Source organism: Oncorhynchus mykiss, chromosome Y (genome assembly GCF_013265735.2).
Source record: "Oncorhynchus mykiss isolate Arlee chromosome Y, USDA_OmykA_1.1, whole genome shotgun sequence".
Lineage (NCBI taxonomy): Eukaryota > Metazoa > Chordata > Actinopteri > Salmoniformes > Salmonidae > Oncorhynchus > Oncorhynchus mykiss.
Genome location: NC_048593.1, coordinates 40674869 through 40819047, shown reverse-complemented (window position 1 = coordinate 40819047; position 144179 = coordinate 40674869). Strand labels below are relative to the sequence as shown.

The window sequence follows — 144179 nt, the reverse complement described above, 5'->3', positions numbered from 1 at the left end:
ACTACATCAGCACGGTGAAAACGTCAGCAGGGGTGTATTCATTAGTCAGAAAACGTCACAAAACGTTTTGTCTGTTGCAAACTCTAAAGGAAATGCTTGTTTTTGTTGTTGTTGTTGCAAAAACCTTGTGTTTAAAAATGTTTTGCAATGCAATCGGACTAATGAATAGACCCCAGGTCTCACCGTTCTTGAGAGCAGCCAGCAGGGCGATGAGACAGGCGTCCAACAAGTTGCCGTCATAGTCCAGACACATGATGTCGCAGTACAGGACCCAACACAGCTAGAGAACAGCAGAGCCAAGTATCAGAATCACAGCTGAAAACTAGAGATCAGTAAAACGGGCAATCTGAGGTGGTTGAAATCAAGTTCAATTCCCAATTAATCTCAGTACAGTGAAATTCAAAATTCTCTACAATGCTTTTCAACGAGGAACACTTGGAATGGAATTGATCCCCGACCCCGGTAGACGACATGTATTAAGCTGTGATAGTAAAAACACAGTGTGTAACAGTCCTCTCAGTGTGTCACATGGTGAAAGTTAACGGCACTACCTTTCCTTTCACAATGCATAAGTCCTCTTTCTGGACGACGGCAGAGCTGCAAGGCAAAAATAATGTTTACAAAACATCCACGGAAATATACGACATTTGAAATGCCAGTAACCATTTGAGGCTCGTCAAATAGCCCTTACGCTAAAAAGGGCATCATCATCATCATCATGTTCACAGTATTATTCCAACCTCATAGTTTGGAGATGTACACCGAGTGCACAAAACATTAGGAACACCTGCTCTTTCCATGACATAGACTGACCAGGTTAAAGCTGTGATCCCGTATTGATGTCACTTGTTAAATCCACTTCAGTCAGGGTAGATGATGGGAAGGAAACAGGTTAAAGAAGGATTATTAAGCCTAGAGACAGTGGAGACAGGGATTGTGTATGCGTGCCATTCAGAGGGTGAACGGGAGAGACAAAATATTTAAGTGCCTTTGAACGGGGTTTGAATGAGGTGTGGTAGTAGGTGCCAGGTACACCGGTTTGTGTCAAGAACTGCAACGCTGCTGGGTTTTTCACACTCAACAGTTTCCTGTGTGTATCAAGAATGGTCCACCACCCAAAGGACATCCAGCCAACTTGACACAACTGTGGGAAGCATTGGAGTCGACGTGGGCCAGGCAACCCTGTGGAACGCTTTCAACACCTTGTAGAGTTTCATGCCCCGATGAATTGAGGCTGTTCTGAGGGCAAAAGGCGGGGTGCAACTCAATATTAGGAAGGCGTTCTTAATGTTTTGTACACTCCCGTGTTTCCCGTGTTTTTTAAACTGCCCTGGACCTTTAAACACCGAGTCACCTCTCTATGACATCAGCGATGAACTGGCTGGCGGCCTGAGCCTGTTCTCCTGGAGGTCCAGGACGGAACCGAGACGAACACAGAGGAGGCAGGTCTACATTGGGTACTGAGAGAGAGAGAGACAGGTCAAATACACAAAACACACAGAGGAGGCAGGTCTACATTGGGTACTGAGAGAGAGAGAGACAGGTCAAATACACAGAGACGTATACATACACACACATACAGTGTATATATATATATGTATATATATATATATATATATATATATATATACACATGTATGTATGTATGTATGTATGTATATATATAGTATATATACACACACACACACACACACACACACAGTATATATACACACACACATACAGTATATATACACACACAAACACACAGAGACGTATACATACAGTATATATACACACACCCGTAATACTCAGCAAGGGAATGTAAAGTTGTTGAAACAACAACAAGTCATGTGTGTTTTTTTGCTCTCCATCTTTGTAGAACTAGTATACTGAAATCCCAGAAGGAAGAACTCTTCCACCTATTAGTTCTTCCACTTACCAATGTAGCCTTTATTAGGTGCATCCACTGCTGGGCTTGTCAGTTCCTATGGATCACATACAACGGGGAATGAGTTGGGTTGTTCGGGTCACTAAGGTTCTGCTTTAGTTATTTACTTGAGGAGAGGTTACTATTCACCCCTTTGATGCCACACATGACTGTGGTGTTTCCAATCTTCACCAGGGCTGAGCCATCTGCTGTGGATATAGAACCTGGAGAGAGAGAGAGATAGAAGAGGATGAGGGAGAGAGAGATACATGGGAGAGAGACGTGGGGGGGGGAGAGAGAGAGAGACGTGGGGGGGGAGAGAGAGAGAGAGACGTGGGGGGGGGGAGAGAGAGAGAGACGTGGGGGGGGGGAGAGAGAGAGAGAGACGTGGGGGGGGAGAGAGAGAGAGACGTGGGGGGGGGGAGAGAGAGAGAGACGTGGGGGGGGAGAGAGAGAGAGACGTGGGGGGGAGAGAGAGAGAGACGTGGGGGGGAGAGAGAGAGAGAGACGTGGGGGGGAGAGAGAGAGAGACGTGGGGGGGGGAGAGAGAGAGACGTGGGGGGGAGAGAGAGAGACGTGGGGGGGAGAGAGAGAGACGTGGGGGGGAGAGAGAGAGACGTGGGGGGGAGAGAGAGAGACGTGGGGGGGGGAGAGAGAGAGACGTGGGGGGGGAGAGAGAGAGACGTGGGGGGGGGGAGAGAGAGACGTGGGGGGGGAGAGAGAGAGAGACGTGGGGGGGGAGAGAGAGAGAGACGTGGGGGGGAGAGAGAGAGACGTGGGGGGGGAGAGAGAGAGACGTGGGGGGGAGAGAGAGAGAGACGTGGGGGGGAGAGAGAGAGAGACGTGGGGGGGAGAGAGAGAGACGTGGGGGGGGGAGAGAGACGTGGGGGGGAGAGAGACGTGGGGGGGAGAGAGACGTGGGGGGGAGAGAGACGTGGGGGGGAGAGAGACGTGGGGGGGAGAGAGACGTGGGGGGGAGAGAGACGTGGGGGGGAGAGAGACGTGGGGGGGAGAGAGACGTGGCGGGGAGAGAGACGTGGGGGGGAGAGAGACTGGGGGGGAGAGAGACGTGGGGGGGAGAGACGTGGGGGGGAGAGACGTGGGGGGGAGAGACGTGGGGGGGAGAGACGTGGGGGGAGAGACGTGGGGGGGAGAGACGTGGGGGGAGAGACGTGGGGGGGAGAGACGTGGGGGGGAGAGAGGGAGACAGATGTGGGGGGGGGGGAGAGAGACGTGGGGGGGAGAGAGAGAGAGAGACGTGGGGGGGAGAGAGAGAGAGAGACGTGGGGGGGAGAGAGAGAGAGACGTGGGGGGGAGAGAGAGAGAGACGTGGGGGGGAGAGAGAGAGACGTGGGGGGGAGAGAGACGTGGGGGGGAGAGAGACGTGGGGGGGGAGAGAGAGAGAGACGTGGGGGGGAGAGAGAGAGACGTGGGGGGGAGAGAGAGAGACGTGGGGGGGAGAGAGAGAGACGTGGGGGGGAGAGAGAGAGACGTGGGGGGGAGAGAGAGAGACGTGGGGGGGAGGGAGAGAGACTGGGGGGGAGGGAGAGAGACTGGGGGGGAGGGAGAGAGACTGGGGGGGGGAGAGAGACGTGGGGGGGGAGAGAGACGTGGGGGGGAGAGAGACGTGGGGGGGAGAGAGACGTGGGGGGGAGAGAGACGTGGGGGGGAGAGAGACGTGGGGGGGAGAGAGACGTGGGGGGGAGAGAGACGTGGGGGGGAGAGAGACGTGGGGGGGGAGAGAGACGTGGGGGGGGAGAGAGACGTGGGGGGGAGAGAGACGTGGGGGGGGAGAGAGACGTGGGGGGGAGAGAGACGTGGGGGGGAGAGAGACGTGGGGGGGGGAGAGAGACGTGGGGGGGGGAGAGAGACGTGGGGGGGAGAGAGACGTGGGGGGGAGAGAGACGTGGGGGGGGAGAGAGACGTGGGGGGGGAGAGAGACGTGGGGGGGGGGGAGAGAGACGTGGGGGGGGGGGGAGAGAGACGTGGGGGGGAGAGAGACGTGGGGGGGAGAGACGTGGGGGGGAGAGACGTGGGGGGAGAGACGTGGGGGGGAGAGACGTGGGGGGGAGAGACGTGGGGGGGAGAGAGACGTGGGGGGGAGAGACGTGGGGGGGAGAGAGACGTGGGGGGGAGAGAGACGTGGGGGGGAGAGAGACGTGGGGGGGAGAGAGACGTGGGGGGGAGAGACGTGGGGGGGGAGAGACGTGGGGGGGAGAGACGTGGGGGGGAGAGACGTGGGGGGGAGAGACGTGGGGGGGAGAGACGGGGGGGGAGAGAGACGTGGGGGGAGAGAGACGTGGGGGGGAGAGAGACGTGGGGGGGAGAGAGGTGGGGGGGGGAGAGACGTGGGGGGGGAGAGACGTGGGGGGGAGAGACGTGGGGGGGAGAGACGTGGGGGGGAGAGACGTGGGGGGGAGAGACGTGGGGGGGAGACGTGGGGGGGAGAGACGTGGGGGGGAGAGACGTGGGGGGGAGAGACGTGGGGGGGAGGCGTGGGGGGGAGAGACGTGGGGGGGAGAGACGTGGGGGGGAGAGACGTGGGGGGGAGAGACGTGGGGGGGAGCGAGAGAGACGTGGGGGGGAGCGAGAGAGACGTGGGGGGGAGCGAGAGAGACGTGGGGGGGAGCGAGAGAGACGTGGGGGGAGCGAGAGAGACGTGGGGGGGAGCGAGAGAGAAGTGGGGGGGAGGGAGAGAGACGTGGGGGGGAGCGAGAGAGACGTGGGGGGGAGCGAGAGAGACGTGGGGGGGAGCGAGAGAGACGTGGGGGGGAGCGCGAGAGACGTGGGGGGGAGCGAGAGAGAGACGTGGGGGGGAGAGAGAGAGACGTGGGGGGGAGAGAGAGAGACGTGGGGGGGAGAGAGAGAGACGTGGGGGGGAGAGAGAGAGACGTGGGGGGAGAGAGAGACGTGGGGGGGGGGGAGAGACGTGGGGGGGGAGAGACGTGGGGGGGGAGAGACGTGGGGGGGGAGAGACGTGGGGGGGAGAGACGTGGGGGGGAGAGACGTGGGGGGGAGAGACGTGGGGGGGAGAGACGTGAGGGGGGGCAGAGACGTGGGGGGGGAGAGAGACGTGGGGGGGGGGAGAGAGACGTGGGAGGGGGGGAGAGACGTGGGGGAAGAGAGAGAGACGTGGGGGAAGAGAGAGAGACGTGGGGGGGAGAGAGAGAGACGTGGGGGAGAGAGAGACATGGGGGGGAAGAGAGAGAGACGTGGGGGAAGAGAGAGAGACGTGGGGGGGAAGAGAGAGAGACGTGGGGGAAGAGAGAGAGACGTGGGGGGGAGAGAGAGACATGGGGGGTAAAACTGATCACAGTTCAGTTGTTCTCACCTATATTCAATGTAGTGGTTCTGAATTCACCCAGCTCCCTTCCATCAGGACGGCAGTTCTCTTTCTGCAGAGAACAGTTCACCATTACCCTCATGGTTTGTTCAGGGAATCATATTCTAACAGTTCACCATTACCATCATGGTTTGTTCAGGGAATCATATTCTAACAGTTCACCATTACCATCATGGTTTGTTCAGGGAATCATATTCTAACAGTTCACCATTACCATCATGGTTTGTTCAGGGAATCACATCCTAGCAGTCAGTGTCAAGTCCACATGACTAGCCTAACACATTTACAATGGTGAAAAGTCATGTGTAAGACAGAGGAGGCTGCTGAGGGGAGGACGGCTCATAATAATGGCTGGAACGAGAAAATGGAATGGCATCAAACCATGTGTTTGATGTTTTTGATACCATTCCACTCCAGCCATTACCACGAGCCCGTCCTCCCCAATTAAGGCACCACCAACCTCCTGTGGTGTAAGACAGCGCTACTAACCAGAAAACTCCGGTGATATTCCAAGGGCTCAGCAGTTCTGGGGACACAAATTCAACTAGTTAGAATAACTGACTAGCTAATTAACGTTAGATGGCAAACAACTTTGCTAACTAACGTTCGTTGTGTCAGTAGCCTGTATGGTCTGTGGCGCCAGAGAGCTTCTGATCTGTGTTGGATACCATTACTGAATAGCCCGACTAGCCATTACACGATTAGCCTGCGTTTCGAACAAGCCTCTGATCCGTGGGTAGTCTTATCATTTCGGAGACGTGTAAGAATCTCAGACAGTTCATATAGGTTATTTGATGAATGTAAAATGTACACTTACTTGAATCCAGCCGCCATGGTATTTTTATTAACCACGTGGGTTCGTCTAATGTTCTGACGTCAGAACGGAAGCCCACAAATCCGTTTCGGTTCCTTGAAACTCAATTTAAGAAGTGTTTTCATTGTATCGCGAAACCAGATCTACTTGCACGTTTAAGCCTTGAATTCATCTTGTATTTTTTAATTTTTTATAATAAATAAATTAATGAATCTTGTCAAATAAAAGGTTAGAAGGCAAAGAATAAGCGTTGCACACGTTCACACTCCAAGACAGCAGGGGTCAGAGTTTCATTCGATGTAAATCGCTTTGGTCCCGCTTGCATCTATATGATGATGTGGTTTTCTGCACGGAGTTACTTCCGCCTAGGTGTTTCCCTGTGACTGGAAGTTAAGTTTAAACTGATCCGCCCGATACAATACTGGAAATATTACGGCTATGATAGTCTATCTTTCCTTCTCCTCCGAAGAGTGTTTGTCAGAGATATTCGCCACGGAACAGCACAGTTAAGTTATTTAGCAGGCTAACTAGCCACCTCCTTACTGCAGGTGTTTGTCTATGCTACAGGGAATGGGAGAATGGATTGTCTATGTGAAATAATTCACTGTCTGGTTGGATTGGCAGTGGCTGCTTTGATCGTGGTAAGTGGTACACTTGCTACAGTATTTGTCTAACAGGTAATGGTGTGTATGTCAAAGTCTTGTTGTTCAGGTTACTGAGCTGTCAGAATGAGTGAGAGGGCACTTCTGTGTGCATCCATCCAATCAATCAATCAATCAATCAATCAATCATAGCTTTGAATACTATGTAATATGCCTAAATGTCTTTGTTTACATATTGACAAGAATATAGAATCAACGGAACCAAAACGGACAGACGGAACAATCTAGAACCTGATTCTTAACTCTGTTGTGATTGAATTTGACAGGTGCTGCTGGTAGCCCACCTGACTGCCGGGATGGTGGACCTGAAACGCCATGAGAAGGAGACGTTGTTCCCGACCGCGACTGGAGAGAAGGAGCCCTTCCCCAGCCTTCATGACCCCAGCTCCCTGGAGCTGTCTGTAATAGTGCCTGCCTATAATGAGGAGCTACGAAGTGAGTCACAGACGGGCAGATAGATAGACAGAAAGCTCTCTGGTAGTGCCTGCTCACCACGAGGGGCTAGAAGTGGGTGGGCAGACAGATAGACAGAAAGCTCTCTGGTAGTGCCTGCTCACCACGAGGGGCTAGAAGTGGGTGGGCAGACAGATAGACAGAAAGCTCTCTGGTAGTGCCTGCTCACCACGAGGGGCTAGAAGTGGGTGGGCAGACAGATAGACAGAAAGCTCTCTGGTAGTGCCTGCTCACCATGAGGGGCTAGAAGTGGGTGGGTGGGCAGACAGATAGACAGAAAGCTCTCTGGTAGTGCCTGCTCACAACGAGGGGCTAGAAGTGGGTGGGCAGACAGATAGACAGAAAGCTCTCTGGTAGTGCCTGATCACAACGAGGGGCTAGAAGTGAGTGGGCAGACAGAGGCATACACACACGCATTTCCCCTGAACATGTTTCCTCTTAGGAGTTAAAGGTGGATGAGACAGTAGGATCATATTCAGCGCTAGCCTTGTAATAACAGACTGTAACAACAGACTGTAATAACAGATTGTAATAACAGCTTGCAATAACAGCTTTCATTGCCTTGCAGCTAGTGACTAGAATCAATCTTGGCTTCAAGGCTTTTTTTTTCCCTATTTATACCTGGGACAGACTGCGTTCACACAGGCAGCCCAATACTGATAATTTATCACTAATAATTAGTATTTTGACCATTCAGATCAGCTATTTCAATTGAGCCAAATATCAGAATTGGGTTGCCTGTGTAAACGCAGCCGTAGACTACATATGTGTGACCTGGTATATGTATTTTGCGGTTGCAGTGCCTGTGATGATGGAGGAAGCTATGGGATACCTGGAGAACAGACAGGTGAGTGGCCACTCCCACTGTTAGGAATGAAAGCAAAATATGATCATGGAGGGACAGTGTGTGCAGGATTTTGTTCCTAATTAGTCCTTTTGACCAATCAGATCAGCTCAGAAAAAGATCTCTGGTAAAAAAAAGATCTGATGTGATTGGTGAAAAAAAACAATTAGTGGAAAAAATATTAGAATTTGGCTGCCTGTGTAAACACAGCCTTTTTAGTTGATAAATTAATAATGACTGTTACATTGTGAAGTCAACAACCGGCGGTGAAAATCATTATTCTGTCATTGTTCAAAGTAGCCACCAGATGGCAGTAATGATTTACAATTAATGTGTTGGTGGTTGACCCATCCCCTCTTTTTAGTTAGTTTCAATGTTTTCCTTTATGAAATTGCAGACTGCAAACACTCTCTGAAATACTTGATGTTAACCGACTAAAATAATCCAGAGACAGATTATATTTAATGTGACTAAAATAATAAATATTGATACGATCAAAACAAAGAATATATTAACAAAATGTTGATGTTCTTTTTCTTTCTCGTTGTCTCTCTCTCTCTCTCTCCTGTCTCTCTCTCCTGTCTCTCTCTCCTGTCTCTCTCTCCTCTCTCTCTCTCCTGTCTCTCTCTCCTGTCGCTCTCTCTCTCGCTCTCTCTCCTGTCTCTCTCTCCTTTCTCTCTCTCCTTTCTCTCTCTCCTGTCTCTCTCTCATGTCGCTCTCTCTCTCGCTCTCTCTCCTGTCTCTCTCTCCTCTCTCTCTCCTGTCTGTCTCTCTCCTGTCTGTCTCTCTCCTGTCTGTCTCTCTCCTGTCTGTCTCTCTCCTGTCTGTCTCTCTCTCTCTCTCCTGTCTCTCTCTCTCTCTCCTGTCTCTCTCTCTCTCTCCTGTCTGTCTCTCTCTCCTGTCTCTCTCTCTCCTGTCTCTCTCTCTCCTGTCTCTCTCTCTCCTGTCTCTCTCTCTCCTGTCTCTCTCTCTCCTGTCTCTCTCTCTCCTGTCTCTCTCTCCTGTCTGTCTCTCTCTCCTGTCTCTCTCTCTCCTGTCTCTCTCTCTCCTGTCTCTCTCTCTCCTGTCTCTCTCTCTCCTGTCTGTCTCTCTCTCCTGTCTCTCTCTCTCCTGTCTCTCTCTCTCTCTCTCTCTCTCTCTCTCTCTCTCCTGTCTCTCTCTCTCTCTCTCTCAATTCAATAAAATTGACTTTATTTATACATGAAAATAAATAAAAATGTTGGGACCAACAGCAATAATAATAATAGTAGTAGTGGACATGGGATTACCATTAACAACAACTACAATATTAATGAGAACAACAATACATTAAAGCAATAGTAGTAGACCAGTGTCAACATGACTGAGAAGACACATGACCTGGTAGTAGACCAGTGTCAACATGACTGAGAAGACACATGACCTGGTAGTAGACCAGTGTCAACATGACTGAGAAGACACATGACGTGGTAGTAGACCAGTGTCAACATGACTGAGAAGACACATGACCTGGTAGTAGACCAGTGTCAACATGACTGAGAAGACACATGACCTGGTAGTAGACCAGTGTCAACATGACTGAGAAGACACATGACCTGGTAGTAGACCAGTGTCAACATGACTGAGAAGACACATTACGTGGTAGTAGACCAGTGTCAACATGACTGAGAAGACACATGACGTGGTAGTAGACCAGTGTCAACATGACTGAGAAGACACATGACCTGGTAGTAGACCAGTGTCAACATGACTGAGAAGACACATGACCTGGTAGTAGACCAGTGTCAACATGACTGAGAAGACACATGACAAGGTATGAAAGATAAAACAAAACAAGATGGGAAATATTATCGACATTACTTTGCACTTTTCACTGGCTGTCCCTCAGGTTGTGTCCCTCAGATTGTGTCCCTCAGGTTGTGGCAGGGGGACACATATTTGGCTGCCAAAACTGCACATTTTGGCTTTTCACCTAATAAATATTCAATTTTTTTCTTTATTTTTTTTTATAGTTTCAAATTCTTTGTATTGAATTATAACTTTGGGAAATAAATATTCTCTTAGGTCTGAGTATTTGTCACAGTGTAATAGGAAATCTCTCTCTCCCTACAGAAACAGCAGCCGTTGTTTACCTATGAGGTCATTGTGGTGGACGACGGCAGCAGTGACCAAACAACAGAGGTACCACCGTGGTGTTGACGATCTGTTATAAACACTGTTGTTGTTGTTGTTGACAGCTATTTGTCTTTCAGAAATATTGTTCCTCCATATAAAATGGTAGAATCGGACCCCGTTTTCGAGGGTTTGTAAGAGAGTAATAGTTTTTAACGTGTTGGCCCCAGGGTGTCTCACAGGTATAGGTAAAATAGTAACGTGTACGTATTGGCGTTGTCCTTCCCAGGTTGCCTTGCGGTACACCAGAAAGTATGGCGCAGACAAAGTCAGAGTCCTGACCCTGGTGAAAAACCGAGGGAAAGGAGGGGCCGTCAGGATGGTGAGACACACACACACACACACACACACACACGATGGTGAGAGCTCTGCTTGTAAATTTAGAGATACACAATATACATATATTTAATTCTATATCTCTGCTCACTGCCACATTTAAAATAAGGTTATAATCTTGAATGTAGTAACTCCGTACTGGACAGAACACTGCCTTTGACAACAGAACGCCATTCATCACAACTGTCACATTCAACTTAGAATTATGTGTCTGCGTGTGTCTGTGTGTGTCTGCGTGTGTCTGTGTGTGTGTGTGTGTCTGTGTGTGTGTCTGTGTGTGTGTGTCTGCGTGCGTGCATGTGTCTGCATGCGCGTGTGTCTGCGTGCGTGTGTCTGCGTGCGTGTGTCTGCGTGCGTGTGTGTCTGCGTGCGTGTGTGTCTGCGTGCGTGTGTGTCTGCGTGTGTGTGTCTGCGTGTGTGTGTGTGTGTCTGCGCGTGTGTGTGTGTGTGTGTGTGTCTGCGTGTGTCTGCGTGTGTGTGTGTCTGTGTGTGTCTGCGTGTGTGTGTGTGTCAGGGTACTCTGAGTTCCAGAGGGAAGCTGATATTGATGGCGGACGCGGACGGAGCCACTAAGTTTGCAGACGTGGAGAAGGTGGAGGCCGGCCTTCATGACGTAAACATCAAACCAGTGGGTGTTATGATTCTAGCTTTATGTTGTCTAGAATATAAATGTCATTTCCCTGACTAGGCTATCTAATGTTTCTGTTTTGACCAGAGTCCTGTTCTACCAATCAGGTTTGACGAGTTAGCCAGGTAGCTTTGGTCAACTCTTGAGTTCAACTCAGGATAACCCTGTACCATGAAAGTGGCTCATCTTTTAGCCAGGGATGTTTCTATGGCAACGAATCCTTCAGAATGAACCTGCTCTGGGTGCTGACTGACTCAGGGCTAACTCTGTTTATCCTGAATGAAGTGTCTGAGCCACAAGTTGAGGACCAATGAAATCAGATTCCCTCCCTCTCACAGAGATATTATCATCGTTAAGATGACTGATTCACATGTTTTATTCATCAAATGTTTTTTTATGTGTAAAGAAATTATAACGTTAAAATACCAATCATGTGGTCTCCTGAGTGGTGCAACCATCTAAGGCATCTCAGTGCCAGAGGCGTCGCTACAGACCCGGGTTCGATCCCAGGCTGTATCACAACTGGCCGTGATCGGGAGTCCCACAGGGCGGCGCACAATTAGCTGAGCGTCGTCCGGGTTAGGGGAGAGTTTGGCCGGGGGGGGGGGGGCTTTACTTAGCTCACCGCGCTCTAGCATGCAGGTTTCCTCCGACACATTGATGCAAGAGGCTTCCGGGTTAAGCGTGGTGTTAGGAAGCCTGGTCTGGCGGGTTTCAGAGGCAGTGTGACTTGACCTTTGTCTCCCGACCCTGTTGGGGAGTTGCAGCGATGAGACAAGATTGAAATTGGGGAGAAAAAATGGGTCAAAAAATAACTATCACATTTTACTAAGGACACCATCTGCTTTCCCAACTACGTTTTACAATGAGATTGTATTTTGATATTTGCGACGGGCAAAGTAATAACCTGCTGAATTTGCAAGATAACTTTTTGGCACAAATGAAACTGTGGCTAATGACACGTCCGTGGATTGATGTTTCGGCATTGTCTCAATAAAGAGTTTGGCGTTCAACTAGCCATGTGTGACATGCACGCTCAGTTCCAAGTCTGCTAGAATTAATGGGAGACGTAGCAAGCAATATCTACTGTCGTAGTACGGATGAAGCCTGAGCTCGAATGTTAAACTGAAGCGGAAGCTGTCTAGTGGAAGCTGGTTAACTGAAGCGGAAAGCGGAAGCTGGCTAACTGAAGTGGAAGCTGTCAAACTGAAGTGGAAGCTGTCAAACTGAAGTGGAAGCTGTCAAACTGAAGCGGAAGCTTGCTAACTGAAGCAGAAGCTGGCTAACGGAAGCGGAAGCTGGCTAGCTGAATCTGGCTAACTGAAGCGGAAGCTGTCAAACTGAATCGGAAGCTGGCTAGCTGAATCTGGCTAACTGAAGCTGAAGCTGGCTAGCTGAATCTGGCTAACTGAAGCTGAAGCTGGCTAACTGAAGCGGAAGCTTGCTCTGGTCTATTGACTTCATTCGCGGATTACAAAGGAAAACCAGCCACGTCACGGACACCGACGTGTTGCTCCCGGACAAGCTAAACACCTTCTTCGCCCGCTTTGAGAATAACACAATGCCACCGACGCAGCCTGCTACCAAAGACTGTGGGCTGTCATTTTCCGTGGCCGACGTGAGTAAGACATTTAAGCATGTTAACCCTCGCAATGCTGCCTGTCCAGACTGCATCCCTAGTCGATTCCTGGAGTGGCTGAAGTGTTTACGGAAATATTCAATCTCTCCCTATCCCAGTCTACTGTCCCCACATGCTTCAAGATACCCACCATTGTTCCTGTACCCAAGAAAGCGAAAGGTAACTGAACTAAATTACTATCGCCCCGTAGCACTCCCTTCTGTCATCATGAAGTGTTTTGAGAGGCAAGTTAAGGATCATATCACCTCTACCTTACCTGACACCCTAGACCCACTTCAATTTGCTTACCGCCCCAATAGATCCACAGACGCACTGCATACTGCCCTATCCCATCTGGACAAGACGAATCCCTATATAAGAATGTTGTTCATTGACTACAGCTCAGCCTTCAACACCATAGTACTATCCAGGCTCATCATTTAGCTTGGGGCCTTGGGTCTGAACCCCACCCTCTGCAACTGGGTCCTGGACTTCCTGACGGGCCAACCCTAGGTGGTTAAGTTAGGAAATAACACCTTTTCTTTGCTTATCCTCAACACAGGGGCCCCACAAGGGTGTGTGCTCAGCCCTTTCCTGTACTCCCTGTTCACCCATGACTGCGTGGCCACGCACCCCTCCAACTCAATCATCAAGTTTGCAGACGACACAACAGTAGAAGGAAGGCCTGATTACCAATGATGACGAGACAGCCTACAGGGAGGAGGTGAGGGCCCTGGCAGAGTGGTGCCAGGAAAATTACCTCTCCCTCAACGTCAACAAAATGAAGGAGCTGATCGTAGACTTCAGGAAACAGCAGAGGGGGCACGCCCCTATCCACATTAACAGGACCGCAGTGGAGAAGGTGAAAAGCTTCAAGTTTCTTGGCGTACACATCATTGACAATCTGCGCCTCTTCAACCTCAGGACGCTAAAGAAATTCTGCTTGGCACCTAAGACCCTCACAAACTTTTACAGATGCACAATTGAGAGCATCCTGTCGGGCTGTATCGCCGCCTGGTACGGCAACTGCACCGTCCTCAACCGCAGGGCTCTCCATAGGGTGGTACGGTCATCCCAAAACATCACTGGGGGCACACTGCCTGACCTCCATGACACCTACAGTACCCAATGTCACAGGAAACAAGCCAAAAAGATCAGGTGCATCAAAGCTGGGACCGAGAGACTGAAAAACAGCTTCTATCTCAAGGCCTTCAGACTGTTAAACAGCCATCATTGGGCGGCTTCCACCCGGTTACTCAACCCTGCACCTTAGAGACTGCTGCTCTACGTACATAGATATGGAATCACTGGTTACTCAACCCTGCACCTTAGAGGCTGCTGCCCCATATACATAGACATGGAATCACTGGTTACTCAACCCTGCACCTTAGAGGCTGCTGCCCTATATACATAGACATGGAATCACTGGTCACTTTAATAATGTTTACATACTGCTTTACCCATCTCATATGTATATACTGTATTCTATTCTACTGTATTTTAGTCAATGCTACTCTGACGTTGCTCATCCTAATCTTTATATATTTCTTAATTCCATTCTTTTACTTTTAGATTTGTGTGTATTGTTGTGAATTGTTAGATATTACTGCACTGCTGGAGCTAGGAACACAAGCATTTAGCTACACCTGCAATAACATCTGCTAAACATGTGTATGTGACTAATAAAATGTTGATTTGATTTCAATGGGACTTTCTGTATATCTCCCGGTTAAATAACGAAAAGCTTGTGTGTTACAGGAGAACATGGCTATATCCTGTGGGTCCAGAGCACACCTGGAGGAGGAGGCAGTCGCTTCGGTACACTCTCTCTCTCTCCCATCTCTCTCTCTCTCTTTCACCCATCTCTCTCTCTCTCTTTCTCCCATCTCTCTCTCTCACTCACTCACCCACTCTCTCACCTAAGTAACCCTGTGATGAAATGCATAGATGCCCCAAAAAAAACAACACACCAAGGTCTTGTAGATTGATTTGTTTTGTTTGTGTTTCCATGGTAGCGGTCCATGTTCCGTACGTTCCTGATGTATGGGTTCCACTTCCTGGTTTGGTTTTTCTGTGTGCGAGGCATCAAGGACACACAGTGTGGCTTCAAGCTCTTCACCCGTGAGGCCGCCCTCAAAACCTTTTCCTCCCTACATGTGGAGCGATGGTAAGGTCCCCCCCAAACGCTAACTTAACCGCTCACCCAATACCAAAATGTATTGGTGTTTACCTCGTATTGTATTCTACTTAGTTAAAATAATTATCCTCCCTGCACGTGGAGCGATAGTAAGGTCTCTCTCTTTCTTATACCAACGTTTACCTGCTATAAGAAATTCTATAATAACGGGGTAGTTGTAGTTCTATTCTAACCCCTTCAAAAACTTATCTGAAGGAGCAAATTTGACCTCACATTATATTTGCAAGTTGTGAATAATGGTTATTACATAGTAATTAGATGGCTTAATTTAAACAAGGAAACGTATGGGGAAAGTGCAAGACCTTGTCTCTGGCGCAGTGGTACGGTCTCATTTTATGAGACCACTAACTCACAATAACTACAACTTGAATTTGAATGGAGCAATGGTACGGTCACTCTCTCTGGACGAGACCATTAGCAACACAATCTGTACTTCCAATAACTACACTTTGAATGAACGGTGCGCTGGTATAGTCTCTCTAAACAACTTGATCATGACGGAAAACAAAAGTTTACTAGTCAAGGACTGAATATGGTGTGATACTGTTCCACAGGGCCGTTGTTGTTGTTGTCGTTGTTGTCGTTGTAAAAACATTGTAACTAGAATGTTCTACTGTTCCACAGGGCCTTTGACGTGGAGCTGCTGTATATCGCTCAGTGCTTTAAGATACCCATAGCCGAGGTGGCCGTCAACTGGACTGAGATAGAAGGTAAGTCTGTCAACTAGACTGAGATGGGTGAGTCTCTCACACTTAAACATACACCCTAGCGTTGAATATTTCCCCGGTATTTTAAAAATGTTGCATCCCGAGAAGATGTAACTTTTCTCCCGGTTAATCCTGTATTTTCCGACAAAACCGGGATTGTCATTCTAAAGCAGATAACTGTCTAGATTTTATTAGAGCTTTGATCAGCATGAACATTCTAACCTGATGCTACCCGACTCTGATTATCCCTACATTAAAGATATTTAATGATCCCTACATTAAAGATATTTAATGAGCCCTACATTAAAGATATTTAATGATCACAAGCCCATAAAAGCCAAAATAATTGTGCTGTTATCCAATAGACCTACATATAGCCTCTTGGGTAAATGAATGAAACTAGCTCCAATAGGCTAACGTTTTTGAGTGTAAACTGTATTATTGTACTGTATTGAATTATACTGTATTATATAGACTGGAATTACGCTTCTCATTCAAACCAGGAAGCTGGGAGAGAACGTGATTCTGGTGCAGGACGTGGCAAATTAGATTTTAATTTTGAAATATAATAGGGCCTATTTTTTTTTTTTTTTTTTTATTTAATTAGTAGGCTGACTCATATCTTTTTCATAATATTTCCCATAATGCTATTAGCTACGTCCTCTTTCTCTCGTTGCTTCATTCTTTCCTTGCTTTCAACTGTTTCGTCGTCCTCATCTTCATCATTCCAATGACATCCTTGAATAATATTTGGACTCGAATGAGATGCAGACGGCGATCACTCCTCTTCACGAAGATTGAACGGTATTTTTAACAAATACCTGTTACATACCCTAATGCCATCACACGTTCACTCCTCTTACAAACTACCTGGCCTGTGGCCGTGAGTTCTATTGGCTGCTGTATTCAACATTCGGCAAACAAGAACTTGCGTCCCTCTTCCAATAGTCTATGAGTATAAGAAATGTCCAGCAAGCTGTTCTAGTCTAGTCTAGGAACACGAAGGAGAGGGCCCAGTGGGAGCTCAGGTGTGTATTGCACAAGAGGCCGAGGCTATAAGTTCGAAGCTTAGCTTAGCCCATGCATAACCCATCATTCACAACAACAACAAAATGTTTAACATGACGAGATGATGCATTCATACTGAAATGTGCTGTCTATCCTCACCCTGAGTGCCTGTCTATCCTCACCCTGAGTGCCTGTCTATCCTCACCCTGAGTGCCTGTCTATCCTCACCCTGAGTGCCTGTCTATCCTCACCCTGAGTGCCTGTCTATCCTCACCCTGAGTGCCTGTCTATCCTCACCCTGAGTGCCTGTCTATCCTCACCCTGAGTGCCTGTCTATCCTCACCCTGAGTGCCTGTCTATCCTCACCCTGAGTGCCTGTCTATCCTCACCCTGAGTGCCTGTCTATCCTCACCCTGAGTGCCTGTCTATCCTCACCCTGAGTGCCTGTCTATCCTCACCCGGAGTGCCTGTCTATCCTCACCCGGAGTGCCTGTCTATCCTCACCCGGAGTGCCTGTCTATCCTCACCCGGAGTGCCTGTCTATCCTCACCCGGAGTGCCTGTCTATCCTCACCCGGAGTGCCTGTCTATCCTCACCCGGAGTGCCTGTCTATCCTCACCCGGAGTGCCTGTCTATCCTCACCCGGAGTGCCTGTCTATCCTCACCCGGAGTGCCTGTCTATCCTCACCCGGAGTGCCTGTCTATCCTCACCCGGAGTGCCTGTCTATCCTCACCCGGAGTGCCTGTCTATCCTCACCCGGAGTGCCTGTCTATCCTCACCCGGAGTGCCTGTCTATCCTCACCCGGAGTGCCTGTCTATCCTCACCCGGAGTGCCTGTCTATCCTCACCCGGAGTGCCTGTCTATCCTCACCCGGAGTGCCTGTCTATCCTCACCCGGAGTGCCTGTCTATCCTCACCCGGAGTGCCTGTCTATCCTCACCCGGAGTGCCTGTCTATCCTCACCCGGAGTGCCTGTCTATCCTCACCCTGAGTGCCTGTCTATCCTCACCCTGAGTGCCTGTCTATCCTCACCCTGAGTGCCTGTCTATCCTCACCCTGAGTGCCTGTCTATCCTCACCCTGAGTGCCTGTCTATCCTCACCCTGAGTGCCTGTCTATCCTCACCCTGAGTGCCTGTCTATCCTCACCCTGAGTGCCTGTCTATCCTCACCCTGAGTGCCTGTCTATCCTCACCCGGAGTGCCTGTCTATCCTCACCCGGAGTGCCTGTCTATCCTCACCCGGAGTGCCTGTCTATCCTCACCCTGAGTGCCTGTCTATCCTCACCCTGAGAGTTGATGATTGATCATGCAGATAGCAGAGATTAGGCCATGACCCGTAGAGAAGACAGATTTTAGACATGGCGTTTTAATTTAACAGTTCTGTTTCACGGCATGCTGCTCATATAAATCATTTATTAGAATTGACCGGTTTCTCACAGTTATTTATCCCGGGAAAAGGGAGCGTGTTTGTGTGGGGAAATCTCAGTAACCCGGTTACTGCTATTCAACCCTAATACACACACACACACAACTGGACTGAGGGAGGTGAGTTTTAAGGTGGATAATCAGTAGTGTCCAATTCAGTCTTACGTACTGTAGCTTCGAGTTTTAACCTAATCAAACCTGTCTGGGCTGTTTGGGTCGTTTGATTTTATTCACGTAGGCCTGAAACATGACTTTCTCACAGCAATGTGCTGTACAGTTCTGGAGTGCAGCGGTAACACCCAGACCAAACATGCCCCCACGGTGACCGGGGTTCGAGCCTCGGATCTTCCCCCCCCTCACTGTTAACCAGTCTCCCGACTCTTCACTGTACTGTCATTTTAAAATGAGAGAAATACGTAAGTAGATTGGATGTGTTTTAGTGTCTCGGATGTTTCCAGTCGTGGGCTACTGGTTAACTAATATGGTAGTGGTTTCTACCTAGTGACGTTATCGTAACTGGTTAAAAAGCTGGTGGCAGTTTGGAGCTGGCTAATGATGAGTAGAGACCTGCTGTTATAGTACATTATAATGTGTTATAAGGTTATAACCCATCTTAACCGCTAGGCTGCCTGCTGGCTTGAGGTGTTATAAGCTGGTTATGTGGTATAATGAAGCTATAAGGCCCGAGGGGGTGGGGTATAAGGCCCGAGGGGGTGTGGTATAAGGCTTGAGGGGGTGGGGTATAAGGAAGCTATAAGGCCCGAGGGGGTGGGGTATAAGGCCCGAGGGGGTGGGGTATATATATCCCACCCCGAGGGGGTGGGATATATGACCAATATACCACAGCTAAGGGCTGTTCTTCTTAAGCATGAGGCAAAGTGTTCGACCTGGATACAGCCCTTAATGTGTTACGTGTTGTTGTAGGGTCCAAGCTGGTGCCAGTGTGGAGCTGGCTACAGATGGGTCGAGACCTGGTGTTCATCCGCCTGCGTTACATCACCGGTGCCTGGAGACTGGAAAGCCCTCGCAAGACCGACTAGAGCCAATCACATCAGCCCTCGCACAATGAGACAGCCCTCCGATTGGACAGATGAACTTCCTCGTTGGACGGGATTACCGTGAACTCAGTTGTGGGCTGCGGCTCAATAGTCTGATGTGGCTTGCTCTCCTTGTGTCCTCCCCTTCAGCTGCACTGATCTGAACTAGCAGGCCAGGTGAAAGCATTGAAGAGGATGCCTACTGGGAGTTTGTTTTCACCTGTTCAGCTCTTTAAGGTCCTCTGCAGATTGAGGAGGGGAAGCTATTTTTAGACTATTGAGATTTTGGCGGCGGCAGGGTAGCCTAGTGGTTAGAGCGTTGGACTAGTAACCGAAAGGTTGCAAGTTCAAACCCCTGAGCTGACAAGGTCGTTCTGCCCCTGAACAGGCACTTAACCCACTGTTCCTAGGCTGTCATTGAAAATAAGAATTTGTTCTTAACTGACTTGCCTGGTTAAATAAAGTTTTTAAAAAATGTGTCAATGGGAGGGCTATGTTCTCTTTCGAACATTGCCATTGGCTGAGAAATCTTTAGATGATTGTCGGTCTGTCCCGCCTATTGCCAGGTTCAGAATACTCGTTTCTTTCCTTCACCTGAAAAAGGGTTTGTGGTGTCCGTGGTAACATGCACATGCCGTTGCCACGGTTTCAGATACACTCACCACATGATCAATCCATGTACCATGTTACTCTTCTTTTTTTTTTACATTTCTGTCAAACTGTTTGGGTGGATGAAGAGGAATGTTGACTGAGGGATCAAATGGATCATGATTTTGGTTAGGTAAAATGGAAGGTGTCATTTTCAATGAGGGTTATTGGTTGTATATGTATGTCTGTAATGTAGAAGGATGGACTGAAACAAATTAAATGAAAATCAGCTCTAATGATTGATGTTTTTTTTTTTCATGTTAATTATTATCACATGTTGTAACTGGTAATGTGGCTAAGAATAAATTAAATGCAAAATATAATTCTTATAAATATCGTAGCGACCTTAACCCAACAACTTGTCAAGGGGTTAGGATCTCTTTGCATTATGGGTAAGGTGTTGGGTTGACAGTTGCTGTGCCCATTTTTGAGTCTCGTCCAGGGCTGCCCTTGGAATTCTCTACAATTGTTATTACAATAATCACCATATTGTGGAGGGGGTACCAATCCTGTAATGGTCTAAGGTGAAGTTTCCTCTGATCTTGGGTCAGTTTAACATTTCCCTGTCTTAACGATTGGGGGAGAGGGAACTGATCCTAGACCTGCACCTAGAGGAGAACACTTCTTCTCTCAGATTGTGTCCCATGTTGGCATCTTATTCCCTATATAATGCACTACCTTTTTACCACAGTACTATGGGCCCTGGTCAAAGTGCACTAGAAAGGGAGTAGTGGGGTGCCATTTGGGAAGTGCAAGCCACTTCTTTCAGTGATCTTTCCACATTGTTACAGACTTTTGGCTGATGCATTCAGATGTATTAACTCTGGTTCCCACAGCCAACCGATATTAACTCTGGTTCTCATAGCAACCCATATTAACTCTGGTTCCCACAGCAACCCATATTAACTCTGGTTCCCACAGCAACCCATATTAACTCTGGTTCCCACAGCATCCCATATTAACTTTGGTTCCCACAGCAGCCCATATTAACTCTGGTTCCCACAGCAACCCATATTAACTCTGGTTCCCACAGCAACCCATATTAACTCTAGTTCTCATAGCAACCCATATTAACCTGGTTCCCACAGCAACCCATATTAACTCTGGTTCTCATAGCAACCCATATTAACTCTGGTCCCACAGCAACCCATATTAACTCTGGTTCCCATAGCCAACCCATATTAACTCTGGTTCTCATAGCAACCCATATTAACTCTGGTTCTCATAGCCAACCCATATTAACTCTGGTTCTCATAGCAACCCATATTAACTCTGGTTCCCATAGCCAACCCATATTAACTCTGGTTCCCATAGCAACCCATATTAACTCTGGTTCTCATAGCAACCCACATTAACTCTGGTTCCCATAGCCAACCCATATTAACTCTGGTTCTCATAGCAACCCATATTAACTCTGGTTCTCATAGCAACCCATATTAACCTGGTTCCCACAGCAACCCATATTAACTCTGGTTCCCACAGCAACCCATATTAACTCTGGTTCCCACAGCAACCCATATTAACTCTGGTTCCCATAGACAACCCATATTAACTCTGGTTCTCATAGCGACCCATATTAACTCTGGTTCCCATAGCCAACCCATATTAACTCTGGTTCCCATAGCAACCCATATTAACTCTGGTTCCCATAGCAACCCATATTAACTCTGGTTCCCATAGCCAACCCATATTAACTCTGGTTCTCATAGCAACCCACATTAACTCTGGTTCCCATAGCCAACCCATATTAACTCTGGTACTCATAGCAACCCATATTAACTCTGGTTCCCACAGCAACCCATATTAACTCTGGTTCCCACAGCAACCCATATTAACTTTGGTTCCCACAGCAACCCATATTAACTCTGGTTCCCACAGCAACCCATATTAACTCTGGTTCCCACAACAACCCATATTAACTCTGGTTCCCACAGCAACCCATATTAACTTTGGTTCCCACAGCAACCCATATTAACTCTGGTTCCCACAGCAACCCATATTAACTCTGGTTCCCACAGCAACCCATATTAACTGGTTCCCACAGCAACCCATATTAACTCTGGTTCCCATAGCAGCCCATATTAACTCTGGTTCCCACAGCAACCCATATTAACTGGTTCCCACAGCAACCCATATTAACTCTGGTTCCCATAGCAGCCCATATTAACTGGTTCCCACAGCAACCCATATTAACTCTGGTTCCCATAGCAGCCCATATTAACTCTGGTTCCCACAGCAGCCCATATTAACTCTGGTTCCCATAGCAGCCCATATTAACTCTGGTTCCCATAGCAGCCCATATTAACTGGTTCCCACAGCAACCCATATTAACTGGTTCCCACAGCAACCCATATTAACTCTGGTTCCCATATAGCCCATATTAACTCTGGTTCCCACAGCAACCCATATTAACTCTGGTTCCCATAGCCAACCCATATTAACTCTGGTTCTCATAGCGACCCATATTAACTCTGGTTCCCATAGCCAACCCATATTAACTCTGGTTCCCATAGCAACCCATATTAACTCTGGTTCCCATAGCCAACCCATATTAACTCTGGTTCTCATAGCAACCCACATTAACTCTGGTTCCCATAGCCAACCCATATTAACTCTGGTTCTCATAGCAACCCATATTAACTCTGGTTCTCATAGCAACCCACATTAACTCTGGTTCCCATAGCCAACCCATATTAACTCTGGTTCTCATAGCAACCCATATTAACTCTGGTTCCCACAGCAACCCATATTAACTCTGGTTCCCACAGCAACCCATATTAACTTTGGTTCCCACAGCAGCCCATATTAACTCTGGTTCCCACAACAACCCATATTAACTCTGGTTCCCACAGCAACCCATATTAACTTTGGTTCCCACAGCAACCCATATTAACTCTGGTTCCCACAGCAACCCATATTAACTCTGGTTCCCACAGCAACCCATATTAACTGGTTCCCACAGCAACCCATATTAACTCTGGTTCCCATAGCAGCCCATATTAACTCTGGTTCCCATAGCAGCCCATATTAACTGGTTCCCACAGCAACCCATATTAACTCTGGTTCCCATAGCAGCCCATATTAACTCTGGTTCCCACAGCAGCCCATATTAACTCTGGTTCCCATAGCAGCCCATATTAACTGGTTCCCACAGCAAACCATATTAACTCTGGTTCCCACAGCAACCCATATTAACTGGTTCCCACAGCAACCCATATTAACTCTGGTTCCCATAGCAGCCCATATTAACTCTGGTTCCCACAGCAACCCATATTAACTGGTTCCCACAGCAACCCATATTAACTCTGGTTCCCACAGCAACCCATATTAACTGGTTCCCACAGCAACCCATATTAACTCTGGTTCCCATAGCAGCCCATATTAACTCTGGTTCCCACAGCAGCCCATATTCACTCTGGTTCCCATAGCAGCCCATATTAACTCTGGTTCCCATAGCAGCCCATATTAACTGGTTCCCACAGCAACCCATATTAACTCTGGTTCTCATAGCAACCCATATTAACTCTGGTTCCCATAGCAACCCATATTAACTCTGGTTCCCATAGCCAACCCATATTAACTCTGGTTCTCATAGCAACCCACATTAACTCTGGTTCCCATAGCCAACCCATATTAACTCTGGTTCTCATAGCAACCCATATTAACCTGGTTCCCACAGCAACCCATATTAACTCTGGTTCCCACAGCAACCCATATTAACTCTGGTTCCCACAGCAACCCATATTAACTCTGGTTCCCATAGCCAACCCATATTAACTCTGGTTCTCATAGCGACCCATATTAACTCTGGTTCCCATAGCCAACCCATATTAACTCTGGTTCCCATAGCAACCCATATTAACTCTGGTTCCCATAGCCAACCCATATTAACTCTGGTTCTCATAGCAACCCACATTAACTCTGGTTCCCATAGCCAACCCATATTAACTCTGGTTCTCATAGCAACCCATATTAACTCTGGTTCCCACAGCAACCCATATTGACTCTGGTTCCCACAGCAACCCATATTAACTTTGGTTCCCACAGCAGCCCATATTAACTCTGGTTCCCACAGCAACCCATATTAACTCTGGTTCCCACAACAACCCATATTAACTCTGGTTCCCACAGCAACCCATATTAACTTTGGTTCCCACAGCAACCCATATTAACTCTGGTTCCCACAGCAGCCCATATTAACTCTGGTTCCCACAGCAACCCATATTAACTGGTTCCTACAGCAACCCATATTAACTCTGGTTCCCATAGCAGCCCATATTAACTGGTTCCCACAGCAACCCATATTAACTCTGGTTCCCATAGCAGCCCATATTAACTCTGGTTCCCACAGCAGCCCATATTAACTCTGGTTCCCATAGCAGCCCATATTAACTTGTTCCCACAGCAACCCATATTAACTCTGGTTCCCACAGCAGCCCATATTAACTGGTTCCCACAGCAACCCATATTACAGTTTGTTTGTTTTCTACAATCTCTTACACACTAAAAGTGGTACTTGAGGAACACTCAGTAAAACCATTAACTCATGTGAACCTGATCTTCAGACCAAGTCTGCAAAACTGCACGCACATTTTCTGCTCTACACTCAGTTTGCAATTGTAAAATACTAAACACAGTCCTCTACATTAGACACATAATTTCACATCTAATAGGTCTTGTGTTTCGTTTGGAAAAGACTGCCATTCAAAATGCCACACTCATTTACCGATTACCTACACCCAGTGCTCACGTGTGAAAACACTTACAGTATATAGCTCATTTCTTCACTTAGAAATCAGCGCTTGAGCACTATAAATATACTTCAGGTTGGCCTTCTTGGTTTGGACAACGAATGGAGACCAATTATGGAGAGAGAGTTAGAGAGGAGTGGGACGAGGAAGAGGATGAAAGAGAACAATCGCAGATGAGATCTGGGAACCCTTTGGTTGAACCATGTGGTCAACCGTGGTTGGAGTTTTAGGGAGACTGGGCAGAGGGTCCAGCCTAACTTGAGCCGCTACACCGCAGCAAGAGTCATCTGGACATTTTGAAATGAGATCAGGTAAGTAAAACCTACCCTCTACACCATGCTACTGTGTGTACAGCACCGCAACACATACAGCACTAGTCACATTTCATACTCAACAATATCCTTGCACCCTAACCAGTCACATCATGTTTTTGCAGAATTGCCAGACGACCCTTCAATAGAGGCAGAAACCGGCTGTTCACAAGCAGAGCAGGAACAACACACGGTGAATGTGGTCATTTCAAACAACGACGCGTCTTTACGACAACCGCAACACCACGTCATCACTGACGACACAACGTTCACTAATATGAATAGGGTGATTCGTGTGAAGCAGCTCTACAGAGTGAAACAACCGCACTATGAATACGCACAAGTAAGCTATACTATCCTGTCATTGGTACTGTATTCCAGTGTATGTCAATTCATAGTCTTGCCTGATTCAGAGAGTTATTAAACTAGATGCTGCTGCAGAGTGTCATGATTTCGTCTACGATGACGTCGGCTTTAAGCTAGTGTAACGGATGTGAAATGGCTAGTTAGTTAGCGGTGGTGCGCGCTAAATAGCGTTTCAATCGGTGACGTCACTTGCTCTGAGACCTTGAAGTAGTGGTTCCCCTTGCTCTGCAAGGGCCGCGGCTTTTGTGGAGCGATGGGTAACGATGCTTCGAGGGGTGACTGTTGTTGATGTGTGCAGAGGGTCCTGGTTCGCGCCCGGGTATTTGTGAGGGGACGGTCTAAAGTTATACTGTTACACTAGCCAAAGCAAGATGCAGGGGAAGAAACCTCATGGGACGTCCCTGGACAGCGTGGTAAATCAAATCAAATCACATTTTATTTGTCACATACACATGGTTAGCAGATGTTAATGCGAGTGTAGCGAAATGCTTGTGCTTCTAGTTCCGACAATGCAGTAATAACCAACAAGTAATCTAGCTAACAATTCCAAAACTACTACCTTATACACACAAGTGTAAGGGGATAAAGAATATGTACATAAAGATATATGAATGAGTGATGGTACAGAGCGGCATAGGCAAGATGCAGTAGATGGTATTGAGTACAGTATATACATATGAGATGAGTATGTAAACAAAGTGGCATAGTTAAAGTGGCTAGTGATACATGTATTACATAAAGATGCAGTAGATGATATAGAGTACAGTATATACATATACATATGAGATTAATAATGTAGGGTATGTAAACATTATATTAGGTAGCATTGTTTAAAGTGGCTAGTGATATATTTTACATCATTTCCCATCAATTCCCATTATTAAAGTGGCTGGAGTTGAGTCAGTGTGTTGGCAGCAGCCACTCAATGTTAGTGGTGGCTGTTTAACAGTCTGATGGCCTTGAGATAGAAGCTGTTTTTCAGTCTCTCGGTCCCAGCTCTGATGCACCTGTACTGACCTCGCCTTCTGGATGATAGCGGGGTGAACAGGCAGTGGCTCGGGTGGTTGTTGTCCTTGATGATCTTTATGGCCTTCCTGTGACATCGGGTGGTGTAGGTGTCCTGGAGGGCAGGTAGTTTGCCCCCGGTGATGCGTTGTGCAGACCTCACTACCCTCTGGAGAGCCTTACGGTTGTGGGCGGAGCAGTTGCCTTACCAGGCGGTGATACAGCCCGACAGGATGCTCTCGATTGTGCATCTGTAGAAGTTTGTGAGTGCTTTTGGTGACAAGCAAGCAGCTTCACGATGCTGTCTGTGTGGGTACACCAATTCAGTTTGTCTGTGATGTGTACGCCGAGGAACTTAAAACTTGCTACCCTCTCCACTACTGTTCCATCGATGTGGATAGGGGGGTGTTCCCTCTGCTGTTTCCTGAAGTCCACAATCATCTCTTTAGTTTTGTTGACGTTGAGTGTGAGGTTATTTTCCTGACACCACACTCCGAGGGCCCTCACCTCCTCCCTGTAGCCCGTCTCGTCGTTGTTGGTAATCAAGCCTACCACTGTTGTGTCGTCCGCAAACTTGATGATTGAGTTGGAGGCGTGCGTGGCCACGCAGTCGTGGGTGAACAGGGAGTACAGGAGAGGGCTCAGAACGCACCCTTGTGGGGCCCCAGTGTTGAGGATCAGCGGGGTGGAGATGTTGTTGCCTACCCTCACCACCTGGGGGTGGCCCGTCAGGAAGTCCAGTACCCAGCTGCACAGGGCGGGGTCGAGACCCAGGGTCTAGAGCTTGATGACGAGCTTGGAGGGCACTATGGTGTTAAATGCCGAGCTGTAGTCGATGAACAGCATTCTCACATAGGTATTCCTCTTGTCCAGATGGGTTAGGGCAGTGTGGTTGAGATTGCATCGTCTGTGGACCTATTTGGGCGGTAAGCAAATTGGAGTGGGTCTAGGGTGTCAGGTAGGGTGGAGGTGATATGGTCCTTGACTAGTCTCTCAAAGCACTTCATGATGACGGAAGTGAGTGCTACGGGGCGGTAGTCGTTTAGCTCAGTTACCTTAGCTTTCTTGGGAACAGGAACAATGGTGGCCCTCTTGAAGCATGTGGGAACAACAGACTGGGATAGGGATTGATTGAATATGTCCGTAAACACACCAGCCAGCTGGCCTGCGCATGCTCTGAGGGCGCGGCTGGGGATGCCGTCTGGGCCTGCAGCCTTGCGAGGGTTAACACGTTTAAATGTCTTACTCACCTCGGCTGCAGTGAAGGAGAGTCCGCATGTTTTGGTTGCGGGCCGTGTCAGTGGCACTGTATTGTCCTCAAAGCGGGCAAAAAAGTTATTTAGTCTGCCTGGGAGCAAGACATCCTGGTCCGTGACGAGGCTGGTTTTCTTTTTGTAATCCGTGATTGACTGTAGACCCTGCCACATACCTCTTGTGTCTGAGCCGTTGAATTGAGATTCTACTTTGTCTCTATACTGACGCTTAGCTTGTTTGATTGCCTTGCGGAGGGAATAGCTACACTGTTTGTATTCGGTCATGTTTCATCACAATGTGTGCAGCCATTAGTCAGAACGGCGTCCTTCATTATTATGCCACTCTTGGTCCTTACAATACTGCCCACATTATCACCTTCCTTGACACCCTGCATAAATATCCTCATACCCATATTAAGTCTGGTTCCCATAGCCAACCCATATTAACCCTGGTTCCCATAGGAACCCATATTAACTCTGGTTCCCATGGCCAACCCATATTAAATCTGGTTCCCATAGAAACCCATATTAACTCTGGTTCCCATAGAAACCCATATTAACTCTGGTTCCCATAGCACCCCATATTAACTCTGGTTCCCATAGAAACCCATATTAACTCTGGTTCCCATAGCAACCCATATTAATTATGGTTCCTATAGCAACCCATATTAACTCTGGCTCCCATAGAAACCCATATTAACTCTTGATCCCAGAGAAACCCATATTAACTCTGGTTACCATGGCCAACCCATATTAACTCTGGTTCCCATAGCACCCCATATTAACTCTGGTTCCCATAGAAACCCATATTAACCCTGGTTCCCATAGGAACCCATATTAACTCTGATTCCCATAGCCAACCCATATTAACTATGGTTCCCATAGAAACCCATATTAACTCTGGTTCCCACAGAAACCCATATTAACTCTGGTTCCCATAGCAACCCATATTAACTCTGGTTCCCATAGAAACCCATATTAACTCTGGTTCCCATAGCACCCCATATTAACTCTGGTTCCCATAGAAACCCATATTAACCCTGGTTCCCATAGGAACCCATATTAGCTCTGTTTCCCATAGCCAACCCATATTAACTCTGGTTCCCATAGCCAACCCATATTAACTCTGGTTCCCATAGAAACCCATATTAACTCTGGTTCCCATAGAAACCCATATTAACTCTGGTTCCCATAGAAACCCATATTAACTCTGGTTCCCATAGAAACCCATATTAACTCTGGTTCCCATAGCCAACCCATATTAACTCTGGTTCCCATAGAAACCCATATTAACTCTGGTTCCCATACATTCCTTTGTACTTTTCTATTGTTTTGTTTCTGACTGATAGGTCCTGTGAGGGGCACTTGTTTCGAAACATCTCCTCCACATAACAGAGAATACATCCCAAATGACACCCCATCTCCTAGTGCATTACTTGTGATCAGAGCCCTATGGTCCCTGGTCAAAAGCAGTGCACAATATAGAGAATGGGGTGCCATTTGCGACACAAGCACACAGAGAGAGTTCTTGCGGTCTGACTAAATGAAGTCTCTGGGTAATTTACTGGGTTGTAGTGCGAGGCTGAGGTTTGGCACCGGGCTAATAATGTGGATGTATCTACGGGTTGCCTCCTTGAGCACATCCTGTTTGTCCTGCTGGTTGTCTGTATGTCTCTCCCTGCACTTCCTGTTTGTCCTGCTGATTGTCTGTATCACTCTCCCTGCACTTCCTGTTTGTCCTGCTGGTTGCCTGTAAGTCTCTCCCCCCTCTCTCTCTGTCTCTCTCTCCCCCCTCCTCTCTCCCTCTCCTCTCTCCCTCTCCCCCCTCTCTCACCCCTCTCCCCCACTCCTCTCTCTCCATCTCTCCCCCCTCTCTATCTCCCCTCTCCTCTCTCTCCCTCTCCTCTCTCTCTGTCTCTCTCTCCCCCCTCCTCTCTCCCTCTCCCCCCTCCTCTCTCCTTCTCCCCCCTCTCTCGCCCCTCTCCCCCACTCCTCTCTCTCCATCTCTCCCCCCCCTCTATCTCCCCTCTCCTCTCTCTCCCTCTCCTCTCTCTCTCTCTCTCCCCTCTCTCTCTCTCTCCATCTCTCTCTCCCCCCTCCTCTCTCTCTCCCCTCTCCCTCTCCCCCCTGCTCTCTCTCTCTCCATCTCTCCCCCCTCCTCTCTCGCTCTCTCTCCCCTCTCCCTCTCCATCTCCATCTGGTTCTGCTGCAGCTCCCAGTCTGGAAGTCATTTTTCCAAATAGTCCTTCTATATACAGGTAACTGCCAAAATAAAGGAAACACCAACACCAAGTGTCTTCATAGGGAGATGGCCCACCAGCAGCTAGAACAGCTTCCGTGCACCTTAGCATTCAATCTACAAGTGTCTGGAACTCTATTGGAGGGATGTGACACCATTCTTCAACTAGAAGTCCCATCACTTGGTGTTTTGTTGATGGTGGTGGAAAACACTGTCGCCACTCCAGAATCTCCCATACGTGTTCAATTGGGTTCTTGTGGCTACGAGATGGCATATGGTGTACATCATTTTCATGTTCATCAAACCATTCAGTGACCTGTGGGTGGGGGCATTATCACCCTATGGGGGCATAGCCATCGTAGCCAAAATAATGGCCTAACCAGCATTATGGGATATATGGGATGTTAATTGCTTACTTATCTCAGGAACCACACTTATGTGGAAGCACCTGCTTTCGATATACTCTCGATATATTCCCGAGTGGCGCAGGGGTCTAAGGCACTGCATCTCAGCGCTTGAGGCGTCACTACAGACACCTTGGTTTGATTCCAGGCTATATCTTAACTGGCCGTGATTGGGAGTCCCATAAGGCGGCGCACAATTGGCCGGGCATCATCCGGGTTTGGCTGGTGTAGGCTGTCATTGTAATTAAGAATTTGTTCTTAACTGATTTGCCAGGTTAAATAAAGGTTACATTTTTTTTTTTTTTTTATTTAAAAAAAATGTACTCAAGTGTTTCCTTTATTTTGGCAGTTACCTGGACACAGTGCATTCGGAAAGTATTCAGACCCCTTCCCTTTGTCCACATGTTGTTACATTACAGACTTATTCTAAAATGGATTAAATACATGTGTTTCATCATCAATCCACAAACAATACCCCATAATGACAAAGCGAAAACAGGTTTTAATAATTTTTTGCAATGTTAGTACAAATAAAAAACAGAAATACCTTATTTACATAAGTATTCAAACCCTTCGCTATGAGACTCGAAAATGAGCTCAGGTACATCTTGTTTCCACTGAATATATTTTATGTTTTTACAACTTTAAAAAATAAAATTAATTGGACATGATTTGGAAAGGCACACACCTGTCTATATAAGGTCCCACAGTTGGCAGTGCATGTCAGAGCAAAAAACAAGCCATGAGGTCGAAGGAATTGTCCGTCGAGCTCCAAGACAGGATTGTGTTGAGTCACAGATCTGGAGAAGGGTACCAAAAAAGTTCTGCAACATTGAAAGTTCTCAAGAACAAAGTGGCTTCAATCATTCTTATTAAATGGATGAAGTTTGGAACCACCAAGACTCTTCCTAGAGCTGGCCGCCCGGCCAAACTGAGCAATCGGGGAGAAGAGCCTTGGTCAGGGAGGTGACCAAGAACCTTTGATGGTCATTCTGACAGAGTTCTGGAGTTCCTCTGTGGAGATGGGAGAACCTTCCAGAAGGATAACCATCTTCGGCCTGAATGTCAAGCATCACGTTTGGAGGAAACCTGTCACCATCCCTACGCAAAGTACAGAGAGATCCTTGATGAAAATTTTATGAAAGTTATGAATACATTCCAGAGGCTGTGTGTGTGTGCGTGTGTGCGTGTGTGTGTGCGTGCGTGCGGGCGGTACCAGTCCAAAGTCTCATCCAAGGGTTGTTCTTTATTTGTACTATTTTCTATATTGTAGAATAATAGTGAAGACATCACAACTATGAAATAACACATATGGAGTCATGTAGTAACCAAAAAAAGTCTTAAACAAATCAAAATATATTTTATATTTGAGCTTCTTCAAAGTAGCCACCCTTTGCCTTGACGACAGCTCTGCACACTCTTGGAATTCTCTCAACCAGCTTCATGAGGTAGTCACCTGAAATGCATTTAAATTAACAGGTGTGCCTTGTTAAAAGTTAATTTATGGAATTTCTTTCCTTCTCAATGTGTTTGAGCCAATCAGTTGTGTTGTGACAAGGTAGGGGTGGTATACAGAAGATAGTGCTATTTAGTAAAAGACCAAGTCCATATTATGGCAAGAACAGTTCAAATAAGCAAAGACAAACGACAGTCCATCAATACTTTAAGACATGAAGGTCAGTCAATACGGAAAAATGGTTGAATTACTGCAAAGAAACCACTACAAAAGGACACCAATAATAAGAAGAGACTTGCTTGGGCCAAGAAACACAAGCAATGGACATTAGACCGGTAGAAATCTGTCCTTTGGTCTGATGAGTCCAAATTTGAGATTTTTGGTTCCAACAGCCGTGTCTTTGTGAGACACGGAGTAGGTGAACAGATGATCTCCGCATGTGTGGTTCCCACCGTGAAGGATGGAGGAGGAGGTGTGATGGTGCCTTGCGGGTGACACTGTCAGTGATTTATTTATAATTCAAGGCACACTTAACCAGCATGGCTACCACAGCATTCTGCAGCGATACGCCATCCCATCTGGTTTGCGCTTAGTGGGACTATCATCTGTTTTTCAACAGGACAATGATGACACCTCCAAGCTGTGTAAGGGCTATTTGACCAAGAAGGAGAGTAATGGAGTGCTCCATTAGATGACCTGCCTTCCACAATCACCTGACCTCAACCCAATTGAGATGACTTGGGATGAGTTGGACCACAGAGTGAAGGAAAAGCATCCAACAAGTGCTCAGCATATGTGGGAACTCCTTCAAGACTGTTGAAAAAGCATTCCAGGTGAAGCTGGTTGAGAGAATGCCAAGAGTGTGCAAAGCTGTCGTCAAGGCAAAAGGTGGCTACTTTGAAGAATATGAAATATATCAAATATTTTGATTTTGTTTTACACTATTTTGGTTACTACATGATTCCATATGTGTTATTTCATAGTTTTTGATGTCTTCACTATTATTCTACAATGTATAAAATAATACAAATAAAGGGAAAACCCTGGAATGGGTAGGTGTCCAAACTTTTGACTGGTACTGTATATATATCATTTGTATTTATTTATCAAATATTCTGTATATTAACCAGATGTATTGCAGTGACTACAGGGAAAAACAGACAAAGGCCATAGAAACGGGCTCACTGACACTTCAATCTGTCTCTTATACACATTTAATTGTTCGGTCACTACTACCACCTGTGAGTTGAATTGATACACAACTCTCACTCACGGGTGCAACAAAATTGTTGTATTTTTCAAGGCGTGCTTTAAAACATTGTAATAAATCAGAAACAACAACACTGTGCACCCACTAGTGGTCAAAAGGTTTTTGGCGCTCCAGATTTACCGTACTTACTGCATTCCCTGGAGTCGAATTACGCTCCCATTTGGAAACCAATGAAACCAAGGTTTCATTGGAACTGACGGTAATCATTCACCAGTTACATCTAAAATCTCCCAGAGTGCATTGCGAAATGCAGCAATTTACTGTAAATAATGAATATGTTACATTGCTGTTATTTTTATTGTATATGAAAAACAAGATTTTAGCCCCAAGCAACAGTACCATATCTTTGGAGCACCAAAAACCTTTTGACCACTAGTGGTATTGGTATTATTGTTTCTGGCTCATTGTCATATTTTAAGGCGTGCCTTGTAAAAAGCAACCATTTTATGGGGCCTGTGAATAAGAGTTTGGGTATCAATGCAATTTATAGGTGGTATTAGTGCCCCAAAGATGAAATGCCTATGGTCAGCCTGGAGAGGTAGCACATTTACCATGTCCTTGGTGTGTTTTGCCTGTCGTCACTGCAAGTTTGGAAGCCTTTGTTAAGGCCTCTCGAAGTGCAGGTGATTCATACCTATTCAGTGTATATACAGTATATAATTGATATCCATCATGTGAACAGGTTTTATCCTCCTATCTCCCTCCCTTTAATAGGACACATGTTCTGCTCTTTCTGGGCATCATTATTTTTTAACCTTTATTTAACTAGGCAAGTCAGTTAAGAACTAATTCTTATGTTCAATGACGGCCTAGGAACAGTGGGTTAACTGGCCTAGGAACAGTGGGTTAACTGCCTTGTTCAGGGGGCAGAACGAAAAGATCTTTACCTTGTCAGCTCGAGAATTTGATCTTGCAACCTTTCAGTTATTAGTCCAACCGCTTTAACCACTAGACTACCTGCCGCCTCTGATAATAATAGCCTATAGTATATCATATTTGGTTGTTTCAATTATGTTGTTTATTGAGCTACACCCAGAACGAAATGTTACTAGCCTTAGCCCAAGAAGTCTGACTGTGACGACATAATGTTAGGTTATTGAGTCCTAATATATAAAGAAAACAATGAAACAAAACCCACCTGTGATTTGTTTATAATAGGTTATAAACAATAATGTCCTACAAAAACGCCATAGAAGCTCTCTCTTTATTTATTCTCAACATCAAGCTGATGCAGTTTTATGAACATGTGATACTAGTTATCCATTTGCATCAGTATCCTAGAGCCCCCTCGGACTGCTGTTCATTGCGGATGTATACAACCCGTATTGTCTGAGTGCCGTGCCTGGTCCGTTAATGACGCAAGCCCGACTGGCGACAGTCAGTCTAGAAGTTTGACATTTTCACAGTTTACAGCAACTGCTGTGGAACTTAACAATACTTCCAATTTTAAGCGCATCCATTTCGAGAAAGATCCTCTCGAACCATATTTGTCGGGACTCTGATGGATCGTGTCCAGAGCGTAGTGTGGAAAAGTAGTCAGGAGACCTGTCACACTGGTTGAATCAATGTTGTTTCCACTCATTTCAATGAAATGAAATTGAACCAACGTGGAATATACGTTTAATTGACGTCTGTGCAGAGTGGGTCGTGACTCAAGGTACCTACATCCAACCCGCTCACGGAGAAGCGCTAAGCACGCAGTGAATGTGTGTTTCTATCATCCCAGGATCAAACAGTTCACAAATATTTCTGGTCCTTCCTCATCCCTCTTTTGCATAGAAACAAGGCTATTTAAGATTCAAATTGGGTACAGAAGTACACTGACTAATAAACTGACTAGGCTAAACCAATCCTTTCAGACACTTGTAGAATACATGAGAAAGCACATTGAAGCTGTTCTGGTGGTTCGTGGTGGCTCAACCCCCTATTAAGACTCTTTATGTTGGTGTTCCCTTCGTTTTTGCAGTTACCTGTATACCATATACATAGAGCGGTAAGAGTACCGGGTTTATCTTCTGGATTCAGGTTCACTCAAACATCGTTTTAAGCTTTGTTTTAATATTGAAAGTCACAGCTGATTTATTTCTTGCATTTATATCGATTTGTTCTCCTTAAATATTATGTATTCGTTTCAGTCTCTGAATTTCTTTAATCAAACCGTTTGCCGACAGCTCCCGAGATCCAGGCATAAAAACTACAATCTGTCCTGAATTAGCATAGTTCGCATGTGCGCCGAGCTATATCCTGTCCCCGGTTTTCCTTGGCAAAAGTAGTTGGCTAGCTGAACTATGCTCGTTTTCGTCCTCATTGCCTAACTTCATAAATACTCCACCCTCAACTTCCAAACCCATTTGCTAGTTATACAATAATTTAACTAAGAAATTCACTTGAAAATGTGTTGTTTTTATTGAACAGTCATGACTGGTTCGAGCTATCTGTCACTCGTGTCATAAGACAAAAGTGGCAAATTATTTTATTTATGTTTTTATTCTACTAGGCAAGCCAGTTAAACAAGAACAAATTCTTATTTACTATGATGGCCGAACCAAGATGACACTGGGCCAATTGTGTGCCACCACTACGGGACTCCCAATCACAGCCTGTTGTGATACAGCAGAGGATTGAACCAGGGTGTCTGTAATGACTCCTGTAGCACTGAGATGCAGTGCCTTAGACCGCTGTGATACAGCCTGGATTTGAACCAGGGTGTCTGTAGTGAGATGCAGTGCCTTAGACCGCTGGATTTGAACCAGGGTGTCTCTAGTGACGCCTCTAGCACTGAGATGCAAAGCCTTAGACCGCTGTGATACAGCCTGGATTTGAACCAGGGTGTCTGTAGTGAGATGCAGTGCCTTAGACCGCTGCACCACACAGGAAGGAGCCTAAGTGTTAAGGATTCAAGTTCAGTTTTGAGATTCACAGGCGTTGCTGGACGTTTCTAGTCGTTTGACTCAATAGGACATGTAGTGATTTTGACAACACAGCCAGATACAGTGCATGACCAAAAGTATGTGGACACCTGCTCATCGAACATCTCATTCCAAAATCATGGGCATTAATATGGAGTTGGTCCCCCCCTTTTGCTGCTATAACAGCCTCTACTCTTCTGGGAAGGCTTTCCACTAGATGTTGGAACATTGCTGCGGGGACTTGCTTCCATTCAGCCACAAGCATTAGTGAGGTCGGGCACTGATGTTGGGTGATAAGGCCTGGCTCACAGTCGGCTTTCCAATTCATCCCAAAGGTGTTTGATGGGGGTTGAGTTCAGGCTCTGTGCAGGCCAGTCAAGTTCTTCAACACCGATCTCGACAAACTATTTCTGTATGGACCTCGCTTTGTGCACGCGGGCATTGTCATGCTGAAACAGGAAAGGGCCTTCCCCCAAACTGTTGCCACAAAGTTGGAAGCACAGAATTGTCTAGAATGTCATTGTATGCTGTAGTGTTAAGATTCCCTTCATTGGAATTAAGGGGCCAAACCCGAACCATGAAAAACAGCCCCAGCTTTGTGTGGCCTACCACTTTGCGGCTGTGACGTTGTTGCTCCTAGACGTTTCCACTTCACAATAACAGCACTTACAGTTTACCGGGGGCAGCTCTAGCAGGGCAGAAATTTGATCTAACTGACTTGTTGGAAAGGTGGCATCCTATGACAGTTTCACTGAGATCTTCTACTGCCAATGTTTAGTCTATGGAGATGACATGGCTGCGTGCTCGATTGTATACACCTGTCAGCAACAGGGTGTGGCTGAAATAGCGGAATCCACTCATTTTAAGGGGTGTCCACATACTTTTGTAAATATAGAGTATGTACATTCCTGTACCCTTTAACCTTCTTAGTTGTTGATTAAATCTGACTTTATCGATTGACAATAGAAAACTCAATGAAAATAGAAACTCTACAGGAGGCCAATGGCTACAATGAATGACTAAATAACTTCTTTGTCTAGTTAAATAAAGGTAAAATAAAAAAAAAATTACTGTAAAGAAAACACAGCATTTTTGAGAATTTTTTTTTTTTACAGGAGGATTCCAATTACACTTAAATAGCCATATTTGACCCATAATGCAATGCAATCTACAACATTAATTCTATGGTACCCATTTAAGGTATTTTTACTGTTGAAATGAAAGTGTTTCCAGTGCACACATGCTGTGGTGCTCTCTAGCCAACACCTTCTATTTATTTTACCTTTATTTAACTGGGCAAGTCAGTTAAGAAGAAAAACGTATTTTAAATGACGGCCTAGGAACAGTGGGTTAACTGGTCTAGGAACAGTGGGTTAACTGGTCTAGGAACAGTGGTTTAACTGGTCTAGGAACAGTGGGTTAACTGGTCTAGGAACAGTGGGTTAACTGGTCTAGGAACAGTGGGTTAACTGGTCTAGGAACAGTGGGTTAACTGGTCTAGGAACAGTGGGTTAACTGGTCTAGGAACAGTGGGTTAACTGGTCTAGGAACAGTGGGTTAACTGGTCTAGGAACAGTGGGTTAACTGGTCTAGGAACAGTGGGTTAACTGGTCTAGGAACAGTGGGTTTAACTGATCTAGGAACAGTGGGTTAACTGGTCTAGGAACAGTGGGTTAACTGGTCTAGGAACAGTGGGTTTAACTGATCTAGGAACAGTAGGTTTAACTGATCTAGGAACAGTGGGTTAACTGGTCTAGGAACAGTGGGTTAACTGGTCTAGGAACAGTGGGTTAACTGGTCTAGGAACAGTGGGTTAACTGGTTTAGGAACAGTGGGTTAACTGGTCTAGGAACAGTGGGTTAACTGGTCTAGGAACAGTGGGTTAACTGGTCTAGGAACAGTGGGTTAACTGGTCTAGGAACAGTGGGTTAACTGGTCTAGGAACAGTGGGTTAACTGGCCTAGGAACAGTGGGTTAACTGGTCTAGGAACAGTGGGTTAACTGGTCTAGGAACAGTGGGTTAACTGGTCTAGGAACAGTGGGTTAAATGGTCTAGGAACAGTGGGTTAACTGGTCTAGGAACAGTGGGTTAACTGATCTAGGAACAGTGGGTTAACTGGTCTAGGAACAGTGGGTTAACTGGTCTAGGAACAGTGGGTTTACTGGTCTAGGAACAGTGGGTTAACTGGTCTAGGAACAGTGGGTTAACTGGTCTAGGAACAGTGGGTTAACTGGTCTAGGAACAGTGGGTTAACTGGTCTAGGAACAGTGGGTTAACTGGTCTAGGAACAGTGGGTTTAACTGATCTAGGAACAGTGGGTTAACTGGTCTAGGAACAGTGGGTTAACTGGTCTAGGAACAGTGGGTTTAACTGATCTAGGAACAGTAGGTTAACTGGTCTAGGAACAGTGGGTTAACTGGTCTAGGAACAGTGGGTTTAACTGATCTAGGAACAGTGGGTTAACTGGTCTAGGAACAGTGGATTAACTGGTCTAGGAACAGTGGGTTAACTGGTCTAGGAACAGTGGGTTAACTGGTCTAGGAACAGTGGGTTAACTGGTCTAGGAACAGTGGGTTAACTGGTCTAGGAACAGTGGGTTAACTGGTCTAGGAACAGTGGGTTAACTGGTCTAGGAACAGTGGGTTAACTGGCCTAGGAACAGTGGGTTAACTGGTCTAGGAACAGTGGGTTAACTGGTCTAGGAACAGTGGGTTAACTGGTCTAGGAACAGTGGGTTAACTGGTCTAGGAACAGTGGGTTAACTGGTCTAGGAACAGTGGGTTAACTGATCTAGGAACAGTGGGTTAACTGGTCTAGGAACAGTGGGTTTACTGGTCTAGGAACAGTGGGTTAACTGGTCTAGGAACAGTGGGTTAACTGGTCTAGGAACAGTGGGTTAACTGGTCTAGGAACAGTGGGTTAACTGGTCTAGGAACAGTGGGTTAACTGGTCTAGGAACAGTGGGTTAATTGCCTTGTTCAGGGGCAGAACAACAGATTGTTTTACCTTGTCAGCTCAGGGATTCGATCTTGCAACCCTTTGGCTACTAGTCCAACACTCTAACCACTAGGCTACCTGCCTCTAACCACTAGGCTACCTGCCTCTAACCACTAGTCTACCTGCCTCTAACCACTAGGCTACCTGCCTCTAACCACTAGGCTACGTGCCTCTAACCACTAGGCTACCTGCCTCTAACCACTAGGCTACATGCCTCTAACCACTAGGCTACGTGCCTCTAACCACTAGGCTACCTGCCTCTAACCACTAGGCTACATGCCTCTAACCACTAGGCTACCTGCCTCTAACCACTAGGCTACCTGCCTCTAACCACTAGGCTACGTGCCTCTAACCACTAGGCTACATGCCTCTAACCACTAGGCTACATGCCTTGACCCACTAGGCTACCTGCCTCTAACCACTAGGCTACATGCCTCTAACCACTAGGCTACGTGCCTCTAACCACTAGGCTACCTGCCTCGAACCACTAGGCTACCTGCCTCTAACCACTAGGCTACCTGCCTCTAACCACTAGGCTACATGCCTCTAACCACTAGGCTACATGCCTTGACCCACTAGGCTACCTGCCTCTAAGCACTAGGCTACATGCCTTGACCCACTAGGCTACCTGCCTCTAACCACTAGGCTACCTGCCTCTAACCACTAGGCTACATGCCTCTAACCACTAGGCTACATGCCTCTAACCACTAGGCTACATGCCTCGAACCACTAGGCTACCTGCCTCTAAGCACTAGGCTACATGCCTTGACCCACTAGGCTACCTGCCTCTAACCACTAGGCTACCTGCCTCTAACCACTAGGCTACATGCCTCTAACCACTAGGCTACATGCCTTGACCCACTAGGCTACCTGCCTCTAACCACTAGGCTACCTGCCTCTAACCACTAGGCTACATGCCTCTAACCACTAGGCTACATGCCTCTAACCACTAGGCTACCTGCCTCTAACCACTAGGCTACCTGCCTCTAACCACTAGGCTACCTGCCTCTAACCACTAGGCTACCTGCCTCTAACCACTAGGCTACCTGCCTCTAACCACTAGGCTACATGCCTCTAACCACTAGGCTACATGCCTTGACCCACTAGGCTACCTGCCTCTAACCACTAGGCTACCTGCCTCTAACCACTAGGCTACATGCAACCACTAGGCTACATGCCTCTAACCACTAGGCTACATGCCTTGACCCACTAGGCTACCTGCCTTGACCCACTAGGCTACATGCCTTGACCCACTAGGCTACCTGCCTCTAACCACTAGGCTACCTGCCTCTAACCACTAGGCTACATGCCTCTAACCACTAGGCTACATGCCTTGACCCACTAGGCTACCTGCCTCTAACCACTAGGCTACCTGCCTCTAACCACTAGGCTACATGCCTCTAACCACTAGGCTACATGCCTCTAACCACTAGGCTACATGCCTCTAACCACTAGGCTACCTGCCTCTAAGCACTAGGCTACATGCCTTGACCCACTAGGCTACCTGCCTCTAACCACTAGGCTACCTGCCTCTAACCACTAGGCTACATGCCTCTAACCACTAGGCTACATGCCTCGAACCACTAGGCTACCTGCCTCTAACCACTAGGCTACCTGCCTCTAACCACTAGGCTACCTGCCTCTAACCACTAGGCTACCTGCCTCTAACCACTAGGCTACATGCCTCTAACCACTAGGCTACATGCCTTGACCCACTAGGCTACCTGCCTCTAACCACTAGGCTACCTGCCTCGAACCACTAGGCTACCTGCCTCGAACCACTAGGCTACCTGCCTCGAACCACTAGGCTACCTGCCTCTAACCACTAGGCTACCTGCCTCGAACCACTAGGCTACCTGCCTCGAACCACTAGGCTACCTGCCTCGAACCACTAGTCTACCTGCCTCGAACCACTAGGCTACCTGCCTTGACCCACTAGGCTACCTGCCTCGAACCACTAGGCTACCTGCCTTGACCCACTAGGCTACCTGCCTTGACACACTAGGCTACCTGCCTCGAACCACTAGGCTACCTGCCTTTACCCACTAGGCTACATGCCTCGAACCACTAGGCTACCTGCCGCCCCACTAGGCTACCTGCCTCTAACCACTAGGCTACCTGTCTCTAAACACTAGGCTACCTGCCGCCCCTCCACTCTAACCACTAGGCTACCTGCCGCCCCACTAGGCTACCTGCCTCTAACCACTAGGCTACCTGTCTCTAACCACTAGGCTACCTGCCGCCCCTCCACTCTAACCACTAGGCTACCTGCCGCCCCACTAGGCTACCTGCCGCCCAACTAGGCTACCTGCCGCCCCACTAGGCTACCTGCCGCCCCACTAGGCTACCTGCCGCCCCACTAGGCTACCTGCCGCCCCTCTCCTAATAACCTGAAGTAGAATAATAGGATATGAAGTTGTTATGTTGTGCATTTCAGACATCAACATTACACGACATAGAGTGACAGATATTTGAAAAGTGGAAAAATAATGTTTTGAAACATTTTCATAATTCTGAGCCGATCAATGTCAGTTAAATGAAGGTTAAATAAATAAAAAAATATCCTCCTACCTTATACTCAGCCTACCCAACCATACATATTCACTCTGCTAGGTTCATTCATTCATGTATTCATAGTGGGGCTATTAATTCTGTAAGAGCAATATAATTCCAAATAGTTTTGCAGTGTTGTCAATCATGACTTTAGGATGAGCTGCAAACAGAGACCGAGAGAGACAGAGAGAGACAGAGAGAGAGAGAGACAGAGAGAGAGAGAGAGAGACAGAGAGAGTCACCACTGTGACTGACCCAAACTTAAGGAAAGCTTTGACTATGTACAGACTCAGTGAGCATAGCCTTGCTATTGAGAAAGGCCGCCGTAGGCAGACATGGCTCTCATGAGAAGACAGGCTATGTGCACACTGCCCACAAAATGAGGTGGAAACTGAGCTGCACTTCCTAACCTCCTGCCCAATGTATGACCATATTAGAGAGACATATTTCCCTCAGATCACACAGATCCACAAAGAATTCGAAAACAAATCCAATTTTGATAAACTCCAATATCTACTGGGTGAAATTCCACAGTGTGCCATCACAGCAGCAAGATTTGTGACCTGTTGCCACGAGAAAAGGGCAACCAGTGAAGAACACACACCATTGTAAATACAACCCATATTTATGCTTATTTATTTTATCTTGTGTCCTTTAACCATTTGTACATTGTTAAAACACTGTATATATATATATATAATATGACATTTGTAATGTCTTTACTGTTTTGAAACCTCTGTATGTGTAATGTTTACTGTTAATTTTTGTTGTTTTTCACTTTATATATTCACTTTGTATGTTGTCTATCTCACTTGCTTTGGCAATGTTAACACATGTTTCCCATGCCAATAAAGCCCTTGAATTGAATTGAAAAAAAATTGAGAGAGACAGAGAGAGAGCACACCGCTGCTGTCTGTCTGAATCTTTCTCGAATCCTGGGAAAGTTCCAGGGGCAGGCTGGCTGGCGGAGGGATCTGGCACGCAGGCACTGCGGCTCCAGCCTGGCTGACGCCGGAGTTGTGGCGCTCCGCTCGGCTCGTGGAGGCTCAAGGGCTCCTAGCAAACACGCTCCCCACCTTGCTCTATCCGCGCCACGCTCAACTGGGCAGCCAGACATCACACGCAGGAACAGAGGGACAGGAATTGCCCTCGTCTTTCACAACAGTGAAGCGCTGTAGTGAATGGACATCACACAGCAGAGGTGAGAGATTAAAAATGTACCTTTTTTAAAGGATATTAATAACTTTGTGTGGGTCTTCTAGGGGGTTATTGTAGGCTATCACTTACATGTTGTTTAAGGGTACAGTGTAATGGAAAATGGTAAATGATACGGTCATTTTGGGTATTATCAACAGTAAAATACTCTCAAACGTTTTACTGCGGCATACTGTACATTATGGTGCATTGTGGGAAAATGTTGTGGGTGGGAATGGAATTGCTGTATTTTGAACAGTACTGTAATTCCACCCCGCAGAATACAGTACCATACTGTATTTTTGGAGTGACAAAAACCTTTTGACCACTAGTGGGTGCACGGTATTGTTGATTCTGGCTCATTAACATATCTAGAGGCGTGCTCTACATGTTGCACCCCTGAGTGAGAACGCTGTACCAATTTAACTCCTAAATGCTTATAGAGCCCCTTCAATGTGTGTAGGAGACCAATTGTAGTTGCAGCAAGTCTTAAATCTTGAAAGGGTTGAGCATTTTTACCATGTAGTCACTGCCAGTTTGGAAGCATTTGTTAAAGGCCTTTAGAAGTGCCACTGATATAAAACACCAAAAATATTGTCATTATTACAGTATAAGACGTGGGAAATAAAACCCCTCACCTCAATGAATTTCAAACATCCATTAATTCATTCAGATTACTGAAGAATTCATTTTTTTTTACTGTATTTTACTGTGTGTACTTGCTTTGATACTGTATTAATCTGACAGTAGGTGTGCTGTAATATGAAATACAGCATTTTACTGTATTTGCCTGTAAGCTGCTGTCAAATTCACAGTAACCCTTTTACAGTGTAGGTATGTGAAATAATATCAGCATGAGGACTGTTGAACACCTTGACAAACATTTTCAAATGTCTGATTAGCTTTATTTTATCTCAAACTTTTCTATTTCACCTTATATTTAATAATGATCTTAGGTTATTGTGTGTTCATAGGAAGTTAATGTGCCGTTTAAAAGCGTGGTTGGCTTTTTGGCTATAGTGGGAAACAACATTGTGAAATAGTAGGAAGAAATTGTCATGCATATGTAACCTACGACTTTGCGGAAAGCGGTTACCTTGTCGCTCTGTGATAGTGTGTAACTGTGCAGAGGGCTGGGGAGGGGACCTCGTCCTCAACATGTCATGTACAAAAGAAAAAAAACGTTCTCGTAGTAAAGGGAAACTGGTGTGTTTACCTTCGGGGTTGTGTGCTGATGATAAAGCATTAGGTAATTAAGCCTATCTCAGCCCGTAGACTGAGTGACGCCAGCTTCAGAAAGGAGTCAACGCAGGCAGAGCGGAACAGACGCGCTGGTGCCGCGCTGCCGCATTCAAGTGCAGTGGGCGTTGAGCGCCTGTAGTGCGCACCACATTTAGCCAAAATACAAACCTACGCTGTTATTATAGGCTACTTTTCCAACTAACATATAAACTAAATATGTGGTGTCAGATGATTGAATTTCTTAATTGACCGTGACTGACTGAACTGAAGAACAGATAAGAGTTTCTGTCCTGTAGCCGATCGAACTGAGTGCTGCGCGTCGGCACAGCATAACTCACGTGTCTGCTGCTGAATTATAGTGATGCTTGCTCACGGCATGTTTGGCATTCCTATGTTCCCCAGGCTAGTACATTATTTATATGTGGTATGGATTTTAATCCAGATATATCATGATTATAACAATACATTCGTTTTGTTGTCATCTCAGTCCAAGAGAGGTTCATGGTTCATGAAGAGCAACAGATCATAAACAGTAGGCAGGGTTTTTCAGGAGAAAACGTAGGACTGAAAATCACAAGAATCACTCTTTTACAAGGCCACATAAACGACTCAACTACCGGACTACTCTGTGTAGGTTTCCTTAGACTGTTTTACAATGGAATAAATATCCCCTCTTTTTGTATGGGAGAAGGAGAGAGAGAGAGAAAGGATGCTGTCACATTAAAGTTGTTTATTTAAAGCAAATATTTGAGTTCTTCCATCTACCAGTACAGTAGCTTATGAATAGCACATTAGGTAATGTTGTAGTCAGCCTGACTACAAGACAGAGAGAGGGAGCTAGAGAGAGAGAGAGAGAGAGCAAGCTAGAGAGAGAGAGAGAGCAAGCTAGAGAGAGAGAGAGAGAGAGCAAGCTAGAGAGAGAGAGAGAGAGAGAGAGAGCTAGAGAGAGAGAGAGAAAGCAAGCTAGAGAGAGAGAGAGAGAGCAAGCTAGAGAGAGAGAAAGCTAGAGAGAGAGAGAGAGAGAGAGAGCAAGCTAGAGAGAGAGAGAGAGAGCAAGCTAGAGAGAGAGAGAGAGAGAGAGCTAGAGAGAGAGCAAGCTAGAGAGAGATAGAGAGAGCAAGCTAGAGAGAGAGAGAGAGAGAAAGCTAGAGAGAGAGAGAGAGAGAAAGCATGCCTGTCTGGATCCGAATGTTTCCGTTTCCATGCCGTCTGTCTGTCTGTCCATCTGTGAGTGGTGTGACCTATGCTGTCTGTCCGTCCATCTGTGAGTGGTGTGACCTATGCTGGCCAGACTGTGGGGCTCCTCGCTATGAGACAGAGGGATGTACACTGAGTCCAAACTTTGTAGAAGCACCTTTGGCGGCGATTACAGCTGTGAGTCTTTTTTTTGGTTGAGTCTCTTAAGAGCTTTGCACATCTGGATTGTACAATATTTGCCCATTATTCTTTAAAGAATTCTTCAAGCTCTGTCAAGTTGGTTGTTGATCATTGCGAGACATCCATTTTTATGTCTTGCCATAGATTCTCAAGCTGATTTCACTCAAAACTGTAACTAGGCCACTCAGGAACATTCAATGTATTCTTGGTAAGCAACTCCAGGGAAGATTTGGCCTTGTGTTTTAAGTTATTGTCTTGCTGAAAGGTGAATTAGTCTCCCAGTGTCTGGTGGAAAGTAGACCAGGTTTTCCTCTGGGACTTTGACCTGTGCTTATAGCTGTATTCGGTTTCTATTTGTCCTTAAAAACTCCCCTTGTCCTTGCCGATGACAAGCAGACCCATAACATGATGCAGCCACCACCATGCTTGAAAATATGAAGAGTGGCACTCAGTGATGTGTTGTTTTGGATTTGCCCCAAATATAATGGTTAGTATTTTGGACAAAAAGTTTATTTCTTAGCCACATTTTTGCAGTATTACCTAAGTGACTTGTTGCAAACAGGATGCATGTTTATATATTTTATTGTATACAAGCTTCTTTTCACTCTGTAAATTAGATTAGTATTGTGGAGTAACTAGAATGTTGTTGATCCAACCTCAGTTTTCTCCTATCACAGCCATTAAACTCTGTAACTGTTTTAAAGTCACCATTGGCCTCGTCAAATCAAATCAAAGTTTATTTGTCACGTGCACAGAATACAACAAGTGTAGACCTTACAGTGACATGCTTACTTACAGGCTCCAACCAATAGTGCAAAAAGGTATTAGGTGAACAATAGGTAAGTAAAGAAATAAAACAACTGTAAAAAGACAGGCTATATACAGTAGCGAGGCTATAAAAGTAGCGAGGCTACATACAGACACTGGTTAGTCAGGTTGATTGAGGTAGTATGTACATGTACATATGGTTAAAGTTACTATGCATATATGATGAACAGAGAGTAGCAGTAGCGTAAATGAGGGGTTGGCGGGTGGTGGGACACAATGTAGATAGAAATCCCTGAGCAGTTTCCTGCCTCTCCGGCAACTTCTAAAAACATGTTTTCACTTTGTCACTATGGGGTATTGTGATGTCATTATGGGGTATTTTGACGTCATTATGGGGTATTGTGGCGTCATTATGGGGTATTGTGACGTCATTATGGGGTATTGTGACGTCATTATGGGTCATTGTGTGTAGATGGGTGAGAGAGTAAAAAATCAATTGAATTCAGGCTAATGTGGAATTTGTCAAATGGGTATGAAGACTTTCTGAAGGTCATATACATCCCTATAGTCCCCATAGACTTGATTCAGTGTCCTAGTCCTAATTCTCTCCTAAGTCTTCTGTTGTATTTAACCTCTGGTTCATATGACTCACAGCCCTGCTGAACAGCTCTTTGTTTCTGTTAAATTAGCGCCTAATTTCATCTCTCTCTTCTCTGGTCAGATGACTGAAAGCTGACCTGCACGAGGAATAACATTCATGACCGGAGGCTACCATTCTGACCAGACCGTATTTCTGCTGAGAGAGAGAGGGAGAAAGAGAAAAATAAGATATTTGGGATTATTCCAACATTCCCACCTCCGTTCCAGACCTTCCTCCCTACTCCTGGTCTCTTCAGGAAGCACCAACGGAACTAATGAACCCCAGTTTCTGTTTACATAGACTCCTCACACTCCTCTTCGAGCTCCATCCCTGATCCCTTGTTCTTGCTCTCCTTTAGCCATCTGGGAAACAATCCATCCATCACGCTCCTCTTCTATCTCTCTGTCCCACCCCTCTCTCTCACCTCCTCTCATCACATTCCCTCCCTCTTTCACCCGAAGTGGTGGTTCTCCTCCCTCCCTCCATCCATCTCTATCTCTACATAGCACCATCCCTCCCTCCATCCATCTCTACATAGCATCATCCATCCCTCTATCCATCTCTACATAGCACCCTCCCTCCCTCTATCCATCTCTACATAGCACCATCCCTCCCTCCATCCATCTCTACATAGCATCATCCATCCCTCTATCCATCTCTACATAGCACCCTCCCTCCCTCTATCCATCTCTACATAGCACCATCCCTCCCTCCATCCATCTCTACATAGCACCATCCCTCCCTCCATCCATCTCTACATAGCACCCTCCCTCCCTCTATCCATCTCTACATAGCACCATCCCTCCCTCCATCCATCTCTACATAGCACCCTCCCTCCCTCTATCCATCTCTACATAGCACCATCCCTCCCTCCATCCATCTCTACATAGCACCATCCCTCCCTCCATCCATCTCTACATAGCACCATCCCTTCCTCCATCCATCTCTACATAGCACCATCCCTCCCTCCATCCATCTCTACATAGCACCCTCCCTCCCTCTATCCATCTCTACATAGCACCATCCCTCCCTCCATCCATCTCTACATAGCACCCTCCCTCCCTCTATCCATCTCTACATAGCACCATCCCTCCCTCCATCCATCTCTACATAGCACCATCCCTCCCTCCATCCATCTCTACATAGCACCATCCCTCCCTCCATCCATCTCTACATAGCACCATCCCTCCCTCCATCCATCTCTACATAGCACCCTCCCTCCCTCTATCCATCTCTACATAGCACCATCCCTCCCTCCATCCATCTCTACATAGCACCCTCCCTCCCTCTATCCATCTCTACATAGCACCATCCCTCCCTCCATCCATCTCTACATAGCACCCTCCCTCCCTCTATCCATCTCTACATAGCACCCTCCCTCCCTCATCATGCATTCCTCCACCTCCATCACGTCCCTCTTCTCCTTCACCAGCCCTGCAGTGAAGAGGCTTCTGGGATGGAAACAAGGGGATGAAGAGGAGAAGTGGGCAGAGAAGGCTGTGGACTCTCTGGTCAAGAAACTAAAGAAGAAGAAGGGAGCGATGGAGGAGCTGGAGAAGGCCCTCAGCTGTCCCGGACAGCCCAGTGAGTAACCCCGTCTGATCAAATCACACTTTATTTGTCACATGCGTTGGTGTAGACTAACAGTGAAATGCTTACTTACTCAGGGCCTTTCCCAACAATGCAGAGAGAAAGAAAATAGAGACACAATAGAAAAGAAATAACAGGGAAAAAATAAATTCACAATGAGTAACGATAACTTGGCTGTATACACGGGGTACCAGTACTGAGTCAATGATAACTAGGTTATATACAGGAAGTAGCAGGTAATAACTTGGCTGTATACACGGGGTACCAGTACTGAGTCAATGATAACTAGGTTATATACAGGAAGTACCAGGTAATAACTTGGCTATATACACGGAGTACCAGTACTGAGTCAATGATAACTAGGTTATATACAGGAAGTACCAGGTAATAACTTGGCTACATACCCAGGGTACCAGTACCTAGTCGATGTGCAATGTATGAGGTAAGTGAGGTAGATATGAACATAATATTTATGTTATAGGAATAAAGTTAGCGATAGTAAACAGTAGCAGTAGCGTATGTGATCAGTCAAAAAGGTTAGTGGGTAGTTGTTATTGGTTAACTATTTAACTAAATATACTGAACAAAAATATAAAACGCAACATGTCAAGTGTTGGTCCCATGTTTCATGAGCAGAAATAAAAGATCCCAGAAATGTTCCATATGTGAAAAAAGTTTATTTCTCTCAAATGCTGTAAACACAAATTTGTTTACATCCATGTTAGTGAGCATTTCTCCACTGCCAAGATAATCCATCCACCTGACAGGTGTGGCATATGAAGAATCTGATTAAACAGCATGACCATTACAGAGGTGCACCTTGTGCTGGGGACAATAAAAGGCCACTCTAAAATGTGCAGTTTTGTCACACAACACAATGCCACAGATGTCTCAAGTTTTGAGGAAGCGTGCAATTGGCATGCTGACTGCAGGAATGTCCACCAGAGCTGGAGAAAAATCCACCAGGGGAAAATTAATGTTAATTTCTCTACCATACAATACAGTAAGCCACCTCCAACGTCGTTTTAGAGAATATGGCAGCACTTCCAACAGGCCTCACAACCGCAGACCACATGTAACCACGCCAGCCCAGAACCTCAACATCCGGCTTCTTCACCTGTTGGATTGTCTGAAACCAGCCACCTGGGCAGCTGATGAAACAGGAGTATTTCTGTCTGTAATAAAGCCCTTTTGTGGGGAAAAACTCATTCTGATTGGTTGGGCCTGGCACCCTAGTGGGTGGGCCTATGCCCTACCAGGCCCACCTATGACTGAGTGAAATCCAAGATTAGGGCCTAATGCATTTATTTCAATTGACTGATTTCCTTATTTCCTTACTGAAGCTTTGTAAAATCATTGAAAAACTTGCATGTTGCATTTATATTTTTGTTCAGTATATTTAGAAGGCTTATGGCTTGGGGGGGTAGAAGCTGTTCAGGGTCTTGATAGTTCCAGACTTGGTGCGTTGGTACCGCTTTCCGTGCTGTAGCAGAGAGAAAGGTCTATGAATGGGGTGGCTGGAGTCTTTGACCATTCTTAGGGCCTTCCTCTGACACCGCCTGGTATAGAGGTCCTGGATGGCAGGGAGCTCAGCCTCAGTGATGTACTGGGACGTACGCACTACCTTCTGTTGCACCTTGCGGTCGGATGCCAAGCAGTTGCCATACCAACCAGTGATGCAGCCAGTCAAGATGCTCTCGATGGTGCCGCTGTAAAACATTTTGAGGATCTGAGGGGCCCCATGCCAAATCTTTTCAGCTTCCTGAGGGGGGAGAGGCTTTGTCGTGCCCTCTTCACTGCTGTGTTGGTGTGTTCGGACCATGTTAGATCCTTAGTAATGTGGACACAGAGAAACTTCAAGCTCTCGACTCGCTCCACTACAGCCCTGTCGATGTAAATGGGGGTCTGCTCGACCCCTCGTTTCCTGTAGTCCACGATCAGCTCCTTGGTCTTGCTGACGTTGAGGGAGAGGTTGTTATCCGGGCACCACACTACTAGGTCTCTGACCTCCTCCCTATAGGTTGTCTCATCACCGTCGGTGATCAGGCCTACCACTGTTATGTCGTCAACAGACTTAATGATGGTGTTGGAGTTGTGCTTGGCCACGCAGTCGTGGGTAAACAGTGAGTACAGGAGGGGACTGAGCACTCACCCCTGAGAGGCCTCTGTGTTAAGGGTCAGTGTGGCGGATGTGTTGTTACCTACCTTTACTACCTGGGGGCTTCCCGACAGGATATCCATGATCCAGTTGCAGAGGGAGGTGTTCAGTCCCAGGGTCCTTAGCTTGGTGATGAGCTTGGAGGGCACTGTGGTGTTGTATGCTGAGCTGTAGTCAGTCAATGAATAGCATTCTCAGGTAGGTGTTCCTTTTGTCCAAGTGGGAAAGGGCAGTGTGGAGGGCGATTGAGATTGGATCAGTTGGGGCGGTATGTGAGTTGGAGTGAGTTCAGTGCGTCTGGGATTATGGTGTTGATGTGAACCAGGATCAGCTTTTCAAAGCATTTCATGGCCACAGATGTGAGCGCTACGGGGCGTTAGTCATTTAGACAGGTTACCTAGGTGTTCTTGGGCACGGGGACTATGGTGGTCTGCTTGCAACATGTTTGGTATTACAGACTGGGGTCAGGGAGAGGTTGAAAATGTCAGTGAAGACACTTGCCAGCTGGTCAGCGCATGCTCTGAGTACTCATCCTGGTAATCTGTCTGGTCCTGCGGTCTTGTGAACGTTGACCTGTTTAAAGGTCTTACTCACATCGGCCACGGAGAGCGTGACCACACAGTCGTCCTGAACAGCTGGTGCCTTCAAGCATGGTTCAGTGTTGCTTGCCTCTAACTTAGCATAGAAGGCATTTAGCTTGTCTGGTAGGCTTGTGTCACTGGGTAGCTTGTGGCTGGGTTTCCCTTTGTAACCCGTAACAGTTTTCAAGCCCTGCCACATCCAACAAGTGTCAGAGCTGGTGTAGTAGGATTCAATCTTAGTCTTGTATTGATGTTTTGTATGTCTTATAAACATCCGGGTTCGTGTCCCACTCTTTGAAAGCGACAGGCAACGAATGTTGCCTGCTATACATGGCTTCTGGTTGGGATATGTACGTACGGTCACTGTGGGGATAACTCCGTCGATACACTTATTACTGAAGCCAGTAACTGATGTGCCTGTTTGAGTTTTTGCTTGTCTGTATGAATCAGGAGGATAGAGTTATGGTCAGTTATGCCAAATGGAGGGCGAGTGAGAGCTTTGTATGCATCTCTGTTTTTGGAGCAAAGGTTTTTTTCGCCTCCAGTTGCACAGGTGACATGCTGGTAGAAATTAGGTAAGACGGATTTCAGTTTTCCTGCATTGAAATCACCGGCCACTAGGAGAACGGCCTCTGGATGGGCATTTTCTTGTTTGTTTATGGTCCTATACAGCTCATTGAGTGCCGTCTTAGTGCCAGAATCGGTTTGTGGTGGTAAATCAACAGCTATGAAAAATATAGATGAGAACTCTCTTGGTAAATAGTATAGTCTACAGCTTATCAATGAGGTATTCTGTCTGAGGTGAGCAGAGATCCTTAATGTTAGAGATGTTAGACCTCCCCCCTTGTAATAATGCCGTTCTGTCCTACCGATGCACAGGAAAAAAAACAGCTAGATGTATATTATCCAAGTCCTTGTTTAGCCACGACTCCCAGGAAGCGTAGGATGTTACAATTCTTCAGGTCCAGTTCATAGGATGGTCTCGAACGGATCAGTTCGACGCGTCGTCGTAGTTTCATCAGGGCGGCCGCACGTCGGCCTCTATGTCGCCCATCTCTTTTCGCTTCCGGGTCTCGGGGATTTTAGGGCCTGGATTAGGATGAGCAGGAAGTCCTGCGTTGTCGACCTGTTGAAAGTAGAAATGTTCAACCAAACGGAGATTAGTGATCTCTGTTCTGATGTCCAGAAGATCTTTTCATCACAGGAAACGATGACGGGAACATTATGTAAGAAAAAAAAAAAACGACTTAAAAGTTATGAGGAGCTCAAAAAATATCAGAACTGGTCAGGAGCACGTAAAACAGCCGCTAAACAATTCAGCACCATTACACACGTGAGTGTATGTGTGTGTGTGTGTGTGTGTGTGTGTGTGTGTGTGTGTTTCTGTGTGTGTTTCTGTGTGTGTTTCTGTGTGTGTGTGTGTGTGTGTGTGTGTGTGTGTGTTTCTGTGTGTGTGTGTGTGTGTTTGTGTGTGTGTGTGTGTGTGTGTGTGTGTGTGTGTGTGTGTGTGTGTGTGTGTGTGTGTGTGTGTGTGTGTGTGTGTGTGACTAGATAAAGAGTGTTTATCCAGAGATTATGTCACAACTAGGACCAGGAAACACGCCACTCCCCAGTGTCCATAACAGACAGGAAGTACACATCCATGGGATCCAACCTGTTCCTAAACTGTTCCCTTCACCTTTTTTGTAGCTTATTCTGAAACACCTCTGATCCAATCTCTCTCTCTACCTCCTCCAACAGGTAAGTGTGTGACCATCCCTCGGTCTCTGGACGGTCGTCTCCAGGTGTCTCACAGGAAGGGTCTCCCCCACGTTATCTACTGCAGAGTGTGGAGGTGGCCCGACCTACAGTCTCATCACGAACTCAAGGCCTTGGAGTGCTGCGAATTCGCCTTCGGATCCAAACAGAAAGACATCTGTATCAACCCCTACCACTACAGACGGGTAGAGACACCAGGTATGAAGCTATATTAACCTCTACAGACACCAGGTATGAAGCTATATTAACCACTACAGACGGGTAGAGACACCAGGTATGAAGCTATATTAACCCCTACAGACACCAGGTATGAAGCTATATTAACCCCTACAGACACCAGGTATGAATCTATATTAACCACTACAGACACCAGGTATGAGGCTATATTAACCCTTACAGACACCAGGTATGAAGCTATATTAACCACTACAGACACCAGGTATGAAGCTATATTAACCCCTACAGACACCAGGTATGAAGCTATATTAACCTCTACAGACACCAGGTATGAGGCTATATTAACCTCTACAGACACCAGGTATGAAGCTATATTAACCTCTACAGACAGGTAGAGACACCAGGTATGAAGCTATATTAACCACTACAGACGGGTAGAGACACCAGGTATGAAGCTATATTAACCCCTACAGACACCAGATATGAAGCTATATTAACCACTACAGACACCAGGTATGAAGCTATATTAACCTCTACAGACACCAGGTATGAAGCTATGTTAACTCCTACAGACACCAGGTATGAAGCTATATTAACCCCTACCACTACAGACTGGTAGAGACACCAGGTATGAGGCTATATTAACCCCTACAGACACCAGGTATGAAGCTATGTTAACTCCTACAGACACCAGGTATGAAGCTATATTAACCCCTACAGACACCAGGTATGAAGCTATATTAACCCCTACAGACACCAGGTATGAAGCTATGTTAACCCCTACAGACACCAGGTATGAAGCTATGTTAACCCCTACAGACACCAGGTATGAAGCTATGTTAACCCCTACAGACACCAGGTATGAAGCTATATTAACCACTACAGACACCAGGTATGAAGCTATATTAACCCCTACAGACACCAGGTATGAAGCTATATTAACCCCTACAGACACCAGGTATGAAGCTATATTAACCCCTACCACTACAGACGGGTAGAGACACCAGGTATGAAGCTATGTTAACCCCTACAGACTCCAGGTATGAAGCTATATTAACCACTACAGACACCAGGTATGAAGCTATATTAACCCCTACAGACACCAGGTATGAAGCTATATTAACCCCTACAGACACCAGGTATGAAGCTATATTAACCCCTACAGACACCAGGTATGAAGCTATATTAACCCCTACAGACACCAGGTATGAAGCTATATTAACCCCTTCCACTACAGACGGGTAACAACACCAGGTATGAAGCTATGTTAACCCCTACAGACACCAGGTATGAAGCTATATTAACCACTACAGACACCAGGTATGAAGCTATATTAACCCCTACAGACACCAGGTATGAAGCTATATTAACCCCTACAGACACCAGGTATGAAGCTATATTAACCCCTACAGACACCAGGTATGAAGCTATATTAACCCCTACAGACACCAGGTATGAAGCTATGTTAACCCCTACAGACACCAGGTATGAAGCTATATTAACCCCTACAGACACCAGGTATGAAGCTATATTAACTCCTACAGACACCAGGTATGAAGCTATATTAACCCCTACAGATAGGTACAGACACCAGGTATGAAGCTATATTAACCCCTACAGACGGGTAGAGACACCAGGTATGAAGCTATATTAACCCCTACAGACACCAGGTATGAAGCTATATTAACCCCTACAGACACCAGGTATGAAGCTATATTAACCCCTACAGACACCAGGTATGAAGCTATATTAACTCTACAGACACCAGGTATGAAGCTATATTAACCCCTACAGATAGGTACAGACACCAGGTATGAAGCTATATTAACCCCTACAGACGGGTAGAGACACCAGGTATGAAGCTATATTAACCCCTACAGACACCAGGTATGAAGCTATATTAACCCCTACAGACACCAGGTATGAAGCTATATTAACCCCTACAGACACCAGGTATGAAGCTATATTAACCCCTACAGACACCAGGTATGAAGCTATATTAACCACTACAGACACCAGGTATGAAGCTATATTAACCCCTACAGACACCAGGTATTAAGCTATATTAACCCCTACAGACACCAGGTATGAAGCTATATTAACCACTACAGACACCAGGTATGAGGCTATATTAACCCCTACAGACGGGTAGAGACACCAGGTATGAAGCTATATTAACCCCTACAGACACCAGGTATGAAGCTATATTAACCACTACAGACACCAGGTATGAAGCTATGTTAACCCCTACAGACAGGTAGAGACACCAGGTGTATTACAATACGGGATGATATCATACTAGACTCTTCTAACCTTTTACTGATTGCATACCTTTTTTACTATGTACAGTATGTAAATCAGAGATGGAAATCAGAGATGGGACTCAGTGGACAGTCCTGTGTTATCTAACCCAGTCTTGAGTCATGATTGGCACCCTATTCAATAAATAGTGCACTACTGTTGACCAAGGCCCTCATAGGGAATAGGGTGCCATTTCAGACACATCTCGGGTGGTCTGTCTGTCTCTCTATTGTTCCTGTGTTTTAATTATCTGAGATAAAGGTCAGTAGAGGGATGTGGGACGAAACCTGATCTCAGCCGTACTGTGTTCTGTTCAGAGACAAACTGGATTTACAGTTATTTGATATGAGAAGAACTGTACTGACTGATCAATCTCTCTGTCTCTGTCTCTCTCTTTCTCCGTCTCTCTCTCCTCTCCCTCTCTCTCCCCTCTCTCTGTCTCTGTCTCTCTCTTTCTCTGTCTCTCTCTGTCTTTGTCTCTCTCTCCCCTCTCTCTGTTTCTCTCCTCTCTCTCTCTGTTTGTCTCTCTCCTCTCCCCTCTCTGTTTCTCTCCTCTCTCTCTCTCTTTGTCTCCCTCTCTCTCCCCTCTCTCTGTTTCTCTCCTCTCTCCTCCTCTCTTTGTCTCTCTCCTCTCCCTCTCTCTCCCCTCTCTCTGTTTCTCTCCTCTCTCTCCTCTCTCTGTTTCTCTCCTCTCTCTCTCTGTCTCTCTCCTCTCGCTCCTCTCTCTCTCTCTGTCTCTCTCCTCTCCCTCCTCTCTCTCTTGCTCTCTCTGTCTCTGTCTGTCTGTTTGTCTCTCCCTCGCTCTCCCCCATTTTCTGCCTGTCTGTCCATTTCACTGTCGATCTCTCTCTCTCTTTTTCTCTCTCTCCACCTTTCTCTGTCTCTCCCTTTCTTTGTCTCTCCCTTTCTCTGTCTTGTCTGTCTCTCTGTCTGTCCCCTCCCCCTGTCAGTGCTTCCCCCAGTGTTGGTCCCCCGTCACAGTGAGTTTAACCCACAGCACAGTCTACTGGCTAAATTCCGGAACGCCTCGCTCCACAACGAGCCCCTGATGCCCCAGAACGCTACATACCCGGACTCCTTCCCTCCTCTCCCCTGCGCCTCCTTTTCCTCCCCCTCCTCATCCTCTCTCAACCAGTCCCCCACCTCCGCCAGCTACCCCAACTCTCCCAGCAGCTCAGCCGAACCTACCAGCCCCTACCACATCACAGGTACACCTAATAAATGCATACGTATACTTAATACTACAAAACTACTACTACTACAGTCCCATACCACATTATAGGTAGAAATGCGATGACTGTATTGCTTTAGGCTGCTATTATCTCTATTGAGCTTATTACTGCAATGTAGCCCAAATGCCAGCAGGTGGCGATATTGAGTCGTTTCCATCTTACCATGCAAATGGCCGGCAATGCACTCGTATCCCCCTTGTACCGGTTCATACCTGCATACAGTACTACTACTGGTAGTGTAATACAGTAGTACTACTAATATTGTAATACAGTACTACTACTGGTATTGTAATACAGTACTACTACTGGTAGTGTAATACAGTACTACTACTGGTGGTGTAATACAGTACTACTACTGGTAGTGTAATACAGTACTACTACTGGTATTGTAATAGAGTACTACTACTGGTAGTGTAATACAGTACTACTACTGGTAGTGTAATACAGTACTACTACTGGTAGTGTAATACAGTACTACTACTAATATTGTAATATAGTACTACTACTGGTAGTGTAATACAGTACTACTACTAATATTGTAATACAGTACTACTACTGGTAGTGTAATACAGTACTACTACTGGTAGTGTAATACAGTACTACTACTGGTATTGTAATACAGTACTACTACTGGTAGTGTAATACAGTACTACTACTAATATTGTAATACAGTACTACTACTGGTAGTGTAATACAGTACTACTACTAATATTGTAATACAGTACTACTACTGGTAGTGTAATACAGTACTACTACTAATATTGTAATACAGTACTACTACTGGTAGTGTAATACAGTACTACTACTAATATTGTAATACAGTACTACTACTGGTAGTGTAATACAGTACTACTACTAATATTGTAATATAGTACTACTACTGGTAGTGTAATACAGTACTACTACTAATATTGTAATACAGTACTACTACTGGTAGTGTAATACAGTACTACTACTAATATTGTAATACAGTACTACTACTGGTAGTGTAATACAGTACTACTACTAATATTGTAATACAGTACTACTACTGGTAGTGTAATACAGTACTACTACTGGTAGTGTAATACAGTACTACTACTAATATTGTAATACAGTACTACTACTGGTAGTGTAATACAGTACTACTACTAATATTGTAATATAGTACTACTACTGGTAGTGTAATACAGTACTACTACTGGTAGTGTAATACAGTACTACTACTAATATTGTAATATAGTACTACTACTGGTAGTGTAATACAGTACTACTACTAATATTGTAATATAGTACTACTACTGGTAGTGTAATACAGTACTACTACTAATATTGTAATACAGTACTACTACTGGTAGTGTAATACAGTACTACTACTGGTAGTGTAATACAGTACTACTACTGGTATTGTAATACAGTACTACTACTGGTAGTGTAATACAGTACTACTACTAATATTGTAATACAGTACTACTACTGGTAGTGTAATACAGCACTACTACTAATATTGTAATACAGTACTACTACTGGTAGTGTAATACAGTACTACTACTAATATTGTAATACAGTACTACTACTGGTAGTGTAATACAGTACTACTACTAATATTGTAATATAGTACCACTACTGGTAGTGTAATACAGTACTACTACTAATATTGTAATACAGTACTACTACTGGTAGTGTAATACAGTACTACTACTAATATTGTAATACAGTACTACTACTGGTAGTGTAATACAGTACTACTACTAATATTGTAATACAGTACTACTACTGGTAGTGTAATACAGTACTACTACTGGTAGTGTAATACAGTACTACTACTAATATTGTAATACAGTACTACTACTGGTAGTGTAATACAGTACTACTACTAATATTGTAATATAGTACTACTACTGGTAGTGTAATACAGTACTACTACTGGTAGTGTAATACAGTACTACTACTAATATTGTAATACAGTACTACTACTGGTAGTGTAATACAGTACTACTACTAATATTGTAATACAGTACTACTACTGGTAGTGTAATACAGTACTACTACTAATATTGTAATATAGTACTACTACTGGTAGTGTAATACAGTACTACTACTGGTAGTGTAATACAGTACTACTACTAATATTGTAATACAGTACTACTACTGGTAGTGTAATACAGTACTACTACTAATATTGTAATACAGTACTACTACTGGTAGTGTAATACAGTACTACTACTAATATTGTAATACAGTACTACTACTGGTAGTGTAATACAGTACTACTACTAATATTGTAATATAGTACTACTACTGGTAGTGTAATACAGTACTACTACTAATATTGTAATACAGTACTACTACTGGTAGTGTAATACAGTACTACTACTAATATTGTAATACAGTACTACTACTGGTAGTGTAATACAGTACTACTACTAATATTGTAATACAGTACTACTACTGGTAGTGTAATACAGTACTACTACTGGTAGTGTAATACAGTACTACTACTAATATTGTAATATAGTACTACTACTGGTAGTGTAATACAGTACTACTACTGGTAGTGTAATACAGTACTACTACTAATATTGTAATACAGTACTACTACTGGTAGTGTAATACAGTACTACTACTAATATTGTAATACAGTACTACTACTGGTAGTGTAATACAGTACTACTACTAATATTGTAATATAGTACTACTACTGGTAGTGTAATACAGTACTACTACTGGTAGTGTAATACAGTACTACTACTAATATTGTAATACAGTACTACTACTGGTAGTGTAATACAGTACTACTACTAATATTGTAATACAGTACTACTACTGGTAGTGTAATACAGTACTACTACTAATATTGTAATACAGTACTACTACTGGTAGTGTAATACAGTACTACTACTAATATTGTAATATAGTACTACTACTGGTAGTGTAATACAGTACTACTACTAATATTGTAATACAGTACTACTACTGGTAGTGTAATACAGTACTACTACTAATATTGTAATACAGTACTACTACTGGTAGTGTAATACAGTACTACTACTAATATTGTAATACAGTACTACTACTGGTAGTGTAATACAGTACTACTACTGGTAGTGTAATACAGTACTACTACTAATATTGTAATACAGTACTACTACTGGTAGTGTAATACAGTACTACTACTAATATTGTAATATAGTACTACTACTGGTAGTGTAATACAGTACTACTACTGGTAGTGTAATACAGTACTACTACTAATATTGTAATACAGTACTACTACTGGTAGTGTAATACAGTACTACTACTAATATTGTAATACAGTACTACTACTGGTAGTGTAATACAGTACCATTGCAGTAATCATCTTAATAAAGATCAAATAGTCATTTGTCCTAATAGTATAATCCTTTTGTTGCTATGTATATATTTTTTTACTTTTGATGTGTTGTAATTTCTCTTCCTCCCCCCTCTGCTCCCTCCTCCCCCTTCTGTTCCCCTCCGCCCCCCCTCTGTTCCCCTCCGCCCCTCTCTGTTCCGCTCCACCCCTCTACTCCCTCCATGGCCCCCTCCGTCTCCCTCTGTTCCCCTCCGCCCCCCCTCTGTTCCCCTCCGCCCCCCCCTCTGTTCCCCTCCGCCCCTCTCTGTTCCCCTCCACCTCTCTACTCCCCCTCTGTTCCCCTCCAACCCTCTGCTCCCTCCTCCCCCCTCTGTTCCCCTCCGCCCCCCGTTCTGTTCCCCTCCGCCCCCCCTCTGTTCCCCTCCGCCCCTCTCTGTTCCCCTCCACCCCTCTACTCCCCCTCTGTTCCCCTCCACCCCTCTACTCCCCCTCCATGTTCCCCTCCACCCCTCTATTCCCCCTCCATGTTCCCCTCCACCCCTCTACTCCCCCCTCTGTTCCCCTCCACCCATCTACTCCCTCCATGTACCCCTCCACCCCCTCTGTTCCGCTCCACCCCTCTGCTCCCTCCTCCCCCTTCTGTTCCCCTCCGCCCCCCCTCTGTTCCCCTCCGCCCCCCCCTCTGTTCCCCTCCGCCCCTCTCTGTTCCCCTCCACCCCTCTACTCCCCCTCTGTTCCCCTCCACCCCTCTACTCCCCCTCCATGTTCCCCTCCACCCCTCTATTCCCCCTCCATGTTCCCCTCCACCCCTCTATTCCCCCTCCATGTTCCCCTCCACCCCTCTACTCCCACCTCTGTTCCCCTCCACCCATCTACTCCCTTCATGTACCCCTCCACCCCCTCTGTTCCGCTCCACCCCTCTGCTCCCTCCTCCCCCTCTGTTCTTCTCCGCCCCCCTCTGTACCCCTCCACCCCTCTACTCCCCCTCCATGTTCCCCTCCACCCCTCTACTCCCCCTCCATGTTCCCCTCCACCCCTCTACTCCCCCCTCTGTTCCCCTCCCCCCCATGTTCCCTTCCTCCCAGCAGAGACCCCACCTCCCCCTTATAGCATGATGGAGACAATCCCAACTGAGGATGTCAAGCCTGGAGACTCCACACACAAGCTCACCTTCTCAGCTCCGCACATAGGTAAAAAAAAAAATATATATATCCTTAAACTAATCCTAGCACTTGTCTTTTCCTACTACTACTGGCTCTGCTGATATCGTCTTTATTGAAGAAACATGTACTTACTATGACTGTGAAATGTGGTTGTCCCACCGAGTGCATTCGGAAAGTATTCAGACCCCTTGACTTTTTACACATTTTGTTACATTACAGCCTTATTCTAAAATTGATTAAATTGTTTTTTTTCCCCCCTAATAATTATAGACACAATACCCCATAATGACATCACAATACCCCATAATGACATCACAATACCCCATAATGACATCACAATACCCCATAATGACATGACAATACCACATAATGACATGACAATACCCCATAATGACATCACAATACCCCATAATGACATCACAATACCCCATAATGACATCACAATACCCCATAATGACAAAGCATAAACAGGTTTTTAGACAATTTTGCAAATGTATTCAAAATAAAAAAACTGAAATATGACATTTACATAAGTATTCAGACCCTTTACTCAGTACTTTGTTGAAGCACCTTTGACAGTGATTACAGCCTTGAGTCTTCTTGGGTATGTCGCTACAAGCTTGGCACACCTGTATTTGGAGAGTTTCTCCCATTCTTCTCTGCAGATCCTCTCAAGCTCTGTCAGGTTGGATGGGGAGCGTCGCTGCACAGCTATTTTCAGGTCTCTCCAGAGATGTTCGATCGGGTTCAAGTCCGGGCTCTGGCTGGGCCACTCAAAGACATTCAGTGACTTGTCCCAAAGCCACTCCTGCGTTGTCTTGGCTGTGTGCTTACGGTCGTTGTCAATTTGGAAGGTAAACCTTCGCCCCAGTCTGAGGTCCTGTGTGCTCAGGAGCAGGTTTTCATTAAGGATCTCTCTGTACTTTGCTCCGTTCATCTTTCCCTCGACCCTGACTAATCTCCTAGTCCCTGCTGCTGAAAAACATTCCCAATGGGGAATGCTGCCACCACCATGCTTCCCTGTAGGGATGGTGCCAGGTTTCCTCCAGACATGATGCTGCCACCACCATGCTTCACTGTAGGGATGGTGCCAGGTTTCCTCCATGACATGATGCTGCCACCAACATGCTTCACCGTAGGGATGGTGCCAGGTTTCCTCCAGACATGATGCTGCCACCACCATGCTTCACCGTAGGGATGGTGCCAGGTTTCCTCCAGACATGATGCTGCCACCACCATGCTTCACCGTAGGGATGGTGCCAGGTTTCCTCCAGACATGATGCTGCCACCACCATGCTTCACCGTAGGGATGGTGCCAGGTTTCCTCCAGACATGATGCTGCCACCACCATGCTTCACCTTAGGGATGGTGCCATGTTTCCTCCAGACATGATGCTGCCACCACCATGCTTCACCGTAGGGATGGTGCCAGGTTTCCTCCAGAAGTGACGTATGGTATTCAGGCCAAAGAGTTGAGTCTTGGTTTCATCATACCAGAGAATCTTGTTTCCTTGAGTCCTTGTTTTGGTACCCTTCCCCAGATCTGTGCCTCGACACAATCCTGTCTCTGAGCTCTACGGACAATTCCTTCAACCTCAAGGCTTGGTTTTTGCTCTGACATGCACTGTCAACTGTGGGACCTTATATAGACAGGTGCGTGCCTTTCCAAATCATGTCCAGTCAATTAAATATACCACAGGTAGACTCCAATCAAGTTGTAGAAACATCTCAAGGATGATAAATGGAAACAGGATGCACCTGAGCTCAATTTCGAGTCATAGCAAAGGGTCTGAATACCTGTTTCAGTCAGCATGCTTCAGTCAGCATGCTTCAGTCAGCATGCTTCAGTCAGCATGCCTCAGTCAGCATGCTTCAGTCAGCATGCCTCAGTCAGCATGCCTCAGTCAGCATGCCTCAGTCAGCATGCCTCAGTCAGCATGCCTCAGTCAGCATGCCTCAGTCAGCATGCTTCAGTTCGGCTGCCGAACCGAACAAGTGTACTCGCATACTCCCTTAAAAAACGAGAAAAAACGCGCGGCAATAGTACTGTTTGTCCATCTTGAGACGCCGTAGCCAGTATACACTTCCTAGTCATACTTAATCAAAGATAACTCAAGAAATATGTCGTTAATTTTGATGTTTTTTTTTTTTTGCCGTGGAGATCTTAGTCACACAATTGTACATCTAACTAAGAGATCTGGTGCATTATTTTTCAACTGTTTGGTCCTGGAAGCATGTGGACGCCTTAACCCTTTCCTCTCTGTATAGATCTGCGGCCTGTGTGTTATGAGGAGCCAGAGTACTGGTGTTCAGTGGCGTACTACGAGCTGAATAATCGTGTTGGAGAGACGTTCCACGCCTCGTCCCGTAGCGTCCTGGTGGACGGCTTCACCGACCCCTCCAACAACAAGAACCGCTTCTGTCTCGGCCTGTTGTCTAACGTCAACCGCAACTCAACCATCGAACACACACGCAGGCACATAGGAAAAGGTGAGAAGGCACACGCAGAGGCGGAAAGCACACACACACACACACACACACACACACACACACACACACACACACACACACACACACACACACACACACACACACACATACAGAGGCACACAGGCAAAGGAACATAGTGAAAATGACCCATTTTAAATAAAGTGTTCATTCATTATGAGTGTTTGTTTCACAATGTAAACAACTAGTCATCTGCCACTGTGCCTCCCTAATGGTACTCAATTCCTTATATAGTGTATTCCTTTTGACCCAGAGACCTCTGGGAGCCATAGGAAGTGATAGGGAGCCATTTGAATCCATGGGAAGTCATAGGGAGCCATAGGAAGCGATATGGAGCCAGTTGAAGCTATAGGGAGCGATATGGAGCCAGTTGAAGCTATAGGGAGTGATATGGAGCCATTTGAAGCCATAGGAAGTGATAGGGAGCCAGTTGAAGCTATAGGGAGCGATATGGAGCCATTTGAAGCTATAGGGAGCGATAGGGAGCCATATGAAGCTATAGGAAGTCATAGGGAGCCATAGGAAGCGATATGGAGCCATTTGAAGCCATAGGAAGCGATATGGAGCCAATTGAAGCCATAGGAAGCGATATGGAGCCATTTGAAGCTATAGGGAGCGATAGGGAGCCATAGGAAGCTATAGGAAGTCATAGGGAGCCATAGGAAGCGATATGGAGCCATTTGAAGCCATAGGAAGCGATATGGAGCCAATTGAAGCCATAGGAAGCGATATGGAGCCATTTGAAGCTATAGGGAGCGATAGGGAGCCATAGGAAGCTATAGGAAGTCATAGGGAGCCATAGGAAGCGATATGGAGCCATTTGAAGCCATAGGAAGCGATATGGAGCCAATTGAAGCCATAGGAAGCGATATGGAGCCATTTGAAGCTATAGGAAGCCATAGGGAGCCATAGGAAGCCATTTGGAATGCAGACATTGTAACATGTCTTCTTCTTTTATTAAAGAGAGTTCAGTAACAGAGGAAAAGTCCTGCTGGTCTCTCACTTAGACTGGCGACAAACCATGTACCTTGGCTGTTGTAGGTCTCTCTCTGTGTGTGTGTGTGCGTGTGTGTGTGTGTGTGTGTGTGTGTGTGCGTGTGTGTGTGTGTGTGTGTGTGTGTGTGTGTGTGTGTGTGTGTGTGTGTGTGAGTGAAAGAGGCCCATATGACCTGGGACAGCCTGGCCTTTTGGCTTTTCTCGTGGTGTCAGATCGTAGGTGCCGTGCCAACATTGGATAAAGATAAAACGTTGCCATGGGCTGCTGTCAAAAACATGTGTGGTGTGGTGTTGGGAACTGGGAGAGGTCGGAGGGGTGGGAGAGGAGGGAGAGGAGCCAAGTTTGGGCCTCCTCCCACATCCCTCAGTCCCCCTATTACACACACACACACACACGCACACGGGATCAGACACAAGTGAAGTGAATCTATCCAGACACGGCTGGTTTATAAGGAGACCATTACCGCTCTGTCTTGGCAAGGGATGAAACACTCAGCTAGGTGTGCCATGATAGCTTGCTTTGGAGACATTACACTGAAATGATAGTGCCATGATAGCTTGCTTTGGAGACATTACACTGGAATGATAGTGTCACGATAGCTTGCTTTGGAGACATTACACTGAGAAACTCTGCTAGGAACCAGGGAGTGAACCATAAATATAGTCAGTTTTCAAAGACGCAAACTGTTATTGTAGGCTACTGCTAGAAAAGAATGATATTATTGGAGTGATTTTATTTTCTACTTATTCGTGTCTCTCCGTACGGCCACTTCTCTGCCAAGACGATAGCAGATAGCAATGAGCTCAAGGATTTTAACCCTTCTGGCTCTCTCCTCCCCCCTCCAGGTGTCCATCTCTACTACGTGGGTGGTGAGGTGTATGCCGAGTGTCTGAGTGACAGCAGTATCTTTGTCCAGACTCCTAACTCTCTCTCTCTCTCTCTCTCTCTCTCTCTCTCCCCCTCTCTCTCCCTCCCTCCCCCTCCAGGTGTCCATCTCTACTACGTGGGTGGTGAGGTGTATGCCGAGTGTCTGAGTGACAGCAGTATCTTCGTCCAGACTCCTAACTCTCCTCTCTCTCTCTCCCCCTCTCTCTCCCTCCCTCCCCCTCCAGGTGTCCATCTCTACTACGTGGGTGGTGAGGTGTATGCCGAGTGTCTGAGTGACAGCAGTATCTTCGTCCAGACTCCTAACTCTCTCTCTCTATCTCTCTCTCTCTCTCTTCCCCTCTCTCTCCCTCCCTCCCCCTCCAGGTGTCCATCTCTACTACGTGGGTGGTGAGGTGTATGCCGAGTGTCTGAGTGACAGCAGTATCTTCGTCCAGACTTCTAACTCTCCTCTCTCTCTCTCCCCCTCTCTCTCCCTCCCTCCCCCTCCAGGTGTCCATCTCTACTACGTGGGTGGTGAGGTGTATGCCGAGTGTCTGAGTGACAGCAGTATCTTCGTCCAGACTCCTAACTCTCCTCTCTCTCTCTCTCTCTCTCTCTCTATCTCTATCTCTCTATCTCTATCTCTCCCCCTCTCTCTCTCCTCCCCCCTCCAGGTGTCCATCTCTACTACGTGGGTGGTGAGGTGTACGCCGAGTGTCTGAGTGACAGCAGTATCTTCGTCCAGAGTCGTAACTGTAACTATCAGCATGGTTTCCATGCCACCACCGTGTGTAAGATCCCCAGCGGCTGTAGTCTGAAGATCTTCAACAACCAGCTGTTCGCCGAGCTGCTCTCTCAGTCCGTCAACCACGGCTTCGAGGTGGTCTACGAACTCACCAAGATGTGTACTATACGCATGAGCTTTGTCAAGGTAACTGGGGTTAGAGGTCAGATGGTGAAGGGTCAGGTATTAGAGGGTGGGGTTAGAGGTCAGGGGTGAAGGGTCAGGTGTTAAGAGGGTGGGGTTATGAGAGAGTCTGCATGGGCAGTGAATGTAGCACTGAAACTCACATTTAAACAGATGTCTGTGAGCGAAGAGACGAGAACTGAGATGTCTACGTTGTTTCCACGGTAACTCAACACCATGTTATTCTGATACTTGGCTCTGTAGAAACGACATTGTTTAGGAGCTTCAAGAAAGAATGATGTAATAGTTAACAGCCTACAAACTTCAGATGGCATTCAATATCTTTTTTTTATGTTTGCCAAATATTTCTAAATGGTTTTATGATTTGTACAAATTTGAAAGAAGTCATTATGTTGAAAGCGTTGTTTCCACGGTAACTCAACACCATGTTGTTCTGATATTTGGCTCCCGCCTGGAGTGAGAGTGTTCCAAGACCACTACACACACACATATTGGTCACGGTCGTATTTTGTTACACACACGTACACCAACACACACATATTGGTCACGGTTGTATCTGGTTACACACACACACACCCGTACCTGCACGTATATACGCAAATGTGTACACAAGATTCTCAAGTTGCCACACATACACACACCAAAGTCATAATCACTACGCACCAAACAGAAGAAAACGGACAGGGGGGGGAGACTACAGGGGGGGACTACAGGGGGGAACTCCAGGGAGGAACACAGGGAGGAACTACAGGGAGGAACTACAGGGAGGGACTACAGGGAGGAACTACAGGGGGGGACTACAGGGGGGGGCTACAGGGAGGAACTACAGGGAAGAACACAGGGAGGAACTACAGGGAGGAACTACAGGGGGGAACTACAGGGAGGGACTACAGGGAGGAACTACAGGGAGGGACTACAGGGGGAACTACAGGGAGGAACTACAGGGAGGAACATAGGAAGGAACTACAGGGAGGGACTACAGGGGGGAACTACAGGGAGGAACTACAGGGAGGGACTACAGGGGGGGACTACAGGGAGGAACTACAGGGAGGAACACAGGGAGGAACTACAGGGAGGAACTACAGGGGGGAACTACAGGGAGGGACTACAGGGAGGAACTACAGGGAGGGACTACAGGGGGAACTACAGGGAGGAACTACAGGGAGGGACTACAGGAAGGAACTACAGGGAGGGACTACAGGGGGGAACTACAGGGAGGAACTACAGGGAGGGACTACAGGGGGGGACTACAGGGAGGGACTGCAGGAGGGGACTACATGGGGGGACTACAGGGGGGGACTACAGGAGGGGACTACATGGGGGGACTACAGGGGGGAACTACAGGGGGGAACTACAGGGAGGGACTACAGGAGGAACTACAGGGGGGGACTACAAGGGGAACTACAGGGGGAACTACAGGGGGGAACTACAGGGAGGGACTACAGGGGGAACTACAGGGGGGGACTACAGGGGGAACTACAAGGGGGACTACAGGGGGGACTACAGGGGGGGACTACAGGGGGGAACTACAGGGAGGGACTACAGGGGAACTACAAGAGGGGAACTACAGGGGGAACTACAGGGGTGGACTACAGGGGGGAACTACAGGGGGGACTACAGGGGGGAACTACAGGGAGGGACTACAGGGAGGGACTACAGGAAGGAACTACAGGGAGGGACTACAGGGGGGAACTACAGGGAGGGACTACAGGGGGGGACTACAGGGGGGACTACAGGGGGGGACTACAGGGGGGGACTACAAGGGGGAACTACAGGGAGGGACTACAGGGGGGAGAACTACAGGGGGGGACTACAGGGGGAACTACAGGGAGGGACTACAGGGGGAACTACAGGGAGTGACTACAGGGGTGGACTACAGGGGGGAACTACAGGGAGGGACTACAGGGGGGACTACAGGGGGGAACTACAGGCAGGGACTACAGGGGGGAACTACAGGGAGGGACTACAGGGGGAACTACAGGGGGAACTACAGGGAGGGACTACAGGGGGAACTACAGGGGGGACTACAGGCAGGGACTACAGGGGGGAACTACAGGGAGGGACTACAGGGGGAACTACAGGGGGAACTACAGGGAGGGACTACAGGGGGAACTACAGGGGGAACTACAGGGAGGGACTACAGGGGGAACTACAGGGAGGGACTACAGGGGGAACTACAGGGGGAACTACAGGGAGGGACTACAGGGGGAACTACAGGGGGGACTACAGGCAGGGACTACAGGGGGGAACTACAGGGAGGGACTACAGGGGGAACTACAGGGGGAACTACAGGGAGGGACTACAGGGAGGAACTACAAGTGGAACTACAGAGAGGAACTACAGGGAGGGACTACAGGGGGGAACTACAGGGAGGGACTACAGGGGGAACTACAGGGGGAACTACAGGGAGGGACTACAGGGGGAACTACAGGGGGGACTACAGGCAGGGACTACAGGGGGGAACTACAGGGAGGGACTACAGGGGGAACTACAGGGGGAACTACAGGGAGGGACTACAGGGAGGAACTACAAGTGGAACTACAGGGAGGAACTACAGGGAGGGACTACAGGGAGGGACTACAGGGAGGAACTACAAGTGGAACTACAGGGAGGAACTACCTGAACTTGTTCAATAAGAAACTTTTTTCGTTTTCTGTTGCCAAACCCTTGTGCAATGTTTTGCTACAGTGTGCACTAATCTATACGACCCATCTGGGCCACATTCAATTGCCAAACGTTATCGAATGTTGCACATAGAAATTCCATGAATAGAGCAGATGTGATACTTGGTCTGAGAGGCATGTTTGTTCTACATAACATATTTCTATCCGAACGTTCCAAAACGTCCGGGTTGAACACGTCTCTGAAAACGTTGCGTTTACTTCCTCTTCTTCTATGCAGGGCTGGGGTGCAGAGTACCACCGTCAGGATGTCACCAGCACCCCCTGCTGGATAGAGGTGCACCTGCACGGCCCTCTGCAGTGGCTGGACAAAGTCCTCACACAGATGGGCTCTCCTCATAACCCCATCTCCTCCGTGTCCTAACACATACACACACACACAGATGGGCTCTCCTCATAACTCCATCTCCTCTGTGTCCTAACACATACATACACACACACACACACACAGATGGGCTTTCCTCATAACCCCATCTCCTCCGTGTCCTAACACATACACACACACACAGATGGGCTCTCCTCATAACTCCATCTCCTCCGTGTCCTAACACATACATACACACACACACACACACACACACACACACACAGATGGGCTCTCCTCATAACCCCATCTCCTCCGTGTCCTAACACATACATACACACACACACACACACACAGATGGGCTTTCCTCATAACCCCATCTCCTCCGTGTCCTAACACATACATACACACACACAGATGGGCTCTCCTCATAACCCCATCTCCTCCGTGTCCTAACACCACACACACATATCCTCTGTATCCTGACACACACACATCTTAATGGATCTATGCTTATCTCGACTGACGCTATTGAAATAGCAGCTTTTTCTTCCCGACAGGAATCAACCGCCATTTAACATTACGAATGTTATTGAAGTTGATGTCAATCAATCAATCAATCAATCAATCATACAGAAGTTACTGTAGCTTTCAGTTAGTCAATGTACAATGTGTCAGTGAGGCAGATGCATATTATATTGTTTTAGCTACTCTGCTGTCTAGTTTTACTGTAAGGGACAGTTTCGGCGCTATCCAGCGACAACGGACATCGCAATATCCGTTTGATTGTGTTTTTATTTGTTTAGGTGATGTCAGAGGTGTGTAACTGTGATGGGAGCTGTCGAAAAAAATCGATTTGTAACGAAATAACACGTCTTTAATAAAATCCCACCGGCGTTAGAAGTTCAGAACGAGAAAAGTGTAGGCTGTAGTTGAAATAATAATAACACGCAAATGAAGCAATTATAAGGATTTTTACATCAGCCAATCGGGGCGTAGATTACAACACGCAATCCAGTGTTCCGACTTGAAACACAGCTACATGACGTCATTACTAACGCATCCAATGGCAATGTCCTGCTCAGGTACAACACCGGGAGCCCTTTGCTGCTTCGGCAGCTCCAACGCGGTACACCTCTCCCACAACGCCTAAACAAAAAACAATGGTGCTGCTAGGCAGTTGTGGGTTAAGGCAGAACTGATTGAATCGTGCCCTTCAGTGTCATTAGACTATGGTTTCAACTATCATTCAATCACCTTTTTGTTCACTGTAATCTACAGAATGCTGTATTCAACCACACATAGCTCTTGTTTAAATAACCCTTTAACTCGCTCAAAGACAGTGTTGTTCGTCCCTATATAGTGCACTACTTTAGACCAGAACCCTATGGCACCCTATTCCCTATATAGTGCACTACTTTAGACCAGAACCCTATGGCACCCTATTCCCTATATAGTGCACTACTTTAGACCAGAACCCTATGGCACCCTATTCCCTATATAGTGCACTACTTTAGACCAGAACCCTATGGGACCCTATTCCCTATATAGTGCACTACTTTAGACCAGAGGCCAATGGCACCCTATTCCCTATATAGTGCACTACTTTAGAACAGAGCCCTATTGCACCCTATTCCCTATATAGTGCACTACTTTAGAACAGAACCCTATGGCACCCTATTCCCTATATAGTGCAGTAGGGTACCATTTGAGATCAAAGGAAACAGTAGTTACTAATAGAGACGTATATGTCAGTGTATAAAATGGTGTTTTACGTGTTGGAAACATTATAAACATGTATTTACTGTTGTTTCTGACTGCCTTTCTGATTATTTCATTACATATTTTTTTTTAGAATTGAAAGGATTTTGTTTTGTAGTATATTTACGATACATGAAGTAGTTTTATGTGTAGTATATTCACGATACATGAAGTAGTTTTATGTGTAGTATATTTACGATACATGAAGTAGTTTTATGTGTAGTATATTTACAATACATGAAGTAGTTTTATGTGTGGTATATTTACGATACATGACGTAGTTTTATGTGTAGTATATTTACGATACATGAAGTAGTTTTATGTAGTATATTTACGATACATGAAGTAGTTTTGTGTAGTATATTTACGATACATGAAGTAGTTTTGTGTAGTATATTTACGATACATGAAGTAGTTTTATGTGTAGTATATTTACGATACATGAAGTAGTTTTATGTGTGGTATATTTACGATACATGACGTAGTTTTATGTGTAGTATATTTACGATACATGAAGTAGTTTTATGTAGTATATTTACGATACATGAAGTAGTTTTGTGTAGTATATTTACGATACATGAAGTAGTTTTGTGTAGTATATTTACGATACATGAAGTAGTTTTGTGTGTAGTATATTTACGATACGTGAAGTAGTTTTGTGTGTAGTATATTTACGATACATGAAGTGTACATTAGGATTTCAGACATCTGTAATAGCATTCTCGGTGAATAAATCCGGGATTCCATCTGATTGCGCGACGTAGCTCACTTGACATTTAATTCATGGTAACTTCCAATCTGACATATCCACTGATCTCCGCCAACAGTGGAATATTGCTTTTAAAGAGGTGCAATCGTAGCCTAACTGTGCAACTGGATTGAATCCCTGCCTACATGTATTTATTCAGAGAAAGCTATACTAGATGTTGCACTAGTGCTTCTTAAAAAAGCACAGTTAACCAGACAAACTCGACACATAGTCAAAACACAGTGTTTAATAGACATTACATAGGCACAGCCTGATGAGAGGAGTACCATCATGTGGTAGGTAGATGCCAGATTGAAGTTGACCCTATAACCACTGATCCAAAGTCAGATGTTACCAGTAGATGACTATAAGGGAAACTTCAACCGTACTAACCACTGATCCAAGGTCAGATGTTACCAGTAGATGACTATAAGGGAAACTCCATCCTAATTTATACTCTACGCAAGAATGCAAAGCAAGAAAGCAATTAGCTATGCAAAATGGCCGCTCGTCGTACTTGCGCAACAAAAATACGCAAATGTGTCTAGACCTGCAATTTGTCTCTACTCATCTATGAAGGATAACCATTTTTGCTTCGCTAATTGCCTTTGGTATTAATCGGGTTTGGGGTCAATTCCAAATCAATTCAGAAAGTAAACCTAATTCCAAACTTTACTCATTGAAGAAAATTGGCATTTCATTTTACTTTGTGAATGGAGTTGAAATGGAATTGACCCCAAACCTGGTATAAATAGGCCTTAATGGTTAAGGATCGGTTCATAGGGTAATCTGATCCTAGATCTGCGGTTAGGGTTGCAGGTTCTACCCCAAACTACAGATTACACATCACAACAAATAGATTATACCAAGGTTGTGGTTAATCCCATTTCAATTCAGGAAGTAAATTGAAAATTCCAATTCTCTTAGGAACTAGGTTTACTTCCTGAATTGACCCCAACCTTGATTTAAAAACCGAGCAGACAGTCACATAGTAGCTCTTTAGCACCCTGTCCCCCCCCCCCTCCCCTTCAAACATCACGCTATGTCCCCCCCACACACACACACCGAAGCATGATTGTCATTGTCACATGTAATCACAGAAAAATGGATAGCAATCCTATACAGTGAATTCAGACTTGATACATCTTGTCATCTAACAACAACAACCACACAATGCTACCTAATTATTAAAACAGACGTTTTGGTATAAAATGATATTCTTTATGACATCTACTACCTGTTTACGACAGTCTTGTTTTCTAAATCGAATCTAAAAATTGGGCCAAAACGTCAGTTTAACACAGCAGACAAAACAAAATAAAAAAACATTAAAGCAAGTGAGTTCCTTCTTCTTCTTCTAGCTGACAGCGAAATTTAAAGCATGTGGTTTGTTTACCAACTACATGAATTCTATTTAACAGATTGATTGATGAATGGATTGATTGATGAATGGATTGATTGATGAATGGATTGATTGATGAATGGATTGATTGAGGAATGGATTGATTGATGAATGGATTGATTGATGAATGGATTGATGAATGGATTGATTGATGGATGAATGGATTGATTGATGGATGAATGGATTGATTGATGAATGGATTGATTGGAAGCACAGTTGATGTTGATAAGAATCCATTCGGTCTTTACTACTCCGGTAAACGAGCCTGCATATCTTTTCGCTGGGTGTCACTAGATGGCCATGCTGTATCACCTCACCGGATGGGCAGTACAGTACATTAGGATTTCAGTTTCTGTATGTTTTTTTGGGGGTATAGGCCCACATGATTCATCGCGTAAGAAAGCAGGGAGGGAAAACCACGTGAGAACGGCTGCTCCGAGGTTTTTGGCCTAGTCCTGCACCAGTCCGAGCGGTGCACTTGGACAGTTTGCGTATATATCAAGTGAACGGGTCATAAGATAGTTAGGGTAATGTCAGGGTTGTGTTAAGGTTAGGGGTTAGTTAACCCTTATGAGTTAGATAGGTACTAACAACTGTGTCCTCCTGCCACCGTGATAGATGGAATAGTTCCAGAATGACTTAGCATAATTCCAGAACATTCTACATTCTAGAACCCGTGTCTGGAGGTGGACACACAGAGTGGCTGGCCCCTCCCCTGTTGTCCTGTTAGCAGCCCTGGAAGTCAGGCTGCGATTGGCTGTGACTTTGGGTGGTCAGGAGACGCTGCTGCTGCTGTAGAAACCTGATGACCTCAGGACTCCTCAGCAGAGACTGGGAACAAAACACACACACGTGTGACGAAATGCATTGTTTGAATTCACGGTACTGGTAGGTGCCATTACAGGGACTGAAAATATGCTGCACATTTCAACAACCTAAGATGTGTTAACTGCCGTGTCTATACGTGTCTGTCTGTGTGACCCACCAGTCTCTTCTGGTTGAGCACCTGTTCGATGAGGGAGGGTCTGGCCGGACGGTCCCCCACGGTGCCAAGACGCTGCTTGTTTACAGACACAGGCCTCTCCTCCAAGCTCTCCTGATCAACACACACAGTACAGTTCAACATATAACCATCACACATATCCCTTTAGACTAGGGCAGTATTCTTCAGTCCTAGTCCTGAGAAACCACACCAGGATTTTGTCCCAGCCCTATCGTAACAAACCTGACTCAACTAATGATGAGTTGGATCAGATGTATTCAGCACTGGGCTGGAACCAAACCCATGCACATATTGTGGATTTCCTGGACTATGATAGAAAAACAGATGAAAGAATTACACCCGGTGTGTGTTTGCGTGTTTGTCTGTCGGCTAGGTAAACTCTTACATCTTGTTTCCCGCTGGACATAGCCTGGTCACTTTTCTTCTTCTTGTACTTGTCTTTGTACATCTTGTTACGGTGCTTCTTACACATCCAGGGTTTCCGCTGCTTGGCTACCTGGGTCGTGGTCTCCGTACAACCGTCGTACGTGCACGTTTTCGACACGTTCTCGTTCTCCCCGAATCCGTCTTCCTCGTTGAGCTCTTCGGGACTCGCGGCGCTGTCACGGGGGTCCGAGGTGTCTAGAACATCGCTCTCCTCGTCGGCATCGTCCATGTCGTACGAGAACATGTTATTGTCCGATTCTTGCGGCGTGACTACATTTCTGCAGTCGACAACACCGCTTTTGTCAACGTAGTACGTCTGTCCGTCCTTGGTTAGTAGGAGCGAAATGCTCGAGTCCTTGTTGTTACCCGTTGAGGTGGAACTCTCCTCTTCACTCATGATTTAGATCAAATAATCCCCCCACGATTTTGTAGAAAATGGGATACCGTAAAACAGTTGCCCAGAGAAGTGGCCTGTCCCGTAATCTATTGATGTAACGTTAGGCTGTAGCTGGCAAGGTGTTGTGAGTTAACTCGCATGTAATTGGAAGCTAACTGGTCGACTAGCTTGACATTTCATTCACTTCCCTCTCATAGATCTGAGTGAAGTCTCTGCACGAAACGATGGATCACGCTAATTAAATACTACGGTTATTAAATAATACGGTCTAAAGCAACATCATATAAATTAACTGAGGAAATTATTTATAAATACCCCACAAACGTTTAATCTGTAGGCTTGATGCTTCCCCTCCTCTCACACAACAAAAACAAACGAGGACAGTCCGCCGAGAGAGAGCAGGACAGGGAGGAGTTCTTCTGCAGGCTGCCCTCTGCTGGTCATATATGGAATTATCTCTCTCACACACACACACCTGCATGAAATAGATTTGTGGCACACCTGGAAATGCTCAGACAAAATGAAATGTGAAAGTTATCGTGTTATATTGATGTTGATTATATAAACAGCATCTATATATATTATCATGTTTTTTTAAATGCAAAACATATGAATACAAAATACAGTTTGTCAAGTCAAGAGACATACATTTTCATTCAGTAATTTTACAAATCAATTTCCATATACATCAGAACAGGGATATTTCAAAACGTCATAATCTTATCTGTACAAACCTCTCCAGCTGCAGTCAGAGGGGGTTATGGGGGTGTATCAATATGTGTCTCTGTTGTGGGTGAGGTGGCTAAGCAGGGCTGTACCTACCTAATATACTATAAGGCTGTACCTAAATGACGTGTTTTCAATGGGACTTTCTCTATTCTGATTGTTTTATACTTTTCAATCAAACTTCAATCGAAAGTTTATCTCATTTGAGATCATATTCTCACTGCCACGTAGGGCTGCAAGATTTTGACATCAAATCAACACTTTATTTTTTAACCAAGTATTTCAACTGCGATTTCACTTGAGATTTAGATCAAAACACTGGCGAACTGTTGGAATCATGGAATTATAATAACTATTCAAACTCTATAGCCTAGTTGGAATGTAATCGTGGGCACTTTGAATACAGCGTTGTTTGAATTCATAGAATAAGAAATTGGAATAGTAATAGGATCTCTATAGAGGTGTTGTTGTAACGGGGGTAGGGACCAAAGTGTTGGTCAGTTGTTTCCCAGGGGAGTGGTACCCTATAATCAATGTTCAATGTTTCCTCTTACAAAAAATAAGGCCTAGATTTGTTGTCAAAATCGTGCAGCCCTACGTGACACTGTGGAAATTGGGGTGGCAGTTAGCCCAGTGGTTAGAGCATTGGACCAGTAACTGGAAGGTTGCTGAATAGAATCCCTGAGCTGACAAGGTAAAAATCTGTCGTTCTGCCCCCTGAACAAGGCAGTTAACCCACTGTTCCTAGGCCGTCATTGTAAATAAGAATTTATTCTTAACCCACTTGCCTAGTTAAATAAAGGTTAAAATAAAATGTAAAAAAATAACCTGTTTAACCTGACAAAAGAACACTGTGGCGTTAGTGGCGATAATAGTCACTGAGGTGTCAGGATAACACCCTAGATAGAGGGGCTCAGTGAATGTTGTGTGGAATGTGTACAGGTGGGTCAGCGTGTCAGAGATGACTCTGTAGTAGGACAGTGTTCCAGCCAACCAGTCCAGAAACACTGCTACTCTGTGTGAGCGGGAGGAGGAGGGGACAGATATTAAAGTGCTCTCCTTATTATAAAAAACGTGATTATGAGAGTAATTGAAGCAGGACAGTATCCAGGAATTGTCAACGTATCCAAACTCTGTCATCAAGGCAAAGGGTGGCTATTTTAACACTTCACTGTTGTTATACATGATTACATGTGTTATTTCATAGTGTTGATGTCTTCACTGTTGTTCTACATGATTACATGTGTTATTTCATAGTGTTGATGTCTTCACTGTTGTTCTACATGATTACATGTGTTATTTCATAGTGTTGATGTCTTCACTGTTGTTCTACATGATTACATGTGTTATTTCATAGTGTTGATGTCGTCACTGTTGTTCTACATGATTACATGTGTTATTTCATAGTGTTGATGTCTTCACTGTTATTCTACATGATTCCATGTGTTATTTCATAGTGTTGATGTCGTCACTGTTGTTCTACATGATTCCATGTGTTATTTCATAGTGTTGATGTCGTCACTGTTGTTCTACATGATTCCATGTGTTATTTCATAGTGTTGATGTCTTCACTGTTGTTATACATGATTCCTGCTGCTGTGGTACTCTTCCCCCTGCCGTAGCCCCTCACATTAGTGCCACAAACTAAAAAAAAGATGATGTGCAGGTTGGCGGTAGAAATTTGAGTATAAAATGTTTAATTAAAGCATTATTTAATTTGTTATTATTCTTTTGCCATTTATTCTGTTACCAGTCATTTTTACATGTAAATGTTATATTTGGATTAATATAAGTATGTCTTATTTTGGAACTAAATGCTAACTATTATCTTCCAAAATGTATGTAATGACATCCCTGTCTGTCCGATCTCAGGCTCTGATGGTATGGCTTGTCCTGCACTGTGTTTACAGGCCAGAGTGTATAGAGTAGCACAGAATGAGTCATAATACCCATGAAACCTTGCAGTCAAACAAGGAAATGGTTCCAATTATTTTTCCACCATTCATGTTTCCCATGGGGGGATTTTAGAAACACTTAAAATAAGGGCAGTGTTTCATGTAAGTTTACCCTGGTGTGACATTTTGATAACCATGTAAATCCCTCTAGGACAAGGTGACTCTTATTAGAATGTCATGCCAGGGTAAGCCTAAATGAAACACAGACCTTATTTTAAGTTTCTAAAATCGCCCATGGGGAAACTATTGGAAAATCGTTTTTCCGCCATACATTTTTTCCCATGGGCGATTTTAGAAACTTAAAATAAGGTCTGTGTTTCTATTTGACCACTAGGTTTTCTGGGTATTATAACGGCCCTGGGTTTATAAGCGCGGAAATCGTCCCTGCCGCGCGAGCATGCTTTTGCAGCACAGTCGATAGCGCGCCGGACCTCGGGCTATAGAAGGTCGAGGGTTCGTGACCTGCTCCCTGCCGGTTTCATTACAGTATTATGGCCCCTACTGTGGTACTCTATATGATGACCAGTGGTTGTAGTGAAAGCGATTCAGCTAATTGGGCAGATTTGTTGCCACTCAAGACCTTTTTTGCGTGGCTGATTGGGCTGTACGACGAGTCGACACCTGTTCAAATGTGTACTGCACGGGTGAATGAGCTGCTTGTAGTATCACGGTGCGCCCACGGTAGCTAACGTGGCCTTTTTCCCTCCACTGTGGGGCTCTATTGAGTTAATGTTGGAAAAATATCTTGGTTATTTTCTAAATATAGCACTGCAAATGCAAAGAGGACTCAGATCACAAACATGTTGAAGTGAAGTGGTAAGAGGGCAAGGGAAGTGTGAATAGACAGGGAACTTATGTTGCTTTTTTTTTTACCCCAGAGTTAACTTTAAAGAGGACTGAGATCGGTTCTTTTAAAGAGGACTATATGTGAAAACACCCTTAAAGTCATCATTGGCCTCATGGTGATATCCCCGAGTGGTTTACTTCCTCTCCGGCAACTGAGTTAGAAAGGACACCTGTATCTTTGTAGTGACTGGGTGTATTGATACATCATCAAAAGTGTAATTAATTATTTCACCATGCTCAAAGGGATATTCAATATCTGCTTTTTTTGCCAATCGGTGCTCTTCGTTGCGAGGCATTGGAAAACCTACCTGGTCTTTGGTTGAATCTTTATTTGAAAAATGCTAAATTCTCCAACTCCCAATCACCCCCCAGCCATACTCACTAACTTTAGAATGTGGAGTAATAAGTAGGAATCTGTTTGCTTTTGATAAAAAAAAAAAAAAACGCTTCATCTGCCTTCCCAATGAGAACTAATTAGAACATTCCGAGATATAGCTTATGGAAAAGAGAAGTTGCATTGCTGCTTGGTTGACAACCTGACCCGAGCAGGGTGCATGTCCCTCACCGGTTTTAAGCTCGATCACGTGACGGATCATTGCCCGGTTCAACCGGGTGCCAGTTTAATAGAAACCCTAAATGAGTCTGGCTAGCCAGGCAAATCTTTTTCCCTCTCTGAAACACTAATAGATTTTGATCATAAAAATATCAATGATCATTCAGTTCATGGCAACGTTTTCTTTTGAGATTGTCGACTAATATTGCTTGTAAACATATACGCACGCAAGCGCGCAAACTATGAGCGTCTTCACATTGCTATGGAAACGTTACCACGTGGTCTCGTCGTCGGCTGTGATTGGACCGCGCAACCGAGATAGTCTTCACGTTGCTATGGAAACGCCACCACGTGGTCTCGTTGTCGGCTGTGATTGGACCGCGCGACTGAGAGCGGTTCGGACTTCGATTGATATTTGTGTAAATCAGAAACAGCTGAGTTTTACACAGTAACATCTGAAACAGCTGAGTTTTACACAGTAAAATCTGAGTTTTACACAAGCAACAGCTGGAACAGCTGATCAGTGCGTTCATCCGAATGAGACAAACCTGCATGCACAGGCCAATATAAACCGCTGGGAGGTAGCTAGTCATACCACGACAAAATCATTTTAATAGGATTTTGTCTTCTCTAGTTTGTACATCATCGGCTGTGTAACACGCAACTAAGGTTTGTGGCATTTATATGTAAAATATCAATTGAAACTGTTCAATTGCAAGCTACCTTAAAGCCAAACATTTGAAGCGTTGGCTAACAAATCGTGCATACACACACTTTTTTTTTTTTTTTTTTAATATATTTTTTATGTATATATTTTTAGCTTTGTTTTGGTTGTCTTTGCGATAATAGCTTAGCTAACCAGCCAGCTGAACTTTTATTTGTGTATAATAATTCAAGGCGACCTGCGAACGTGTTAAACCCCTCCGGTAGTCATGGCAGCCAGTTTATACAGATCCACTAGGTACATTTAGGTTTGTTTTTATCCTCCTGATGTATAATACCCTCTACTTATAGTTTAACTTTTTATTTTTATTTTATAAAGATGAACTTCAGCTCTGTCGCCCGTCTTAGTAGCCAAGAAAATGTTCTGGCCTCAAATAGGATGGATTCATCCCGTATGGACAGGGCTAAACAGAGGACTATACTCGGCGTTTTAACAGAAAACGAACAACACAGTCGATCTTTTGGTCAGGTGAGTAGTTTTGAGTTTTTTATTTCTGCGTCCAAAGTCTCTTCATATTGGCTAATCACTGTTTCGTTTTTTAGGGAGTAATTTTTTCCAAACGTGGCTCTATTTTGGACAACTCCCACACCAATCTCCTGGGTTGTCCCTCAAGCTCTAGCGCTGACATCTATGTGGATGAGCCATGTGAGGTCGTCATCCCAGCCTCTGGTGAACTAGTGGCTGCAGAGCCTCAGGTGGTGGATGAGGAAACTGCTGCTATGCAACATAGAGATTTGCGTCTCTTCCTGGACCTGAGCTCAGGTGAGGTCGGCCTTTGGTGCCATTACACACCAAGGGCGCAACGACTCATCACCATGTCAACTTTCACTTCACGTTCACAGCACCGACTCATTTAATAGTAAACTTTTGTTTTGCAGGGTCATGCATGGACACCTCTATGCAGTCGCTTCCAGATAACGAGGCTCTCACCACTCAGAATGCCATGTGTCTGGCAGAATATTCTGAGGACATCCACAAACACTTACGCAAGAGTGAAGTGCGCACTCGTTCAAGCAATACGGCTACTAGTTTAAATGTCTTCTATGCCTTTGACTTAAGGGCATCTGTTAAATGAAATGCACTGTTCACCCCCCAAATACCTGGATCAGGCACGGCAGCCATTGTGGCTTCCCACGCCAGCACTCTAGTTGTAGCTTGGCTGGCTTTCTGTATATATTTACTTTATCCTGCTGTTAACCTCACACCAGCTACATATAAATGTTCTTTAGATTTGCCTGTTTTTAAATTGCTCTAACTGAAGGTGGCGGTGAAGTCTCTTTCTAACCCTCTGTTCCAGATTAAGTGCCATCCGAAGTCTGGCTACATGCGGAAGCAGCCGGATATCACCAACTGCATGCGTGTCATCCTGGTGGACTGGCTGGTGGAGGTCGGCCAGGAGTACAAGCTGTGTGGGGAGACGATCTACCTGGCTGTCAACTACATGGACCGCTTCCTCTCCTGCATGTCTGTACTCCGGGGCAAGCTGCAGCTGGTGGGCACCGCTGCACTGCTGCTGGCTGCGTAAGTCACCTTACAAATTCAGTAGAATTTTTGTAAACAAACTCTTTGTCTGTTTTACAATACTAGTTCAGCCGTAGTCCTGCCACGAGTAATCTGTAGGAAAGGTGGTTCATTTTCAGCTGTGGTAAATGGGCCTTTTTTTAGTGTTAACCCTTTTCTCTGGTAGTAAATACGAGGAGATCTACCCTCCGGAGGTGGATGACTTTGTGTACATCACAGATGACACTTACACCAAGAAGCAGCTGCTTCGTATGGAACACTTCCTGCTGAAGGTGTTGGCCTTCGACATGACCGCCCCCACCACACACCAGTTCCTCCGCCATCTCCTCACCGTCCAAGCAGTTTGCTTCAAGACCGAGAGCCTTGCCCTGGTACTTACAGAGAACTGGATACTCCTGTCTGACTGCTTGATAGCTGTGCCATGTTTTTGAAATGTGCCTTTAGGCTAGCAGCATGGTGTATCGGTGTACATGAGTCAGTACTCTGACCCAAGTGTTCAATCGTTTAGTCACTCTTGTAAGAATGTGCTCTCACCTGGTTAAATAAAACCCAATGAGTTAACCCTGTAGGGAGACCCAAGTCCTCGGGTCCCGATTGGTGAAACACTTTCGCCCCAGAACACACTTGACTCAAATCAACTAATCATGATCTTCAGTTAAATGCAATGTGTTTGCTGGGGGAGAGTGACACCAATCAGGCCCCTGAGAGCTGGAATTGCCCAGGCCTGATGTTAAATGTATTTCACCCCAGTTGACTAAATGGCTTATCAACATTATTCATTTAATGTGCAGGAGTGTTTTGTTGCAGTTAACGCACTTTTTGTTTTGTTAATGTTACTCTACTCTCAGTATGTGGCAGAGCTGAGCATGTTGGAAGTGGATCCATTCCTGCACTACTTCCCCTCTATGGTGGCGGCTGCTGCTTTCTGTCTGGCCAACTACACCCTCAACAGGTCCCTCTGGGTAAGACATTCCTGTCTGCTGTATGCTGACTGTTGCATCATCACTCGGTAAGACATGCCTGTCTGCTGTACTCCGATGGCCATTGGTCTTATGCTGACTGTTGCATCATCCCTCTGGGGTAACCCCCCCCCCCCCCCCCCACCACCTAGAACTAGTGCCTGTTCTGACATTAAATCAAGAATACCAACTCATATATGCATTTTATCCTGGTGTGGTAATCACATTCCTGATATCAGAGTAATCTCCCTTTTAGACATTGTTCTTATAAGTAGGCTATATATAGACATAAAAAAAAATAACGTCCTCCCTGTCAACTGCGTTTTATTTTCAGCAGACTTCATGTGTAAATATTCGTATGAATGTAACGAGATTCAACAACTGAGACATAAACTGAACAAGTTCCACAGACATGTAAATAACAAATTGAATAATGTGTCCCTGAACAAAGGGGGGGTCAAAAGTAAGTCAGTATCTGGTGTGGCCACCAGCTGCATTAAGTACTGCAGTGCATCTCCTCCTCATGGACTGCACCAGATTTGCCAGAACTTGCTGGGAGATGTTACCCCAGTCTTCCAACAAGGCACCTGCATGTTCCTGGACATTTCTGGGGGGAGTGTACTTGGCCCTCACCCTCTGATCCAACAGGTTCCAGATGTGCTCAATGGGATTGAGATCCAGGCTCTTCGCTGGCCATGGCAGAACACTGACATTCCTGTCTTTCAGGAAATCACGCACAGAATGAGCAGTATGGTTGGTGGTATTGTCATGCTGGAGGGTCATATCAGGATGAGCCTGCAGGAAGGGTACCACATGAGGGAGGAGGATGTCTTCCCTGTAACACATAGCATTGAGACTGTCTGCAATGACAACCTGCTCAGTCCGACGATGCTGTGACCCCCCCCCCCCCCCCCCCCCCCCAGACCATGACAGACCCTCCACCTCCAGATCGATCCCGCTCCAGAGTACAGGCCTCGGTGTAACGCTCATTCCTTCAAAGATGAACACAAATCTGACCATCAGCCCTGGTGAGACAAAACCACGACTCGTCAGCAAAGCAATTTTTGCCAGTCCTGCCTGGTCCAGTGACAAGTGGGTTTGTGGCCCATAGGCACCGTTGTTGCTGGTGAGGACCTGCCTTACAACAGGCCTACAAACCCTCTGTCCACAATAGGCTGGACTGTCTGAGCACTGGAGGGATAATGCGTTCCTGGTATAACTCGGGCAGTGGTTGCCATCCTGTACCTGTCCCGCAGGTGTGAGGTTTTGGCTGTACTGATCCTCTGCAGGTGTTACACGTGGTCTGCCACTGCGAGGACGATCAGCTGTCCATCCCGTCTCCCTGTAGCGCTGTCTTAGGCGTCTCACAGTACAGACATGGCAATTTATTGCCCTGGCCACATCTGCAGTCCTCATGCCTCCTTGCGGCATGCCTAAGACGCATTCAAGCAGATGAGCAGGGACCCTGGGCATCTTCTTTTTTTTTTTTTTTTTTTTCAGTCAGTAGAAAGGCCTCTTTAGTGTCCTAAATTTTCATAACTGTGACCTTAATTTCCTACCGTCTGTAAGCTGTTAGTTTCTTAATGACCGTTCCACAGGTGCATGTTCATTAATTGTTTATGGTTCATTGAACAATCATGGGAAACCGTGTTTAAACCCTTTTACAATGAAGATCTGTGACGTTACTTGGATTTTTATATATTATCTTTGCAAGACCGGGTCCTGAAAGGGATGTTTTTTGTGTTTTTGCTGAGTTTAGAAAGTCCTACACCAGGTGGGAGCAGTGACCTGTTTGACTGTCAGTCCTAGTATGGATGCAAGTTAGGGTGGAGTTCCTTGCTCAAGGGCACATGGGCATATTTTTCACCTTGTCGGCTCGGGTGTTTGCAAAGCGTCCTTACGGTTAATGCCCATTACTCTAACTGCTAGGCTACCTGATTCCCTAGTTAGACTGGTTTGACTCGCTTAACTCACCGTGTGGCATCTGTTTTTTCCAGCCTGACGCCCTGTACACCTTCACTGGCTACACCCTGGCAGAGATTGTACCCTGCCTCAAGGACCTCCACAAGATGTACCTCAGTGCCTACAGTCGCCCCCAACAGGCCATCAGGGAGAAGTACAAGGGCTCAAAGTGAGTTGGTAATCTGTACTATATTTTTTTTAAATGGTTTTTTTACTATAATTCCTTAACCATGGTGTCTAACCTTTAACCATGTCTGTCTTTAGCCACATCAATACTCCTGGGTTGTGTTCACTACCTGAACCTGTCCAATAACACTTGTTTCCTGTTGCCAAACTTTTAGCTTTTTTTTTTTTTTAATACTACCATGAACATCTGCTGATTGGCTCTCCTCTCTGCAGGTTTGGCAACGTGTCTATGCTAAGTCCTCCTGGGGATCTGCCTTTTTACTGAAGTTGCTGGGAAATGACTGACAACACAGCTCTTAGCTCCCTCAGTAGATGCCTACTGGATAACTTATTTGTATTGCTTTTAATCCTTTTTAAATGAATATCTTATTAACACTTTGTTCTAGCTAGCTATTTGTGTAGGTAGCTATCAAGTAAACCCAATGATAATAGTAACTTGTTGACTTAACTCTAGAATGCCTACAAGTGTTTTAGTACTAGTCTGTAAGCTCAGGATTTAACCTAGACCTTTTTTATTTTTCTAAACGGGTGGTTGAATCTTTGTTTTTACTGTACGAAGTCATTTTTTTGCTTTTGGTCACTGCCACACAATCATGGACCTCTGGCTGCATCTTGTATGTTGCATCATGTGATTAAAGGAAACAAGTTGCCTACAGTTTGGCCTCGGCATTGCATTACTCCGCTTCTCAATCCTCAGCCTTGACACTGGGAGCTTTCATGTGTTTTTTTTTTTGTGTTTCTGCCATGCTTCCCTTCTATCAGTTTGGTCATGGCTGTGGGCTCTTTCCACTGCTCTGTGGATTTAGTTGTATTATGTTTAGCTACGTTCATAATTGGTAAGAGAAGAACATATAATGAATCTTCCTAGGCTGCAATATTGAACGTGTCCCAGTGGAGCGTAGAAACGGTTTCACAGCATCCTCACTTGTCTGGCATACTGTAACTGTCTCCCTATAGATGGCTGCAGCCCACTACAGTATGAGCCGTAACCCAGCGGGCCGATGGGGAAATTGTTCCAACCGTTTTCCCACGGGGGATTTTTGACACTCAATGGCCGTTTTCATGTAGACTTGCTCTGACTGAACTCTCGGACAAGACGACTAATCAGTATTTGCCTGTATTTAACCCACATCTAATGTGGCTCAGAACTACAGATGCCATTACTGCACTCAAGTCAATGGACTCTGGATGACCTGTTACCTAAATTTGAACACTTCTGAACTGTAGCTTTTTTGTTTTTTTTGACAATACCTGTTAGCGGTGTCAGCTGAAGATGGCTAGCAGGGATTTGTAGTCTAGCATGTCTAATTTGACGCTAAGCAATTTTGAATATACATAGCTCAGACTACGTTAAAACACCTTGTCTGGAAGATATTTACGTGGTTATCAAAACGTCATACCAGGCTTGGCCTACACAATACACAGCCCTGATTTAAGTGCTATACAGCGGTCGTCACTGCAGTAGTTACCACAGCCACAAAGTCTAAATTATCGATCATTAAAAAGGAATGAAAACGACGCGCTCGTAGAAAGAACTGCAAAAGCTCCATCAGAACTGGAGTCGTGGATATCTTTCTGTTTTCCCCTGATAAGATGGCGTATTTGTCCGACTGTAATGAAAAGCAAAGAATTACAGTTGCGTGTCTTCATATCGCCCACCACACCTGTTTTATTTGAAACCTCTAGCCATAGTTGAACATAACATTGACATCAGTCAACATGTACTTGGCGTAGACTACCAGGGTCAAACTGGGACAAAAAGCCAACCCTGGCATTTTAGCCATATCATATCTGAGCCGTCTCTGCTAAGCCTAGCATCCTTTCCCACAGCACTGGTACCCGGAGACCAGGGGAACCACGCTTCCTGTCAGAACGATGCCAGGACTAGTTTATGTAGATGCAGATTTCCAGCGTTGTGCTTCGTTTGACACATTAATAAACCATTTACTAATCACGAGTAAAGTAATTTTGCGGTCCCTAATGTGAGTGCTGTTTATACTTTAAATGCTTTGAGGGTCGCGTGCGTATGCTTATCTTTCTGCCAAGAAGTGACAGGCCTCTCAGTGAATGAAATAAGAGGGAAATAGGCGGGACTTTTCAGCCTTCAGCCTGCAGATTGGCTATGGAATGTAATCCGACACGAGTCACTTCGTTAAATCGGCTCATAAACCCGCTCGCTGGACGGAAGAAACGGATTCAGACGCGAATAAACATTTTATAAAACAATTAAAATACTCAGTCCCCGATTTGACCATTGTAATACATGAAGGCTCGTGTTAAATCAAAAGCACTGTATAAATGTCTAGTAGATGGCTATTACCTTAAGTATGTGTGATAAAAGACAATTTAACGATTTATTAGGCTATATTACATGTAGCCTAGTATCTAAATGTTCTCCTGATTTCCCCCCTTCCCTAATTAGTATATTTCATACACTGCAGTCGTGGACAAACATTTTGAGAATGACACAAATATTAATTTTCACAAGGTCTGCTGCCTCAGTTTGTATTATGGCAATTTGAATATACTCCAGAATGTTATGAAGAGTGATCAGATGAATTGCAATTAATTGCAAAGTCCCTCTTTGCCATGCAAATGAACTAAATCCCCCAAAAACATTTCCACTGCATTTCAACCCTGCGGCAAAAGGACCAGCTGACATGTCAGTGATTCACTCCTTAACACAGGTTTGAGTGTTGACGAGGACAAGGCTGGAGATCACTCTGTCATGTTGATTGAGTTCGAATAACAGATTGGAAGCTTCGAAAGGAGGGTGGTGCTTGTTCTTCCTCTGTCAACCATGGTTACCTGCAAGGAGACACGTACCCACATCATTGCTTTGCACAAAAAGGGCTTCACAGGCAAGGATATTGCTGCCACTAAGATTGCACCTACATCAACCATTTATTGGATCATCAAGAACTTCAAGGAGAGTGGTTCAATTGTTGTGAAGAAGGCTTTAGGGCGCCCAAGAAAGTCCAGCAAGCGCCAGGATCATCTCCTAAAGTTGGTTCAGCTGCGGGATAGGGGAACAACCAGTACAGAGCTTGCTCAGGAATGGCAGCAGGCAGGTGTGAGTGCATCTGCATGCACAGTGAGGCGAAGACTTTTGGAGGATGGCCTGGTGTCAAGAAGGGCAGCAAAGAAGCCACTTCTCTCCAGGAAAAACATCAGGGACAGACTGATATTCTGCAAAAGGTACAGGGATTGGACTGATGAGGACTGGGGTAAAGTCATTTTCTCTGATGAATCCCCTTTCCGATTGTTAGGGGCATCCGGAAAAAAGCTTGTCCGGAGAAGACAAGGTGAGCGCTACCATCAGTCCTGTGTCATGCCAACAGTAAAGCATGCTGAGACCATTCATGTGTGGGGTTGCTTCTCAGCCAAGGGAGTGGGCTCACTCACAATTTTGCCAAAGAACACAGCCATGAATAAAGAATGTTACCAACACATCCTCCGAGAGCAACTTCTCCCAACCATCCAGGAACAGTTTGGTGATGAACAATGCCTTTTCCAGCATGATGGAGCACCTTGCCATAAGGCAAAAGTGATAACTAAGTGGCTCAGGGAACAAAACATCGATATTTGTGGTCCATGGCCAGGAAACTCCCTAGACCTTAAATCCCATTGAGAACTTGTGGTCAATCCTCAAGAGGCGGGTGGACAAACAAAAACCCACAAACTCCAAGCATTGATTATGCAAGAATGGGCTGCCATCAGTCAGGATGTGGCCCAGAAGTTAATTGACAGTATGCCAGGGTGGATTGCAGAGGTGTTGAAAAAGAAGGGTCAACACTGGAAATATTGACTCTTTGCATCAACTTCATGTAATTGTCAATAAAAGCCTTTGACACGTATGAAATGCTTGTAATTATACTTCAATATTCCATAGTAACATCTGACAAAAATATCTTAAAGACACTGAAGCAGAAAACTTTGTGGAAATTAATACACGACTGTATACAGCCTAGAATGAGCAGATGGAGCAGATGGAGAATGAGCAGATGGAGAATTAGCAGATGGAGAATGAGCAGATGGAGAAGATGGAGCTAAGCAGATGGAGCAGATGGAGCAGATGGAGAATGAGCAGATGGAGAAGATGGAGCTAAGCAGATGGAGCAGATGGAGAATTAGCAGATGGAGAATGAGCAGATGGAGAAGATGGAGCTAAGCAGATGGAGAATGAGCAGATGGAGAAGATGGAGCTAAGCAGATGGAGCAGATGGAGAATGAGCAGATGGAGAATTAGCAGATGGAGATGAGCAGATGTAGAAATGCGCCATCCTGAATGCGCAGGATGCGCTGTTCCATCTTATGGTCAGAAAATCATGGAATTGTAATATTGTGTTTTTCCTTTTTAAATATAGTATCAATCACTTTTTAAAAAATCTACATTTGAACCGTGATCAGAATTAGGCCTATCCTTCAGCGAGTCTCTCTGTGTGCAGCATCTGCATGTGTACAGCAGGTAGCCTATATAATGATAGACTAACTATATAGCCAATTCAAAACATACATACAAGTCAGAAGTTTACATACACCTTAGCCAAACACATTTAAACTCAGTTTTTCACAATTCCTGACATTTAATCCTAGTAAACATTCCCTGTCTTAGGTCAGTTATGATCACCACTTTATTTTAATGATGTGAAATGTCAGAATAATAGTAGAGAGAAGGATTTATTTCAGCTTTTATTTATTTAATCACATTCCAAGTGGGTCAGAAGTTTACATACACTCAATTAGTATTTGGTAGCATTGCCTTTATATTGTTTAACTTGGGTCAAATGTTTCGGGTAGCCTTCCACAAGCTTCCCACAATAAGTTGGGTGAATTTTGGCCCATTCCTCCTGACAGAGCTGGTGTAACTGAGTCAGGTTTGTAGGCCTCCTTGCTCGCACACGCTTTTTCAGTTCTGCCCACAAATGTTCTATGGGATTGAGGTCAGGGCTTTGTGATGGCCACTCCAATAGCTTGACTTTGTTGTCCTTTAGCCATTTTGTCACAACTTTGGAAGTATGCTTGGGGTCATTGTCCATTTGGAAAACCCATTTGCAACCAAGCTTTAACTTCCTGACTGATGTCTTGAGATGTTGCTTCAATATATCCACATAATTTTCCTCCTCATGATGTGATCTATTTTGTGAAGAGCACCAGTCCCTCCTGCAGCAAAGCACCCTCACAACATGATGCTGCAACCCCCGTGATTCATTGTTAGGATGCTGTTCTTCGGCTTGCAAGTCTCCCCCTTTTTCCTCCAAACATAACGATGGTCATTATGGCCAAACAGTTATATTTTTGTTTCATCAGACCAGAGGACATTTCTCCAAAAAGTACCATCTTTGTCCCCATGTACAGTTGCTTTTTTTATGGCGGTTTTGGTCTTCCTTGCTGAGTCGATATAGGACTCGTTCTACTGTGGATATAGACACTTTTGTACCTTTTTCCTCCATTATCTTATAAATTCATAAAAAATCCTACAATGTAATTTTCTGGATTTCTTTTCTCATTTTGTCTGTCATAGTTGAAGTGTACCTATGATGAAAATTACAGGCCTCTCTCATCTTTTTAAGTGGGAGAACTTGCACAATTGGTGGCTGACTAACTACTTTTTTGCCCCACTGTATAACCACGCCAGCCCAGGACCTCCACATCCAGCTTCTTCATCTGCGGGATCATCTGAGACCAGCCACCCAGGCACCTGATGAAACTCAGGAGTTTTTCTGTCTGTAATAATGCCCTTTTGTGGGCAAAGACTCTTTCTGATTGGCTGGGCCTGGCTCCCCAGTGGGTGGGCCTATGCCTTCCCATGCCCACCCATAGCTGTGCCCCTGCCCAGTCATGTAAAATCCATAGATTAGGTCCTAATTCATTTATTTCTATCGACTGTTGTCCTTATATGAACTGTAGCTCAGTAAAATAGTTGAAATTGTTACATGTTGTGTTTACATTCAGTATTTTTTTAGCTGTAGGCCTAAGTATTAATGCCATTGACTCATTGTCACCGTTCTATAAAACAAATATTCTCAGAATAGCCTAGTTGACAAATAACTTCCATGCTGTGCATAGATCTCCCCTGAAACATGCATATTTTAGTCTTGTAAAGTTATAGATAACATGTCTTAGTTAGCTACCTTCCTTTGAAGTAGCCTACCGTATCCATTGAATCCCTGATTCATAGAATGAGTGAATAACTGTATAAAGACATACAAGTATTTGGTTAATGTGATAACCTTTCATTTCAGGGGTGGCCAACCGTCGTCCAGGAGACCTACTGGATGTGCAGGCTTTTATTCCAGCCCTGCTCTAACACTCCACACTGTAGCCTAAACATCAGCCCTGGTCTATCTCACCACACTGTAGCCTAAACATCAGCCCTGGTCTGTCTCACCACACTGTAGCCTAACCATCAGCCCTGGTCTATCTCACCACACTGTAGCCTAAACATCAGCCCTGGTCTATCTCACCACACTGTAGCCTAAACATCAGCCCTGGTCTATCTCACCACACTGTAGCCTAAACATCAGCCCTGGTCTATCTCACCACACTGTAGCCTAAACATCAGCCCTGGTCTATCTCACCACACTGTAGCCTAAACATCAGCCCTGGTCTAATACTCCACACTGTAGCCTAAACATCAGCCCTGCTCTATCTCACCACCCTGTAGCCTAAATATCAGCCCTGGTCTATCTCACCACACTGTAGCCTAAACACCAGCCCTGGTCTGTCTCACCACACAGTAGCCTAAACATCAGCCCTGGTCTAATACTCCACACTGTAGCCTAAACATCAGCCCTGGTCTAATACTCCACACTGTAGCCTAAACATCAGCCCTGGTCTATCTCACCACACTGTAGCCTAAACATCAGCCCTGGTCTGTCTCACCACACTGTAGCCTAAACATCAGCCCTGGTCTGTCTCACCACACTGTAGCCTAAACATCAGCCCTGGTCTATCTCACCACACTGTAGCCTAAACATCAGCCCTGGTCTATCTCACCACACTGTAGCCTAAACATCAGCCCTGGTCTATCTCACCACACTGTAGCCTAAACATCAGCCCTGGTCTGTCTCACCACACTGTAGCCTAAACATCAGCCCTGGTCTAATACTCCACACTGTAGCCTAAACATCAGCCCTGGTCTGTCTCACCACACTGTAGCCTAAACATCAGCCCTGGTCTGTCTCACCACACTGTAGCCTAAACATCAGCCCTGGTCTATCTCACCACACTGTAGCCTAACCATCAGCCCTGGTCTAATAGTCCACACTGCAGTTACTGCTAACATTTCTCCTGAACACAATACAATAGAGGCAGGGTACTTGTCTACATTATTAATTATGTATTTAATGTGGCAAAAAATGACATTAACTCATTTTTCGACCAAATGAGCAGTTACTGCTTTTTTGCTTGGTAGGGCAGAGCAGCCTTCTAGTGTCAATAAGACACATATGCTGACTTTTTAATGTAGGCTATATAGAGACAACACTAATTATTGGTCACGGAGAAGTCATGAAATTCCATCTGCCAAAATGTCTATGAACCCTTAACAGGGAATAATCGCATGCCTCTATAGCATAATGTCATTTTGTGTGTGAATACAGTCTACTGGGCGTTTTTCATCCCATGTCAAGCATTAGTGTTAGACAGCAGTGTGGTTAAGGTCAGGGTTGAGGTTAGGGTTAAGTTTTAAATCAGATTTGAAGGAGATACAATTGTATAAATAGGCGGGGTTTATGACTTTGTGGCTGTGGTAACTAGTGACGACCCTCAACCTGTCAGCGTTTCGCGAATTTTAGATATGCGTATGTTTGGGGACAGCGAGACACAGCAGGATAGGCGCACGTTGATCCGAGAAAGAAAAACGTATTTTTGATAAATGGCTACAATGTTACTTCTCATTAACTAACATTGTCGTCTTATTTCCATTTCTGGAGTAGTTTGAAATCACGGGTTTGCCGCTAAAGGTAGGTTTATTTGGGGTTCGGTTTGTGTTCGACTGTACGTAAAGTTGAGTAGTTATGTAGACAACAGTAGCTTACTCGGTCGTTATTTTACCCTAAGAAAACTGCATTTTTTTTGTTGTCAAAATGACAAGAACTAGTCTACATAACTATTCAAAGAGTTTTCATTATTGTTGAAAGCAACATCACGCTTTAAAAACATCTGTTGAATGTTGTCATACAGGTGGAACCAGCCAGACAAACCCCTAAAAGCATAGCTGAGAGATTTGGAGGAAAAAGCTGTCACGATTACTTCCTAAACAATTTTAAACTGTAATGTCTAGTTATAATACCTAATAAAGTGTTGCATGTGTTGGATTGTTTTTATTTTAATATCAAATTAGAGATTTGAATATTGTGTGGTCTTAATAGCACCTAATGTCATTCTCTTTGGGAGTGTATTTGACAACCGGTTTCACTAACATGGTCTCAGAGCATTTCGTATTATTGTGTATGTAAAACACCCGATACACTCCATTTAGAATGACATGTTGAGTTTCATATGGTACAGTAGGTATTCATTTGTGGATGTCCATCACCCATTTCGTATGATATGTTACAAATTACAATTCGTATTAAATGTCCAGAATTTGTGAAACGTAAAATATGTTACGAATTCTAGCTAGGTGGCTAACGTTAGCCAGGCTAGAGGTTAAGTTTTCGATTTAGGTTAAAGGTTTAGGGGAAGGGTTAACTAACGTGCAAAGTAGCTAAAAAGTAGTAAATCGTTGCTAAAGTTGTCCGTAATGACATTCGGACTCGCAACCTTTGGCTTGCTAGACGTTTGCGTTATATGCCCACCCATCTACCCCGGCAAAACACCTTATTTTAATTGTTGCCTTTTAATTGTTGTCTTGTGTAACCAAACGTAACATATCACTATGCTACGTCTAGTCTATGAGAGCAGGCTGGTTTCACAGAGATACAAAACAGTAATAGTGACAATTGGCCTTCTTGATTGATTTCCTTCTTCCCCTCACCTCTCCTCTATCCCCCTCTTCTCTCCCCTTCTAATTCCCCCTCTCCATCCTCCCATCCTTTGCCCTCATCTCACCAACTCTTTTTTTCTCTTTTTTTCTCCTCTTTTCTCACATTGCGCTGTCTTCCCTCCCATGTTTCTCCTCTCATCCCTGTCTCATCCTTTTCTCCTCCCTCTCATTTTCCCTCTCTTCCTCTCCTCATCCCCCTCTCCTTTCCTCTGTCTAGATCTCCAGCCTGCAGTAAGACATGTCGTTGGCAGAGCCAGCAGAGTTGCTGCTGATAAGGGACCAGTATGACCGTGCGTTGGAGTGTCTGACCAGGGGCCTGGCGGCTGACCAGGCAGGGCAGGGGGCCCAGGCCCTGGAGCTGTACAGGAGGGGCCGGCAGCACCTAACCCTGGGCCTGGAGGTCCCTACCAGGGGGCCACAGAACCAGGGAGCCCCCTGGGACACGGCCAGGCAGTTGCAGCAGAAGATGAGGGAGACTCTAACTAACATCAGCACCCGACTAGCAAACATGGAGACAGCAGGGGTGGGGACGGCGGGCCAGGGAGGCCCAGCGTTGGTGGATCTAGTGGATCTCTCTTCCCAGTGTCTCTATCCCACCCTGGGGCCATTGGTGCCCCCTATGCCGCTGCCTGGTTCCTCCAACCCCCTCCCCCATCTCTACCCCACACTGCCACCCGGGGCTACCCCAACAGACAGCCTCTCTGCCGGGGCTACAGGCATCACCATGGCCCCCTCCCTGCCCATCCTCCCTGCCCTGCCCCTGGGGCTCCCAGGAGAGCAGCCCCCAGCCTACACCCCCCAGCCCACCGACGGGCACCACAGCCTGGCTTATAGCCCAGCCGGAGGAGGGGGTCTGGGGCTGGGGGGGCAGAGGGTGGGGGGACCTCCACAGCCCAAGGGAGGGGTAGGGGGGGACGGAGAGGAGCTTTTGTTCCTCCCTCGGGGGGTGCAGATGTTTTTCGTGTCGTCGGATGGCCAGGTGAGCGCCCCATCGTACCCGGGTTATCTACGCATCATCAGGTTCAGCAGCCAGCTCAAAGACATGGCCAACGGAGGAGCATCAGCCTTCCTACACGTAAGGAAACCACTGGGGTGTGTGTGTGTATGAGAGAGAGGGTGAGGGTGGGTGTTGGCTTGTGTGTGTGTGTGTGTGTGTTTTAAAATACCAATAGAAAATAGTATATTGTCTCCAACACACCTGTATGGAGAGTAACTGCATAATGAATTGAAAAGCAACTCCTGTTTGTAGAAGAGCAGTAGAGAAAAGGGTTGAGGGTAACTGTGGTTGTGGCAGCTTGAGGTAGTTTCATCTAACTGTTTTAGGCTGGATGTCGTCTGGATTCAGTCTTGTTCAGGGTTGTGTTCATTAGGCACCCAATGGTCTGAAACCTCATATTTATACGTTTTTCAAAAAGTTTTGGTACTTTGTTCCCTACTGAATATGCCCCAGATCTCTATCTCCAGATAAGATCTGTTGTTTACAGATGAAGTTGTTTCCCCTTGTCTCAGAACAAGCACCATCATAGACCATATCTTATTCCAGATGAGTGAGACTAACCGAAGTGTAGCCATATCTCTTAGTTCAGGATTAGTGAGACGAATGGCAGATGCCATAGATTGATACCGTGTCAACCCAGTGCTCAAGCATTTCACAGACAGACAGACACGTGGGATGGTCTACCATAGTTTTATTGTCATGTGTTGTTTTACAAGCCATAGCAGTATAGCACCCCAGGAGCAAATTAGTGATAAGGGCCTTGCTCAAGGGCACGTCAACATATTCTCCACCTTGTCAACTTGGGTATTAGAACCAGTGACCTTTCAGTTACTGGGCCAACCCTCTAACCGCTAGGCAACCTGCCGTCCATTTCTCTTTGTTTGGTGTTGCTATGACAACGAAGAATTCCCAGACCTAAATGGAATTCTAGAATTCTCTCCCAGTGGTGAGGTCACAATGCATGCATCTCCTCCATTAGGCAGATGAGAGGAGGATGGTGGGAGGTTCTACTGAATGAGAAGTCTTTCTCTTTCCACTCGTGGAACCAATTACACAGTAAAAACTATTGATCGCTAAATCCGGAGAAATTACGGACCTTGAAAAAAACTAAATCCGGTTACAAGGACCATGTAAAAACATACAGTACCAGTCAAAAGTTTGGACACACCTACTCAAGGGTTTTTCTTTATTTTTTACTATTTTCTACATTGTAGAGTAATAGTGAAGACATCAAAACGATGAAATAACACAAAAGTGTTAAACAAATCAAAATATATTTTATATTCTTCAAAGTAGCCACCCTTTGCCTTGGTGACAGCTTTGCACACTCTTGGCATTCTCTCAACCAGCTTCATGAGGAAGTCACCTGGAATTGTGAGTGTTACACTCTCACCTGGAGTTCCCACAAATGCTGAGCACTTGTTGGCTGCTTTTCCTTCACTCTGTGGTGCAACTCATGCTAAACCTTCTCAATTGGGTTGAGGTTGGGTGATTGTAGAGGCCAGGTCATCTGATGCAGCACTCCATCACTCTCCTTCCTGGTCAAACAGCCCTTGCACAGCCTGGAGGTGTGTTTTGTGTCCTTGTCCTGTTGAAAAACAAATTATAGTCCCATTAAGCGCAAGCCAGATGGGATGGCGTATCGCTGCAGAATGCATCACTGACAGTGTCACTAGCAAAGCACCATCACACCTCCTCCTCCATGCTTCACGGTGGGAACCACACTTGCAGAGATCATCCGTTCACCCACACCGCATCTCACAAAGACACGGCAGTTGGATCCAAAAATCTCAAATTTGGACCTCATCAGACCAAAGGACAGATTTCCACCGGTCTAATGTCCATTGCTCGTGTTTCTTGGCCCAAGCAAGTCTCTTCTTCTTATTAGTGTCCTTTTAGTAGTGTGCTTTTTTTGTTGCAGCAATTTGACTTGTGAAACCAATGCAAAAAAGTACTTGTGAAACCAATGCAATAATAGCACTTATGGCAGTACGGAGTAATACTACATACGATAAACAATAGGATTGGCATCTCTAACATTTTAAAATAATAGTAACAGCCACGCAATAGAATATATGGCTGAAACTTGAAGTAATTAGTGGTTATTACACAGCATGTAACCCCCGCCCCCCCCTTCATGTAAAAGCATGTAACTACCAGGGAACAGTGGGTTAACTGCCTTGTTCAGGGGCACAGTGGGTTAAACTGCCTTGTTCAGGGGAACAGTGGGTTAACTGCCTTATTCAGGGGAACAGTGGGTTAAACTGCCTTGTTCAGGGGAACAGTGGGTTAACTGCCTTGTTCAGGGGAACAGTGGGTTAACTGCCTTGTTCAGGGGAACAGTGGGTTAACTGTCTTGTTCAGGGGAACAGTGGGTTAACTGCCTTGTTCAGGGGCACAGTGGGTTAACTGCCTTGTTCAGGGGCACAGTGGGTTAACTGCCTTGTTCAGGGGCACAGTGGGTTAACTGCCTTGTTCAGGGGAACAGTGGGTTAACTGCCTTGTTCGGGGGAACAGTGGGTTAACTGCCTTGTTCGGGGGAACAGTGGGTTAACTGTCTTGTTCGGGGGAACAGTGGGTTAACTGCCTTGTTCGGGGGAACAGTGGGTTAACTGCCTTGTTCGGGGGAACAGTGGGTTAACTGCCTTGTTCTGGGGAACAGTGGGTTAACTGCCTTGTTCTGGGGAACAGTGGGTTAACTGCCTTGTTCTGGGGAACAGTGGGTTAACTGCCTTGTTCTGGGGAACAGTGGGTTAACTGCCTTGTTCTGGGGAACAGTGGGTTAACTGCCTTGTTCTGGGGAACAGTGGGTTAACTGCCTTGTTCTGGGGAACAGTGGGTTAACTGCCTTGTTCGGGGGAACAGTGGGTTAACTGCCTTGTTCGGGGGAACAGATTTGAACCTTGTCAGCTCGGGGATTTGATCTTGCAACCTTTCGGTTACTAGTCCACCTCTCAAACCCTTATGTAGAGAATATGGTGCCATTTGGGATGTGATCTAGTCAGACGTGTTAAACCCAGGCATGTGTGTTGACTGGCCTGTGGTGTCTCACTCTAACCCTGTTGTGTTCTGGGTAGCTCAGTGTCCCAGCAGTACAATAGGGGCCAGTTAACAGATGACTCTGCTGTTCTGTTGTGTTGCAGGCTGTGGTAATGTACCATGGATAGGGTCTGAACGAACAAATAGCAGTTTCCCAGCCCTGACGATGCCAACTGCCAACCAGTGATATAGTCTACGTTCTGTTTGGCGTACATGTTGTTGTTTTGGTTGTACCCTGACGAGGGTCACACTGAATACCTCTGTAATCCTAGTAACCCCAGTGCTCCTTCCTAACGTGTGCGTTTTTATTTAAATGTATTTATTTTACCTTTATGTAACCAGGTAGGCCAGTTGAGAACACCTTTATTTAACCAGGTAGGCCAGTTGAGAACAAGTTCTCATTTACAATTGAGACCTGGCCAAGATAAAGCAAAGCAGTGCGACACAAACAACAACACAGAGTTACACATGAAATAAACAAACATACAGTCAATAACACAATAGAAAAATCAGTATACAAAGGAGGTAAGGCAATAAATAGGCCATAGTGGCGAAGAAATTACAATTTAGCAAATAACACTGGAGTGATAGATGTGCAGATGAGGGTGTGTGTGTGTGTGTGTGTGTTGCAGGTGTCTGACTGGTTGTACCCTCTGACGCCAGACACCCTGTGCTCCTTCCTAACGTGTGTGTGTGTGTGTGTGTGTGTGTGTGTGTGTGTGTTACAGGTGTGTGACTGGCTGTACCCCCTGACTCCAGACACCCCAGTGCTTCTGTCTACCTCTGGGATCTTTATGTTTCCTGACACCATGGCGGGGATACCCGGGTCCTACGTAGGGGTTGTGCTGTCCTCTGAACTGCCTGCAGCTGACAGACATGCCTTTCAGGACCTCCTCTCACAACTCACTGAGCTACGGGTACAGGTGAGGTTATACACACACACACAGTAACACACACAGTTAAACACTCTCACAGCCAGCTCCTAGCTTGTCAGTGATCCACCAGTAGCAGTAACAATAAATCATATGGATTACAACAGTGTTCTACTGGGGAGGACTAGAGCTGGCTGAACTACAACAGTGTTCTACTGGGGAGGACTAGAGCTGACTGACTGAACTACAACAGTGATCTACTGGGGAGGACTAGAGCTGACTGACTGAACTACAACAGTGTTCTACTGGGGAGGACTAGAGCTGACTGACTGAACTACAACAGTGTTCTACTGAGGAGGACTAGAGCTGACTGACTGAACTACAACAGTGTTCTACTGGGGAGGACTAGAGCTGGCTGAACTACAACAGTGTTCTACTGGGGAGGACTAGAGCTGACTGACTGAACTACAACAGTGTTCTACTGGGGAGGACTAGAGCTGACTGAACTACAACAGTGTTCTACTGGGGAGGACTAGAGCTGACTGAACTACAACAGTGATCTACTGGGGAGGACTAGAGCTGGCTGACTGAACTACAACAGTGTTCTACTGGGGAGGACTAGAGTTCACTGAACTACAACAGTGTGCTACTGGGGAGGACTAAAGCTGACTGAACTACAACAGTGTTCTACTGGGGAGGACTAGAGCTGACTGACTGAACTACAACAGTGTTCTACTGGGGAGGACTAGAGTTCACTGAACTACAACAGTGTTCTACTGGGGAGGACTAAAGCTGACTGAACTACAACAGTGTTCTACTGGGGAGGACTAGAGCTGACTGACTGAACTACAACAGTGTTCTACTGGGGAGGACTAGAGCTGGCTGAACTACAACAGTGTTCTACTGGGGAGGACTAGAGCTGACTGACTGAACTACAACAGTGTTCTACTGGGGAGGACTAGAGCTGACTGAACTACAACAGTGTTCTACTGGGGAGGACTAGAGCTGACTGACTGAACTACAACAGTGTTCTACTGGGGAGGACTAGAGCTGACTGACTGAATTACAAAAGTGTTCTACTGAGGAGGACTAGAGCTGACTGACTGAACTACAACAGTGTTCTACTGGGGAGGACTAGAGCTGACTGAACTACAACAGTGTTCTACTGGGGAGGACTAGAGCTGACTGACTGAACTACAACAGTGTTCTACTGGGGAGGACTAGAGCTGACTGACTGAACTACAACAGTGTTCTACTGGGGAGGACTAGAGCTGACTGACTGAACTACAACAGTGTTCTACTGGGGAGGACTAGAGCTGACTGAACTACAACAGTGTTCTACTGGGGAGGACTAGAGCTGGCTGAACTACAACAGTGTTCTACTGGGGAGGACTAGAGCTGACTGACTGAACTACAACAGTGTTCTACTGGGGAGGACTAGAGCTGACTGAACTACAATAGTGTTCTACTGGGGAGGACTAGAGCTGACTGAACTACAACAGTGTTCTACTGGGGAGGACTAGAGCTGACTGACTGAACTACAACAGTGTTCTACTGGGGAGGACTAGAGCTGGTTGACTGAACTACAACAGTGTTCTACTGGGGAGGACTAGAGCTGGCTGAACTATAACAGTGTTCTACTGGGGAGGACTAGAGCTGGCTGACTGAACTACAACAGTGTTCTATTGGGGAGGACTAGAGCTGGCTGACTGAACTACAACAGTGTTCTACTGGGGAGGACTAGAGCTGGCTGACTGAACTACAACAGTGTTCTACTGGGGAGGACTAGATCTGACTGACTGAACTACAACAGTGTTCTACTGGGGAGGACTAGAGCTGACTGACTGAACTACAACAGTGTTCTACTGGGGAGGACTAGATCTGACTGACTGAACTACAACAGTGTTCTACTGGGGAGGACTAGAGCTGGCTGAACTACAACAGTGTTCTACTGGGGAGGACTAGAGCTGACTGAACTGAACTACAACAGTGTTCTACTGGGGAGGACTAGAGCTGACTGACTGAACTACAACAGTGTTCTACTGGGGAGGACTAGAGCTGACTGACTGAACTACAACAGTGTTCTACTGGGGAGGACTAGAGCTGGCTGAACTACAACAGTGTTCTACTGGGGAGGACTAGAGCTGGCTGACTGAACTACAACAGTGTTCTACTGGGGAGGACTAGAGTTCACTGAATTACAACAGTGTTCTACTGAGGAGGACTAGAGCTGGCTGAACTACAACAGTGTTCTACTGGGGAGGACTAGAGCTGACTGACTGAACTACAACAGTGTTCTACTGGGGAGGACTAGAGTTCACTGAACTACAACAGTTCTACTGGGGAGGACTAGAGCTGACTGACTGAATTACAACAGTGTTCTACTGAGGAGGACTAGAGCTGGCTGAACTACAACAGTGTTCTACTGGGGAGGACTAGAGCTGACTGACTGAACTACAACAGTGTTCTACTGGGGAGGACTAGAGCTGACTGAACTACAACAGTGTTCTACTGGGGAGGACTAGAGCTGGCTGACTGAACTACAACAGTGTTCTACTGGGGAGGACTAGAGCTGACTGAACTACAACAGTGATCTACTGGGGAGGACTAGAGCTGACTGAACTACAACAGTGTTCTACTGGGGAGGACTAGAGCTGGCTGACTGAACTAAAACAGTGCTCTACTGGGGAGGACTAGAGCTGGCTGAACTACAACAGTTCTACTGGGGAGGACTAGAGCTGACTGAACTACAACAGTGTTCTACTGGGGAGGACTAGATCTGACTGACTGAACTACAACAGTGTTCTACTGGGGAGGACTAGAGCTGACTGAACTACAACAGTGTTCTACTGGGGAGGACTAGAGCTGACTGACTGAACTACAACAGTGTTCTACTGGGGAGGACTAGAGCTGACTGAACTACAACAGTGTTCTACTGGGGAGGACTAGAGCTGGCTGACTGAACTACAACAGTGTTCTACTGGGGAGGACTAGAGCTGACTGAACTACAACAGTGATCTACTGGGGAGGACTAGAGCTGACTGAACTACAACAGTGTTCTACTGGGGAGGACTAGAGCTGGCTGACTGAACTAAAACAGTGCTCTACTGGGGAGGACTAGAGCTGGCTGAACTACAACAGTTCTACTGGGGAGGACTAGAGCTGACTGAACTACAACAGTGTTCTACTGGGGAGGACTAGATCTGACTGACTGAACTACAACAGTGTTCTACTGGGGAGGACTAGAGCTGACTGAACTACAACAGTGTTCTACTGGGGAGGACTAGAGCTGGCTGACTGAACTACAACAGTGTTCTACTGGGGAGGACTAGAGCTGGCTGACTGAACTACAACAGTGTTCTACTGGGGAGGACTAGAGCTGACTGACTGAACTACAACAGTGTTCTACTGGGGAGGACTAGAGCTGGCTGAACTATAACAGTGTTCTACTGGGGAGGACTAGAGCTGACTGAACTACAACAGTGTTCTACTGAGGAGGACTAGAGCTGGCTGAACTACAACAGTGTTCTACTGGGGAGGACTAGATCTGACTGACTGAACTACAACAGTGTTCTACTGGGGAGGACTAGAGCTGACTGAACTACAACAGTGTTCTACTGGGGAGGACTAGAGCTGACTGACTGAACTACAACAGTGTTCTACTGGGGAGGACTAGAGCTGACTGAACTACAACAGTGTTCTACTGGGGAGGACTAGAGCTGACTGAACTACAACAGTGTTCTACTGGGGAGGACTAGAGCTGGCTGACTGAACTACAACAGTGTTCTACTGGGGAGGACTAGAGCTGACTGACTGAACTACAACAGTGTTCTACTGGGGAGGACTAGAGCTGACTGACTGAACTACAACAGTGTTCTACTGGGGAGGACTAGAGCTGGCTGAACTACAACAGTGTTCTACTGGGGAGGACTAGAGCTGGCTGACTGGAATCTGTGGGGTCAATGTCCCCATACAAATTTTTCAAAGGCTGCAATTCAAAGGAAATCCACCACATTAGCAATGCTTACGAAGTGTCTTTGTTCACAAGTTACTGTGTAGTCACATACACACGCACCAGTTTTTACATATATATTTTTTAAGTAACCAAAACTAATTAGTGGTTTTAAGTCAACATAAAACGCAGCTAACTATTGCAGGCCTATAGTGGAAGCTGGTGCACTGTGTTCTTAGGAGACATATTTCTCTTGTTTCTGTCTCACCACTCATCACCAAATGCTTGTTATTGTGTTGTGGGTGGAAACACACTGGTTCTCCTCAGTTACCTACTGTAGTCTACTACAGCTCACAGGAATGTGTCCAGGCTGGCGTGAGCTGGAGTGGGGTTGGAATTTATTTTAATATCATTACAAAAAAAATGTTAACTTTTATTTAACTAGGCAAGTCAGTTAGGAACAAATTCTTATTCTCAATGACATTCTCGTTTGTCAGCTCCGGGATTCGATCTTGCAACCTTTCGGTTACTAGTCCAACGCTCTAACCATTAGGCTACCTGTCGCCCCGGAATGGGGTGGGACTGGAATGGGCTGGGGTGGAGTGGGGTTGGAATGGGCAGGGGTGGGGCTGAGGTGGAATGGGCTGGGGTGGGGTTGGAATGGGCTGGGGTGGAGTGGGTTTGGAATGGGCTGGAGTGGGTTTGGAATGGGCTGGGCTGAGGTGGAATGGGCTGGAGTGGGGGTGGAATGGGCTGGAGTGGGGGTGGAATGGGCTGGGGTGGGGCTGGAGTGGGGGTGGAATGGGCTGGGCTGAGGTGGAATGGGCTGGGCTGGAGTGGGGGTGGAATGGGCTGGGGTGGGACTGGAATGGGCTGGGCTGGGGTGGAGTGGGGGTGGAATGGGCTGGGCTGGGGTGGGGCTGAGGTGGAATGGGCTGGGGTGGGGTTGGAATGGGCTGGGGTGGAGTGGGATTGGAATGGGCTGGAGTGGGTTTGGAATGGGCTGGGCTGAGGTGGAATGGAATGGGCTGGAGTGGGGGTGGAATGGGCTGGGCTGGAGTGGGGGTGGAATGGGCTGGAGTGGGGGTGGAATGGGCTGGGGTGGGACTGGAATGGGCTGGAGTGGGGGTGGGACTGGAATGGGCTGGAGTGGGGGTGGAATGGAATGGGCTGGAGTGGGGGTGGAATGGGCTGGAGTGGGGGTGGAATGGGCTGGAGTGGGACTGGAATGGGCTGGGCTGGGGTGGAGTGGGGTTGGAATGGGCTGGGGTGGGGCTAAGGTGGAATGGGCTGGGGTGGGGTTGGAATGGGCTGGGGTTGGAATGGGCTGGGGTGGAGTGGGATTGGAATGGGCTGGGCTGAGGTGGAATGGGCTGAAGTGGGGGTGGAATGGGCTGGGGTGGGACTGGAATGGGCTGGGGTGGAGTGGGGGTGAGGTGGAGTGGAGTGGAGTGGGATTGGAATGGGCTGGGGTGGGGTTGGAATGGGCTGGAGTGGAGTGGAGTGGAGTGGAGTGGGATTGGAATGGGCTGGGCTGAGGTGGGCTGGGCTGGAGTGGGGGTGGAATGGGCTGGGGTGGAATGGGCTGGGGTGGAATGGGCTGGGCTAGAGTGGGGTTGGAATGGGCTGGGCTAGAGTGGGGTTGGAATGGGCTGGGCTAGAGTGGGGTTGGAATGGGCTGGGCTAGAGTGGGGTTGGAATGGGCTGGGGTGGAGTGGGGCTGGGGTGGAGTGGGGCTGAGGTGGAATGGGCTGGGGTTGGAATGGGATGGGCTGGGGTGGTGTTAGAATGGGCTGGAGTGGGGTTGGAATGGGGTTGGAATGGGCTGGGGTTGGAATGGGCTGGGGTGGAGTGGTGTTGGAATGGGGTGGAGTGGGGCTGGAGTTGGGGCGGAGTGGGGTGGGGTTGGAATGGGCTGGGGTGGAAATTCCTAGATCAGCACTTCTCTGAGATGCTTTATGGACTCCGGCCCAGGTCAGGTGGGTTCTGTGATCAGGATAAACTTCTGCTCTACATACTAAAAGTTGATATCTATTCCATGACCTCATTTCCTGTCTGTTAGGCTCCAGAGGAGGGGGCAGGGTCAGAGATCATGAACCTGAGTGAGAAGGTTCCCATTGGTCCCCCTGTGGAGGTGGCGGGAGCAGGGACAGGGGAGGAAGAACTCCCCCTACCTGAATGGAGCGAGAAGATGTCCCAAGGCATCCTGGCAGGTAGGGGTGTCTGTGTGTGTAGGTGTGTATGTATTTGAACATGCAGTCTGTCTGTACATCCCACCCTCCCTGCAGGTGCATCGTGGCTGAGTAAAGGGTTTGTGCGTGGAGCGGAGGCCACAGGTAAGGCCATCCAGAAAGGAGCGTCTAAGCTGAGAGAACACATCACCCCAGAGAACGTCCCGGCTGAGGTCAGCCCTGGCGTTACCAAGGGCCTGCACCACGCAAAACAGGCCACCGGGGGCGCTGTTCGCGTCAGTCAGTTCCTAGGTAAGGATATGGAGGAGGGTACAAAACAAACATGATATCTCTATGGGATGGAGGGGGCATATAAAGATCACCAAAACGTGTGTGTGTGTGTGTGTGTGTGTCTACTAACACTCTTGTAAACTTGTGTTTTGTGTGTTTGCAGTGGACGGAGTGTGTACCGTAGTAGGCTGTGTGGGGGAGAAGCTGGCTCCGCATGTAAAGAAACATGGCAGTAAACTTATCCCTGAGTCCATGAAGAACACTAAAGATGGCCGCTCCAACCTGGATGGCGCTATGGTGGTGGCAGTCAGCAGCATAAAGGGTATGGAGAGAGAAAGACGCATAGTAGCGACCTCGATCCACACACAGAATGTGTTGATTATCATCAGAGTATTTCTGAAAGTTATTTGAATGGTAGATATGCAGATTCTGTTAATAGGCCTAGCCACCTGTACTAGAGTGACCTACCTGTCTGATAATCAAACTATTCTCCTGTCTATCTCTGTCTAAGGTCTCTCCGCTATGTGGACTGGTTTGGAAACTGGAGCTAAGAACATCGGCAAGAGTGTCACCTCTGAGACGGTCATGACCGTGAAGCATAAGTAAGTCCCTCTCTTTCCTCCTCCTCCTCCTTCTCCTCCCCCTTCTCCCCCTCCTCCCACTCCTCCCCTCCTCCCCCTCCTCCCACTCCTCCTCCTCCCCCTCCTCCCACTCCTCCTCCTCCCACTCCTCCTCCTCCTCCCCTCCTCCCCCTTCTCCTTCTTCTCCTCCCCTCCTCCCCCTTCTCCTCCTCCCCCTTCTCCTTCTCCTCCTTCTCCTCCTCCCCCTTCTCCTCCTCCCCCTTCTCCTTCTCCTCCTCCCTCCTCTCCTCCCCATTCTCCTCCCCTCCTACTTGCCCTCTCTTCTTCTCCTCCCCTCCTCCTCCTCCTTCCTCCTCCTCCCTCCTCCCCCTTCTCCTCCCTCCTCCTCCCCTCCTCCTCCTCTCCTCCCCATTCTCCTCCCCTCCTACTTGCCCTCTCTTCTCCTCCCCCTTCTCCTCCTCCTCCCCTCCCCTTCTCCCCTCCTCCCCCTTCTCCTCCCCTCCTACTTGCCCTCTCTTCTCCTCCTGTGATCTTCAATCACTCTATTTTAAGGGGCTATGCTTTCCTCTTCTCTTTGTTTCACCCCTTTCATCATGATCTTGGTGGGTCTGGGTGCCAGCTAGTGTCTTCTTTAGCCCACTAGGTGCTGTCATGATCTTGGTGGGTCTGGGTACCAGCTAGTGTCTTCTTTAGCCCACTAGGTGCTGTCATGATATTGGTGGGTCTGGGTGCCAGCTAGTGTCTTCTTTAGCCCACTAGGTGCTGTCATGATCTTGGTGGGTCTGGGTACCAGCTAGTGTCTTCTTTAGCCCACTAGATGCTGTCATGATCTTGGTGGGTCTGGGTACCAGCTAGTGTCTTCTTTAGCCCACTAGATGCTGTCATGATCTTGGTAGGTCTGGGTACCAGCTAGTGTCGTCTTTAGCCCACTAGATGCTGTCATGATCTTGGTGGGTCTGGGTACCAGCTAGTGTCTTCTTTAGCCCACTAGATGCTGCCATGGTCTTGGTGGGTCTGGGTACCAGCTAGTGTCTTCTTTAGCCCACTAGATGCTGCCATGATCTTGGTGAGTCTGGGTACCAGCTAGTGTCGTCTTTAGACCACTAGATGCTGTCTTTGGCAAGGTAACAATGTAGTGTTATTATAGGGAGAAACACACTGGCAGGATGAGCAGGAGCTTTGGGGAAATAATATCTTTCTTTCGTTCTTTCCACACCTCTCCTTTCCTTCCCTCTCGCCCTCTTTCTTCTTCTTTTCCAGATTTCGGGGTCTAGAAGGTCTTTTAGACAACCCCTCTAACTGACGGGGTGACTGACTGGTCGGGGAGTGAAGACGGACACCTTTTGAATTGTAACCTTTTGACCTTTGTGACTGAATACTGACTGAATGCCTATGTGAATAACTCAGGTCTGGTCTGAGAACGACCCCTGATCCCTAGCCCCTGATCCCTAGCCCCTAGTCATAGTCTTGTGTTGATCTAACCCAACATGGCTGCAGCAAATCCATTGAAAGGCTCGGTGGTGGAAGGTGTAAATCATCCATCCTCATATTATTCACACCTGTCCTCGGATCAAAGCAATGGAAAGGATTACGGGTTGTTTTCAGACAGGCAGGGGTCCTGACAGGCCTGTGTGTCTGTGTCCACAGGGCAGCTAAATGCCTGTGTGTATTGGGTGGTGGTGGTGGTGACATTCTTATGTGAAGACTCTTTCCTGATTTGTTACTAATAAACCTAATATGAAATCAAATAATGTCAGTGTCTCTCTCTGTCCTCTCACATCTGTGCCCCATATGACAGATTATTCCTTATATAATGTACTACTGGTGACCAAGTCCAATATGAGAGACTATTCCTTATATAATGTACTACTGGTGACCAGGTCCAATATGAGAGACTATTCCTTATATAATGTACTACTGGTGACCAGGCCCAATATGACAGACTATTCCTTATATAATGTACTACTGGTGACCAGGCCCAATATGACAGACTATTCCTTATATAATGTACTACTGGTGACCAGGCCCAATATGACAGATTATTCCTTATATAATGTACTACTGGTGACCAGGTCCAATATGACAGATTATTCCTTATATAATGTACTACTGGTGACCAGGCCCAATATGACAGATTATTCCTTATATAATGTACTACTGGTGACCAGGCCCAATATGACAGATTATTCCTTATATAATGTACTACTGGTGACCAGGCCCAATATGACAGACTATTCCTTATATAATGTACTACTGGTGACCAGGCCCAATATGACAGACTATTCCTTATATAATGTACTACTGGTGACCAGGCTCAATATGACAGACTATTCCTTATATAATGTACGACTGGTGACCAGGTCCCTTCCCTACACCTCCCTCCCTACACTCCCTCCCTCCCTACTCCTCCCTCCCTACACTCCCTCCCTCCCTCCCTACACCTGCCTACCTCCCTCCCTACACTTTCCTCCCTCCCTACACCTTCCTCCCCCCATACTTCTCCCTCCCTACCCCTCTCTCACCTCCCTACTCCTCTCTCTCACCTCCCTACTCCTCTCTCTCTCTCCCTATTCCTCTCTGCCTTCTCCCTATTCCTCTCTGCCTTCTCCCTATTCCTCTCTCTCTCTCCATATTCCTCCCTGCCTACTCCCTACTCCTCTCTCTCCCTATTCATCCCTGCCTTCTCCCTACTCCTCTCTCCCTACTCCTCCCTGCCTTCTCCCTACTCCTTTCTCCCCTCCCTCCCTACTCCCTCTTCTCCCTCCCTACTCCTCTCTCTCTCCCTATTCCTCCCTGCGTTCTCCTTTCTCCCCTCCCTCCCTACTCCCTCTTCTCCCTCCCTACTCCTCTCTCCCTCCCTACTCCCTGTTCTCCCTCCCTACTCCTCTCTCCCTACCTACTCCCTCTTCTCCCTCCCTCCCCTCCCTACCTACTCCCTCTTCTCCCTCCCTATTCCCTCTCTCCCTCCCTACTCCTCTCTCCCCTCCTCATGCCTTCCACTAAACCCACCCACTTCTACTCATCCTATGATGAAGGTACGGCGATGACGTGAGCAAAGCCACGGACACGGGCATCCAATCAGTGATCAACGTGGGCGTGGCCGCGTTCAACGTGGACAACTTGGGTATCAAGGGTGTCCTGAAGACCGCCGGAAAACAGACCGCTAAAGCTGTGGTCAGAGAGCGAAACGATACCCCGCAGGTTGCAGTCGGAGACCACAACCACAACAGAGGACCAGAGGAGAAAGAGATGTGGGAGAGGAAGAAGGATGAGGATGACAAGAAATAGATGTCATACTCATTTATGTGGCTCTTGTCTATTTGGCCCCTATACATTTTAGCCCCGATCTTTTTAAGCCCCTCTCTGTGTTCATAGGTCCCTATATCTTAAGAACCACTCTGTGTGCTAATAGGCTGCTATATCTTTTGGCCCCTCAGTGTGTCAATAGGCCCCTATATCTTTTGGCCCCTCTCTGTGTTCATAGGCCCCTATGTTTTATAAGCCCCTTTGTGTTAATAGGCCGTGATATATTTTATCCCCTCTCTGTGCTAATAGACTCATATCTTTTGGCCCTCTCTGTGTTCATAGGCCCCTATATATTTTGCCCCCTCTCTGTGTCAATAGGCCCCTATATCTTTTGGCCCTCTCTGTGTCAATAGGCCCCTATATATTTTATCCCCTCTCTGTGCTAATAGACTCATATATTTTGGCCCCTCTCTGTGTTCATAGGCCCCTATATCTTTTGGCCCTCTCTGTGTTCATAGGCCCCTATATCTTTTGGCCCATCTGTGTCAATAGGCCCCTATATATTTTATCCCCTCTCTGTGCTAATAGACTCATATATTTTGGCCCCTCTCTGTGTTCATAGGCCCCTATATATTTTGGCCCTCTCTGTGTTCATAGGCCCCTATATCTTTTGGCCCTCTCTGTGTTCATAGGCCCCTATATCTTTTGGCCCCTCTGTGTCAATAGGCCCCTATATATTTTATCCCCTCTCTGTGCTAATAGACTCATATATTTTGGCCCCTCTCTGTGTTCATAGGCCCCTATATATTTTGGCCCCTCTCTGTGTTCATAGGCCCCTATATATTTTGGCCCCTCTCTGTGTTCATAGATCTGAATGGGGTAAATGCTGTACATGTAAGAATCATGGTGATAGCTCTTCACTGCCTCCAGTTTGCAAAAAGGAGCTTGCATCATATTGTTTTTAAATCTATCCAGACCTTTCGCTGTCGGGAGAAGTTTCCCCTAAAAGCTGATCTTGGGTGCTGTTTTGTATCCCCCCCCCCCCCCCCCCCCCCCCTTCTAATGGTTAAGGTTAGGATTGGGGGATGGAACTGAAGAGCTCACATGGAACCTGTCCATTGTGTTCCATCTCACCTTACTGTATGTAGGCTACTTAACTGTTCATTCCTCTGAATGTTGGAGCCATATTAAATGAAGGATATGTTTCATAGAATGTGTAATATATATATAACATATTTGTATCTGTGCCAAAATATACCAATATATCAATGACACTGTTGTTGATTTTCTCTGTGCGGTTTGTAATTAAACTGTCTATTTTATTATTCAGTCATTTGTTATGAAAGGATTTTCTGTGACGTTATTGTTGCTTCATGCCCTTGATTGATTGTCAGATCAGATGGATCAGAAATAGCAGAATCGATTCACAAATAATAATAATACTTGGTTTATTTGAACTGAAACGCATGCAAGCGTGCCGTCGTTTTTGAAAACGCAGGTGACGCGCTACTCCTTCAGCTCCTCTGAAGTCAACTTCCGACAACGTGCAATGACACGACTGTCTCCATTGGCAACGAGGAGAACAAACTTTTGAGTTGATCGCAACTTTGAGAAGAACAACATGGGAGATGCGGACTTCAGCAAATACGATTTAGCACGTTTACAGGACGAGTTGGCGCAGGAGAGAGAGATGAAGTAAGTGCAACGTGTATTTTAAGGGAATGTATTTATAGTGAGGGATACCTGAAGAAAATAGGACCTCTGAAATAGAAATGGATGGCCAACCGTTCAGTATAAGTGTATTTTTACCCGACCCTCCCTGAACGCTCACTCCCCTATACCCAAAATAATAATTTCAACAAAGTCGCTAGCAGAGATCCCGTCTAGACAGGGGTCAAGTGAACCGACAATCACCAAATGCAGTCAAGCCATCCGCTCTTTAGTTTCCGCCTGAATATTTATGCGCGAATACACTACACGGTAATGCGTGTTTTTCTGGAAACGGAGTCATATTTTAAATGTATTTTGTTTTAAATCGACAAGTCATCTCTGTGCTCTTCCTCTACAGCTGACCAGGACGTCAGTAGGCCTGGTACACGTGTACAGATATAAAAATACAAATTGGGGGGACAAATACATTTTATTTTCGTGAGGAAGCCTTTGACTCGCCTGCTGAAGTACCACCGTACACAACACAGACATTGGTCAGGCAGCACAAATTAGCACGAGCCGGGCCGGGGATCATGATTGGGAACGTCTATCCAATGCTGTGTAGCCTAGTTTTATATACACCATCTCAGCAGCTCCAAAAATTGGAAAGAAATTACATTTTCTTACAAATATAACTTTGCCCTGTCAATCAAATGTATTTATATAGCCCTTTTTACATCAGCCGATGTCACAAAGTGCTGTACAGAAACCCAGCCTAAAACCCCAAACAGCAATGCAGATGTAGAAGCATGGTGGCTAGGAAAAACTCACTAGAAAGGCCAAAACCTTGAGAGGAACCAGGCTCTCCGAGCATGCTCTTGGTATATCCTAGGCTTGCAGCCTATAGTATAGGTTAAGGATAATTTGATAGCGACTACACAAGGCCGTACTTGATATTGCGCGCCCAGCAGAGAATCAGGGATGAGGGGCCAAGATACAATAAAGCAACTAATTCTCAATGACTAAGCAATATGACATTTTATCGATTGTAAATTACATGACCCTCTCCTGGAGTGAAACATCAAGAAATACTAAACCCTCCCCATGACTGAAATTGAAAAAGCATGACCCTCCCCCATTTCCCCCGGGTCACACTTGTGTAAATTTGGTAGTTATACTATCACCAATCCACATTAAATGCCCATCTCTCTCTCTCTCTCTCTCTCTGTCTCTCTCTGTCTCTCTCTCTCTCATCTCTCACTCCTGCCTGTAGAGAGATGCTGCAGGAGTCTGTGTGTGATCTGGGGAGCACTATGACAGAGTTGGAGGAGAGACTAAACAGTGTGAACCTTGAGGGTGAGTCTGTATGGTGTGTGTGAACTTTGAGGTTAACCAAACAGCTTATTTTCTTATTATCAATTTCTTTCTTTCTTTAAATGCAAATTTCCTGCAATTCTACACATTTACGTGCGTTCAAATGATGTCAGGAGTCGAATCCCCGCCCCCAAAAATGTTTTGAGTTTTACTATTGACTGGCCTAGGTGGTTAGTAGTGTTGCTATGGTAGCCGAAGCATGGCTCCATGTGTGAAGGTCACGTCCATGTTCAGTGAACTAATGGAATAAACACACAAGCCTGTTCACTTGATTAAATATGATGTAGCAACATATCACACAGTATGTTACATTAAACATGCGTTACATCGTGTAGTGTAATGCACGTTGAGTGTGGGGATGTGTATCCTCCTGTCAGGTAACGAGTGGAAGACCCGGTACGACACGCAGGTGGAGCTGAACGGTCGGCTGGAACGTCAGATAGCACTTGTTCACGAAAAAATGGAGGACCTGCGGAGAAACCCCATGGGTAATATAAAGGACATGTTAAACACACACGCACACTAAACACACACACACACGCACACTAAACACACACATACACACGCACACTAAACACGCACACTAAACACACACGCACACTAAACACACACACACACTAAACACACACACACACACACACACACACACACAAGGGAAATTATTTTGTGGATTTTTAGGGTGCTTTTGAGGTGACCCCACATGTTTTCTATGTGTCTTTGCAGATCGATTAGCCTCAATACGATCCTATTATGAGGTCCCAGTGGTGAGTTCTGACATATATTGGACTGTGTATTTTATGGTATATTATATACTGTATATTATATACTGTATATTTTATGGTATATTATATACTGTATATTATAGATATTATATTATATACTGTATATTTTATGGTATATTATATACTGTATATTTTATGGTATATTATATACTGTATATTATAGATATTATATTATATACTGTATATTTTATGGTATATTATATACTGTATATTATAGATATTATATTATATACTGTATATTTTATGGTATATTATATACTGTATATTATATATATTATATTATATACTGTATATTTTATAGTATATTATATTATATACTGTATATTTTATGGTATATTATATACTGTATATTATAGATATTATATTATATACTGTATATTTTATGGTATATTATATACTGTATATTATAGATATTATATTATATACTGTATATTTTATGGTATATTATATACTGTATATTATAGATATTATATTATATACTGTATATTATAGATATTATATTATATACTGTATATTTTATGGTATATTATATACTGTATATTATAGATATTATATACTGTATATTTTATGGTATATTATATACTGTATATTATAGATATTATATTATATACTGTATATTTTATGGTATATTATATACTGTATATTATAGATATTATATTATATACTGTATATTATAGATATTATATTATATACTGTATATTTTATGGTATATTATATACTGTATATTATAGATATTATATTATATACTGTATATTTTATGGTATATTATATACTGTATATCATAGATATTATATTATATACTGTATATTATAAATATTATATTATATACTGCATATTATTGATAGTATTATATACTGCATATTATAGATATTATAATATATTCTGCATATTATAATATAATTTTATATACTGTATATTTTATGGTATATTATATACTGTATATTATAGATATTATATTATATACTGTATATTATAGATATTATATTATATACTGTATATTTTATACTGTATATTATAGATATTATATTATATTCTGTATATTTTATGGTATATTATATACTGTATATTATAGCTATTATATTATAAAATGTATATTATAGATATTATATTATAGATATTATATTATATACTGCATATTATAGATATTATATACTGTATATTATATATATTATATACTGCATATTATATATATTATATACTGCATATTATAGATATTATATACTGCATATTATATATATTATATTATATACTGCATATTATAGATATTATATACTGTATATTATAGATATTATATACTGCATATTATAGATATTATATTATATACTGCATATTATAGATATTATATTATATACTGCATATTATAGAAATTATATTATATGCTGTATATTATAGTTATATTATATACTGCATATTATAGATATTATATTATAAACAGTGCGTTCTGAAAGTATTCAGACCCCTTCAGTTTTCCACATTTTGTTTTCCTCATCAATCTACCCACAATACTCCATAATGACAAAGCAAAAACATGTTTTTAGAAATGTTTGCAAATGTATAAAAAAGTTACAAACAGAAATACCTTATTTTCGTAAGTATTCAGACCCTTTGCTATAAGACTCGAAATTTGAGCTCAGGTGCATCCTGTTTCCATTGATCATATTCTTGAGATATTCTTGAGATTCTTGAGATGTGACCTGATCAGACCAGATCAGACCAGGCCGGACCAGATCGGACCAGATCAGACCAAGCCAGACCAGATCAGACCAGACCAGCTGCCACTTTAGATAACTGTGCTGATGTAGACAGAATAAACCTGACTTTAATCACAGCTCAGTAATCACTGGATTACACACTAAATCAGAGAACACACTCCTTATTGTTTGTGTGTGTGTGTGTGTGTGTGTCTGTGTCTCTGTGTGTGTGTGTGTGTGTGTGTGTGTCTGAGCACGCCTGGCAGATGGTAATTAGTATATCTGGGGAGGGTGAATGTGATCTGCATGAGTGTTGGGGAAAGAGAAAAGGAGAGAGAGAGAGAAGAGGGGGAGAGAGAGAAAGAGGAGGGGGGAGAGAGAGGGAGAGAGTGACAGGAGAGAGAGAGAGACAGAGAGAGATATATACAGGCCTTAGGGAGAGAGAGAGACAGAGCGAAAGAGAGAGGGATATACAGGCCTAGAGACAGAGAGACAGAGAGACAGAGAGAGAGAGAGGAGTAACAGGCCTAGAGAGAGCGAGACAGCGACAGTGTGACAAGAATGTAAAGACCTACAGAGTTGTAGAGTGGAGAGAGAATAACAACTTTCCTTTCAAATTTAAGGGAGATATAGAGAGGGTTATACATTCCACCTGCTATTCCACCTGCTAGTCAGAATAACAGTTGTTTGTTAGTTAGTGCTAACAACAGAAGGTTAAAGATGTCCTCCAGCCATTTAAATAAGATAAAAAAATAACGATAAGCCAAGTATAAATACAGTAAAGTTCACACACTAAATACATTCAAGTATAAATACAGTAAAGTACACATAATAAATACTTTCAAGTATAAATACAGTAAAGTACACACACTAAAAAATGGACGTCTTACAGTGGGATCAGACCATAATGTCTGCGCTGTGTTCTCTAGTCTAGTGGTGCGATGCTAACTAGCCTCACTGACCTCTTTCTGTTCTCTAGTCTAGTGGTGCGATGCTAACTAGCCTTGGAGGCCTCTTTCTGTTCTCTAGTCTAGTGGTGCGATGCTAACTAGCCTCGGAGACCTCTTTCTGTTCTCTAGTCTAGTGGTGCGATGCTAACTAGCCTCGGAGACCTCTTTCTGTTCTCTAGTCTAGTGGTGCGATACTAACTAGCCTCACTGACCTCTTTCTGTTCTCTAGTCTAGTGGTGCGATGCTAACTAGCCTCACTGAACTCTTTCTGTTCTCTAGTCTAGTGGTGCGATGCTAACTAGCCTCACTGACCTCTTTCTGTTCTCTAGTCTAGTGGCGCGATGCTAACTAGCCTTGGAGGCCTCTTTCTGTTCTCTAGTCTAGTGGTGCGATGCTAACTAGCCTCGGAGACCTCTTTCTGTTCTCTAGTCTAGTGGCGCGATGCTAACTAGCCTCACTGACCTCTTTCTGTTCTCTAGTCTAGTGGCGCGATGCTAACTAGCCTCACTGACCTCTTTCTGTTCTCTAGTCTAGTGGTGCGATGCTAACTAGCCTCGGAGACCTCTTTCTGTCTCTAGGCTAGTGGCGCGATGCTAACTAGCCTCGGAGACCTCTTTCTGTTCTCTAGTCTAGTGGCGCGATGCTAACTAGCCTCACTGACCTCTTTCTGTTCTCTAGTCTAGTGGCGCGATGCTAACTAGGCTCGGAGACCTCTTTTTGTTCTCTAGTCTAGTGGCGCGATGCTAACTAGCCTCGGAGACCTCTGGGCCCTGTACATGACTAGACCAGGAGTTACCCTGGACAGGGAAACCTCTGGGCCCTGTAGTTGTAGTTCTAGTTTATAACTGGGACCTGTAGTTGTTCCTGGTCAGGTGGTCATGCTGTGTCTGACTCTATTTCCCAGGATGCACTGAGGCAGAGGCTGAAGGTCCTGACCAATGAGAAGGCAGCGCTGCAGGGTCAGCTGTTAGACTGCAGACTGAGGATCGAACAGGAGGGGAAGGTCTGTTTGTATCTGTTTCTCTCTCTGTTTCTCTCCCTGTTTCTATGTTTCTCTCTCTTTCTGTTTCTCTTCCTGTTTTTCTCTCTGTTTCTCTCTGTTTCTCTCTCTCTGTTTCTCTCTCTGTTTCTCTCTCTTTTTCTCTCTCTGTTTTTCTCTCTGTTTCTCTCTCTGTCTCTGTTTCTCTTTCTTTCTCTGTTTCTCTCTCTCACTCTCTCTCTCACTCTCTCTCGTCTGACTGTTTATCCATTTGTTTATTTGTTTATGGTTTTGTCCGATCAGATTACGGCGTGTCACGTTTATGAGAATAAGGCTAAAATCGGCCAGTATTAGCACCTACTAATCTATAATCCCTTTCTGTTTTTCATCAATATAGCCACACAGCACACTGACCATCCCATGTGGAATCTGTTTTTCATCAATATAGCCACACAGCACACTGACCATCCCATGTGACATTTTATCTTCGGTAATCGTGAGACAGAACAACATGTCCTCGTGACTAACATTCCCCGACATGTAGCAAACAAAAGTCAACGCATCTCAGCCCTCACACCTAACGTCCATTTGGAGAGCATAAACTGGGAAGTTTTGACTCGTTCAGTCAGAGTTTCCTCTTGATTGCTAACAATAGCATCAATTCTTAGTTTCACAGTGTTATCTGACAAAGGTATTGATGTGAGTTTCTGTGCCTCTGCCTCCCAACACATTGTTTTCACCATATCAACCGGTAATATCATAGTCTCTGCGATAGTGTGTGGTTTCACAGCGTAGAGAGCCGAGCCGGTCACCATGGGAAAGATTCAAGTGCAACAGTTAAATTCAGCCTTTTCTCATGATCTAAGTCTGCTCACTGGTTACATTTGATCTTTTAGATTTTAATTATTTTCATTTAGACTTTTAAGGTCAACCACATTTTATATATAATTTTTTTGTTAGTCATATCAGGCGACCCCGCACGGGGTTGCGATCCCTAGTTTGGGAACCACGTCTTTATGGTGTAAATACCTAGACCCTCTAATCTGAAAGACCTGTTGGTGTAGATATCTAGACCCTCTAATCTGAAAGACCTGTTGGTGTAGATACCTAGACCCTCTAATCTGAAATGCCTGTTGGTGTAGATATCTAGACCCTCTAATCTGAAAGACCTGTTGGTGTAGATATCTAGACCCTCTAATCTGAAAGGCCTGTTGGTGTAGATATCTAGACCCTCTAATCTGAAAGACCTGTTGGTGTAGATATCTAGACCCTCTAATCTGAAAGACCTGTTGGTGTAGATATCTATACCCTCTAATCTGAAATGCCTGTTGGTGTAGATATCTAGACCCTCTAATCTGAAAGACCTGTTGGTGTAGATATCTAGACCCTCTAATCTGAAAGACCTGTTGGTGTAGATACCTAGACCCTCTAATCTGAAAGACCTGTTGGTGTAAATACCTAGACCCTCTAATCTGAAAGACCTGTTGGTGTAGATATCTAGACCCTCTAATCTGAAAGACCTGTTGGTGTAGATACCTAGACCCTCTAATCTGAAATGCCTGTTGGTGTAGATATCTAGACCCTCTAATCTGAAAGACCTGTTGGTGTAGATATCTAGACCCTCTAATCTGAAAGGCCTGTTGGTGTAGATATCTAGACCCTCTAATCTGAAAGACCTGTTGGTGTAGATATCTAGACCCTCTAATCTGAAAGACCTGTTGGTGTAGATATCTATACCCTCTAATCTGAAATGCCTGTTGGTGTAGATATCTAGACCCTCTAATCTGAAAGACCTGTTGGTGTAGATATCTAGACCCTCTAATCTGAAAGACCTGTTGGTGTAGATACCTAGACCCTCTAATCTGAAAGACCTGTTGGTGTAGATATCTAGACCCTCTAATCTGAAAGACCTGTTGGTGTAGATATCTAGACCCTCTAATCTGAAAGACCTGTTGGTGTAGATATCTAGACCCTCTAATCTGAAATACCTGTTGGTGTAGATATCTAGACCCTCTAATCTGAAAGACCTGTTGGTGTAGATATCTAGACCCTCTAATCTGAAAGACCTGTTGGTGTAGATACCTAGACCCTCTAATCTGAAAGACCTGTTGGTGTAGATATCTAGACCCTCTAATCTGAAAGACCTGTTGGTGTAGATATCTAGACCCTCTAATCTGAAAGACCTGTTGGTGTAGATATCTAGACCCTCTAATCTGAAAGACCTGTTGGTGTAGATATCTAGACCCTCTAATCTGAAAGACCTGTTGGTGTAGATATCTAGACCCTCTAATCTGAAAGACCTGTTGGTGTAGATATCTAGACCCTCTAATCTGAAAGACCTGTTGGTGTAGATATCTAGACCCTCTAATCTGAAAGACCTGTTGGTGTAGATACCTAGACCCTCTAATCTGAAAGACCTGTTGGTGTAGATATCTAGACCCTCTAATCTGAAAGACCTGTTGGTGTAGATACCTAGACCCTCTAATCTGAAAGACCTGTTGGTGTAGATATCTAGACCCTCTAATCTGAAAGACCTGTTGGTGTAGATATCTAGACCCTCTAATCTGAAAGACCTGTTGGGTGTAGATATCTAGACCCTCTAATCTGAAAGACCTGTTGGTGTAGATATCTAGACATACCATCAGTTCATCTGATTAGTCTGACTCTTACCATGCACTCATTAAAAGAAGTGCGCTTGCAATACTCTGACTTACTCATTCTTTCATGTCTCACTGTCTCTTCTTTTAATTCCCAGGCCTTTTATAAAGCCAACGCGGTGAGGCGTGTGTATCTGTCAGAAATAGCTAAGGTAAGCATCGTCTTCTCACATCGGTCCTTCCTCCTATGAGGCAGAACTGCTGGCAAAGACCAGAGAACGACACGCACGCACGCACGCACATACACACACACACACACACACACACACACACACACACACACAGTCCTATTGACTGACTGCCACTATGAAATATAGCAGCTATATAGAGAGAGAACATTGTGCAGTTGGAGAGGTGGTGTGTGTGTGCGTGTGTGTGTGGTGTCTGTGAGTCTGTCTGTGTGTCTGTCTGTGAGTCTGTGGGTCTGTCTGTCTTGTCTGTGTCTGTCTGTGTGTGTGTCTGTTCTCAGCCCTACTTTCTCATTCACCCTCTAGAGTTCCCTCTCCAATGATGCAGTGCTCTTGGTCTCCCTCCTTCCCTCCCTCCCTCCCTCCCTCCCTCCCAAACACACACACACTCATATATATATAAATACACACACACACACACACACACACACACACACACACACACACTCATACAGTGCTGTTGGTCTCCCTCCCTCTTTGTCACAAACACACACACACACAGAGGAGAGAGGAAAGAACTGAGTCAAGGACTTTCAGCCTTGTTTTCTTTCAGACACACACACACACACACACACACACACACATACACACACACACACTCACCCAGACATGTACTCATGTACAGGTATTCAAATCTATTCAGATTATAAGGAAGCTACATCAATGTCTGTGTGATAGAAAATCTGTTTTGCTGTGTCACAGTTGTCATCAACCCTGGATGTCACCAGGCGTCAATACCAGGTCCAGCCACAGAGGGAGAGGGCGCCAGAGAGCCAGCAGTACCCTGTCCAGCCACACAGGGCACCAGAGAGCTATATGAGGAAGTGAGTTCGTGCAGCCTCGAACCACAGATCTAGGATCAGTTTACTAGCCCATCCAATCCTAAAAGTCACCATGATATGGGGGTGGAATTATATCTGATCGTGGACCAGTAGTTATTTAAGGACATTTCTGACTTAATACAAACATGTCTAGTTATCTGTGCTCTCTCTCACTCTCATAACTACATTCTGTAGTAGGGGCCCAATATTATATAACTACATTCTGTAGTAGGGGCCCTATATTATATAACTACATTCTGTAGTAGGGGCCCCATATTGTATAAAACTACATTCTGTAGTAGGGGCCCCATATTGTATAAAACTACATTCTGTAGTAGGGGCCCCATATTGTATAAAACTACATTCTGTAGTAGGGGCCCCATATTGTATTCTGTGTGTGTTTAATAATCCACCAGCAGACCTTAATTCGACAGACACTGTCTGGAAGGGAGGGAGGGAGGGAGGGAGACCAACAGCACTGCATCATTGGAGAGGGAACTCTAGAGGGTGAATGAGAAAGTAGGGCTGAGCACAGACAGACAGACAGACAGACAGACAGACAGACAGACAGACAGACAGACAGACAGACAGACAGACAGACAGACAGACAGACAGACAGACATTCTGTCAGTGTCTGTCAAATTAAGGTCTGCTGGTGGATTATTAAACACACACACACACACATTTCAACTACACAGATGAAGAGATATCATTGGGTGTGTAACTGTGATGGGATGTGAATGACTTTGAACTGCACTCTACATGTTTTGAGTTGACAGCTCAGAAGAATTCCGTCAAGGCAGCTAGCTTGAGTTGTCAAAGTCAGAATATGTTATGAAATCAACTTCTCAAGGCCAGTTATTTCGTTATGTAAGGTAGTACTTTTATCATAAAATTGTTTTTTTTGATCCTCTGATATCATCTTTATAATTTATCAAATCTGAAAATGATTAAGATTTTGATGTTTCATTTGTATGTTTGTTTATTCATAAAATATATCCATCCATCCATATGTTCCATCTCTCTCTCTCTCTCTGCCTCTCTCTCTCTCTCTCTCTCTCTCTCTCTCTCTCTCTCTCTCTCTCTCTGCCTCTCTCTCTCTCTCTCTCTCTCTGCCTCTCTCTCTCTCTCTCTCTCTCTCTCTGCCTCTCTCTCTCTCTCTCTCTCTCTCTCTCTCTCTGCCTCTCTCTCTCTCTCTCTCTCTCTCTCTCTCTCTGCCTCTCTCTCTCTCTCTCTCTCTCTCTCTCTCTCTGCCTCTCTCTCTCTCTCTCTCTGTCTCTCTCTCTCTCTGCCTCTCTCTCTCTCTCTCTCTCTCTCTCTCTCTCTCTGCCTCTCTCTGCCTCTCTCTCTCTCTCTCTCTGTCTCTCTCTCTCTCTCTGCCTCTCTCTCTCTCTCTCTCTCTCTGCCTCTCTCTCTCTCTCTCTCTCTCTGCCTCTCTCTCTCTCTCTCTCTCTCTCTCTCTCTCTGTCTCTCTGTCTCTCTGTCTCTCTGTCTCTCTGTCTCTCTCTCTCTCTCTCTCTCTCTCTCTCTCTCTCTCTCTCTCTCTCTCTCTCTCTGTCTCTGTGTCTGACAGGGGGAAGCAGACCAGTAAGCAGTCAGGAAGAGAGGGAGGAAGTGACAGAGGAAGTGAGGAAGGAAGAGGAAGAGGAGGAGGAAAAGAGGGAGGAAGAGGAGTCAGGAAGGCTGAGTTGGGGAGCAGGTTACCCATACTGAAACACTGAGTCACCTCTCATATATATATATATATATATATATATATATATATATATATATATATATATATATATATATATATATATATATGCAACAATGCTGGTTTGATTTGTGTAATAAAATTGTCTCACTGATAATGTGGTGTGTATTTATACCTTAATGTTCTTTTTTGAGATCTGTGGGGACGACAGGCTTGAATTGAAGAAAAAAGGAGAGTTGTAGCATGGAGGAGTGGGAAAGAGAAGAGAGGAAAGAATGGAAGGAAATAGGAAGTGGAGAGGAGAAGTGATGAGGAGGGGATAGAGGAGAGGAGACGGGATGAAGAGGGGATAGAGGAGAGGAGAAGGGATGAAGAGGGGATAGAGGAGAAGGGATGAGGAGGGGATAGAGGTGAGGGGACGGGATGAGGAGGGGATAGAGGAGAAGGGATGAGGAGGGGATAGAGAAGAGAAGGGATGAAGAGGGGATAGAGGAGAGGAGAAGGGATGAGGAGGGGATAGAGGAGAGGAGAAGGGATGAGGAGGGGATAGAGGAGAGGAAAATGGATGATGAGGGGATAGAGGAGAGGGGACGGGATGAGGAGATGGGACGGGATGAGGAGAGGGGACGGGATGAGGAGGGGACAGGATGAGGAGGGGATAGAGGGGACGGGATGAGGAGAAGGGACGGGATAAGGAGGGGATAGAGGAGAGGGGACGGGATGAGGAGGGGACAGGATGAGGAGGGGATAGAGGAGAGGAAAACGAATGAGGAGGGCATAGAGGGGAAGGGATGAGAAGGGACCAGAATTGAATAGTCCTGATGTAGGGTTGTGGGCCTTATTTACATATTTCCCAGGGTACCTTTCGGCTTGAATTTTCTCGTTTCCAGTACACCCATGACTGTTTCCTAGTGATAGAGAAATGGTTGTCGCATTCGTTCATTTTCAGTCCTGTGACCTGAACCAAGTGAGTGAACATGATGCCATTGAACTTTAATTATTTAAGATAAATCAATACATATTTCATAAGGCCATCTTTTGAGAGTTTTACCCTAATGCAATGGCATGAAACGTCTGGTTTACAGGCCACAGCAGGCCTGGAAATCACATTATGCTGGCTTGCAAAGTGTTGTGTATCCCTCCAGCCAGAGTGGGTATATCCAACATATGGAGAAAAACATTTACCCGCAACCTGCATTCAGAATGACTGCCTGGGTTGGGAAGACTAAGACATGAGACTAACTTAAACATCTAAAGTGAAACAAACACTTCATTAGCGCGTGCAATAAGTCCAAGTAAAAGATTAGAATAGTAAAAAAATAATATATATTTATGATTTTCATATTTGAGTAGCATGAGATTAATTAATCAATCAATGTCAAAACACAGATATTGAAACAAACCATTACAAAAAGAGCATGCTGGGAAATATGATAATGATTGGTGGTTATTAACACCAACAGTGGGGTTATTTTACACCACTAAGTGGTAATTTAACTCTTTACAGTGTTAAATTAACTCTCGAATCAACACTGGAAATGTTACACTGAAAAATCAACACTAGTTAATTAACACTGACAAATTTGCTGTGTGCTCTGAAAGGGACACAGCTGTAGGCTTCCATACATTTAAACAACCCCCTCCCACACACACGCACACACTTAACTCAAAGGTTCTTTATCGGACAAGAGTTTCCCAGGAAACCTTAAGAGCTGAGGGAGAATCAGTTAAGAACATTAATTTCTTTCAGTGTACTACCTCCTACAGACACACACACACACACACACACACACACACACACACTGCGTATACTACCTCCTACAGCCTCTTGCATTACATAAACCATACTGGATCATTGTCACAAACATTTGAATATTTGAATATCTAAACCAAACGGCCAAATGTCCAACTCAAACTACGACATCAAATTATGACTGTAAGCATTCTCAGCTGCTATATCTTTCCAAAATACAGAGTTGTTGCCGTTCCTTATTTTCCGAAGGTACTGTCCAACTGTCTACAATAGTTACTGTAGACAGCCCAATGTCCAACTGTCTACAATAGTTACTGTAGACAGCCCAATGTCCAGCTGTCTACAATAGTTACTGTAGACAGCCCAATGTCCATCTCTGACTACAATAGTTACTGTAGACAGCCCAATGTCCAACTGTCTATAATAGTTACCGTAGACAGCCCAGCCCAATGTCCAACTGTCTATAATAGTTACTGTAGACAGCCCAATGTCCAGCTCTGACTACAATAGTTACTGTAGACAGCCCAATGTCCAGCTCTGACTACAATAGTTACTGTAGACAGCCCAATGTCCAGCTCTGACTACAATAGTTACTGTAGACAGCCCAATGTCCAACTGTCTACAATAGTTACTGTAGACAGCCCAATGTCCAACTGTCTATAATAGTTACTGTAGACAGCCCAATGTCCAACTGTCTACAATAGTTACTGTAGACAGCCCAATGTCCAACTGTCTACAATAGTTACTGTAGACAGCCCAATGTCCAGCTGTCTACAATAGTTACTGTAGACAGCCCAATGTCCAACTGTCTACAATAGTTACCGTAGACAGCCCAGCCCAATGTCCAACTGTCTATAATAGTTACTGTAGACAGCCCAGCCCAATATCCAACTGTCTATAGTAGTTACTGTAGACAGCCCAGCCCAATGTCCAGCTGTCTATAATAGTTACTGTAGACAGCCCAATGTCCAACTGTCTATAATAGTTACTGTAGACAGCCCAATGTCCAACTGTCTATAATAGTTACTGTAGACAGCCCAGCCCAATGTCCAACTGTCTATAATAGTTACTGTAGACAGCCCAATGTCCAGCTGTCTATAATAGTTACTGTAGACAGCTCAATGTCCAACTGTCTATAATAGTTACTGTAGACAGCCCAATGTCCAACTGTCTATAATAATTACTGTAGACAGCCCAATGTCCAACTGTCTATAATAGCTACAGTAGACAGCCCAGCCCAATGTCCAACTGTCTATAATAGTTACTGTACACAGCCCAATGTCCAACTGTCTACAATAGTTACTGTAGACAGCCCAATGTCCAACTGTCTACAATAGTTACTGTAGACAGCCCAATGTCCAGCTCTGACTACAATAGTTACAGTAGACAGCCCAATGTCCAACTGTATATAATAGTTACTGTAGACAGCCCAATGTCCAACTGTCTACAATAGTTACTGTAGACAGCCCAGGCCAATGTCCAGCTGTCTACAATAGTTACTGTAGACAGCCCAATGTCCAGCTCTGACTACAATAGTTAGTGTAGACAGCCCAATGTCCAACTGTCTACAATAGTTACTGTAGACAGCCCAGGCCAATGTCCAACTGTCTATAATAGTTACTGTAGACAGCTCAATGTCCAGCTCTGTCTATAATAGTTACTGTAAACAGCCCAATGTCCAGCTCTGTCTACAATAGTTACTGTAGACAGCCCAATGTCCAACTATGTCTACAATAGTTACTGTAGACAGTCCAATGTCCAAATCTGACTACAATAGTTACTACAGACAGACCAATGTCCAACTATGTCTACAATAGTTACTACAGACAGACCAATGTCCAACTATGACTACAATAGTTACTGTAGACAGCCCAATGTCCAACTATGTCTACAATAGTTACTGTAGACAGTCCAATGTCCAAATCTGACTACAATAGTTACTACAGACAGACCAATGTCCAAATCTGACTACAATAGTTACTACAGACAGACCAATGTCCAACTATGACTACAATAGTTACTACAGACAGACCAATGTCCAACTATGTCTACAATAGTTACTACAGACAGACCAATGTCCAAATCTGACTACAATAGTTACTACAGACAGTCCAATGTCCAACTATGTCTACAATAGTTACTGTAGACAGCCCAATGTCCAACTGTCTACAATAGTTACTGTAGACAGCCCAATGTCCAGCTCTGATTACAATAGTTACTACAGACAGTCCAATGTCCAACTGTCTACAATAGTTACTGTAGACAGCCCAGCCCAATGTCCAACTGTCTATAATAGTTACTGTAGACAGCCCAATGTCCAGCTGTCTATAATAGTTACTGTAGACAGCTCAATGTCCAACTGTCTATAATAGTTACTGTAGACAGCCCAATGTCCAACTGTCTATAATAATTACTGTAGACAGCCCAATGTCCAACTGTCTATAATAGCTACAGTAGACAGCCCAGCCCAATGTCCAACTGTCTATAATAGTTACTGTACACAGCCCAATGTCCAACTGTCTACAATAGTTACTGTAGACAGCCCAATGTCCAACTGTCTACAATAGTTACTGTAGACAGCCCAATGTCCAGCTCTGACTACAATAGTTACAGTAGACAGCCCAATGTCCAACTGTATATAATAGTTACTGTAGACAGCCCAATGTCCAACTGTCTACAATAGTTACTGTAGACAGCCCAGGCCAATGTCCAGCTGTCTACAATAGTTACTGTAGACAGCCCAATGTCCAGCTCTGACTACAATAGTTAGTGTAGACAGCCCAATGTCCAACTGTCTACAATAGTTACTGTAGACAGCCCAGGCCAATGTCCAACTGTCTATAATAGTTACTGTAGACAGCTCAATGTCCAGCTCTGTCTATAATAGTTACTGTAAACAGCCCAATGTCCAGCTCTGTCTACAATAGTTACTGTAGACAGCCCAATGTCCAACTATGTCTACAATAGTTACTGTAGACAGTCCAATGTCCAAATCTGACTACAATAGTTACTACAGACAGACCAATGTCCAACTATGTCTACAATAGTTACTACAGACAGACCAATGTCCAACTATGACTACAATAGTTACTGTAGACAGCCCAATGTCCAACTATGTCTACAATAGTTACTGTAGACAGTCCAATGTCCAAATCTGACTACAATAGTTACTACAGACAGACCAATGTCCAAATCTGACTACAATAGTTACTACAGACAGACCAATGTCCAACTATGACTACAATAGTTACTACAGACAGACCAATGTCCAACTATGTCTACAATAGTTACTACAGACAGACCAATGTCCAAATCTGACTACAATAGTTACTACAGACAGTCCAATGTCCAACTATGTCTACAATAGTTACTGTAGACAGCCCAATGTCCAACTGTCTACAATAGTTACTGTAGACAGCCCAATGTCCAGCTCTGATTACAATAGTTACTACAGACAGTCCAATGTCCAACTGTCTACAATAGTTACTGTAGACAGCCCAGCCCAATGTCCAGCTGTCTATAATAGTTACTGTAGACAGCCCAATGTCCAACTGTCTACAATAGTTACTGTAGACAGCCCAGCCCAATGTCCAGCTGTCTATAATAGTTACTGTAGACAGCCCAATGTCCAACTGTCTACAATAGTTACTGTAGACAGCCCAGCCCAATGTCCAACTGTCTATAATAGTTAATGTAGACAGCTCAATGTCCAACTGTCTATAATAGTTACTACAGACAGCCCAATGTCGAGCTGTCTACAATAGTTTCTGTAGACTGCCCAATATCCAGCTCTGACTACAATAGTTACTGTAGACAGCCCAATGTCCAGCTCTGACTACAATAGTTACTGTAGACAGCCCAATGTCCAGCTCTGACTACAATAGTTACTACAGACAGCCCAATGTCCAACTGTCTATAATAGTTACTGTAGACAGCCCAATGTCCAACTGTCTACAATAGTTACTGTAGACAGCCCAGCCCAATGTCCAGCTGTCTATAATAGTTACTGTAGACAGCCCAATGTCCAGCTCTGACTACAATAGTTACTGTAGACAGCCCAATGTCCAACTGTCTACAATAGTTACTGTAGACAGCCCAATGTCCAACTGACTACAATAGTTACTGTAGACAGCCCAGCCCAATGTCCAACTGTCTATAATAGTTACTGTAGACAGCCCAATGTCCAACTGACTACAATAGTTACTACAGACAGCCCAATGTCGAGCTGTCTACAATAGTTACTGTAGACAGCCCAATGTCCAACTGTCTACAATAGTTTCTGTAGACAGCCCAATGTCCAGCTCTGACTACAATAGTTACTGTAGACAGCCCAATGTCCAGCTCTGACTACAATAGTTACTGTAGACAGCCCAATGTCCAACTGTCTATAATAGTTACTGTAGACAGCCCAGCCCAATGTCCAGCTGTCTATAATAGTTACTGTAGACAGCCCAATGTCCAACTGTCTACAATAGTTACTGTAGACAGCCCAGCCCAATGTCCAGCTGTCTATAATAGTTACTGTAGACAGCCCAATGTCCAGCTCTGACTACAATAGTTACTGTAGACAGCCCAATGTCCAACTGTCTACAATAGTTACTGTAGACAGCCCAATGTCCAACTGACTACAATAGTTACTGTAGACAGCCCAATGTCCAACTGTCTATAATAGTTACCGTAGACAGCCCAGCCCAATGTCCAACTGTCTATAATAGTTACTGTAGACAGCCCAATGTCCAGCTCTGACTACAATAGTTACTGTAGACAGCCCAATGTCCAGCTCTGACTACAATAGTTACTGTAGACAGCCCAATGTCCAGCTCTGACTACAATAGTTACTGTAGACAGCCCAATGTCGAGCTCTGACTACAATAGTTACTGTAGACAGCCCAATGTCCAGCTCTGACTACAATAGTTACTGTAGACAGCCCAATGTCCAGCTGTCTACAATAGTTACTGTAGACAGCCCAATGTCCAACTGTCTATAATAATTACTGTAGACAGCCCAATGTCCAACTGTCTATAATAGCTACTGTAGACAGCCCAGCCCAATGTCCAACTGTCTATAATAGTTACTGTACACAGCCCAATGTCCAACTGTCTACAATAGTTACTGTAGACAGCCCAATGTCCAACTGTCTACAATAGTTACTGTAGACAGCCCAATGTCCAGCTCTGACTACAATAGTTACTGTAGACAGCCCAATGTCCAACTGTATATAATAGTTACTGTAGACAGCCCAATGTCCAACTGTCTACAATAGTTACTGTAGACAGCCCAGGCCAATGTCCAGCTGTCTACAATAGTTACTGTAGACAGGCCAATGTCCAGCTCTGACTACAATAGTTAGTGTAGACAGCCCAATGTCCAACTGTCTACAATAGTTACTGTAGGCAGCCCAGGCCAATGTCCAACTGTCTATAATAGTTACTGTAGACAGCTCAATGTCCAGCTCTGTCTATAATAGTTACTGTAAACAGCCCAATGTCCAGCTCTGTCTACAATAGTTACTGTAGACAGCCCAATGTCCAACTATGTCTACAATAGTTACTGTAGACAGTCCAATGTCCAAATCTGACTACAATAGTTACTACAGACAGACCAATGTCCAACTATGTCTACAATAGTTACTCCAGACAGACCAATGTCCAACTATGACTACAATAGTTACTGTAGACAGCCCAATGTCCAACTATGTCTACAATAGTTACTGTAGACAGTCCAATGTCCAAATCTGACTACAATAGTTACTACAGACAGACCAATGTCCAAATCTGACTACAATAGTTACTACAGACAGACCAATGTCCAACTATGACTACAATAGTTACTACAGACAGACCAATGTCCAACTATGTCTACAATAGTTACTACAGACAGACCAATGTCCAAATCTGACTACAATCGTTACTACAGACAGTCCAATGTCCAACTATGTCTACAATAGTTACTGTAGACAGCCCAATGTCCAACTGTCTACAATAGTTACTGTAGACAGCCCAATGTACAGCTCTGACTACAATAGTTACTGTAGACAGCCCAATGTCCAGCTCTGACTACAATAGTTACTGTAGACAGCCCAATGTCCAGCTCTGACTACAATAGTTACTACAGACAGCCCAATGTCCAACTGTCTATAATAGTTACTGTAGACAGCCCAATGTCCAACTGTCTACAATAGTTACTGTAGACAGCCCAGCCCAATGTCCAGCTGTCTATAATAGTTACTGTAGACAGCCCAATGTCCAGCTCTGACTACAATAGTTACTGTAGACAGCCCAATGTCCAACTGTCTACAATAGTTACTGTAGACAGCCCAATGTCCAACTGACTACAATAGTTACTGTAGACAGCCCAGCCCAATGTCCAACTGTCTATAATAGTTACTGTAGACAGCCCAATGTCCAACTGTCTACAATAGTTACTGTAGACAGCCCAGCCCAATGTCCAGCTGTCTATAATAGTTACTGTAGACAGCCCAATGTCCAGCTCTGACTACAATAGTTACTGTAGACAGCCCAATGTCCAACTGTCTACAATAGTTACTGTAGACAGCCCAATGTCCAACTGACTACAATAGTTACTGTAGACAGCCCAGCCCAATGTCCAACTGTCTATAATAGTTACTGTAGACAGCCCAATGTCCAACTGACTACAATAGTTACTACAGACAGCCCAATGTCGAGCTGTCTACAATAGTTACTGTAGACAGCCCAATGTCCAACTGTCTACAATAGTTTCTGTAGACAGCCCAATGTCCAGCTCTGACTACAATAGTTACTGTAGACAGCCCAATGTCCAGCTCTGACTACAATAGTTACTGTAGACAGCCCAATGTCCAACTGTCTATAATAGTTACTGTAGACAGCCCAGCCCAATGTCCAGCTGTCTATAATAGTTACTGTAGACAGCCCAATGTCCAACTGTCTACAATAGTTACTGTAGACAGCCCAGCCCAATGTCCAGCTGTCTATAATAGTTACTGTAGACAGCCCAATGTCCAGCTCTGACTACAATAGTTACTGTAGACAGCCCAATGTCCAACTGTCTACAATAGTTACTGTAGACAGCCCAATGTCCAACTGACTACAATAGTTACTGTAGACAGCCCAATGTCCAACTGTCTATAATAGTTACCGTAGACAGCCCAGCCCAATGTCCAACTGTCTATAATAGTTACTGTAGACAGCCCAATGTCCAGCTCTGACTACAATAGTTACTGTAGACAGCCCAATGTCCAGCTCTGACTACAATAGTTACTGTAGACAGCCCAATGTCCAGCTCTGACTACAATAGTTACTGTAGACAGCCCAATGTCGAGCTCTGACTACAATAGTTACTGTAGAAAGCCCAATGTCCAGCTCTGACTACAATAGTTACTGTAGACAGCCCAATGTCCAGCTCTGACTACAATAGTTACTGTAGACAGCCCAATGTCCAACTGTCTACAATAGTTACTGTAGACAGCCCAATGTCCAACTGTCTATAATAGTTACTGTAGACAGCCCAATGTCCAACTGTCTACAATAGTTACTGTAGACAGCCCAATGTCCAACTGTCTACAATAGTTACTGTAGACAGCCCAATGTCCAGCTGTCTACAATAGTTACTGTAGACAGCCCAATGTCCAACTGTCTACAATAGTTACCGTAGACAGCCCAGCCCAATGTCCAACTGTCTATAATAGTTACTGTAGACAGCCCAGCCCAATATCCAACTGTCTATAGTAGTTACTGTAGACAGCCCAGCCCAATGTCCAGCTGTCTATAATAGTTACTGTAGACAGCCCAATGTCCAACTGTCTATAATAGTTACTGTAGACAGCCCAATGTCCAACTGTCTATAATAGTTACTGTAGACAGCCCAGCCCAATGTCCAACTGTCTATAATAGTTACTGTAGACAGCCCAATGTCCAGCTGTCTATAATAGTTACTGTAGACAGCTCAATGTCCAACTGTCTATAATAGTTACTGTAGACAGCCCAATGTCCAACTGTCTATAATAATTACTGTAGACAGCCCAATGTCCAACTGTCTATAATAGCTACAGTAGACAGCCCAGCCCAATGTCCAACTGTCTATAATAGTTACTGTACACAGCCCAATGTCCAACTGTCTACAATAGTTACTGTAGACAGCCCAGGCCAATGTCCAGCTGTCTACAATAGTTACTGTAGACAGGCCAATGTCCAGCTCTGACTACAATAGTTAGTGTAGACAGCCCAATGTCCAACTGTCTACAATAGTTACTGTAGGCAGCCCAGGCCAATGTCCAACTGTCTATAATAGTTACTGTAGACAGCTCAATGTCCAGCTCTGTCTATAATAGTTACTGTAAACAGCCCAATGTCCAGCTCTGTCTACAATAGTTACTGTAGACAGCCCAATGTCCAACTATGTCTACAATAGTTACTGTAGACAGTCCAATGTCCAAATCTGACTACAATAGTTACTACAGACAGACCAATGTCCAACTATGTCTACAATAGTTACTCCAGACAGACCAATGTCCAACTATGACTACAATAGTTACTGTAGACAGCCCAATGTCCAACTATGTCTACAATAGTTACTGTAGACAGTCCAATGTCCAAATCTGACTACAATAGTTACTACAGACAGACCAATGTCCAAATCTGACTACAATAGTTACTACAGACAGACCAATGTCCAACTATGACTACAATAGTTACTACAGACAGACCAATGTCCAACTATGTCTACAATAGTTACTACAGACAGACCAATGTCCAAATCTGACTACAATCGTTACTACAGACAGTCCAATGTCCAACTATGTCTACAATAGTTACTGTAGACAGCCCAATGTCCAACTGTCTACAATAGTTACTGTAGACAGCCCAATGTACAGCTCTGACTACAATAGTTACTGTAGACAGCCCAATGTCCAGCTCTGACTACAATAGTTACTGTAGACAGCCCAATGTCCAGCTCTGACTACAATAGTTACTACAGACAGCCCAATGTCCAACTGTCTATAATAGTTACTGTAGACAGCCCAATGTCCAACTGTCTACAATAGTTACTGTAGACAGCCCAGCCCAATGTCCAGCTGTCTATAATAGTTACTGTAGACAGCCCAATGTCCAGCTCTGACTACAATAGTTACTGTAGACAGCCCAATGTCCAACTGTCTACAATAGTTACTGTAGACAGCCCAATGTCCAACTGACTACAATAGTTACTGTAGACAGCCCAGCCCAATGTCCAACTGTCTATAATAGTTACTGTAGACAGCCCAATGTCCAACTGTCTACAATAGTTACTGTAGACAGCCCAGCCCAATGTCCAGCTGTCTATAATAGTTACTGTAGACAGCCCAATGTCCAGCTCTGACTACAATAGTTACTGTAGACAGCCCAATGTCCAACTGTCTACAATAGTTACTGTAGACAGCCCAATGTCCAACTGACTACAATAGTTACTGTAGACAGCCCAGCCCAATGTCCAACTGTCTATAATAGTTACTGTAGACAGCCCAATGTCCAACTGACTACAATAGTTACTACAGACAGCCCAATGTCGAGCTGTCTACAATAGTTACTGTAGACAGCCCAATGTCCAACTGTCTACAATAGTTTCTGTAGACAGCCCAATGTCCAGCTCTGACTACAATAGTTACTGTAGACAGCCCAATGTCCAGCTCTGACTACAATAGTTACTGTAGACAGCCCAATGTCCAACTGTCTATAATAGTTACTGTAGACAGCCCAGCCCAATGTCCAGCTGTCTATAATAGTTACTGTAGACAGCCCAATGTCCAACTGTCTACAATAGTTACTGTAGACAGCCCAGCCCAATGTCCAGCTGTCTATAATAGTTACTGTAGACAGCCCAATGTCCAGCTCTGACTACAATAGTTACTGTAGACAGCCCAATGTCCAACTGTCTACAATAGTTACTGTAGACAGCCCAATGTCCAACTGACTACAATAGTTACTGTAGACAGCCCAATGTCCAACTGTCTATAATAGTTACCGTAGACAGCCCAGCCCAATGTCCAACTGTCTATAATAGTTACTGTAGACAGCCCAATGTCCAGCTCTGACTACAATAGTTACTGTAGACAGCCCAATGTCCAGCTCTGACTACAATAGTTACTGTAGACAGCCCAATGTCCAGCTCTGACTACAATAGTTACTGTAGACAGCCCAATGTCGAGCTCTGACTACAATAGTTACTGTAGAAAGCCCAATGTCCAGCTCTGACTACAATAGTTACTGTAGACAGCCCAATGTCCAGCTCTGACTACAATAGTTACTGTAGACAGCCCAATGTCCAACTGTCTACAATAGTTACTGTAGACAGCCCAATGTCCAACTGTCTATAATAGTTACTGTAGACAGCCCAATGTCCAACTGTCTACAATAGTTACTGTAGACAGCCCAATGTCCAACTGTCTACAATAGTTACTGTAGACAGCCCAATGTCCAGCTGTCTACAATAGTTACTGTAGACAGCCCAATGTCCAACTGTCTACAATAGTTACCGTAGACAGCCCAGCCCAATGTCCAACTGTCTATAATAGTTACTGTAGACAGCCCAGCCCAATATCCAACTGTCTATAGTAGTTACTGTAGACAGCCCAGCCCAATGTCCAGCTGTCTATAATAGTTACTGTAGACAGCCCAATGTCCAACTGTCTATAATAGTTACTGTAGACAGCCCAATGTCCAACTGTCTATAATAGTTACTGTAGACAGCCCAGCCCAATGTCCAACTGTCTATAATAGTTACTGTAGACAGCCCAATGTCCAGCTGTCTATAATAGTTACTGTAGACAGCTCAATGTCCAACTGTCTATAATAGTTACTGTAGACAGCCCAATGTCCAACTGTCTATAATAATTACTGTAGACAGCCCAATGTCCAACTGTCTATAATAGCTACAGTAGACAGCCCAGCCCAATGTCCAACTGTCTATAATAGTTACTGTAGACAGCCCAATGTCCAACTGTCTACAATAGTTACTGTAGACAGCCCAATGTCCAACTGTCTACAATAGTTACTGTAGACAGCCCAATGTCCAGCTCTGACTACAATAGTTACAGTAGACAGCCCAATGTCCAACTGTATATAATAGTTACTGTAGACAGCCCAATGTCCAACTGTCTACAATAGTTACTGTAGACAGCCCAGGCCAATGTCCAGCTGTCTACAATAGTTACTGTAGACAGCCCAATGTCCAGCTCTGACTACAATAGTTAGTGTAGACAGCCCAATGTCCAACTGTCTACAATAGTTACTGTAGACAGCCCAGGCCAATGTCCAACTGTCTATAATAGTTACTGTAGACAGCTCAATGTCCAGCTCTGTCTATAATAGTTACTGTAAACAGCCCAATGTCCAGCTCTGTCTACAATAGTTACTGTAGACAGCCCAATGTCCAACTATGTCTACAATAGTTACTGTAGACAGTCCAATGTCCAAATCTGACTACAATAGTTACTACAGACAGACCAATGTCCAAATCTGACTACAATAGTTACTACAGACAGACCAATGTCCAACTATGACTACAATAGTTACTACAGACAGACCAATGTCCAACTATGTCTACAATAGTTACTACAGACAGACCAATGTCCAAATCTGACTACAATAGTTACTACAGACAGTCCAATGTCCAACTATGTCTACAATAGTTACTGTAGACAGCCCAATGTCCAACTGTCTACAATAGTTACTGTAGACAGCCCAATGTCCAGCTCTGATTACAATAGTTACTACAGACAGTCCAATGTCCAACTGTCTACAATAGTTACTGTAGACAGCCCAGCCCAATGTCCAACTGTCTATAATAGTTACTGTAGACAGCCCAATGTCCAGCTGTCTATAATAGTTACTGTAGACAGCTCAATGTCCAACTGTCTATAATAGTTACTGTAGACAGCCCAATGTCCAACTGTCTATAATAATTACTGTAGACAGCCCAATGTCCAACTGTCTATAATAGCTACAGTAGACAGCCCAGCCCAATGTCCAACTGTCTATAATAGTTACTGTACACAGCCCAATGTCCAACTGTCTACAATAGTTACTGTAGACAGCCCAATGTCCAACTGTCTACAATAGTTACTGTAGACAGCCCAATGTCCAGCTCTGACTACAATAGTTACAGTAGACAGCCCAATGTCCAACTGTATATAATAGTTACTGTAGACAGCCCAATGTCCAACTGTCTACAATAGTTACTGTAGACAGCCCAGGCCAATGTCCAGCTGTCTACAATAGTTACTGTAGACAGCCCAATGTCCAGCTCTGACTACAATAGTTAGTGTAGACAGCCCAATGTCCAACTGTCTACAATAGTTACTGTAGACAGCCCAGGCCAATGTCCAACTGTCTATAATAGTTACTGTAGACAGCTCAATGTCCAGCTCTGTCTATAATAGTTACTGTAAACAGCCCAATGTCCAGCTCTGTCTACAATAGTTACTGTAGACAGCCCAATGTCCAACTATGTCTACAATAGTTACTGTAGACAGTCCAATGTCCAAATCTGACTACAATAGTTACTACAGACAGACCAATGTCCAACTATGTCTACAATAGTTACTACAGACAGACCAATGTCCAACTATGACTACAATAGTTACTGTAGACAGCCCAATGTCCAACTATGTCTACAATAGTTACTGTAGACAGTCCAATGTCCAAATCTGACTACAATAGTTACTACAGACAGACCAATGTCCAAATCTGACTACAATAGTTACTACAGACAGACCAATGTCCAACTATGACTACAATAGTTACTACAGACAGACCAATGTCCAACTATGTCTACAATAGTTACTACAGACAGACCAATGTCCAAATCTGACTACAATAGTTACTACAGACAGTCCAATGTCCAACTATGTCTACAATAGTTACTGTAGACAGCCCAATGTCCAACTGTCTACAATAGTTACTGTAGACAGCCCAATGTCCAGCTCTGATTACAATAGTTACTACAGACAGTCCAATGTCCAACTGTCTACAATAGTTACTGTAGACAGCCCAGCCCAATGTCCAGCTGTCTATAATAGTTACTGTAGACAGCCCAATGTCCAACTGTCTACAATAGTTACTGTAGACAGCCCAGCCCAATGTCCAGCTGTCTATAATAGTTACTGTAGACAGCCCAATGTCCAACTGTCTACAATAGTTACTGTAGACAGCCCAGCCCAATGTCCAACTGTCTATAATAGTTAATGTAGACAGCTCAATGTCCAACTGTCTATAATAGTTACTACAGACAGCCCAATGTCGAGCTGTCTACAATAGTTTCTGTAGACAGCCCAATATCCAGCTCTGACTACAATAGTTACTGTAGACAGCCCAATGTCCAGCTCTGACTACAATAGTTACTGTAGACAGCCCAATGTCCAGCTCTGACTACAATAGTTACTACAGACAGCCCAATGTCCAACTGTCTATAATAGTTACTGTAGACAGCCCAATGTCCAACTGTCTACAATAGTTACTGTAGACAGCCCAGCCCAATGTCCAGCTGTCTATAATAGTTACTGTAGACAGCCCAATGTCCAGCTCTGACTACAATAGTTACTGTAGACAGCCCAATGTCCAACTGTCTACAATAGTTACTGTAGACAGCCCAATGTCCAACTGACTACAATAGTTACTGTAGACAGCCCAGCCCAATGTCCAACTGTCTATAATAGTTACTGTAGACAGCCCAATGTCCAACTGACTACAATAGTTACTACAGACAGCCCAATGTCGAGCTGTCTACAATAGTTACTGTAGACAGCCCAATGTCCAACTGTCTACAATAGTTTCTGTAGACAGCCCAATGTCCAGCTCTGACTACAATAGTTACTGTAGACAGCCCAATGTCCAGCTCTGACTACAATAGTTACTGTAGACAGCCCAATGTCCAACTGTCTATAATAGTTACTGTAGACAGCCCAGCCCAATGTCCAGCTGTCTATAATAGTTACTGTAGACAGCCCAATGTCCAACTGTCTACAATAGTTACTGTAGACAGCCCAGCCCAATGTCCAGCTGTCTATAATAGTTACTGTAGACAGCCCAATGTCCAGCTCTGACTACAATAGTTACTGTAGACAGCCCAATGTCCAACTGTCTACAATAGTTACTGTAGACAGCCCAATGTCCAACTGACTACAATAGTTACTGTAGACAGCCCAATGTCCAACTGTCTATAATAGTTACCGTAGACAGCCCAGCCCAATGTCCAACTGTCTATAATAGTTACTGTAGACAGCCCAATGTCCAGCTCTGACTACAATAGTTACTGTAGACAGCCCAATGTCCAGCTCTGACTACAATAGTTACTGTAGACAGCCCAATGTCCAGCTCTGACTACAATAGTTACTGTAGACAGCCCAATGTCGAGCTCTGACTACAATAGTTACTGTAGACAGCCCAATGTCCAGCTCTGACTACAATAGTTACTGTAGACAGCCCAATGTCCAGCTGTCTACAATAGTTACTGTAGACAGCCCAATGTCCAACTGTCTATAATAATTACTGTAGACAGCCCAATGTCCAACTGTCTATAATAGCTACTGTAGACAGCCCAGCCCAATGTCCAACTGTCTATAATAGTTACTGTACACAGCCCAATGTCCAACTGTCTACAATAGTTACTGTAGACAGCCCAATGTCCAACTGTCTACAATAGTTACTGTAGACAGCCCAATGTCCAGCTCTGACTACAATAGTTACTGTAGACAGCCCAATGTCCAACTGTATATAATAGTTACTGTAGACAGCCCAATGTCCAACTGTCTACAATAGTTACTGTAGACAGCCCAGGCCAATGTCCAGCTGTCTACAATAGTTACTGTAGACAGGCCAATGTCCAGCTCTGACTACAATAGTTAGTGTAGACAGCCCAATGTCCAACTGTCTACAATAGTTACTGTAGGCAGCCCAGGCCAATGTCCAACTGTCTATAATAGTTACTGTAGACAGCTCAATGTCCAGCTCTGTCTATAATAGTTACTGTAAACAGCCCAATGTCCAGCTCTGTCTACAATAGTTACTGTAGACAGCCCAATGTCCAACTATGTCTACAATAGTTACTGTAGACAGTCCAATGTCCAAATCTGACTACAATAGTTACTACAGACAGACCAATGTCCAACTATGTCTACAATAGTTACTCCAGACAGACCAATGTCCAACTATGACTACAATAGTTACTGTAGACAGCCCAATGTCCAACTATGTCTACAATAGTTACTGTAGACAGTCCAATGTCCAAATCTGACTACAATAGTTACTACAGACAGACCAATGTCCAAATCTGACTACAATAGTTACTACAGACAGACCAATGTCCAACTATGACTACAATAGTTACTACAGACAGACCAATGTCCAACTATGTCTACAATAGTTACTACAGACAGACCAATGTCCAAATCTGACTACAATAGTTACTACAGACAGTCCAATGTCCAACTATGTCTACAATAGTTACTGTAGACAGCCCAATGTCCAACTGTCTACAATAGTTACTGTAGACAGCCCAATGTACAGCTCTGACTACAATAGTTACTGTAGACAGCCCAATGTCCAGCTCTGACTACAATAGTTACTGTAGACAGCCCAATGTCCAGCTCTGACTACAATAGTTACTACAGACAGCCCAATGTCCAACTGTCTATAATAGTTACTGTAGACAGCCCAATGTCCAACTGTCTACAATAGTTACTGTAGACAGCCCAGCCCAATGTCCAGCTGTCTATAATAGTTACTGTAGACAGCCCAATGTCCAGCTCTGACTACAATAGTTACTGTAGACAGCCCAATGTCCAACTGTCTACAATAGTTACTGTAGACAGCCCAATGTCCAACTGACTACAATAGTTACTGTAGACAGCCCAGCCCAATGTCCAACTGTCTATAATAGTTACTGTAGACAGCCCAATGTCCAACTGACTACAATAGTTACTACAGACAGCCCAATGTCGAGCTGTCTACAATAGTTACTTTAGACAACCCAATGTCCAACTGTCTACAATAGTTTCTGTAGACAGCCCAATGTCCAGCTCTGACTACAATAGTTACTGTAGACAGCCCAATGTCCAGCTCTGACTACAATAGTTACTGTAGACAGCCCAATGTCCAACTGTCTATAATAGTTACTGTAGACAGCCCAGCCCAATGTCCAGCTGTCTATAATAGTTACTGTAGACAGCCCAGCCCAATGTCCAGCTGTCTACAATAGTTACTGTAGACAGCCCAATGTCCAACTGTCTATAATAGTTACTGTAGACAGCCCAGCCCAATGTCCAGCTGTCTATAATAGTTACTGTAGACAGCCCAGCCCAATGTCCAGCTGTCTACAATAGTTACTGTAGACAGCCCAGCCCAATGTCCAGCTGTCTATAATAGTTACTGTAGACAGCCCAATGTCCAGCTCTGACTACAATAGTTACTGTAGACAGCCCAATGTCCATCTGTCTACAATAGTTACTGTAGACAGCCCAATGTCCAACTGACTACAATAGTTACTGTAGACAGCCCAATGTCCAACTGTCTATAATAGTTACCGTAGACAGCCCAGCCCAATGTCCAAATGTCTATAATAGTTACTGTAGATAGCCCAATGTCCAGCTCTGACTACAATAGTTACTGTAGACAGCCCAATGTCCAGCTCTGACTACAATAGTTACTGTAGACAGCCCAATGTCCAGCTCTGACTACAATAGTTACTGTAGACAGCCCAGCCCAATGTCCAACTGTCTATAATATTTACTGTACACAGCCCAATGTCCAACTGTCTACAATAGTTACTGTAGACAGCCCAGCCCAATGTCCAACTGTCTATAATAGTTACTGTAGATAGCCCAATGTCCAACTGTATACAATAGTTACTGTAGACAGCCCAATGTCCAAATCTGACTACAATAGTTACTACAGACAGCCCAATGTCCAGCTCTGACTACAATAGTTACTGTAGACAGCCCAATGTCCAAATCTGACTACAATAGTTACTGTAGACAGCCCAATATCCAGCTCTGTCTACAATAGTTACTGTAGACAGCCCAATGTCCAGCTCTGACTACAATAGTTACTGTAGACAGCCCAATGTCCAACTCTGTCTACAATAGTTACTGTAGACAGCCCAATGTCCAACTATGACTACAATAGTTACTACAGACAGTCCAATGTCCAACTGTCTACAATAGTTACTGTAGACAGCCCAGCCCAATGTCCAGCTGTCTATAATAGTTACTGTAGACAGCCCAATGTCCAACTATGTCTACAATAGTTACTACAGACAGACCAATGTCCAACTATGTCTACAATAGTTACTACAGACAGTCCAATGTCCAACTATGTCTACAATAGTTACTACAGACAGACCAATGTCCAACTATGTCTACAATAGTTACTACAGACAGACCAATGTCCAACTATGTCTACAATAGTTACTGTAGACAGACCAATGTCCAAATCTGACTACAATAGTTACTACAGACAGTCCAATGTCCAACTATGTCTACAATAATGTTACTAATCTCTCCTTTCTCCCAAAGTGTGCACTTGTTCACTTGCCTCCATGTATTTGAAAGGAAAAGTCTGGCAAATGGAAACTCCTTCTAGCCTGTGTCTACACCAATCCAATGCTTTTACATTTGTGGGAAGTAGTGAATGAGTGCACACTTCAGGAAGAAGGAGAGATAATTAGGACGCAGGCAATCAAGAGCTTGGGACTAGAAGGTTCTATTTGGGGGAAAAAGGAGGATTCTAAAATAATTGGCTATGAAGTTTTGAAGCCTCATTGGTTTGAAATGGTGCCAGCAATTTTTATTTTTTTATACCTCTACTGCAGAGCATAAGTTCATTTGAGTTTTAACTGCACCTCAGACTGCAGCCCAAATAAATGCTTCACAGAGTTCAAGTAACAGAACACATCTCAACATCAACTGTTCAGAGGAGACTGGGTGCAGTTAAATAGTCTGGTGGCCATTTGATTAATTGTTCAGCAGTCTTATGGCTTGTCATACACGGCTGTTCATTTAAAGAGACTATGGTCGGAGTAACCTGTCAATCAAGACTGTTCATCTAAAGAGACTATGGTTGGAGTAACCTGTCAATCAAGTTCATTTAAAGAGACTATGGTTGGAGTAACCTGTCAATCAAGTTAATTTAAAGAGACTATGGTTGGAGTAACCTGTCAATCAAGTTCATTTAAAGAGACTAGGATTTGAGGCATGGGTTTAGGTCAGAGACAGTAAATGAACTGATTAGTTGAGTCTTCATTTTCCTGTATAACAAGGCTACAATAAATGGGGCAACAATAGATGTCAGTTGAAGTACAGGACGACCACCTCTACAGTATGGATCTCTATTATTAAAGGGGACAGAGTTTGATTCCCTGGCATGCTAATATAAACACTGGACTACTTCTTTATCAGGTAGCTCTACTGTTTGTTTCATATGTGTAGCTTAACTAATATATTTATGAAACATAAAGACACATCAGTGAATATACAGTACAGGGGTAAACAGGAGGGGGGGGGGGCGTCAGGTAGCCTAGTGGTTAGAGCGTAGGGCCAGTACCCGAAAGGTTGGTGGATTGAATCCCTGAGCTGACAAGGTAAAAATCTGCCGTTCTGCCCCCTGAACAAGGCAGTTAACACACTGTTCCCCAATAGGCCGTCATTGTAAATAAGAATTTGTTCTTAACTGACTTGCCTAGTTAAATAAAGGTAAATTAAAAAAATAACCTATATCTGACAGAACCAGGCTGAGTATCTTACCTATATCTGACAGAACCAGGCTGAGTATCTTACCTATATCTGACAGAACCAGGCTGAGTATCTTACCTATATCTGACAGAACCAGGCTGAGTATCTTACCTATATCTGACAGAACCAGGCTGAGTATCTTACCTATATCTGACAGAACCAGGCTGAGTATCTTACCTATATCTGACAGAACCAGGCTGAGTATCTAACCTATATCTGACAGAACCAGGCTGAGTATCTAACCTATATCTGACAGAACCAGGCTGAGTGTCTAACCTATATCTGACAGAACCAGGCTGAGTATCTTACCTATATCTGACAGAACCAGGCTGAGTATATTACCTATATCTGACAGAACCAGGCTGAGTATCTTACCTATATCTGACAGAACCAGGCTGAGTGTATTACCTATATCTGACAGAACCAGGCTGAGTATCTTACCTATATCTGACAGAACCAGGCTGAGTATCTTACCTATATCTGACAGAACCAGGCTGAGTATCTTACCTATATCTGACAGAACCAGGCTGAGTATCTTACCTATATCTGACAGAACCAGGCTGAGTATCTTACCTATATCTGACAGAACCAGGCTGAGTATCTTACCTATATCTGACAGAACCAGGCTGAGTATCTTACCTATATCTGACAGAACCAGGCTGAGTATCTTACCTATATCTGACAGAACCAGGCTGAGTATCTTACCTGTATCTGACAGAACCAGGCTGAGTATCTTACCTATATCTGACAGAACCAGGCTGAGTATCTTACCTATATCTGACAGAACCAGGCTGAGTGTCTAACCTATATCTGACAGAGCCAGGCTGAGTGTCTAACCTATATCTGACAGAACCAGGCTGAGTATCTTACCTATATCTGACAGAACCCAGCTGAGTATCTTACCTATATCTGACAGAACCCGGCTGAGTATCTTACCTATATCTGGCAGAACCAGGCTGAGTATCTGACAGAGCCAGACTGAGTATCTTACCTATATCTGACAGAACCAGGCTGAGTATATTAGAACTAAAGTCATTACATAAATAGAATAGACTAAAAATAAGAGTGTGACGATGCTCCGGTATTGTTTATGTAATGCGGGAGGTTGTAGGAGGTAGTATGCGCAGTGTGTGTGTGTGTGTGTGTGTGTGTGTGTAGGAGGTAGTATACGCAGTGTGTGTGTGTGTGTGTAGGAGGTAGTACACTAAAACAAATTAATGTTCTTAACTGATTCTTCCTCAGCTCTTAAGTTTTCTTGGGAAACTCTTGTCCGATAAAGAACCTTTGAGTTAAGTGTGTGTGTGTGTGTGTGTGTGCGTGCGTGCGTGTGTGTGTGTGTGTGTGTGTGTGTGGGGGGGGGGGGGGGGTTGAAATGTATGGAAGCCTGCAGCTCATAGCACACAGCAAATTGGTCAGTGTTAACTAGTGTTGATTTTTCAGTGTAAAATTTCCAGTGTTGATTCAAGAGTTCAATGGACACTATAAAGAGTTAAATTGATGTAAAAGAACCCCACTGTTGGTGTTAATAAACCAGTTGAACGAAAACCACGCTCATCATTATCATATTTCCCAGCATGCTCTATTGTAGGTTGCTTTTTATAATTGTTGGTTTCAATATCTGTGTTTTGACATTGATTGATTAATTCATCTCATGCTGCTCAAATATGAAAATCATAAATATATATTATTTTTTTACTATTCTAATCTTTTACTTGGACTTATTGCACGCGCTAATGAAGTGTTTGTTTCACTTTAGATGTTTAAGTTAGTCTCATGTCTTAGTCTTCCCAACCCAGGCAGTCATTCTGAATGCAGGTTGCGGGTAAATGTTTTTCTCCATATCTTGGATATACCCACTCTGGCTGGAGGGATACACAACACTTTGCAAGCCAGCATAATGTGATTTCCAGGCCTGCTGTGGCCTGTAAACCAGACGTTTCATGCCATTGCATTAGGGTAAAACTATCAAAAGATGGCCTTATGAAATATGTATTGATTTATCTTAAATAATTAAAGTTCAATGGCATCATGTTCACTCACTTGGTTCAGGTCACAGGACTGAAAATGAACGAATGCGACAACCATTTCTCTATCACTAGGAAACAGTCATGGGTGTACTGGTAACGAGAACATTCAAGCCGAAAGGTACCCTGGGAAATATGTAAATATGTAAATAATCATTTCTGCTTTTAGATTTTTGTATGGATGTTCAAAGAACCATCCCATCTATGGTTCCTCAGACACCCTAAAATGGTTCCTCAGACACCCTAAAATGGTTCCTCAGATACCCTAAAATGGTTCCTCAGACACCCTAAAATGGTTCCTCAGACACCCTAAAATGGTTCCTCAGACACCCTAAAATGGTTCCTCAGACACCCTAAAATGGTTCCTCAGACACCCTAAAATGGTTCCTCAGATACCCTAAAATGGTTCCTCAGACACCCTAAAATGGTTCCTCAGACACCCTAAAATGGTTCCTCAGATACCCTAAAATGG

The 144179-nt window shown here is 45.0% G+C and overlaps 7 protein-coding genes across 11 annotated transcripts in view; 5 read left to right on the top strand and 2 right to left on the bottom strand.

Moving 5' to 3' along the window:
- exosc8 (exosome component 8) overlaps nt 1-6182 on the bottom strand; it is a 15528-nt gene extending 9346 nt beyond the window's left edge. The window contains exons 1-8 of the mRNA XM_036968002.1: nt 6070-6182; nt 5742-5778; nt 5241-5304; nt 2060-2133; nt 1922-1967; nt 1355-1460; nt 552-597; nt 184-280 (exon numbers count right to left, since the gene is read on the bottom strand). Coding sequence (XP_036823897.1) covers nt 184-280; nt 552-597; nt 1355-1460; nt 1922-1967; nt 2060-2133; nt 5241-5304; nt 5742-5778; nt 6070-6086 — 487 coding nt within the window. The 5' untranslated portion in view covers nt 6087-6182. The remainder of the gene's footprint in view (nt 1-183; nt 281-551; nt 598-1354; nt 1461-1921; nt 1968-2059; nt 2134-5240; nt 5305-5741; nt 5779-6069) is intronic.
- Nucleotides 6183-6388: 206 nt separating this feature from the next.
- Nucleotides 6389-20017, top strand: alg5 (ALG5 dolichyl-phosphate beta-glucosyltransferase). Of its 2 annotated transcripts, none has more exons than XM_036968001.1 (10): nt 6389-6571; nt 6995-7163; nt 7982-8028; nt 10117-10185; nt 10406-10498; nt 11027-11140; nt 14517-14576; nt 14774-14925; nt 15580-15665; nt 19021-20017. In XM_036968001.1, the coding sequence occupies exons 2-10, from the start codon at nt 7025-7027 to the stop codon at nt 19134-19136; spliced, it is 876 nt and encodes a 291-aa protein (XP_036823896.1). In that variant the 5' UTR covers nt 6389-6571; nt 6995-7024; the 3' UTR covers nt 19137-20017. The 2 variants fall into 2 exon arrangements, with proteins under 2 accessions (XP_036823896.1, XP_036823895.1); XM_036968000.1 differs by having other exon boundaries at nt 6390-6707.
- A 27806-nt stretch (nt 20018-47823) lies between these two features.
- Nucleotides 47824-70937, top strand: smad9 (SMAD family member 9). Of its 3 annotated transcripts, none has more exons than XM_036967472.1 (8): nt 47824-48101; nt 52587-52802; nt 56033-56290; nt 60716-60817; nt 63058-63279; nt 65836-66092; nt 68991-69095; nt 69222-70937. In XM_036967472.1, the coding sequence occupies exons 1-8, from the start codon at nt 47906-47908 to the stop codon at nt 69258-69260; spliced, it is 1395 nt and encodes a 464-aa protein (XP_036823367.1). In that variant the 5' UTR covers nt 47824-47905; the 3' UTR covers nt 69261-70937. The 3 variants fall into 3 exon arrangements, with proteins under 3 accessions (XP_036823367.1, XP_036823366.1, XP_036823365.1); XM_036967471.1 differs by having other exon boundaries at nt 60713-60817; XM_036967470.1 differs by having other exon boundaries at nt 47906-48101; nt 60713-60817; nt 68991-69153; nt 69280-70937.
- An 873-nt stretch (nt 70938-71810) lies between these two features.
- LOC110510256 (regulatory factor X-associated protein) lies at nt 71811-75234 on the bottom strand. The gene is made up of 3 exons (XM_021591646.2): nt 74374-75234; nt 73971-74081; nt 71811-73816 (listed from the first exon to the last, which is right to left on the bottom strand). Exons 1-3 carry the CDS (start codon nt 74809-74811, stop codon nt 73712-73714), a joined length of 654 nt encoding a protein of 217 aa, XP_021447321.1. The 5' UTR covers nt 74812-75234; the 3' UTR covers nt 71811-73711.
- A 4087-nt stretch (nt 75235-79321) lies between these two features.
- ccna1 (cyclin A1) lies at nt 79322-84898 on the top strand. Its single transcript, XM_021591645.2, has 9 exons — nt 79322-79560; nt 79934-80083; nt 80158-80377; nt 80494-80612; nt 80913-81136; nt 81303-81507; nt 81985-82098; nt 84093-84226; nt 84457-84898. Exons 2-9 carry the CDS (start codon nt 79934-79936, stop codon nt 84506-84508), a joined length of 1218 nt encoding a protein of 405 aa, XP_021447320.2. The 5' UTR covers nt 79322-79560; the 3' UTR covers nt 84509-84898.
- A 7087-nt stretch (nt 84899-91985) lies between these two features.
- sparta (spartin a) lies at nt 91986-109639 on the top strand. Of its 2 annotated transcripts, none has more exons than XM_036967941.1 (8): nt 91986-92210; nt 93453-94310; nt 98000-98194; nt 104158-104308; nt 104384-104578; nt 104721-104879; nt 105069-105159; nt 108174-109639. In XM_036967941.1, exons 2-8 carry the CDS (start codon nt 93474-93476, stop codon nt 108424-108426), a joined length of 1881 nt encoding a protein of 626 aa, XP_036823836.1. In that variant the 5' UTR covers nt 91986-92210; nt 93453-93473; the 3' UTR covers nt 108427-109639. The 2 variants fall into 2 exon arrangements, with proteins under 2 accessions (XP_036823836.1, XP_036823837.1); XM_036967942.1 differs by lacking the exon at nt 108174-109639 and adding an exon at nt 106399-106889 and having other exon boundaries at nt 91987-92210.
- Nucleotides 109640-109754: 115 nt separating this feature from the next.
- Nucleotides 109755-121236, top strand: ccdc169 (coiled-coil domain containing 169). The gene is made up of 8 exons (XM_036967943.1): nt 109755-110079; nt 111308-111390; nt 111786-111896; nt 112132-112172; nt 115736-115834; nt 118566-118619; nt 119358-119479; nt 121050-121236. Exons 1-8 carry the CDS (start codon nt 110006-110008, stop codon nt 121195-121197), a joined length of 732 nt encoding a protein of 243 aa, XP_036823838.1. The 5' UTR covers nt 109755-110005; the 3' UTR covers nt 121198-121236.
- Nucleotides 121237-144179: the final 22943 nt, after the last annotated feature.

Excerpts from the sequence above, each read along its gene's own strand:
- smad9 (XM_036967471.1), top strand. The coding sequence starts at position 47,906 with ATGCATTCCTCCACCTCCATCACGTCCCTCTTCTCCTTCACCAGCCCT. Across the intron at positions 52,803-56,032 it reads CAGACGGGTAGAGACACCAG|TGCTTCCCCCAGTGTTGGTC; the intron begins GTATGAAGCTAT and ends TCCCCCTGTCAG. Across the intron at positions 60,818-63,057 it reads CTTCTCAGCTCCGCACATAG|ATCTGCGGCCTGTGTGTTAT; the intron begins GTAAAAAAAAAA and ends CTCTCTGTATAG.
- alg5 (XM_036968000.1), top strand. The coding sequence starts at position 6,645 with ATGGATTGTCTATGTGAAATAATTCACTGTCTGGTTGGATTGGCAGTG. Across the intron at positions 14,577-14,773 it reads AGGAGGAGGCAGTCGCTTCG|CGGTCCATGTTCCGTACGTT; the intron begins GTACACTCTCTC and ends TTTCCATGGTAG. Across the intron at positions 14,926-15,579 it reads TCCCTACATGTGGAGCGATG|GGCCTTTGACGTGGAGCTGC; the intron begins GTAAGGTCCCCC and ends ACTGTTCCACAG.
- ccdc169 (XM_036967943.1), top strand. The coding sequence starts at position 110,006 with ATGGGAGATGCGGACTTCAGCAAATACGATTTAGCACGTTTACAGGAC. Across the intron at positions 110,080-111,307 it reads GCGCAGGAGAGAGAGATGAA|AGAGATGCTGCAGGAGTCTG; the intron begins GTAAGTGCAACG and ends TCCTGCCTGTAG. Across the intron at positions 115,835-118,565 it reads GGATCGAACAGGAGGGGAAG|GCCTTTTATAAAGCCAACGC; the intron begins GTCTGTTTGTAT and ends TTTAATTCCCAG.
- ccna1 (XM_021591645.2), top strand. The coding sequence starts at position 79,934 with ATGAACTTCAGCTCTGTCGCCCGTCTTAGTAGCCAAGAAAATGTTCTG. Across the intron at positions 80,378-80,493 it reads CTTCCTGGACCTGAGCTCAG|GGTCATGCATGGACACCTCT; the intron begins GTGAGGTCGGCC and ends TTTGTTTTGCAG. Across the intron at positions 81,137-81,302 it reads GCTGCACTGCTGCTGGCTGC|TAAATACGAGGAGATCTACC; the intron begins GTAAGTCACCTT and ends TTTCTCTGGTAG.
- sparta (XM_036967941.1), top strand. The coding sequence starts at position 93,474 with ATGTCGTTGGCAGAGCCAGCAGAGTTGCTGCTGATAAGGGACCAGTAT. Across the intron at positions 94,311-97,999 it reads GAGCATCAGCCTTCCTACAC|GTGTGTGACTGGCTGTACCC; the intron begins GTAAGGAAACCA and ends TGTGTGTTACAG. Across the intron at positions 104,579-104,720 it reads TCGCGTCAGTCAGTTCCTAG|TGGACGGAGTGTGTACCGTA; the intron begins GTAAGGATATGG and ends GTGTGTTTGCAG.
- LOC110510256 (XM_021591646.2), bottom strand. The coding sequence starts at position 74,811 with ATGAGTGAAGAGGAGAGTTCCACCTCAACGGGTAACAACAAGGACTCG. Across the intron at positions 74,082-74,373 it reads TGTCCAGCGGGAAACAAGAT|GAGAGCTTGGAGGAGAGGCC; the intron begins GTAAGAGTTTAC and ends TGTGTTGATCAG. Across the intron at positions 73,817-73,970 it reads TGCTCAACCAGAAGAGACTG|TCTCTGCTGAGGAGTCCTGA; the intron begins GTGGGTCACACA and ends TTTTGTTCCCAG.